At 44.0% G+C, this 144179-nt stretch overlaps 2 protein-coding genes across 7 annotated transcripts; one reads left to right on the forward strand and one right to left on the reverse strand.

Annotated features, from left to right (window-relative positions):
• Window positions 1-572: 572 nt before the first annotated feature.
• On the reverse strand, window positions 573-73513 carry LOC310922226 (ubiquitin-associated protein 1-like). 3 transcript variants are annotated; one of them, XM_083882672.1, is made up of 8 exons: window positions 73458-73513; window positions 49700-49740; window positions 22150-22274; window positions 16910-17839; window positions 7769-7804; window positions 7141-7338; window positions 5602-5703; window positions 573-3068 (listed from the first exon to the last, which is right to left on the reverse strand). In XM_083882672.1, the coding sequence occupies exons 2-8, from the start codon at window positions 49731-49733 to the stop codon at window positions 2928-2930; spliced, it is 1566 nt and encodes a 521-aa protein (XP_083738798.1). In that variant the 5' UTR covers window positions 49734-49740; window positions 73458-73513; the 3' UTR covers window positions 573-2927. The 3 variants fall into 3 exon arrangements, with proteins under 3 accessions (XP_083738798.1, XP_083738797.1, XP_083738799.1); XM_083882671.1 differs by having other exon boundaries at window positions 73335-73482; XM_083882673.1 differs by lacking the exon at window positions 73458-73513 and adding an exon at window positions 51807-52006.
• A 13355-nt stretch (window positions 73514-86868) lies between these two features.
• Window positions 86869-134350, forward strand: LOC310922094 (DDB1- and CUL4-associated factor 12-like). 4 transcript variants are annotated; one of them, XM_083882428.1, is made up of 10 exons: window positions 86869-87159; window positions 87891-88145; window positions 103041-103247; window positions 104510-104570; window positions 106251-106444; window positions 106636-106701; window positions 107147-107266; window positions 117695-117857; window positions 131159-131343; window positions 132974-134350. In XM_083882428.1, the coding sequence occupies exons 1-10, from the start codon at window positions 87088-87090 to the stop codon at window positions 133073-133075; spliced, it is 1425 nt and encodes a 474-aa protein (XP_083738554.1). In that variant the 5' UTR covers window positions 86869-87087; the 3' UTR covers window positions 133076-134350. The 4 variants fall into 4 exon arrangements, with proteins under 4 accessions (XP_083738554.1, XP_083738556.1, XP_083738553.1 ...); XM_083882430.1 differs by lacking the exon at window positions 132974-134350 and adding an exon at window positions 132106-132944 and having other exon boundaries at window positions 86869-87012; XM_083882427.1 differs by lacking the exon at window positions 132974-134350 and adding an exon at window positions 132106-132943.
• Window positions 134351-144179: the final 9829 nt, after the last annotated feature.

Genomic DNA, 144179 nt, shown 5'->3' on the forward strand with positions numbered 1-144179 from the left:
AGTTTTCTCACATATTCTCAACTCTTTTTTGGCTGCTGTTCCAGTTTTTTCCCCTTTCCAAATATGTTATCACAGAAGTTAACACCATTCCCAATTGACTTAGCTTTGGACAGCAATGGACACATCTTGGAAACAGCTGGCAGTGGCTCTGAGACATGAGATAAGATTCTGGCATCTTCTCACAGAAGCCACACCCATAGCCCCTCTTCTACCAAAACCTGGTGTTGTGGTTTGAAAGCAAAACGAATGAGAGGCTCCAAGTCAGAGATATAATTTAATAAGAAGAAAGGTAAAAAGGTAAAAGTAAAATAAAATAAATACAATAACACAAAGGACCACTGACAGGGTCAGAATACAACCTGAGCAGGATGGTGGAAGCAGTCCAGGTGAAGTGCTCTTCCTGAAGCAGTGATCCTGTAGAAAGGTCTGGCAGCCCTGCTCCTCTGGGAATCCAGTGGGTAAGTGCCCTTGCACTGTCTCACATACCAGCTTATATCCAGGTGAGAATGCTTGGCTCCTCCCCCTGGGCAGAGCATCTCACAATAGCATGAGAAGTGTGAAGTGGGTCCTTGATGGCCCATTAACAGAGATAACCCCTGGAGGGAGTTACCTGTGAGTCATGGGCCAAGCGTTAATGGGCCATTAGCAGAAGACACCCCAAACGTCATTAGCAGAAGAGGCAGGGGGCTTGGGAAAACACTAGCCCACCCGGTTTCAACAGTTCATGAAGATGGTGATAGAATAAATACTTTGTGTACATCCTACACTGCAACCCAGGACACCTGGCCATGCAAACCTAATACAGATGTAAATCCAGAAACTTTACTGACAAAGCAAGAACAGTGTCACCAGGGAAGACACAGAGGGGTACATCTTTTTGGAAGAAGACCACCAGCTTTACAGGTATCACTTTCCATCTTCACCTCTCTGCTCTCATCTCTACAACAGTCTCCATTGTTAACCATTGAATGGTTACTGTAGTGGGGAGACCAGAAAAACAACACACATTAACACAATTGAAGAGATGATTTTATTCAGAAGTTTGGTCTAAATAGTTGTTTCTTTGCTGGCAAGACTTCTTGCCCTTTCAGGATTGTCTAGTACCAGACAGATTTGTTTGGATATTAATTGTGAGAAAACTGAAACAAGCAACACAACTGAATGCTCTCAGCAGTGACATTAAAGCAGTTCATGTTTTGTTTTCCAGCTTTTCTGATTAATCAGGAACCCCATTTCTTCATTTTAAACTGTCACATTTCTTATCTGGGAAGGAAAGCTGGACAACTGCTATACCTGCACCCACAGAGGCAGAAGCTGCTGATCCACCAGCTGCTGAATGTCCTTCTTAGAAAAGTTTTAATTCCAGTCCCACTAATAGAAGCTGGTGAAGCTCAGTACTATGGGATACATGCAAGGAAATCTGTCCTGGTCCTATTCATCATTCATCTCCACACCTCCTAGATACTTACCAAGTACATATTTTCTCAGCAACATTTTGTTTTAAGTAAAGGTAATTAACATAGTTGAGAACCTCACAGACAACTCCAGGAGTTAACACTGGACCCAAATTACATGTTTTGGTCATATAAAGTTAACAACATAATAGAGACAAATGTCATCTCCTTCAGGGTCCTGATGAGCTAAAATCTACAGAAAAATTAAATTGAGGAAATGAGCCAAGCTGTTTTTCTCTGCCTAAGTTCTCAATGCTCCCAGCTCCATGCTGTAACACGATTTTGGATCCCTAGGCTTGGTTTTTGCACCACTGCAGCCATCTGCCTGGAGACCTCTGGTTGTTCTGCCCAACAGTGTGCATGTGTGCCTACAGGAGCAGGCAGCACCTGGGAGGCAGGATCCAGCAAGTTAATTTGTTGAAGTCAAAGAGCATGAGAGATGGTAACCATGACACTGGGAGTTATATTGAGGATTTTGTTAGTTTTTCTTCAGCAGAATCAAAATATTTAGTGAATTACTTTAAAGATTCCTCAAGACTTGATATTTTAAGTACTTAGAACTTTCACTATCAAAACCAACCCAAAAGCTGATTTCTAGTACTAGATGTTATTATGCATTTTTATAGCAGTGTGAGAAATGGAACTAATGCAGTGAGTATATCTCTTTTAAAGAAAGTGTTTGAAAGGAACCTCCTGCATCACACTGAGTATTATTTAAAACAAAAAGAGAACTGATTTCCTAGCAGAGCATTGCCTTAAATATCCTACAAACCTGGAGGGTTAAGAATACTAAGCTCCAGCTCTTTGCCTTCAGGTTCAAAACCCAACATAAGTTGCAGTTCCAGATAGAATTCACAGCTTACCCGTTTCAAGGGAATTTACAGACCACTCAGCATTGAACACGCATGTCTGGCAGAAGTGTTGGATGCATGGGTAAAATAACCCAAGAGGAATAGGCTCTCTGCATAGCAACAGTTTCTGAAACAGTGTTTTACTAAGTTGCAGACTAACTTTCCCCCAAAAAAATAAAACTCAATTGCACTAAAGGTCAAATTTAACCAGTTAATCTGGACTATGACACAATCAAGTAATTCAGTACAAGCAGACACCATGAAAGCAGCTTAAAAGAACCAAAGCACACTAGTTTCAGAACCAACAATGTTCTTCTGTTCAACTCCAGTGCAAAGGTGAGTGAGAGAAACCACCCCATCTCTACCTATGTACAATTCCAATAGAGGCTGGACAGCCTAAACTCTCTGTGGCCAAACTGGAAAAAAGGAAACTTAGGAAAGGACACTTAAATTTAATTTAAGAAAGAAAGTTGGCTCCCAGTGGAAAGAGAAATGCTGGAGTGATGCACATGGGCAGGCTTGCTCAGACACTCTCCCTTATATGCAAAAAGCCAAACTCCTTGCTGAGATTAAGTCACTCTGGTCTTGCTCTGTTGCATGATGAGAATCCAGGAACGTGTTTTCAGCTGGCTCCTGCACGGGCCATCAGATCTTCCAAAGCCTTCTGTTGGTCATTGTTATGTAGTAATAAGACCTCCTCAATGTCTTTTAGTTCAAAGCCCATTTCTTTAAATTGACTCATTAGTTGGAGAAGCTCTGTCATCTGAAAGACACAGACAGTCCATTATTTGCAAGAGAGAAGAGGTTCAGTGCTCAGTGGAGGTTTAGCACACAGCCAGTCTTCAGTGACTGGGCACCCCATAGGGTGGATTTCTACACCCCAAGTACAGCCCATTCTAATGGTTGGAGAAAGTCTGCTCACACCACAGTTGGCAGAGCTCTGGGTGCAGTAGCCCATGGAGACTCATCTTCAGTCCCCTGTGTTTGCAGGCCTGCATTTCCAAAATCCTCTTCAGCAAAGGCAGCAAAGCTGTCTGTGGGGGTGTCTCTCCCAGTAGGAAATTTATCAGCCCGGCCTAACTGACTCTGATTAATCTCACCCCGCTCCCCCACATCTACTGTTGCATCTGAATTTTTTTAAAGTTACATTGACTTTGGGAACAGCACAGTAGCTCTTGATATCAAATGGCTCTTCAGATCTAGGACAAACTTGTGGGATTAGCACAAATCCTATTGGACACACTGTGTACAATACTACCAACATAAACCACAAATCCTCCCCAAATTAAAAAAAAAAAATAAAGTAACAAGAAGTGAATGACTGATCAGACTTTTATGAACTCTCTGCGATTTACAGGATCTCTGCTCCACTTTGGGGGGAGGGATAACAAATGATGACAAAATCAAACCAAAATCAAATTGGTTGAGATGGACAATCAGGAGATTAGCCATTTCCAGTTTTGGGGTTAAGACAGTAGTAAATTCATTTACTGAACTACATCACTGCTCCCATTTTCACACTGTTGTTCCTCTGTTTGCAATCTCATCACAAAGTCCAAGAAAGGCAAGAAGGCATATATATGATGTCAGTAGCGGCTGACATCATCTACCTGGACTTGCACAAAGCATTTGACACTGTCCCATACAACATCCTTGTCTCTAAACTGGAGAGACATGGATTTAAAGGGTGCACCACACAGTGCATAAGGAATTGCCTGGACGGTCGCACTCAAAGAGTTGCAGTCAAGGGCTCAATGTCCAAGTGGAGACCAGTGATGAGTGGTGTTCCTCAGGGGTTGGTATTGGGACCGGTGCTGTTTAACATCTTTGTTGGTGGCATGGACAGGGGGATTGAGCGCACCCTCAGCAGATGAGAGCAAGCTATGTAGTGCAGTTGACACACTGGAGGGAAGGGATGTCATCCAGAGGGACCTTGACAGGTGGGCCTGTGCAAACCTCATGAAGTTCAACAAGTCCAAGTGCAAGGTCCTGCACCTGGGTCAAGGCAAACACTGGGATCAATCCAGGCTGGGGGATGAATAAATATATTGAGACCAGCTCTGCTGAGAAGGACTTGGGGGGGCTAGTATATGAGAGGCTGGACATGACCCAGCAATGTGCACTTGCAGCCCAGAAAGCCAAGTGTATCCTGGGTTGCATCAAAAGCAATGTGGGCAGCAGGTCAAGGGAGGTGATTCTCCCCCTCTGCTCTGGTAAGACTCCATCTGGAGTACTGCATCCAAATCTGGGGTCCCAAGCACAAGAAAGATGTGGACCTGTTAGAATGAGTCCAGAGGAGTCCATGAAAATAGTCAGAGGGCTGGAGCATCTCTCCTATGAAGACAGGCTGAGAGAGTTGGGATTGCTCAGCCTATAGAAGACAAGGCTCTGGGAAGACCTTGTAGCAGCTTTCAAGTACCTAAAGGGGCTTCAAGAGAGCTGGAGAATGATTATTTACAAGGGCATGGAGTGATAGGACAAAGGGGAATAGCTTTAAGCTGAAAGAGGGTAGGTTTGTGTTAGATATTAGGAAGAAATATTAAAAAAAAATACTGTGAAGGTGATCAGACACTGGAACAGATTGCCAAGAAAAGTTGGGGCTTTGAGCCCTTCCAGGTGTCCCTGCCTATGGAGGAAGGGGGAGGGGTTTGAACTAGATAATCTTTATGGTCTCTTCCAACCCAAACCATTCTATTATTCTACATCTGGGGGGTTGGGTTTCACTTCTAAAGATTTCACATAATAACTGGGCACACAGCAGACAGTCAAATTTTAAAAGATCCTGCTGTCTTCTGAGCTGGCTACTCACTCCTTTCTCTGTACTTTTGGTGTTTGTAAAACAGCCAAACAATGAACCAGACCCAAAAAAAACCATTTTCCAGCTTCTTTCAGGGAGAGCACTAACCCAATTTGCTGAGCAGCCAGGTAGATGCATTTGTACAAGGGAGAAAATTCACAGCCAGGGGAGGCTGGCAGGTTTTGAAAGATAATTTGCTGCTTCTGAAATTAACTGTTTCTGTACCAAGCACCTCACACACAAGAGAACTCTGGGTTCAAAACATTGCAACCAGAATAAGCAGGGTCTTGAAAAAATCCTGTCTCCATAAAAATGCATGCAAGTGAGAATGATAAAGGAACACAGTATAATTCTAATGCTTTAACACATATTCACTTTATCACCACAAGGATGTCCTTCAGCAGTTTTGGAAACAAGGTGGCATTACCACAAAAGCCAGAATTACATCAGCCAGAGAAACTGCACATTCTCTCTATTCCTGCACACATTGTGCCCTCACCTTCTCCTCTGAACACTGGTGCATTTCCAAAGCTGCTTCAACAAGAAGTGGATCAAAGCCCTTCTCACAAAGCTGTCCATGTACAAACAGGTAATCCAAAACCTGTGGGGAATGAAGAAAAGAAACTAAGCTTGCAGAGCAGCATTTGCAGCACATGGCTGAATACCATCTTTGTACATGCAGAGGGGCTCAGCATGACTTTACCCCAGGCTTCTCCAGGGACTCAGATAAAGTCCTTCCTAGTAGATCTGAGATGGTCTTTATGCAAGAACTTGTTCAGAGAAAGCAGATGAGCCCTTCTGTCCTCCTGTGTTCTCCCACCAGCTCTGAACATCATCTGCTCTAGTTGAGTGTCTCACAAGCCAATCTTTAGACATTTAACTCTGCTTTTTATACTACAAATTTTTAAGATGAAACTGTAGATTCAACAGTCAAGATGTCACAGCTTTTAGCTTCTCAGCCAGTCACAAGAGCTATTGCAATCTGAAAGCATTCAGGCTTTAAAGATCAACTCAGCATACCAGTGAGCAAGCTGCAAATCCCAGCTCACACGAACAGAAACCACTGCCAAATTTCTTACCTGTCCTCAGTTTTGAGGGGTAGGGGAAAATGTCTGATAGGTAATGCTAGGTCCACAAAAGAACACAGCTTGCAAATACAGCAGGATTTAAAACCACCATCCTAAGGGACATTTTTTTCATTTGATACTACAGTTCACTCCACCACACAGCCTAAATCACTCTCAATGTGTAGGTAGTGGGCAAGCAGATCAGCTCCACAAGGAGTCACTGGGATGCTCCTCCTCCCCAGGCAACAGGCAGTCCTGCCAGGCAATGCTCTGCACACAGTCCACCTAGGGTTTCCCACACAGAAAGTTTGGCCACACTCTTCCTGCTTTAAAATGTTTGAAGCGGATCCAAGACACAGAGCCACGCTTCACCCTGCAGCGCTTAATGTTCAATGACCTGGTTTTAGCAAGCGTTTGAGGCAACACATGAGGCAGGAAGCAACATAGCACACAAAAAAAAGTTGGTCAGTGGTACCTTGCAAGAGGCTTTCAGGGATGTAAGCCTGCAGAGACAAAATCCCTCTACAAGTAGAGACATCAGCATTGCAACCCATGCTCAGAACAAGGGAAATTGCCTGGGGTTCTTTTGTCACATGGCACTAAGCATGGCATAGAGCCATGCTAAGCTTCCTTTGGATGGTTTTGTGGCTTCTGGGAAAGCCCAGTACCTCTCCCAGCTTGACATGGAACTAAGGGCCCATCCCAAGCTCAGTGCAGCTCTTACCCAGCACCCACAGGTGTGGTTGACTCAGTCTCTCATCAGAAACAAGTGTGGACACTCTTTTCTTTGGTTTTGGGAGCCTTTATTACCAGCTGACAACTTCTCTAGCAGTTAACATCACAGCAGTTACAGGCTGCAACCTCTTGTTAGAATAAATATATTCCCCCTATACATTTTGCAAACCTAGGTTTGTTTCTCAGCAGAATCAGCATCCAATCAAGGGTTTCTTCCCCACTGCACAAGCTCTTACCTGGTATATGTTCTGTCCCTTCTTCTTCATGGCTTTCAGGACATCCTCAGGTGTGTATCCCATGCCGACGACTGTCTCTATGCACTGCCTCTCACTAGCAGAGAGGGCCTGCTGTAGTGCAGGAGCAGGGTCACCTGACTGTTTTGTGCAGCTGGTATTATTGGGCACTTTAGACACTGGGAAATTTTGGTGTGTTACCTAAAGGGGAAAATCCAGAGACTGAGGTGATGGTCATCTGCATCCCCTCATCCTGTTTCTGGCTAGTGCAGAACCAGGATACCCCATGTAATTAATCCAAGAGGTTTTCTAGACTGCCCTTGGGAAGCTACTGTTAGGATGAAACCAAGCAATGCTCAGTCTGATTCCCACCATACTTTTTTAACCCTCAAAACAGCAACCAACAACCCAGATTCTTTCCAATATGACCTCTCCTACCAGAGGATGAAAATCTTTCAGTGCCCAACCATATGATATAGTCAAACCCTGTACCTCAGCAGAAGCATGCAGATTGCTTTCTTTACCCCAAGTTTACTCATCACCTATGATTTTCTGTACTCAAATAAACACTACTTCTGGAGATTTTCAGAAACATGATCCAATGCAAGCACACAGGTATTTGGGAACTTACCATAAGTATTTTTGTTTCCTTGTAGTCTGGGTGCACCTGTTGGACAACATACAAATAAGATAACTATAAACATTATGCACCAGTGAACAGAATTTGCTACAGCTGGGGAGGAAGGGTTTTATGGGAGAGATCTGGGAATAAGTCTACTATACTAGGGAGACTTGTGGTCTGATCAGGCTTCCACATGTAAGATGCAGACATTACTCAGTTATGTGAAGTTATAGAATAGACATCATAAGTATAATTCTTTCAGCACTCTATAAAAACAAATTATATGTCAAGAAGGATGTGTCCCCTCTCATAATAATTGTAAGCTTGTTTATTTTGTCACTGTGACTTCTACGTGTTCACAAAGCTCAGTGTAACATGCTGGCTAAATGATAGTGATAATTTTAAAATCATTGCCTAGAGACTTCCCTTAATTTTTTTGACCATGAGGAGTAAGAGAAACACATACCTCTTTTCTAGTCTCAAAGCACCTAATTTCATACACCTGTGATGGATGCACTCAACCCCCTAAACTAAACCTGCAGTAGTTTGATACAGGCTCCAAAGGAGGTAAAGGTCTGAGCTGTAGTTCTATGAAACGCAAAGGAGCAGAGAGCATTGATGCATATGAGCTTGGAACATGATTGTGCAATTAACATATGAATAGTGTGTGATTTTTCCAAGATGCATTTATCAAGGACCAAAGAAAGTTGTGGGTTTAAGGAGTCTCATGCATACCTTTCCCATCATATGCAATTTGACTATGAGCCAACCACTTTATCCCATAAATATGACAATCTAAGTGAGCCAACTTTGGGCTCTCCCTGCTAGGCAGTGTGGCTGCAGGGCAGTCATCTCTTGAGCTGGGATGCCTCTCAAGGTTGCTCCTGGAGGCAAAGACACTTTTTATCAACAACAGATCTTTGGATGAGTCCAATTTGAGTTCTCTCTAAATTGCAACTGGACTGCACACCAGTGACTCTCCCCTTGAGCTGGGCTGTCTCTCAGTTTTTGAGATTCCTTACCTGAGGTGGAGATACCCTTTATTTCACAACAGATCCTTGGTAAGTGACTGATAGCATGATGAATTAATACTAATGAAATCCATGTAGCTGATTCCATTAGACATAAACCATTGTCCAAGCCTGATACTAAAATTGGACCTAGTTGCACCTAAGCTCTGTCAGTTTAGAAACCAAGGGGGTCCACTATGAACCTTGTGACTCAACAGGAGGGTCTCTTTTACTCTTTTGCATCTTTGGTCTCTGTGTAAATGATTCTAAATCAATTCTAACTTGATTTTCTTTTGTATGTTTCATCCATGTAGTAAGTAATAGAGTGAACCTTGCCATCAAACTTTGTTAAATCACACTTTTATAAATTCATATTAAAACCACTTTTGCTAATACTTTTGATGGTGATTCTTTAAGTGACCTAAATAACTTATCCACACCACCACCATATACGAGCAAAATGGCACACTGGCTAAAAAGAGCATGTGATTTTTCTACCAGTGCCCAACACTTGGTCCCATTCTCAGTACACTAACAAGGCTGGATAATGTTCCTTGCTGTACACCTGCTCCATTTCTGCAGAACCAGGCTGCTGGAGGGCAGAAGCAACCCTCCACTTTATATTACTTTATCCAAGTGCAAAGTCAGAACTCTAGCCTTTTCAATTCATCCATTTCAAAGTCTTCCTGCGTTTTAAATCAGATTTAAAAAGACTGCAAGAAATTACTTTGGACCAAGGGCCTATGTTTATTGCCTTTCCTTAATATCTTTTCAAGCCAACATAGATTGCTTGAAAGCTTGTCTACATCTTTCAGAAAAGCCTTCTTTGGGCCCAAACTGAAAAAAAATAAACAAACAAAAACAAACCCCAAACAAACAAACAAAAAACCACAACAAAAAAACTATTCATAGAAAAACAATTTTGAGACTATATGTTAGGATTTTGGCAAAATCCATCTATTGGGGGAGGGAAGAAAAGAGAGGGGGGGAAAAAGGCCTTGTTCTGCATTTCTACCCATTTTCATCTCCAGGGTAAGAATTTATCTTCTAGGACACAAAGCCCAAGAAATCATGTTTGGTCTGATGGACTGGTTTATGCAAGAACCTCTCCTCATGGTGGTAGAGGGGTTCAAAGCTCTTCACACACCCCCTTCCTCCAGGCACTTTTGCCAAAGCAAAAAGCACTAGTGTGCTGGTTTAGCATGGAAGGGATTTTTTCAAGAAAGTTATAGCAAAAACCAATTAGTGACTGGCTTTGAAGTTGACAGCTTGATTGACCAATTAGAAAGATGACACGCCTCTGGGAACACACAGGGCTAAAAATCTGATGAATCTCAGAAAACTTCCTTTTCCTCCCAGCCCCAGAACAGGTAACAGGGCCGGCCTCGCTCCGTCGCGTGGCTCCCTGGGGCCTGGTGGACCAGCCGGGCCCTGCCGCTGCAGCTGTCTCGGCCGGGGTGGGCCTGATGACTCCCGGGCAGAGGGAGGGGAGGAGAGTATGCCCTGTCCCGGCCAAGTCCGGGCCCAAGTGGCTGCTAACATCTGCTGCTATGCCGCACTTCCATCACAGTCCAGGTCGAGCCCCCGCCTCCTCCAGCGGGTGCCGGACAGGTTGACGGGGGGAAGGGGGGGGGGGGGGGGAAAGCTCAGCCACGCGAGAGATCCTGGCTCTAGCCTCGGCACAGCCTGAGTCTGCCACCTTCGGCCATCTCCCGGGGAAGAACCAGCACGCCCTCTGCAGACCTGGGAGAATGTTAACTCTTTCCTTACACAGATGAAACTTGCAAAGCACTAACCTTTCTCTGAGTGAGAGGACAGCCAGAGAGTGAGACATGTAAAGAGACACTATGAAGATTTGGGGTCAGTTGAGGAAAAGTGGTATCTTAGATGAGGAGATGGAGAAGATGCTTTGATCTTTCAGCTGAAAGTCTTTTCTGAGCCGTGGTAACAGACTGTAATATGCTAGACTATTCCTTTAAACCACTGAACAAATATGCATTTGAGGAGATGATGAGAGTATTTGAATTGTAGAGATAAGGAAAGGCATTTGTGATGGACTAAGTAAATATTGAAATAGCTGTGATCTAATGGAGAATTTTGAACAGAGGAAGATAAAGATAGAAGCCCTCTGCCCCCAGGGAAAAAGAAGACCTGTTTCTTGAGATGATTTTAGAGATAGTGAAGAAAACCCTTTGCTTTTGGAGCCGCTCATCTTTAAAAATTATACCCCATGAGTATGCATGAGTCCATGGCCCATATGTAGCTGCGGGAAAGGCTACATGATATGGGAGGTTCACAGCTGCAGATTTTCCCCGGGCGGCTGTTTTTGTGAGAGTTAAAAGCCACAAGGGGACTGTTTCTTGTGGAAAGTTAACATAGCAGACCAAAAGAGACTTCTCTCTCTAAATGGACTGATGAAAGACTATTTTATAAGTGGTACTGACCTAGAGTTCTGGGTTTTGTCTTTATATGTTGTCTGTGAGAAAGAAAAGAAGCTGTTGGGGGAGAGGGAAGTGGTTTTGAAGGTTTTATTCTGATTCTTATTAATTTTTTTCCTCTCTTGTAATTTTGTTAATAAATCTGTCTTTATACCTTTTAAGTTTGAACCTGCTTTGCTTTTCTCCTAATCCTATCTCACAGAAGAAAAAGAGTAAATGATTCTGGTAGACACTCAAACCACTACACTAAATTTGGGAAACAGAAATTGGCAAATGTGAAACCACTACAACTAGAATATGGGATACACTGAAGTGGGTCTCTGGAGTAGCCCTGAAATCAGCTGGTTATCAAACTGAAGGATGATGCTTTGTTATCAATGCTGCAACCAGGAAAACCAAAATTGCTTCTTAGAGATTCAAGAGTCCAGGACCAACTCCTCTTCCTCAATGTACTTGAGCTTGACAACCTGTGTTTGAGGTCAGAGAGTTCCAATGGAGGAGGGAAACAGCTAAAGGAATTTTGGGGGACAAAGCTAGGACTGGTCATTCAGCCCTCATGCCCCCTTACATCTCAAACTTGCATTTCAGTGCCCTTCAAGAAGGAAAAATACATTGCTTTCAGTATGTACTTGTACACTGTGCCTACTTTTAGGGACTTTATAGGTTGGGAGACCTGTCTGCAGCTGGTGTGCCTGCATACATCACACTACTGCAGCAATATATATTCTGAATGGTCAACCAGGAGCACTCCATCCTCCAGCATCCAGATTTCTTTAAATGCGTCATACTAATCAGGTCTCTGATCAGCTTTGTTTAATTCCAACCTGTTGACTTCACTAATCATTTCTCCCCTTTGCCAATGCTGCAAAAAGCAAACTAGTGAGCTTCAAAAAAACCCAAACAAAACCAACCAATCAAGAAAAAAACCACAACAAAACCCCACCATAAATACACTGAGGAGAGGAGACCACCCAGAACGGAATCAATGCAGTCTCAGAGAAGTCACAAGTTTATTTCCATCCAAAGAACCCTAGATCAAATTCACTGGTAAAGCATAAACTCCAGTGGAAACTCCAAATCCAAAGTTACAATTTCTAGTCTTGTGAGAAAAAACCAACAAAAAAAAAAAAACAACAAACAAACAAACAAACAAAAAACCCCAACAAACAAACAACAACAAAAAAACCCCACTGTGAATTACACTGGGACATATAATTGTTCTGAGGCTTTCTAAAAAGGACAGGCTTATTCTTGTGTAACCTTGAAGGGAGACATGCCCCTTCTGCTCCCAGTCACAGAGATGACTATGGCTTCCTTCTGTAATTTTCACATTCTGAGGACTTTTGTTACATTTACTTCAATTACAATTTCAAAATTTTGTTACAATTACAAATCATGTCCAAGGAAGAACTGGACATGACACTCAGTGTTCTAGTGGTGATCGGTCAAAGGTTGGACTCAATGATCTTAAAGGTCTTTTCCAACCTAAATGATTCTGTGATTCAATTTCTGGCAACTCAGCTGTCCTTTTCCAGCCACTGGGACCATATTGTGGAAATATGAAACAAGTGCATTCTGAAGTCTAGTTCTGTTGGCATACCTATTTCTTGGTTTGTTACTTCCAAAATAGAAACAGTTTCAAATTAAGATCTTTATTACTTCTCCTAATAAGACTATTTTTTGTTTATCAGTTTGTATCTTTCCTTACGGCACTCTTGAGAATATTCCTTCCCTCTTAGTCTTTAATAAGTTTTAATCTGGCATAGTGATTTGAATAGTCAAGAGTGAAAATGTGGTCATCTAGTTGTATGTGATCTTTCATGTTAATCCCTAGAGATGTGTCATACTTCAGGTTTTCACCTCTGAGCTATATATGATAATAGTCACCTCTCAAACTTGTGATCTGTAACAGTGAGCAGTTGCTCAGCATGCTGCTGCTTCTGCCAAAGTTTACTGTATTAAATTTGTTCTGGTGATCAATAAACAGCTGTTCTCCTGTGCTGACAAATACACTAGTTGTCAGAATACTGTAATTCACAATTAATAATGCATTTACCTAAGTCTGAAAAGAGATGAGAGAACAGGAGAGCAGCAGTGTCACTTGTTTCAGAGCACATGGTGTCACAAAACCCTGTAGTATGTCAGTAAGGCCACAGAACCACTGAAGCATCATTTATATTGGACAGAAACAGCCAGATTATTTTAGAGCCAGCTAGATGATTTGACCATACAGCTTTCACTAGGCTGCATGAGTACTGGTGTCCAGATCTTAGGTTCTTTGGGGAAAAAAAATAACAAGCTTACTGATGTGCTGGTTTTTGCTGGGGTAGTTAGCTTTCTTCACAGTACCTAGTATGAGGTTGTGTGCTGGAAAGACTGTTGATAACAGAGGGGTTTTTTATTATTGTTGAGCAGGGTTTGCATGGTGTCAAGGCCTTTTCTGCTTCTTTTACTTCCCTGCCAGCGAGGAGGATGGGGATGCACAAGAAGTTGTGAGGAGACACAGCTAGGACATCTGACCCAAACTGACAAAAGGGATATTCCATACCCTATGACATCATGCTCAGTATATAAAGACAAGAAGGAGAAAAGGGGGAGACATTTGGAGTGATAGTATTTATATTCCCAAGTAATTGTTATGTGTCATTTCACAGCTGTGAAATAGCTGAACAATAGCCTGCCCATGGGAAGTAGTGAATTAATTCCTTGTGTTGCTTGGCTTGTGCACATGGCTTTTGCTTTCCCTAGTAAACTGTCTTTATCTCAACTCATGAGTTTTCTGTCTTCTACCCTTCCAATTCTCTCCACAATCCTGCTGGCAGGGGAATGAGCAAATAGCTGTGTGGGGCTTGGTTGCTGGTTGGGTTTAAACCATAACAGTCCTTTTTGGCACTCAACATGGGGATCAAAGGATTCAAGATAACAGATTTGACTGGAATGTGCTAGGACAAATTTATAGCTGTTAGTGCTGTTTATTAATTGGCAGGCTCCTGCACTTGCCATTGGCTCGCTTGCCTGACTATATTAGAGTCTAGTGCTCGCTAGTGGCTGTTTTTTGCTTCCGCTGCTTGCTGTAGTGCTGTGCTGCTCATCACCTCACTGTATTGTGCCTGGGAATGTTTAGATAACAGCAGTGGTGATGTGCCTGGGCTGACAGATGGCCAGGCCACTGCTGCTGTAATGGACAGGCTGGAACTCCAGTGTGAACTCGAGTTGAAGGGACTGTGACCTATGGATGAGTCCACACAGGAGCAGAGATCCACCTGCAGCCTGTGGAGGAGCCTCACACAGGAGCATGTGGATACCCAAAGGAGACTGTGATCCCATGAGAAGCCAGCACTGGAGCAGGCTCCTGGCAGGACCTGTGGAGAGAAGAGCCCATACTGGAGCAGGTTTGCTGGCAGGATTTGTGAGCCCATGAAGGATCCACACTGGAGCAGTTTGTGAAGAACTGCAGCCCATGGGAAGGACTCACATTGGAGAAGTTTGTGGAGGACTGTCTCCCATGGGAGGGACCCCACGCTGGAGCAGGGGAAACAAGGATTCCTTGCAGTGCAGACCATGGTGAGGAAGTTGTTTCCCTGCAGCCATGGAGGACTATGATGGGGACTCTACTAATGGTGGACTCTAGCAGGAAACCCCTTGTTGCAGCCAGGCTGGGAACAAGGGGAGTTCATTGCAATGTTGAAAGCTATAACCTGGCCCAAAAGGACCAGGGGTGGAGATTGTAATGGATATACCTTTAAATTGTTGCCAGACATTATTTGAGTTGTATGTTACAGGAATTACTATAACAGTGTCATGGTTTAAGCCCAGTTGGAAATGAAACATCATGCAGCCACTTGCTCAACCCTCCCTTCTCTCCCATTCCACCTCAGTGGAATGGGGAGAAGAATCAAAGTAAAACTTGTAAGTTGAGAAAAGAACAGTTTAATTACTGAAAATAAAGTAAAATACAGCAATAATGGTAAATGATGATAATGATAATAAAAAGGGAAAAAAACAAGTGCTGCAAAATGCAATTACTCACCACCTGCTGACCGATGCCAGACACCCCCCCCCCCCCCTTCCTGAACCCAGATTGGCCACCCTTCTGGGCAACTCCCCACAGTTTATATACTGAGCATGACTGTTCTAAGGTTTGGAATATCCCTTTGGTCAGTTTGAGTCACCTGTCCCAGCTATGCTCCCTCCCGGTTTCTTTTGTGAACCTCCTTACTGGCAGAGCATGAGTCAAAGAAAAAAGAAGTTCTTGACTAAGGATAAACATGACTTAGCAAAAAACTAAAACATTGGTATGTTATCAACACCATTCTCATTCTGAATCCAAAACACAGCACTGTAACAGCTACTGAGAAGAAATTAACTCTACTCCAGCTCAAACCAGGACAAACAGGAACCACATGAACCAATGGAGAAGAGAAGCCTTAAAAGCAGCAGTGTCCTGACCTGCAGACTAAGGGAATGATATCTGTGTATTATATCAAAGAATGGGAAAGAGTGGGGTGGTTAATGAGGTTGTATTGGATAGTGTAGGACCTGCACATGATGTAAATACTGTGGAATAAGGGGTGGAATGTGCTGGTTGTGACTAGAGTAGAGTTAATTTTCTTCACAGGAGCTAGTATGGACTAGTATGTTTTGGATTTGTGCAGAAAACAATGTTGATAACATAGAAATGGTTTTGTTATTGCTGAGTAGCATTTGCACAGCATCAAGGCCTTTTTTGCTTGTCTGCTTCTGATTGTCTCTCCAATCCTGCTGGCAGGGGAGTGATCGAGTGGCTGCCTGGAGCTTGGTTGCTGGCTGGGGTCTAACCTCAACACTTACTCAAATTTCTGCTCTTATTCACAAAGACAATAACTGGCATGACGTTTAGCATCCCCAAATGAATTTTGGAACTTGCTACAAGTTTGAAGAAATGAAACATCAAATTCCTGTCTCAGAGCTGTACAGCAACCAACTGTAACATTAGTGATCCAAGATGATCCTCAGGACTGCTTTTAGTATCCAGAAAGCAATTCTTCCCTCCTCCTTTACAAGGAAGAGGGTAAATACCAGGTTTCAGACTACCATAATTTTCATCCTTTTAAAAGGTTAGATTTTTAAAAGTATCTCACAAAGAATATAAATAAATTAAATGCTAAAAAAAAAAGACAATTCTCACTCCAGGTTAACTGCAAGCACTTTTTCTCCCAAATGACAAAGCACATGTGTTTTTTAATCTGTGATTGCTTCTATTCCTTGAAAAGCTGTCATTTCCATTATTTCCAGCAAATATATAAGCAAACTGAGGAACAAATCTAGAAGAGATTTAATTCAAAACCTAAGACCAGTTCAGAATCTTATGTAGCTCAGTTGGATAAGACAAAACACAGGACTGTACAAAGATCTCATGCTTAGCTCAATGGTGTGCAACTATGAACAAGTACCAAAAAGCTGAAAGTCACCAGAACTGGTCTAAAAATAACAGATTTAGGGGAACGTGTGAAGTAATAATCTGAGGTTCAGAACTGTCAGCATTAAGACCTGTTTAATTGATCAATTTGCAACATAAATGAAGAGGAACTACCACACGATCTACACATCTCTCCCATTAAATGAACTTAAAACCAAAGGACATTTTAGAAGCAACATGTCTCTGCACCTCCACAACTCCACATCTCCCCAGCAACCCCAACTCTAATCCATTGTGTGTTTACCATAATCTCTGTGCTTTGAGGTGATTCTTCTTCTGTACAAACTGCTGACACAGCCAGGGAAGGCAGTCTGGATGAAGAGGATAATGTTGATGTCTCCATGCCACTGTCCTCATTTAGAGCAGAAAGACCCACCATATGGCGTCCATTCAGTTCACTGGTTTTACTCTGCGCACAGGTCTGCAAAGAGCTGAGCAAAGTGCCATTGTGGAGACAGGTAGGGCTGTGGAAAGTGCTCATAAGCTTTGATGATTTTTGATCACTCTCATCGGAGTCAAGTTTAGGAAAGGACAGGGATTTGATGTTGCTCACTGAAGCGATAGGGGACAGGGACACCTTGGAAGACAAGGACATCTTTTCACAGTTTCCCAACTGTGATAAAGTGATAAAGCCATTTGGTTTGTGAAGGGGTTTGAAGTCCAACGTAGCCCTTTCTATGGATGTCAGAACTTTCTCATCTTGCAACACAGACTCAGACTCTACTTTGGGCAAAGTATTATCTAATAGCTGGGCAACAATTGGCCCAGTAGTACCAACATGAATTTCAAGAATATTTTTTAATTCTTCCTTATCATTGATAGTTTTTAATTCCAGTTTGTCAAAAGGGTCTTCTTCACATTCAAAATCAGCTGGGTTGAAGTCTGCTTTTGGACGAGGGGGACTGAGAACCTTTTGCTTCACAGCACTACTGTTGGCTGGTGTGGGAGTAAGAATATTATTGTGCTGCATGCTAGCGAGGATGGGGTTAATAGGAGGAGGCATGACTTCAGGACAAGGTCCCTCCAAGAATCCCATTTTGGTAATGTCCTCTGAAGCTGCTTTTGAGTTTGCTAGTGCTTCTTCTGCCTTGTGTTCAGCTTCTCTCTGGGCAGCTTCAATTTTTTTGATATCTTCAGCCCATTCAATTGTTTTCTTTTCCAGTGAGAAGTCATACTGGCCAGGGGTGGAGGGGAAAAGAAAGGAGAAAAAAAAGATAAATTATATAAGGACCATAGCTACTACTTCTAACAGCAACATAAGTAACAGAATAAGAGCTACATGAATTATCATGGACAGGCATAATTTTTTCCCAGCACCTCGCTTCCCAGCATATCTTGTCTGTAGGTTTACAGACTGACAAAACTAAAAGACCTCAGAAATAGTGCATTTTGTCTCTAGCACGAAAGCCTATCTATAATCTAGACTAAAATATCATATTTTGCCTCCTTCCTACACTTAGTTTTGCTATAGAGCTACTGATCATCTGTTGGAGGTTAGAATTTTTTTGGGTTTTTTCCTTTCTCTCAGGGAATTTTCTCCCACCTGTTGCCAAAGAGATGATAACGACCAAGGTGGGGGGAAGGGGTGCAGCTGGCTGCAGCCTCTTAGCTGAGGGGCTTTCTTTTGGAAGGGCAGAGGTATCAGGAGATTTTGGCTGGGGAGTGAAGGGCTGGGCTCAGCTCCTCTCTCTCTCTCTTGCTCTTGGGATTGAAGGGGAATGGTCAAGTTACTGCTACTGCAGGAAGAATTTACTGCCACCACGGAGTCCAGCCCAGCACTGCTTCTTCTTTACTGTGGGTGAGTCTCTGATCGTAAGACCAGACGGTGATCTGGGACCTTAGTAACACCCAATCTGACTGGAAAGGACCCTCACCATATATTCGGGTGCCTCAGGGGAAAACACGGGACCCCGATCCTCTCCCCTTTCACAGAGGGCGCGTTTTCCGGCTGCATGTGGCAGCTGCTACGAAGAAGCCCAGGTGCAGCTGGAAAGCCCCGCTGCTTTCTGCCACTGCCTCAGACTTTTTCACTACACTCTAACCCAGCACCTCGTGTTCACCTGACCCCCACAGCTCCTGCCTAAGGCTGTGGAGTTTCCTGGTACATTTTGTTTGCCACCCTGGGGTGTGCCTGCCATTCCAGCCGATGCTCCAAGGTTCCTGCTACAGCTCCTTTCACTATCTGGAGGGGCACCGGGCCCATTGTGAGTTTGTAAAGGAAGCTCCTTTTATATCTCTCCCACCTGCACGTCCGCCATTACCCACGTGGAAAGAGGCAGCTGAGCTCATGCCACAGAGACCCCTGCAGCTGCAGGGGAATCATCACACCTGCCCAGCCCTGCCCAGCCAGGAGCCACTAGCGCCCCTGCTGGCTGTGACCGTAACTGCACTGAAGGGGAAGGAAGTGTCTACAGCCGAGAGAAGGCTATGACTGGGGTTCTGTTTTTGTTTGTTGTTGCTGCCACTGTGGTTGTTTGTTTGCCTTATTATACATATACATATATATATATATACACTAGTAAAGAACTGTTATTCCTTTTCCCATATCTTTGTCTGAAAGCCCCATAATTTCAAAGTTATAATAATTTGGAGAGGAGGGGGGTCACATTTTCCATTCCAAGGGAGGTTTCCACCTTCCTTGGCAGACACATGTCCTTAAAACCAGGACATCATCCCAAGATCAGTTTCACAGCTCTCCCATCCTCCTCCCAAGAGAACAGATGTGGCAAGCCTACTAGATAGTCATACTCAGATTTGGCATCACTGAACTACCTCCTGTCCACAAGTTCCACAAGTCATTCAAGAGTACAGCAAAGTATTTTTTTTTCATCCAAAGACCAATACAGTATTACTCAGTTCCCCCTAATATATTTCTAAGGGACTTGATATTATAGCTTTATACCCACTAGTTTAAGAGGTATTGGTATTACTTCAGTGCCAGTAGCTCACCAGCAAAGGGCATATACTGGCTACACTGATGATGGCAACTACCTGCAGTAGCAAATTTTGATGCAGTTACTGGCATGACAAGATCTCACAAGCTTTTCTCATTTAACATCAGCTCCTTCAGGGCCAGGTTAGCACAGGAAGGCATTTGTAAGCTACTCACTATCAATTTACTGGTTATAATAGTGGCCTGGTTGAAAGGACAACATTCTGAACAGACTACATTTACTTAAAGCTTTAATATCTTAGTAAGAATTAACAACCTCAAATGCACTTTAAATAACAAAAAAATATTCAGAAAACACAGCCTACAAGTTAGGTCCAGGGTATAACCTGTGACTCACAAGAAGTTATAAGATACCCTTGACAGGATAATGGCACATAACTGGAGTGCTCTTGCCATGGGACTGCTAGGTCATAAAATTTCCTGTCTCTAAAGAGCAACAAACCAGCAAAACTTGTTAGGCTTCTACTAAGCTTTTCTGGGACTTGCTATGTGTTGCACCACATCTTATCCCATAGCAGACTCCAGTGAGATCCTGGAGACCTCTTGTCTCAACTGCATAACAGTTTTCCATTCCCTTAGCTCTAAGACTCCAAGAGTTGTGATACACAATTTATCAGTAAGGCAACTTTGAAAAACAAATCACTGGCAGAAGTGCTGAGCACTCCTCATCATACATTTTTTTCTGTCTGAGCAGAGCTATCAGGGGTTTGTGTGTGTGGCTATATACATAGACCAAAATTGACCAAAAATTTTTTGATATTAAAAAATTGCTTTGGGCAATTTTGCTTCCTTGCACTTTTTTTTTTTTTTTTTTTTTTTAACAGCTCTCAGTACAGCTGTAAAAAAAGTCATATTGCACTGCAAGATGCATATTCTACATAGTTGCATCCTATTATGCAGGGTACTTCGGTACTTCAATCCAATTGGACATATACTTGAGCCTCAGCATGGCAGGAAAATGGAGACAGCACAATGAAGCCAGCAATAGGACATTAGTTGCCTTTAGCTCTTCCATACCACTGTAACTGGGTGGAAATATGTGTATTAGGACAATCAGGTAATCATTTAATGGTTATAATGAAAAAGCCATGATGTAGGGTAATTGAGATAGTCAGCTCTCCAGTGGATGAGTTGCAGGGCAGAAAAAAAAACAAATTAAAAAAAAGAAAAAAGGGAAGAAAAAAAGCAGAATAATCTGTCACAACTAAAATGAAAACAAGCATCAGTTTGGACTGCCAAGGAAAATCATGGATCCAAATGAGAAAATATAGTTCAATTAGACTTCTTGTATCATAACCTACATTTGGAGATTAGATTTTCAACATTTACGTTAAAGCTGTTGATTTTATGCTACTATGAGTTTATGGTAAGAGAGACCTGCTTCTCAAAGACCTGGAAGTCATCTGTGTACCATGCTGTAACCTGTTTACCTGTTTACCCTACAGCTGGAAAAGAATTCCCACTCAGAACTGCACAGAAAACAAGAACTGAAAATTTATTTCTTCATCCCACAATTGTGAGAACACATGAAATATGGTTGTATAAACACTTGTTACCCTCAAACAAGAATCTGCAAGTATACCATAGCATGGGTGTATCAGTTCTTAGCATTTGCCTCTGAAAAATGCTATTTGAATTTAGTCAAGGTAACAATTAGACCTATAACCACCTGTTAGGGGTCAGGCTTTTTCTTTTTTTCTTTTCTTTCTCTCAGGAAATTTTCTTCCTATTTTTTGCCCCCAGAGATGATGAATGGATGGTATTTAAGAGACAAAAGACCTAGCTGGACATCTTGGAAATGACTGAAATGATTGAAATGTTCCTGAGGGAGAAAAAGGGGTGCAATTGTTGCAGTCTCTTAGCTGGGTAGTGACCTCTCTGGCTGGGAGGTTTCTCTTGCAGTCACGGGGAATCATTGCACCTGGCCTGCCTCACTTGCGCCCTCTGCTGGCTGCATGGGAGTCAGTGAAACTGTAACCTTGCCAGGGTCTGCCAGTGCTCCTGCCAGTTGTGGTCGTAACTACACCAAAGAAATTGCTTGACATGTGAGAGAAGACTGTTATTTGGTTTCTGGTTTTGTTTTTTGCTGCTGTTGTTGTTTGTTTATCTTGTTAAATATATTCTACTAAAGAACTGTTATTCCTTTTCTCATATCCTTGCCTGAAAGTGACTCGATTTTGAAAGTTATAATAATTTGGAGGGAAGGGTGTCATATTTTGCATTCCAGGAAGGTTCCTGCTTTTCTTGTCAAACACCTGTCTTTTAAAGCAGGACTCCACAACAAAAATGCTGTACTTTTTTGAAGTAGATATGCTAAAATAAACATTATTAGACTTTTTAAAACGTAGGTTTTTGCACAGCCTATCATATTTTTATTTTTCTATACATTTTAACAGATCTTCTGCAACTACTGCCTGGCATACAAAATGACACTACAGGACCGTCAAGACTAACATTTGAACATATGTACAAACTGTGACTACTTGCAGTTTAGAGTACCAGGAGGAAGAGAGCAGAAAGGCATCACTTACCTGGGCTTCTCTGACAAGCTGGGGAGAATCAGGCAGGCTGAAACCAATGGGTAATCCAACATTTGCTGGGATTTTGAATTTGTCTCCTATCTTAAATGGGACATCATCAAGATAACTGAAAGGACCTAAGATCAAAAGTAGAAATTGTATAAAAAAACCTTAAAAGCTTAATGCATTCAATTAAGACTCACATTTCTGTATTTGAGAGCTATTTATCTCTGATGCCCAAACTATACCAGGTGATTCAATACAAAGAAAGTTGCTTGATCAGAAATACAATGAATCTGTTTGGACTTCATTGTATCGATTTTGGTTTTTTGGTGGTGTTTTGTTTGTTTTTAATGTTTTAGCTCATAACTACTAAGAAAACCCCCAAATACACAACACAACAATCCAACAACTGAATAAGATTTTGAAGTCAATACACCCAATGTTTTAGCTTTCCTTGTGACAAGACTTGCCCTACACACTTGGAAGTTGAAGCTTTCTCCTGAACACTGTATTCTGTTATGTCTAAAAAGATCTATCTTTTTATCATATTCAAAATAGGTTTTAAAATAACCCAGCTTTAGAGCAGCTAAGCTAAAGTAAAATCCAAGTATTGGCATACAAGTGGAAAGTCACATTTATACAGAAGTGGTCACAAGGGAAAAGTGGCCTAGTCTAGACACTCCACTTGAACCAAAATAGTGAAATAGCTCAAGACTATTTAGCATAGCAATTCTGATTTTTGAAACAAGGCAATATAACTTAATTAGCTGTCTGATTTGTGATCACTCCAATGAGAAGCCTCAGACTTATTTCATGGTCCTCCATCTGTTCTTTATATCTGTCACTCGTGGTATTTAAAAAATATTTTAGGATTAAACTTTCTTCAGGCATCCTGCAAACTCATAAGGCAGAATTATTTAAAGCTCAACCACCTCCAAGCAGCTAGACTATAGGTTTGCTTCCCTTGAGCTGCTGTGAAGAAGTATTAGAAAACATACAATATAAATTGCATTCACTTCCTTGGATCTCTGGTCTAAGCTTTTGGAACTATAAGCAAGGTTTCCAGCTGTGTATAACAATCTGAAGCATTCCTCTAACACTCATTTGTAACTTTGCCTTGAGTGATGCAGATCCAGAGACGTGAGTGACATCACTAAGATGGTGTTCAGTGACTAACCTCTTGTTCAGTGAGCTGTGACTCACCATTTTTATCTGACTGTAGCAAGGAATCTCACTCCCTACATGAACTTATCTATTGTTTGTAAACCAGTCAGATAACTCGAACAGGACAAGCTGTCTTGTAGTGAGTTATTTTGGCACCATGGGGTTAACACTGGTCTGGCATCTCCCAATTGCCAATAAGCATCTTACTTTTGAAGTAAGATTTGACAATATAAGCTGAATTTCTGACTGACAGATACACTTTACAACTGTAAAAGCCATACCAAACTTCAACAAAGCATAAATGTTCTATAAATTTTCCTAGAAATGCGTGGAGTTTCTCCCATGAGTGGGGACATCTATTTCATGGTTACTTTCCAAGGGATTAAGTGAAGGAATCTATGTACATTATTGTCATTTCAGTGGTAAGTTATGTTCGACTACTAATCAATACTATTTATTTTGCTAGCTTTAATATAGGTACTTTGATATACTGCACTGTTTTGTTATACTATAATCTACTGTTAGTTCTTTTAGTTTTATACTGTGTAGTAATTCTGATTAAGATCTTTCATCAGTTATCTTTTGTCTGTTCATTTGTCTTAATAAATAATTAATTTTTATATAAATATATCTGATTTGCCATCATTAGAATTTGCAGGAAAAAGTTGCAAAAGGCAAACTGTTGATAGTCTGAGGCTAAGATGCATTACTCAGGCTCCTCTCTCTGAGGAGTTTTGGAAGCAGGGGGGTCTTCTTGGCACCTCGTGACTCAGTGGCAGAGCTTCTTTAATAAACTGAAGCTCCCACTCCACTCAGGACACTGACCCATTTTCATACTCAGATGACAGTTAAGTTACTGTTTGGATTTGTTCACTATTGACAAAGCAGTCACAGGCTCCAAAAGGATAAGAAGATGTTAAAATGAGGAACATCCTGTTAATTTGGAATTCATAGAATCATAGAATAATTCCCTGAGTTGGAAGGAACCCACAAGGATCATTGAAGTCCAACTCCTGGTCTGGCACAGGACAGCCCCAAGAATCCCACCATGTGCCTGAGAGTATTGTCCAAACACTTCTTGAAGTCTGTCAGGCTTGGTGCTGTGACCACTTCTCTGGAGAGCCTGTTCCAATGCCCAACCACCATCTGGGGGAAGAACCTTTTTATAATATCCAACCTAAACCTTCCCTGACACAACTTCAGGCCACTCCCTCAGGTCCTGTCACTGGGCACCAGAGAGAAGAGATCAGTGTCTGCCCTTCTTCTTCCCCTCACAAGGAAGTTGTAGACTGCAATGAGGTCTCCCCTCAGTCTCCTCTTCTCCAGGCTGAACAGATCAAGTGACCTTGGCCACTCCTCATACAGTTTCCCCTTAAGGCCCTTCGCCATCTTCACAGCTCTCCTTTGGATGCTCTCTGTAGAAGGACTTTTGGTCTGCCACAGAAGAGCTTATCTGTTCTGCCTATCAGCTGGTGCATAACTGGGCATTTTCCCCCTCACAGGAATTGGTGAGATAACCTAGGCTGGACATCTGTCTGGTAGCGAGTTATCTCTGGAGTTATCCAGGGAGGGGAGATCCTGAGCTGACAATAAACATCTCACCTTGAGAGCAAGATTGTCTTAGGTTACAATGTAAGATGTAACCAAAAGTATGTATTTTATCACCATCTTCATAAGCTGTTAAAAACAGGTGGGGCAGTGTTCTTTATCACTTCCATGACTCATCCCTGATAACTCCCTCCAGGGACTATCTTCTGCTAATGGGCCATCAAGTCTCACTGCATGACTCATAAAATTACATCATCCCATTGTGAAATGCTCAACCCAGGTGGAGGAACCAAGCATTCCTACCTGGATATAATCTGAGGTTTGGAACACCACAAGCAGCCTTATCCACTGGATTCCCAGAGGAGGAGAGCTCCATAACCACCACTGGTCCTTCAGAGGAAGACCAGACCCCTCTATAGGATCACTGCTTAAACAGAACCATATCTATCACTTCAACAGGACTGCAGCCACCATTTAATTGGACTGCTACTACCACCCTGACCAGCAGGGTGTCAGGTTGTATCTTGACTGTCAGTTTAAGCTAGTGTTCTTTGCCTTTATTTTAATTTTTCCTATTAAATTGTAGTACTGACTTGGAATCCCCTGCTGGTTTGTTTTCAAACTAGTACAAAGTTATAGGAAGATAAGGTGCTGGAATTTCTGACTGACAGACACTTCACTTTACAAACTATAAAAGCTACACAAAACTTTCACAAAGCAGAAGTCATCTGCACACTAACATGTAGGGCTGCTCCCCAAAGTCTGGATGCAAACTCCATGGTTACTTTTCTGGGAATTGAGTGAAAGGACTTTATGTGTACTCCATCATCAATTTGGTGGTAAGTTACATTGACTCAATCTATACTATTTCTTTGCTAGCTGTAATATAGGTACCTTTTATTATGCACTGTATTTGCATCTACTAGAAGTTCTTTGTTTTATTTTGTGTAGTCTGTTTAAAGTCTTCTGTCTGCTAATCTTGTGTCTATTCAATAAATTGTAGCAATGGGGAACAAAGGCATGGACCCCCTTGTGCATGTGAAGGGAATCACTTTATTGTAAAAGTTACCCCCCTTTTATACCTTTAATCTCAACCAGGCAAAACCAAAACATAACAGAAGAAGAGCACCCGTTGGCTGGCTCAGCTGCAGTGTGCTGTCTACAAGTCATAATTATCTGTCACCTTCCAGCTGGTTTCCAACCATCTATCTTGCAGTTGTGCCTTTCCAACAGGGCTTTCTGGTAAACATAAGCTTTAATAACTTTAACAATTATAAGCCCATATTCTACATCTTCCCCCCCATTCATTTTTTTTTTTAACAACAGTGACAACAATAATAGCCATAACAACTTCTCAAAAACTGTAACAGATGCTTGTAACATAATAACTACATCAGGACGGTGTGACAAAAGGTCGCACACACCGTGATGGAACCCACTCCACATGTTGACCTGTGGAGACACAGGCATAACCCCTTCCCCATGTTAATAAGTCCAGGGGTCTTTTCCATTGTCCAGTTTTTTAAAATTGAGGACATATAAGGATTTAGCTAGTTTGTCATGAGGGCACTCTAACTCCCCCTCTTTTTGTTTTTAATTGCCTTGTGGGAGAGTGGGGGATACTGGTATTGTGAGACACACCCCATTGCTGCAAGAAGTTAAGAACTCACTCTGAGGTGTCTAAGTCTGTTGGCGAACATACTTTAACCTATTAAATTTAGATAACATGCACTTATTATGAACAGTAAGATAATACATTTGATAAAACAATAAATGCTTTACCTTTATCCAGGGTCTGTCATAGCTAGACTTGGATAGCCTTTTCTGGAACAAGGTTCCCAAGTTTACCTCAAAAAGAGGGTTCAGCTTTTATAAGACCAAATTTACAAGCCAAAGTGACTTGGTTTCATTTTTTAAGACAAAACCACCTGGGATTTATGGTACACTTCCCTAGTCAGCCAGAGCTAGGGCTTGATTAGTGCCTGAAGCCTTGACTGAGAAGGTTTTCTCAATATATCTTAAAAATAAACTTTTATTAATATTTCCTTAACATAAACAATGTATGAATAATCAAAGATAGACACACAAGTAACATCAAATAATATTTATGGTTGGATCCCTGTGTGTACCAGGCATTTCAATTTTGTCAGAAAGCAGCTAAAAGCTTCCTCATTTGTAGATAACTTGGCCTGTGCAAAAGTATTTGGTACTACACCTGTAGAACAATACTGTAGGAAATTACAGAATTACATGTCAAGTAATTTATAGAAACATTTAAGGAACCATGTGTTTTAACTTTTTATTGGACACAACACTAGAGGCTTGACAAAATTTGCAGAATGTGAAAATTCCATGAAGCATCATAAACACAAATTAAAGATCTTAACTCTGTAAACAAAACATGGTTATTAATCAGACAAGATAGATGATCGAAAACCCAGTTACAGTTCTTTTAGTTACAAACTAAAATACCACTATAGCTTTAAGAAAAAACAAAATCTTAAAGGTAAGAATAACCATTTTAACACATGTAAAGGATTTTTATCTTCAATAAACTACTGAAATGGATCAGCAAAAGGTTGAAACCTGCTAGCAACCATGGCAAGGCACCAGAATCCTACCTCCAGTGCTGTCTTTGGAGGCAAGGTCTAGCTCTATAGCAATGCTTTGCATACAAGTGGAGGTTATTTCTTTCTGTCCTCTTGCAGAGGGTATTCCCTTTTAAAACAAAATCTTGCTTGCATGTCCATAGCTCAGTGGTCTTGGCAGCTAGAAGCAGCAGCTTCTTCAGCTGTGGCAGTGACATTTCTGCCACCCCGCCTGGGTTACCCAACGTGGGGCTCTAACCCACAACCCTGGGATTAAAAGTCCCATGCTCTACCAACTGAGCTAGCTAGGCTCTCATCACCCTGGTGTTGTAGAAGGCTTGCTTGATCGGCTTTTCCTGGTACCAGCTGTGGGCAGTCAGGATCTCGCTCAGGTGGTTGCAGGCAGCCACTTGCTCTGAGGCGTTCCTGAGACGCTGGGACTTTTTCTGCGCTTCCTTAGTGCTCAGCTTGCCCGCCTTTTCTGCCAATACACTTTGGGCTGCCCAGGGGTAGCTGCGATATGGCTGCTCTTGCACTGGGGGAGCCGCCTGCCCACCGCTCCCGCACTGGTGAGCCCATAGGGGCCACAGTGGGACTTGTGGTGGGAGCCGCGGGCTCTGCGCTGTCAGCTCGCAGTCGCTGCCACCCCTTGCTCACCACCTGCTGCCCCGCACTGCCATCTTCAGCCATGACGGGCACAGGCACGGCCACCACTGGCGGGCACGCTCCATGGCAGAGGTGGTGACAAACTGCAACCTGCTTCTGTCTTACTGGCTGCACACCCATGCATTCTAGACTGGCCAGTGCTTGGGCACTGTTATAAATGCACATTATAAAATTGGCTTTTCGCAAGATGTGTGCTATATGATTAATAATATTGTGGTAAGAATATAGGATATAAGTTTTTTATTTCTGCTATTAGTAAAGAAAATTAGGCATAGTGGTAGTATTGATATAAGTATGCTTAAACTGTCTGTCTGGTCAGGATAACATCCAGTGAACATGTAAAGAAGACTCTGCTACTGATATACCAACTATCAGCAGCTACAATCTGATAAAAGTATGGACCAAGGCCCAAGCTGGAGGTGATAATGAAGACACAGCCAAAAAACACATATGCTCTAAAAAGGTGGACCCAAGAAGGGACCATGCAAAACAGTTCCTAGAATATAGAAACTAGTTTATGGAAGAATATGAATATGCAACAGACTGATGCAATAGAAAGGGTATTTAAAGAATGTCTCTGATATAGCAGTGTGGACTTGGCTAAATGCCAAGTCACCCTGCCAGCTGTACTTTGCTTTTTCTATCTCCTAATTGTCTTGCTTTTTTATTAAATCTATTTCTTAAAATTTACCAAAAAAAAGTGAACCTTGTTTTTCACAGGCATGCCTGCCACTGTGCTGGGCACCTACGTGGCCAGCGCCTTGCTGCATGGCCTCAGTTTCTACCTGGCTGCTGTCCTGCTGTCATTTGGCTTCATCACCTTCGCCAAGCATGCCCTGAGGCAGTGCTTGGCCACCATTTTAGACGTCTGTGTGTAGGCATGGAGCAGGGCTGGGGCTGCCGGGGCTGCGCGGGGGCCCCAGGCTGTGACCATAGTCCAGTTCTCCATTAGCTAGGCACTGACTCGGCGCATATACAACTGGGCAAGCTGTAACAACTGCCAGGTCACCCTCTTTCATGGCAGCTTATCGGCATTTTTGCCATCGCTGGATTACTGCATCCCCATTTGGGGTAGGAAGCGAGCCTGCCGCCTGCTCGTGGCACTGGAACTCTGCGCCAAGGGGACCGACTGCACGGGGATTTCCATCAGGGTAAGGTAACTCCACGGGGTATGGGTTAATCTCGGGATAAGGCAATTCCACGGGGCTTGTATTAATCTCACAGTTGTATATGGATTCTGGTGGCGCTAAGGGTTTAGGGGAACTAGCTTCTGATAGCACATAATGGCTGATATTAGCGCCATTTTCTTTAATGGCTGCCATGATTGTCCCCCACATGGCGAGATGCCCGCAGGCTTCAGCATAGCTGTCCCTAGTGGTATCAAAAAGTCTGCCCCACCACTTGCCAGGCTTCTAACCGAAAAGGCCCATTAAGGGGAAAATCTTTATTGTGATTAGACACCCAATCCAGCAAGGTGCTGAGGTTTGCATCAGCCACATTAATCGATTGCTGATATAGGAGCTGCCATACCTGGCCCAAGCTCCTCCTTTGTTCCAGGGATATTCCATCTCCTATTATTGCTCCCACTAGTCTACTCACTTTAAATGTGAGGTGCATGCACTGGACCTTGAGTTCTTCCCCCAAACTCTTCCGATCCTTCCCTGGATCTTTTTCCAATCCTTCCCGGCCTTTTCCTGGATCCTTTTCCCAGATCCTTCACAGCCAGCTGATTCCTTGATTTCAGTGGGAGTTGCTACCAGAATGGTATCTGTCCTGTAACATCTTAAGTCCTGATATAGGCTGTCATTTGTAGCAATGGAAGTAAAGGCACGGACCCCCTTGTGCATGCAAAGGGAATCACTTTACTGTAGAAGTTACCCCCCCTTTTATACCTTTAATCTCAACCAGACAAAACCAAAACATAACAGAAGAAGAGCACCCGTTGGCTGGCTCAGCTGCAGTGTGCTGTCTACAAGTCATAACTATCTCTCACCCTCCAGCTGGTTTCCAACCATCTATCTTGCAGTTGTGCCTTTCCAACAGGGCTTTCTGGTAAACATAAGCTTTAATAACTTTAACAATTATAAGCCCATATTCTACAATAAATAATTAATTTTATAATAGACCTAATTGGCCATTCTTAAGAACTTGTGAGTGAGATCAATTTGAGGTGCAGGTTGCTTCAAATAGAGCCACTGCCAGAAATCTAAGCCTAAGGCAGGACTCATCTAAAAGCTCTCATCTCCATTCAAACCACTTTCTAATAGTTTATAATCCTTCTTCTATTGTGGTGACCAAAACTGCTAACAATATTCAAGGTGAGGTTGCACCAGTGCAGAGCAGAGTGGGACAATCCCCTTCCTTGATTGGCTGGCGATGCTTTGCCTGGTGCCCCTCAGGACACAGTTGGCTCTCCTGGCTCCCAGGGCAGTGCTGACTCATATTCAACTTTCTGTTGAGCAGGACCCCCAGGTCCTGTCATAATGTGCTAATGTCACTTAAACTCTCATACCATGCACCAGTGTCTGGTCCCATAGTCTTGTTGAACAAAAGTGGTATTTCTTCCAGCTTTGAAACCATCAGGCCAAATAACATACATCCTATCTGCACCATCAGGATGAAAAAGTGTTCCAGGGAGAATATAATAGTATTTTCACTGTTCATTAGTGAGAAGGACATATTTGAGTATTGCACAACACAGCATCCAGATGGCACCTCAACTAGCCACCAACATCGTTATTTGCAAAACGGCATCCAAATTGTATTTGAACTGGCAATTTGAGAACCTGGATATGCCAAAGCATTTGCTTATGTAGAAATAGCAACTGTGACAGCCTTTGCACTGAGCGTAATAAATCATGGCCAGGTCAGAGACCACCAGATCTCTCAACTGCTCAGTCTGGTGCAACTGCTGCTACTATGCCCTGCTTAGTCCCACTGGCACAAGCCATGCTCTAAATAGGGTGATTCAAATGAAGCAGGATTACCTCTATGCACCGATCTCACAGCCCAAATTACTCAAGTGTTGTAAATATTCATCTTATTAGACCTATGGACACATTAAGTGGTGTCGTTCAAAACAACACCTCCCCTTGTAAAACATCTCCCCTCGTAGAGACTTCTCGTTTGTCTGAAATTGATACTAGCCACGGAGAATACAAACACATGTGGTATTTACATAGCAACACTGTTTTGGTACAGGAAAAAAAAAAAAAAAACAAACAAAAAACCCCACTTAGTTTTTTTCCCACTATGCTTTTGTGATAAATTTGGTGTAAAAATTCGTGTATAAAATAATAATCCAATGTATAATAAGAACGATGTTAATAAAATGTAAAGTCTAGTAGGTAGCAATCTGCATCCCCAGCCTGCACGGCTCCAGTTGTGAAACAGGACAAGGACCATCGGACTGAACAAAGACGCTAGCCAGCCCCGATAAGAATCGCACCCTTTCCAATGCAAGGAGAATTCCTTCTTGATGACGATGCAGATTTCATCAACGCCCTGGCACGATGTACACACTGAAATCAACATAAGACTGACTGGTACAATTGGCATAAGAAAAGACCTTCCCGGAATGGATTAACGGGACTTGACAAGATCCGGGAAGGCCATCGAAAAGAAATTTGGACTATTTGGCCCACCCTGGACACCTGGACTGCCTCAGGGCAGAAAAATCCTATAAAACGGTGGACTGAGGACCGTTCGGCGTGGATTTGGGCGTCCTGTACCCTGGCGTGCAGACTCCTATCCACCTGGCGTGGCGCTGCTAATTTCCTATTTTGTGGTTTTCTCTTTTATATGTGATTGATATCGTGTTATTAATAAATTGTTTCTTTGTTAATCCGATATTTGCCATTGCATTTATAACAGATTTGGTGCCGTGACTCGGATTTGGAGGAAGCTGAGGGGACCTGCGATCCAGGGGGGTACCCCCGCTGATTTTGGCGGCCTGGTGAGTGAGGAGACCCCGCGGCTCCACCCGAACCTCCGAACCAAATTTAGGAACGAGAAAACCACAAAAAGGACAGGGGAAAAGACGGATCCAGGGGCAAAAAGAGCTCAGGAAGGCAAAGGGCCTTCAAAAAGCCACGGCTGACATTGCTCGTAAAACGTCTAAGTGCACGAAGACATCCACGCAGGAAAAGGAGCTGTAAGTACTGCTGTTTGAGCGGGTGATCGGGCGAGTGTGTGAGACGTGATCTGATCACGAAGAGAGTGTGGACTTCAAGGTCGCATTTCCGTATTCCCGCGAGGGGAACGGTCGACCACGAAGGAAGCGATTTCGTGTGAAAACTCTCTCATATCACTCGTCAAAACTGGGACTAGGGAAGTCTCGGGGACCGATCACGGAGTGTGCAAAAAGGGGAAGGGTACGTCCTGTAGAGCTCGGGAATTGGTAAACCATTTTTGCCAGCGGACAAAGGTAAGGGTCCAAATAGAATCCAGGAAAGGATTGAGTACCGATCAGGGACCCCTCGGCACAGCTCGCTGGAGGGGTGAGTAATCGGAAAAGCCCCAGTCCCCTGAGAAAAACCAGAAACACAACGCACAGGCAGAAAGCCGACTCGGAGAGAATTTGCAGACTTGGTAAGAAAGACTTGTGAAACATGGGACAGAGAAAGAGCAAACCCCAGAAAAAGACCACAGAAAAACTCCCCTCCGGTAAGGGAAAGGGAACTATGAAAATCCCCCGAAATAGTCCCCTGGGTTAAATGTTAGAACATTGGGGAGATTGCCCTCAGAGGAAAGGGAAATCCAAAGAAAAGATGGTGTACTATTGCATGGATGTGTGGGGTGGTGAAGAGCTGAGGAGCCACCTTACGTGGCCGGTGTTAGGATCATTTGAAAATTGGACATGCAGTGAACTGAATCGCTATGTGGAAAACAAGAGCCCCTCAGACCCTGAGGAGAGGGAATATGCTCGGCTCTGGCTGAACACCCGAGCAGGACTATTCCCGATGAAACAGAAAGGGCGGCCCGGAACTGGGACCGAGCCCTGGGACCCTCTAGACCATCTCCCACCTCCTTACAATGGGCCGAACTCACCACCCTCTCCGGATCAAGTGGTGCCCACGGCTTCCTTGGACCCCCAAAACCAACTTATGGGGGCACAAGCATCCCAAGTAGGGAGCCCTATGTCCATAACAACACAGGCTTCCCATCCCTTATCCCCGCTGGCAGTCCCTCTGCTGCCACCCCCTCTCCTACCTCTTCCATCCGGTCTGGGTCCGTCAGCGGCACCCCTGTCGATAGACGCCATGACCACCGGAATCCCCTCTGAGATCCCGTCTGCGCAAAGATGGGAACGGCCTCACTCACCCTTTCCGCCGCAACCAGGGTTGGCACGGGCGGAGGAAAGAATCCCCTCTGCCTCACAGGCGGCATTTCCACCCCCGCAGCCTGCAAAAGGGAGACAACCCACTGCCACCAGTTCTCCCCCTGCTAGCAGGACCCGCTTGAAAGCAAGGATGATGGGTGATGAATGGGGAGAAAGCGAAAATGAGGGACACAGTTTACTCCCATTAAGGGAGGTACCGACGGCCCCCGGGGTTATCGGGTTTGTGAATGTTCCCCTCAACACAGGAGATGTAAGAGCTTTTAAAAAGGAAATGGGACGATTGTTGGATGATCCTTTTGGTGTGGCAGATAGGTTGGATGAGTTCTTAGGAAGTAGTATCTATACCTATGAGGATCTGATGGCAATCCTGAGGTCTCTGTTTAACAACGAGGAGAGAGAAATGATAAAGCAGGCAAGTATTAGAGACTGGGACAGGCGCAACCCACAGGGGACACCCGGTGATCAAAAATGGCCCAGCTCTAGTCCGAGCTGGAACGCTCAGACAGAGGACGGTAGAAGGAGCATGATAGACCTAAGGAATATCATGATCCAAGGTATTCGGGAAGCCGTCCCAAGGGGTCAGAATATCAGTAAAGCCTTCAATGAATGTCAAGGGAAAGAGGAGTCCCCCACTGAATGGATTGAGCGATTGAGGCGAAGTCTGCAGATATATTCTGGGACGGACCCTAATTCCCCTGTAGGGGAAGTGTTGCTCAAGACACAATTTGTGGCAAAATCTTGGGAGGATATCCGGAGAAAGTTGGAAAAGATAGATGGCTGGCAAGATAAGAGCTTGCAAAAATTGCTGAGGGAAGCACAGAAGGTGTACATGAGGAGGGAGGATGAAAAACAGAAGGTACAGGCTAAGGTTCTGGTAGCAGCTGTAAAGGAGGTCCAAAGACAGGAGCAGGCATCAGGTAAGTATAAAACTTTATCCCGAAAGCCCCAAGGCCCCCGCAAGACGGCCCCAGTCACAAGGAGGGAACTGCCGGAATGTTACTATTGCAAAAAGGCAGGACACCTCCGGAGGGATTGCAAGAAAAGAATGAAAGATGAAAAGATCTTCCAGGAGGATTAGGGGTGTCAGGGACTCTTCACCTTGGGGACCAGAACATCTAACGAGCCCCTGGTAAAATTGAAAGTAGGTCCCCAGCGACAAGAAACAGTTTTTCTGGTAGATACCGGGGCAGAAAGGAACACGTTACAGCATCTACCAAAGGGGTGCATGGCCAGTGAGGAGACAGTTATGGTGATTGGTGCAAATGGGGACCCTTTTAGAGTGCCGGTGTTAGAGAATGTGGAAATTGAGTCGGAAAACAAAGTCTGTTTGGGAAACTTGTTGTTAGTGGAGGAAGCTGATTACAACTTGTTAGGGAGAGATATGATTATCGCCCTGGGAATTAGCATAGTTGTAAAAAGTTCCGATCTGGTGGTGAAAATGTTTAAGCTCACTGAGAAGGACGAAGCAGACATCAATCCAGAAGTATGGCACTCTAAAGGAGAGGTGGGGAAACTAGAAATTGACCCCATTCACATCGCAATTGAGAACCCCGAGGACCCTATACGGGTCAAACAGTATCCCATTCCCCTGGAAGGGAGAAAGGGGCTAAAACAGGTAATCGATGACCTCTTGAAGGGACGAACCCTAGAACCATGCATGTCACCCCATAACACCCCTATACTGGCTGTGAAAAAGGCAGATGGAAGTTATCGGCTAGTTCAGGATTTAAGGGCAGTGAACGCTCAAACCAGGACTAGATTTCCGGTGGTGGCCAATCCGTATACTTTATTGAATCGACTCACACCCGAGGACGTGTGGTATAGTGTGATTGACCTAAAGGATGCTTTTTGGACTTGCCCCTTAGATGAGAAAAGTAGAGATTACTTTGCTTTTCAGTGGGAGGAACCCAATACCAACAGAAAGCAACAGTTAAGATGGACAGTGCTTCCCCAAGGATTTGTGGACTCCCCTAATCTGTTCAGACAGGCTCTGGAGCACCTCTTGACTCAATTCACCCCGAAGGAAGGGACAAAACTTTTGCAGTACGTAGATGATCTGCTAATAGCTGGACCCACTGAGGAAAGCGTGAGGGAATGTACTGTGGCATTGCTGAATTTCATTGGAGATAAGGGTTTGAAAGTTTCTAAATCCAAACTGCAGTTCACGGAGCCCGAAGTGAAATACTTGGGTCATTGGCTATCCCAAGGGAAAAAGAAATTAGACCCTTAGAGGGTCGCGGGAATTATAGCATTACCCGCTCCGAAAACTAAAAGACAAATACGTCAAGTTTTGGGGCTCCTGGGTTATTGTAGGCAATGGATTGAAGGCTTCAGTGAGAAGGTAAAATTTCTTTATGAGAGGTTAAACACTGATAGAGTGAAGTGGACTGATCAGGATGAATTGGACTTTCAGAGATTAAAAGATGAGAACATGACTGCCCCAGTACTGACCCTCCCGGACGTAAATAAAGAATTCCAGTTGTTTGTAGATGTTAGCGAGCAAACAGCACAAGGAGTCCTGACTCAGGAATGGACAGGAAAAAGAAAACCCATAGGTTTTCTATCAAAAATCCTAGATCCTGTGAGCCGGGGATGGCCTACGTGCTTACAGGCCATAGTAGCAGTGGCGCTCCTGGTAGAGGAGGCGAGGAAAGTTACCTTCGGGGCCTCTTTGGTACTTTATACCCCTCACGATGTGAGAAGTATTCTACAACAAAAGGCAGAAAAGTGGTTGACTGACTCTCGGCTTCTGAAATATGAAGCCATTCTGATCAGCTCCCCTGGGTTAGAGTTAAAAACCACCTCTGCACGGAACCCTGATCAATTCATGTTTGGAGACACCTCTGAGAAATTCTTGCCTGATTGTGCTGAGATCGTGGAACTCCAGACAAAAGTAAGACCCGATTTGGAGGACCAGGAATTGGAGGGGGGAGAAAAATGGTTTGTGGATGTGTCTGCAAAGGTAGTAGAAGGGAAGAGGAAGTCAGGTTATGCAGTGGTGGATGGTGGAACGGGAAAGGTGGTGGAATCGGGCCCCCTGAGACCCGAATGGCTGGCCCAGGCTTACGAGCTTTATGCTCTCTTAAGGGCTCTCAGAAGGATGAAAGGGAAAAGGGGGACCGTGTTCACAGATTCCCGTTATGCGTTTGGGGTGGTCCATACGTTTGGGAAAATTTGGGAAGAAAGAGGTTTGATAAATACGAAGGGAAAGGCCTGGTCCACGGGGAAATAATTCAACAAATCGTGGAGGCAATCAAAGAACCCAGAGATTGCGGTAGTCCATGTGAAAGGGCATCAGGCCGGACTACAATTCCAAACCCGCGGTAATAACCTAGCTGATCAGGAGGCAAAAAGGGCAGCATTGCTCACGGTGAGCGTCCCCGAGGTGATCGGGGAGGAGGACCCCGAGATCCAAATATGCCCCTGCGAGAAGGACATTGAGGGATTCAAAGAGATGGGAGGGGTCTTGGAAATGGGAAAATGGAAATTACTCGATGGGAGGGAATTGGTTCCAAAAAGTGCAGCCAGAGGAATCCTGAGACGTTTGCATGAACAGACTCACTGGGGAACTCGGGCATTGGCTGACCAGTTCTTGAGGTTTTTCGGGTGCAAGGGAATTTTTGAATTAGCTAAACAGGAGGTACAAGGGTGTGTGATTTGCCAGAAGGTGAATCGATCGAGATCCAGACAAACGGCCTGGGGAGGTCATCCTCTTTCATATAGGCCGTTTGAAAGGATCCAGGTGGACTTCACCGACTTACCAAAAGTTGGGAGGTATAAATACCTATTAGTAATAGTGGACAAATTAACACATTGGGTAGAGGCATATCCAAGGGCAAAAGCTACGGCCCAAACGATTTCCAAAGTGTTATTGGAGGAAATAGTCCCTAGATATGGAATTGTGGATTGCATAGATTCGGACCAGGGGACTAATTTCCCATCAAAAATCATGAAACAATTATCAGAGGCTTTGGGAATCAGATGGCAATATCACACCCCCTGGCATCCCCAAAGTTCGAGACAAGTGGAGAGAATGAATCAAACCTTGAAATCACAACTGGCAAAGCTCATGTTAGAGACAAAAATGTGTTGGGTAAAATGCCTTCCCCTTGCTCTGCTTAATGTAAGAACCATGCCACACTCCGATACGGGGCTGTCCCCCTTTGAAATGTTGTATGGAATGCCATACAAGCACGGAATGCCGGTGGGACATCCCCGAGTCAAGGATGTGCAATTACAACCTTATCTTATTACTATAAACAAAAATTTACAGGAGCTCCGAAGGCGTGGACTTGTTCCCCAAAGTGCCCCTCTCGGATTTGCAATCCATCAGATTCAGCCGGGAGACAAAGTGTTGATCAGGACTTGAAAGGAACTTCGTCTCGCCCCGCATTGGGAAGGACCGTTCCTAGTACTGCTAACCACTGACACCGCAGTACCAACTGCAGAAAAGGGTTGGACTCACTCGTCAAGGGTGAAAAAGATCGAGGATCCAAAAACCTCGGATTGGAAGGTCACCACTCCTCCAGGAGAACTAAAGATCAAGCTTCGGCGTCAACCTAAATGACCACTCAGATAAGTTGTATCACCCCAGACTGCGAATGTTTCCCTTTTATTCATTTTGAATGCGTGTACTGTAAGCAAGATTGGGTCACCCATTGTTGGGGAGGGAATCGACCTATGGGTCTGTGTTCTAATTGTTTGACTGAGGAGCAGGAGAACACAAGCCGTCTCTTAATACTTGCCACTCGAGCCGGACTTTTGGAGTTAGATTCTCCTGAGTGGTATCAAATTTACACAAAGGGAATAAAGGGAAAATTGGACGCTAAAGCAGAGGCTTTGGCAATTGAGTGCCGGAGGACCATCAAGGTACCTTGCCGAGGGGACACAATTAAATTATCCTGGTGGGCAACCTACAAGAGAAGGTTTGCCATCAGGACTACACGGGCCCCTGAAGCACACCCTTGCTGCCGAGAAGATGGTTTACCCCGCCGTATGTTTACATACGGGCGAAGGGCAAGGCAGAGGGGTATATCGGTGGGGAATCCTGATAGTCCTGAGTCTAGCTGTGTGCTGGACCAAGGGGGCCCTTCCAGTGGTGCATCTGGGGGAGAATCCTCCCGTGAAGTGTGAGTGGTGCTTAACAGCCCCAGAGACCGGACCGATAATGAACTGTCCCCTGGAGAAGCAGCTAGGTGATTGTTGGGCCAATGGCACTCGATTTCATCTCTGTAAATTGGAAGGAGTGGTCCGGTGCAAACACTCAGGGGCAAGTTTTAAGGACGGACAGTTCAGGGTCCCTGCTAACTCACACATTAGACAAAGGCGTGAACTCGAGATTCCGCACCCGGTACAAACATGTGGTCAATGTAATAAAACTGTCTGGGTTGGAGGAAAAAGGCAATGTACCTTCCTCGCCTATATTAAAGTAAATTCTCTGTGCTACGACAGGGCAAAATTAAGAATATGCAACATGGGTGGAAAGCTGTACTGGGAGGGAAGGAACCTCAAACACGAGGAAGTAGGTTCCTTTAATAATGAACCCATTGTTTTCAACCTATTGCCACAGGGTGATAATCGTGTGTGTTTACAGTTTGATCAGACCTTTTGTTTTTCAAGGGACGAAGAGAGGATGGACCCTGAGAGCAAAATGAAGCAGGTAACTTTGGAACTAAGGAGACAGGAAGCGGAGGCCAGAAAGAGGAGGATTGAACAAGAAAGATTGAAATCGCTCAGTGAGCAGTATGAACAATTGGAAAAACAATATGGTGATGGGGGATTTCCAGCTCCTAACCAAAACCTCTTTATAGAATTAATGCAGGAAATAGCCACTGAATTAGGACTGATGAATTGTTGGATCTGTGGGGGATTGAAGTCAGCCGAAAGGTGGCCTTGGAAAGGAGAAGGACTAGCCCCGGAACAACTCCTAAAATGGGCAAGTTCAAAAATATCAAAAATCATAAAAAGGCCGGAGGGATGGATTCTAGAAAACAGAATAGTCGGCACTATATGTATCAGCCGGGAAGGGAAGGAGTTTACCGATCTGGTAGGTTATACTCCATGTATAAACACCCTAACGGTGAATGATAAATCAAGGATCTGGCAACCTGAGCCACCCTCTGGATATTGGAGCAAAATTCGAGAAAAGAATTGTGAGTGGTTCGAGACCATGGGACTTTGCTGGCACAAGAGTCCCGGGGCTAATCCGTTCCAAGCCTTAGTAGGCCTGAAAGAATACTGGGATGAACCAGGTAGAACAAATGTTGGCTGGAAAGCACCAGATGGAATATATTGGATTTGCAGAAAGAAAGCTTACAGTGAACTTCCCAGGAAATGGAAGGGGTCCTGCACCTTAGGCATGATTAGACCCTTTTTCTTTACCTTGCCCAGAGCCAAAAGTAATTTGTTAGGAGCACCTCTCTTTGAGACATTGAACCGAAAGAGAAGGGAGATAAGGCGAGAACTACCTGTAGCTGGAGGCAACCAAAAATGGGGGGAGGAGGAGTGGCCCGCAGAAAGAATCATTAAGTATTATGGGCCAGCCACCTGGGCGAACGATGGTAGTTGGGGATATCGGACGCCCATTTACCTCTTGAATAGGTTGATTCGGCTGCAAGCAGTGGTAGAGGTGGTTTCGAACCACACCTCAGATGCCTTGGAACTTCTGGCAAAACAACATTCACAAATGAGGGCCTTTGTATACCAAAATCGACTTGCCCTAGATTATCTATTGGCTGAGGAAGGAGGGGTTTGTGGCAGATTTAATGAATCAGAATGCTGCATTGAGATTGACGACTACGGGGAAACAATCAAAGGACTAGCCCAAGAAATTAAAAAGGTGGCTCATGTACTGGTCCAGAAGTGGAATTCGATTCTTCAAGCCTTATGGTGGGATCAGCTATTCGGGCAAGGGGAATGGTGGAAGAAATTAGTGTTCTTCATAACCTGTTCCATTGCAGGCATTATTTTCCTCCCGTGTTTGATCCCCTGTTTCATCCGACTGATTCACTCAGTTGTCCAAGGGATGCAGATAGCCTCCCTTCCCCTAGACGCAGAAGCTGCACAAGGGAAAACAGTGTCCAAGTTAATGAAGCTAGAGGAGGAAAAAGGGAAAGGGAGAGCTGCAGCAGCTTTGAGGAGATTTGAAGAGGGACAAAAACTTCAACCAGGTGATGAATCCTCACAAGAGGACTGGGAAGAATGTGACCTCAATTGGAGTTGAGGTCAAAATAAATAAAGGATACGAATTTTTAATTTGATGAATTATTAGGCGGGGGACTGTGATAAATTTGGTGTAAAAATTCGTGTATAAAATAATAATCCAATGTATAATAAGAACGATGTTAATAAAATGTAAAGTCTAGTAGGTAGCAATCTGCATCCCCAGCCTGCATGGCTCCAGTTGCGAAACAGGACAAGGACCATCAGACCAAACAAAGACGCTAGCCAGCCCCGATAAGAATCGCATCCTTTCCAATGCAAGGAGAATTCCGTCTTGACGACGATGCAGATTTCATCAATGCCCTGGCATGATGTACACACTGAAATCAACATAAGACTGACTGGTACAATTGGCATAAGAAAAGACCTTCCCGGAATGGATCAACGGGACTTGACAAGATCCGGGAAGGCCATCGAAAAGAAATTTGGACTATTTGGCCCACCCTGGACACCTGGACTGCCTCAGGGCAGAAAAATCCTATAAAACGGTGGACTGAGGACCATTCGGCGTGGATTTGGGCGTCTTGTACCCTGGCGTGCAGACTCCTATCCACCCGGCGCGGCGCTGCTAATTTCCTATTTTGTGGTTTTCTCTTTTATTGGTGATTGATATTGTGTTATTAATAAATTGTTTCTTTGTTAATCCGATATTTGCCATTGCATTTATAACACTTTTCTTTTTAATAATAACCACTGACATAACCTCATCTTGAATACAAATGTGCTACAAAACCCACAAGCACACATTAAGAAATGCACCAAGGGTTTTAGGACATTTGAAAACTAAAAGTCTTCCTGAAGCAAAACATTGATGGATATAGTATTCACTTTGCTCCAGCCCAATCAGAACAGTACTAGTCTAGTGAAGTGTATTGGGTTTGCATGGCCAAGCCTTGGTAGCTGGGGGGCTGCAGAGGTGGCTTCTGTGAGAAGATGCCAGAAGCTTCCTCCATGTCTGGCAGAGTCAGTCCCTGGCAGCTCCAAAGACAGACATGCTGCTGGCCAAGGCTGGGCCAATTAGAAATGGTGGTAAGGCCTCTGAGATAACATGTTTAAGAAGAAAGAAAAAATAAGTGATTGTGTTTTGGGATGCATCCTTCCCTGGGTTCCCCAAGGAAAGAGAGAAAATGAAGGGGTCAAATTAAAGCCTTTAGAGAAATTAAAATACATTAAGCCATGTAAACATGAAGTCAAAGTTTAGGGTGTAGTTTTAAATAAATATACCCTAAGTGCCTTAAGAAGCTGTCAGCCAGCACAAGGCCTGGAGACCTAAGGCCAGGTAACTTAGCTTTAGACATAATAAAAACATAGTAAAACACCATTCACAGTACTAGACAGAGCAGGTACAAATTTTACGTGAATGAGATAGAATTTTTTACGTTAATAGATATACTATATGATAGAGCTTTTTACATTAATAGATATGCTATATGCGTAGGTTTTGTGTAAGGTTTGATACCATCCTTTGTAGTTTTAGGCACTTTCAGAATCAGGTTTAGATTGGTGTAGAAAGAATGTTTTAGAATTGTGTCCTTAGTGGATTTGGTAACCTATAGATAGGGATATGAATATGCATTTATGATTTATGGATAAAAAGCCCCTGGTTTTGGGGAAATAGCATCTATTTATAGATCCTTTGATTAATCGGTCCACCCTCTTCACCATTTACAACAAGAGAGAATGGGGCTCTGCCGGGGAACTGCTGCCAGAACTTTGTCAGGTATTATATTGCTTGGGCTGCTGCCAGAGCTTTTGCTGTTGTGGTTGCTGCCGCTGAGAACGTTGCTTGGGAACGGGTCTCTCTCTCCCTGCACCGGGAAACTGCCTTTGTTCTGCAGCCGGGACTCTCTCTCTTTCTCCTGAGGGCTGGAAAACTGCCTCTGTTCTCATGGCCGGGACTCTCTGTCAGGCTGCTGCATTGCCCCGCTGGGATCTTAAGCCTCATAGCTTTCAGTAAGACTACATTTAGGACTGCCTGCCTTTGGGACTGATGCATTTATATAATTGTCCTGGGTTGTAGTGTAAGATGTACACAAAGTATTTATTCTATCATCATCTTCATGAACTGTTGAAACCAGGTGGGGCAGTGTTCTTCCCAGGCCCCCTGCCTTTGGGCTGTCTTCTGTTAATGGCCCATCAATGCCTTGCCACATGACTCATAGGTAACTCCCTCCAGGAGCTATCTCTCCTTAATGGGCCATCAAGGACCCACTTCACAATTCATCATCCCATTCTGAGATGCTCTGCCCAGGGGGAGGAGCCAAGCATTCTCACCTGGATATAATCTGGGATTTGGGACAGTACAAGTAGCCCTTACCCACTGGATTCCCAGAGGACCAGAGCTACCAGACCTTTCTAAAGGATCACTGCTTCAGGAAGACCACCTCATCTGGACTGCTTCCACCACCCTGCTCAGGTTGTATTCTGACTCTGTCAGTGGTCTTTTGTATTATTGCATTTGTTTTATTTTATTTTACCTTTTTTTCTTTCTTCTTATTAAATTGTATTTCTAACTTGGAGCCTCTCACTTGTTTTGCTTTCAAACTACGACAATAATAAACAACTTCATATTAACTAGAAACTGCTCTTGGCCCTTTAAGACCTAAACCCATGAATAGCTTGACAATTGCACAGTTGTAATTACGGCCAGAGAAGAGTGGGGTGAAAACATGTGAGAGGAACAACTCTGCAGACACCAAGGTCAGTGGAGGAGGGGCAGAAGCTGCTCCAGGTGCCAGAGCTGGGATTCCTCTGTAGCCCATGGTGAAGCAGCTGTCCCCCTGCAGCCCATGGAGATACATGGGGATGCAGAAATCCACCTGCAGCCCATGGAGGAGACCCACGCCAGAGCAGGGGGATGCCTGAGAGGAGGCTGTGACCTTGTGGGAGGCCTGTGGAGAAAGGGGCCCATGATGGAGCAGCCTGTCCTTGAAGGATTGCACCTCATGGAAGAGTGACCCATACTGCAGCAGTTTGGGGAGGACTGTTGCCTGTGGGATGGACTCATGTTGGAGAAGTTTTAAGAGAACCGTCTCCCATGGGAGGGATCCCATGGTGGAGCAGAGAAAGGACTCCTCTCTCTGAGCAGTGGGAGACACCACAGGTGATAAATGGACCATAACCCCCATTCCCTGTCTCCTTGCCTGGCTGGGAAGGAGGAAAGGTGGGGGGAAGGTGTTTTTAAGGGTTTAGATTAATTCTCATTATCCTGCTCTGATTTTGTTAGCAATAAATCCAATTAATATCTTTAATTTTAGTCTGTTTTGCCAGTGACAGTATTTGAGGAGTGATCTCTCCCAGTCTTTATCTCAACCCACAAACCCTTTGTTAAATTTTCTCTCCCCTATGCATCTGTGTAGGAGAGTGAGAGAGCGGCTGTGGTGGGTGCTTGGCATCTGGCCATCATCAACCCACTACATGAAGTTAAAGTCTCATCTAGAAAGCAAAGAATCCCTTTATTTTTGTAAACAGATGACCCTTCTGCTTGAACACACTGATGGGTAAGAGCGCAAATTGTTTTTAATGACAAATTCTAAAGCAATAAGAAAAATCTATGTAGAGGAAGCATTATACAAGCCATGGTTGAATAGTCACATCTCAAAGTGGAGCAATGAAAGGGTTTTTTTTAAACTGTTATTTAATATGGCTGCTAGCCACTTCATTATTTGTGTTAGTTTAAAACAGTCTGTGTATTTTTTGGTGGGCGGGGGAAGCCACAGAGGCAGCTTCTGAGAGAGAAGCTGCTTGAAGCTCCTACTTGTAGGAAGGCATCCTCCACACCCTAGTAAGCATTCCTGTATATGGAAAGGGTTTCAGTTTACCTCTAGACATTTTAGGAAGTTTAACTAGAACTTTCCATACCCTTCTCATGGCAATTGGCTCAGTGTCAAGAGAGAAGCATCTGCTGGACCTTGTCACTGTTCATCAAAGCCTGTGCCTCTTTCTATTGGCAAATTGCCAATAGAACCATTCTTGTTTGTTAAGTAGATAAGAGAGAGAACAAAGGTGCTCCACACGTTTTCGGGGTGTTGTAGCAGGTGTATGGGACCTGTCCATATACTGTGCTCAGCTTTGCTCTTTGTTTTTGTATTATTTTCTTTCTTTCTTTTTGCTTTTTCAAGACATACTTGATCATGCTGTCTCGCTATTGATTAAACCATTTTCTATAAGGTGCTGGACACCCTTAGAGTTATTGAACCCTCACAAAGCTAATTCTACCTAGCTCTTTGAGAAATTCAATACCTCCTATGTCCAGAAGAGCCAATCCCTGAAGGTTCTAACAATGGACATGTTGCTGGCCTAATTAGAGAAGTTGGTAATGCCTCTGTGATGACATATTTAAGAAGGAAAAAAAATGTGCACAGTCCTCTTTTTTTTTTTTTTCCAAGGGCTGGGGAGGCGCTGCAGCTGGGGCCCTCCTGTTGCTGAGAGTGGCCACGCAGCCAACACTGGAAGCGGCTGGGGCCATGCGGCCGCTACCATCTCAGCATGACTTGCAGTGAACTTTGCCTGCTTAGCCACTTTTAGCCAGCTGTGCTGCGAGCAGAAGGGCAGAGGTGGCAGCAATGGATTCTCCTTTTCGGTGCCCTGCATGAAGTTAGGCACCAAATGGTGCCAGTGCCAGGGCAGTCAGCGCTGCCCCCAAGGTGCCAGTGAGGACTACATGGCCAACAGCAAGGGGCACGGCATGTAATTCCCTGATACGGACCCCAGATGAGATCAACCTTTCAGTGCTGCAAAACTCTATAAGAACTTTTCAAGTGATAGAACTTGAGAATAAATGAACGTACAGACAACAATTTTCTCTTGAGTCAGAGAAAAGGAAAAAGTGAAGACATGTGAGTTGAAAACATATGGCAACACTAAGGTCAGTGAAAGGAAGGAAGAGGAGGAAGTGCTCCAAACTTTGAAGCTGAGATTCTTCTACAAGCCATGGTGAGGACTGTAATACAACCAACTGTTTCCCTGTAATTCATGAAGTGCATGGGGGGATGCAGAGATCCACTTGCAGCCTATGAGAAAAGGTGCTCATGCTGGAGTGACTAGATGCTGAAAAGCTGTAATCTAGTAGGAAATTTAAAAGAAAGAGAAGACCCTTGCTTCCAGAGGTAGAGAAAGAGGGCCCTTGCTTCCATACTAGAGCAGCTTATCCTTAAAAGACTACACCCCATGGACTAAAAATGACCCATGCCATGTAGTTTGGGAAGCCTATTTTTGCCTGTGGGAGGGACTCATGTTACAGCAGGTTCGAGTGGGACGACTAGTCATGAAAATTAGAACCACACTGGAGAAGTTCACAGAGAACTGTCTCCTGTGAGAAGGACCCCATGGCATAGCAGAAGAGACTCTTCTCCCTAAGCAAACTGAAGAAAGATTTTGAGTGAAAAACTGACTAAAACTCTCACACCCTGTCTCCCTGTGCTGTCAGTGGGAAGGAAGGAAGGGCTGGAGGGGGGAAAAAGGTGTTCTAAAGATTTATTTTAGTTCCCATTATCCTCTTTTAATTCTGTTAATTTTAATTCTGTTAATAAATTTTTTCTTTATACTTTTTAAGTTTTGAACCTCTTTTGCCCTAATGTGTTTTCTCCTAATCCTTATCTAAACTCATGAGCCCTTCAGTTTTTCTTTCCCCCTCCTCTGCTCAACTATACTAGAGAAGAATGAGTGAATAGTTTTTTCATGAGTATCTAGCGCTTAGCCAGTGTCAAACCATGACATACTTCTAGCAGTTAAAAGCATATTGAGGAAGTTCTGAGAATAGCCGTGGTAAAATTGTACCTGTCAGTCTCATCTCTGACACCACGTACCATATGATACTCCTGGCCCAAGGTTCTACTACAGGAGTAAGACTTCAGTATAATATGCTGGCCAACTCATAGAAGTGTCCTCCAGTTTGGTAGCTATGAGAGACTGGAGGAGATTGCTGGCTTGAAAAATTTTGGGTACATGTGTGTGAGGGAAGGGGCAGGTTGGGCCTTGCCTTTGGCAAGGCAATGCACTGCCCCATAGACCCCATGCCTCCCTGGGCCTGTATCCCAACCCTGTGGTGGCTGCCAATCACTGTGTTATAGATAAGTAATAAGATGGCTGGCTCTCACAATTAAGAGATAAATATTATGCGTATGTTAGAAGAAGTTTTGTAGATGTATAGTTATATTATTGTGAGATGTCCTCCTGTAGTCCTCTTTCCCCTCCCCCTTGTATTGTTGTCACCAGATGGCCTTGGTAGTCGGGGCATTTGGGGAGGGACAGCTAGTTACTAGGAGGCGCAGCATGGCAACACTTGACCTCCAATCAAGTTGTAAGAAAGTGATCTCCACCAATGGACGGCAGAGAAGGAGTTGACTGACAAGACTTTGGGAGGGGCCAAAGGTATAAAAAGCAGGACATCCATTTTGTAAATGAGCACGTGTCTGCTAGTCACAGAGACTCCCAGCATTGCTCTTTCTCCTTATTCAGTTTTTTGTTGTATTTTGTTAGAGTTTAATAAACCCTTGAAATTTTAAAACTGGGCATCGTTTCTCACAACTATCACACCAGAGGCAATGCTCCACACCCCACCTCTGAAGCCTAAGTCTAGCCCCAGAGAGGCCAGATAACCAGAAGTCCCACATGGGGGAATGGCCCAGGAAAGCCAAAGGGTATTTAACCTGAGAGACAAGGCAAGCACATCTTGCTTGACTCTACCTCCTTTTGGAATTTCTATTAGCTGAACACCACTGGAACTAGGAGTGGTAGCTATGTTTGTTTTTTTCTATTTTTCATTATCTTTTTCTTCTAATTCCCTCTTCTTGGAATTTTGAGTAACTTAAAATTGGATGGACTTGGAGTTTGTTAAGTTGAATGGGCTAAGTTAATACTTTGTGAAGTGTTTCATATTGATTGAATGCTGCTTTAAACCTTTTGCCAAGGTTCTCTGATTTTCTGAAGTTGCCAGTAAAGTTTTTCTTCTTCTTTTTACCTCTTGAGAATATCTTGTTGGTATTTCTCCGATGCATGTAACTCAGAGTACATGAGAAAAACGTAAGCCCTTTTAAGTGTCTCATCAAGCGACAATTTTGTTGTCTTGCAGTAGCAAAATGGAAACATTTCAGATAAAACCAGTTACTAGTTATAAATGGGGAACAGTTTTGAAACCAAGTGGAACTTAGCTTTTGTGGTCACAAAACACACATAATTCTCAGAAACTGGGATTAGAAGCTTTAAAGTTATATAGTGACAGTGATAATTCAACAGCAATATTAACATACTGCACTTGATATAACAAAACCTTTTGTGCAATAGATGAGAGCTGTATTTCTAGATGGTACTAATTACTGGAACTTAAGCTTGAACTTCCAATTATTCAAATGACAAGAGCATTTGAAGTTACACGCTTAGGCATAGTTATAGATGTATACCAAGAATACCCTCCAAAACAGGAAAAGTGTTCCTTCCTCTCCATCCCATCTTCATCTCCATCTGAACACAGTCCTGAGTAGGTGCTTTAGGTGGCTCTACTTGAGCAGGGTTTTGGACATGACCATTTCTAGAGGTCCCTTCCAACCTCAACCATTCTGTGATTCAACGACAGTCCTCTAACCTCCAATAAGCAGCTCAATAATAAGTACAAGAGATACATCAACTATATTGACTGATTTCATCAGCCTGCCAGAGACACTGAACTGATAAAAACCAGGTAGCTGTTGGACTAGATGCTTTACAGGAAGCCAAAATTCACTTGGTCAAATTAATTCTTAACAACCCCAGAGAAAACTGAAAAAAATTGCCTTGCTAATTTCTTAAGACATAATAAGCCAAAGAAGTTGTTCTACTAGTTCTCAGAAACAATACCATGACAGTGTCACTGGTATCATTAGGAACAGAAGGTACACAGAGTAGACAAGTGAAGCAGCCAGCTTACAGAACCATTTGTTTTGATTTTGTTATTTTGAAGCCAGGAGCATGTTCCACCACACTGAACTGTTTTGAGAAATATTTAAGACAGATTGAATTCTAGCTCTGAGCAGTGACTTTGCTAGTCTGGTTTAGGAAGGAAAAGAGAGAAGTAAAAATAGACTCAAAAGACAAGCAGTTCAGAACGTTCATAGGTACAAGAGAACAACTGGTAAAAGCTGGCAGATAGCAAATAAATAAATTCATTATCTTGCAGCAGGATCACTGGGCCACAAAGGAGACCATATAAAAATTAAGTTTTGATTGGTCATTTTTATTAATCCATAACCATGTATTTAAGTGAGGGATTTTTTATTCTGTAGTTCAACTTTTTACTTGCAAGACTGAATAAAAAGCTGAAAGAAAAATGGAATTCTCCAGGACCCTCTTATCAGAAAGATTATCCAGAAAGATCAATGCTGAGTTTCTAAAAGCAGAAGTTTCTATAGCATGAAAATTTATGTTAGAAATTTCACATGAACTGCCCAGTACTTCATTGAATGATTGCTGATTTGAAGAAGATACATGACATACAACAAACTGGACTTTAATGTTCCACAGAAATATTAATCCTTAAGAGATAAGCACATATACAGGCAAATAATTTTTATTATACCAATCATCTACATGACACTATGCATCTCAAATGTAGAAGATATTCGCTTCACTTGCCTGCTGAACCAGATTAGTCCAATTTAGGAAAAAAAATCACTGCTGAGCAAAAAGCAGGCATAGTTCTATGATATATTAAAAGCCTCACTTTCAATCCAGCTGTTCATGTGACTTCCATAGAAAGGAGATACAAATCTAGTGTACACTTCAGCAAACATCAAATCAGTATCACAACTGCAGTTCAGCTTTGATTTTGAAGGAGGAAGTGGGGGGAAGGGGAAGGTATTATTCTGTCATGAACAAGTAGGAAACAGTCACAGACTGAATTTCAGTTTAAGAAGGAAAGCAAGGTACTTAAATTCTTTTAAAAATACTCAGAGGTTAAACAGATTAGTCTCTATGGACTGCCTAGGGTGGGACATGAGTCAGCAGCAATAGTAAGATTCATCCTATTGAAGAGACAGGGATACCAAATTTCACTTACCATGAGACTCAGATCCCAACTTCTTAGAAGCCATTTAGAACCTGAAACACAATTTAAAACAGCTTTAACAACATGTAGCACAGCATAAGCCTATGCAGTTCTACACTGTCTTATCTCTAGATTAAGGGACATGTGGCAGAGGCTGTTTATCCTGTTCCCAAGACAGATAAGAAAAATTATTTTATAGCTCTGAGAATTGATTAAGCAGACAAATAACTTACCCCAGGGTCTGACAATCTAACTGGCAAAATTAAGAAGAAAGGACAAAACAGAGCCAAGAAGCAGTCAGGTTGATCAGAAAGGCAGTTTTCCAGATCACAGTGCTCAGAGGCCGCTCTGTCCCAGCACCATAGAGCACACCCTGCCTCTGCTAGCATTAAGACTAGCCCTTCCTACTGGAAATACCACACTTATCCTCTTCAGTTTAATCCTCGCTGCTCTAAAAAGGGATACTATCATACTGGGTATACAGTCAGCCATCATGGCACTTGTCTAGACACACTGGATAATGCACAATACAGGTATACAATAAATGGTACCATTAGGAAGATATTTTTGTATACACACAAGAAAATAATGCTAACAAGAGGCCTCATTCACTGCCCACAGAATTTTATTAGCAACTTAAAATTTGGATGCGAATCCTACACAGCCAAGATGTTAAACACAGAAGCACCTAGCCAGCTTTTAACAGAGCCAGCCTGTCCTGAGAAAGAACTCCTCCAGGATGCTCATGGTGTATTCAATAACATAATTGGGGTTTTTTTGTTAGATTAAAAATATGTCACAATATCTTTCTTAAGACACCACAACATAATTCTTCAAATAAATTATTTTTAAAGTCCTCCTTGTGGTATTATTCATAACAAAGAATCAGAGTTGCCCTTTGTTTCTGAAGCCCTCCAGTTTTATGAAATGCCCAACAGCCATTTTTCAAAAACATGAAGTCATCTGGTACACATGGAGCAGATCTAACATTCACACCCATCATTCCCCTAATCAAGATCTTACTCTTAGCCTCACTGTTTCCATTGCTGATTCTAACTGCAAATGTTACCTTAAAGGGTGTCATAAGGTGAGGATTATACAGACACCTTAGCTATTCCTCCTGATAGCTGCTGACACATCTGGGGGCAGGAAGAGCCAGTTTCAAGTACTTTAGGAAAGCCCCTTTTGCTGTGCTCAAGTTCCTTTCAACATTTTGTTGAAATCAATAGGTGAACCAACCATATTGGCTAATGGAATTTCAACACACAGCTAAAGCCAAAGCTGTATGAAGATTACCTGGGTGCAACCAGACTGTGAATCACAGTGAGCAGATGCTGGGCCATAGGCAAGTGAGTCATGCTGGGCAACTCCAGGTGTACCTTGTACATAAAAGTGTCATTCTGCTCGACATTTGTCAGGTTCCTCTCAGCACATCTCACCATCTCTGTCAACATTGGCATTATGACCAAAACCAGTCCACTAAAGCCAGAGAACTGGTTTTAGCACTAGCCGGCAACTGTTTCTTAGAAGCAAACAAAACACTGCAGTTTCAAAGACAGAAGAAAAAGATGGTGAAACAGTGTTGAGCCTGCCACCTCAGGAAGGATGTTAAGGGCAAGGCCACAAGATGGCCCAGTACAGTTGCATGTCAACCACTAGAGATGAATGGGCTTTATTAGTCCCAGTGCCACAGAGGGGAAGATCAAACTGCAGACTACAGCACCCTGAATACCTTGAATACTACCTACACATGAAATAGGCTGCATCTTTCAGACACAGATCACACTGTCAGACAAGCTGCTACATTGCTAGTTTCTCTGTATGAGAGTAGCAATTAAGACATCAACTTGATTTGTTATTATCAAAAAAGCCAGGTGTCTTGGTTTGGATAGACAGGTATCTGCCAAGGAAGATTGGAGTCCCTTTTGGAATGTAAGCCCTCCCCCCCCTCGCTTTTTAAATTATAAATTTGCAATAAAAGGCTGTCAGGCAAAGATTTTAGGAATAAGTATAGCAGTTCTTTACTAGGGATATTAAAAATACAAATATAGTACAAAAGAATAAGCAAACAAACAAACAAGGAATCCTAGAAAAACCCTGACAGAGTCAGAAGTACAACCTGACGTCCTGTTGGTCAGGGCGTTGGAAACAGTCCAAAAGTCAGCCCTCCTGGAGTGGCAGATGTGGTCCTGTTGGAAGCAGAGATGGTCCTGTGGAGCCAGGGGTCCCAAAGTGGGTCCGGTCTTCCTTTGGGAGTCCCGTAGGAACACCAAAGTGCCTGGTGACACTTGTGGCTCCTTTTTTTATCTAGGTGGAAATGGTTTGGCTTCTTCTCCCTGGGTAGAGCATCTCACAATAGGATGATGAAATGTGTCATGCCATTGGTGAGCTTTGATGGTGCGTTAACAGAAGATATTCCCATGGGGGTAGTGGAAGAGTGAACAGAGATAAGAAACACTACTCCATCTGGTTTTAACATCTGGCTTGGGAAGCAGTGGAAGACTGAGCAGAAATAAGAAACAATACCCTACCTGGTTTTTAACAGCTGGCTTGTTATCAGAGAAGGCAGTTACCCTCTCCCTTCTGGAGTTACAACAGATAAAGAAAAAACTCCGAAACCGAGCTTTGGCCATCTCTTTGTTTTGGTCAAGTACTCTTAAGTATCCAACACTTAGTCTCCTTGGTAACTTATGGGGAAAAAATTCTTTAAAGTAAAAAAGAAGCAAACCTAACCCCCAACACCAGGCTATATGTGAAATCATATAGACTCCATGCACCTCACCGGTCTTCTGCATGTCATTGGAGACTGTGAGGCACTGTCTGCACACATGTACTATGGCTGCCCATCATTCACTACTATTATAGCAGAGATGAACTTGGCAGAAGGCCACACACTTTCTTTAATTTCTCCAAGTTTGCCTTTCTTCTAGTTATTACCTCAGACTGAAAAGCAAATGCTACTTTTCTAAAGGATTTAATTTTTTTTGTGAAAGTAACCTACCCACTTTGGCAACTCAATTGACAAGGAAGTTTTTTCAATGCAGAACTGAAGCCAGGGATACCGATAATAAGAGAGGGTTGGACTGAGACAGACGTAGATACGACCAGTATGGTTAATTCTACGAAGTCCCTTTACGTGCAGTGCAGCAACTTATATACTATTCTACATTGTTTATACGTGTAACAACTTTTTCATTGGCACACAGCAGAGGAAAGAATGTAACCACACATTGTTTGGTTTACTCTTAAGGTGGCTAACACCTGCATACTAACAATTCTATTCAATGACCTTCAACACCCTATTATCTTTCCCAAACACCTTAATATCTAATTCTAGCTGCGCCACAGCTCACTGAGAATTTTCTCCTGCATCACAGGCCTAAGGCCTCAGGTTAGGCCTCAGTCAAGGTAGTTCAATATCTACATATAAATCATGTTTTCTTTCCCTAAGAAATTTAGCAACACAGAACCAGTTATCTACAGGCAATAGGGTTTATGCTACCTCATTTACCAGAAGCAGCTTACTCCAGACTGTACCTACATAAAGGACATTGAAAAGAAATTTCAGAGATAATTTTTAGAATGGTAATTTATAACTCCTCTCCAGTAGGCCATTGCAAGGACATATTAAGTTTACCATCTCACACACTGATCTTGGGCAACAGAACATTAAGTTACCATGACAAAATCAATTTACTCCAGGGACACTAGTAGCAATGCATAAAAATCCTGCAAAGTTCAAGATGTGCATGTCTAGCATCCAGGGAGGTTTTCAGTAGTATATCAGTCTGGAGCTGAATAAAGCCTTGGATGCATCCTCAGTGTCAAAATATCCCACACAAACAATAAGTATCTTGTTTTTGTTGGCAATCTTGTAGTAAAATCCTAGTGCAGACCAGGCATCTGCATTAAGTTTAAAGCACAGTGGGAAAAATTATTCCTCTGCCATATGCAACACCTTATTTTAACTACAGAACTAGCTAAGGCACATCAATAGCAAACTAATAATGAAATGCACCATTTCCAGAGAGAGAGTCACTGCAGATTCAGGTAGCATTTGAGTTTATGTCACACTAGCTCTTCCTGATACACTGTGTGAGTGTGCACTTAAGATACCATTACTGCAGAAAGCACTGTCAGAATTGTTAAACACTGCACACAGTAATACTAGAACAGGCTGCCAGCCACATTTCATCACTTTTCCAAAAAACTTTTAGTTAAAATAGTGTCTTGCAACTAATCAGATTTGATAGGCTATTCAGGAACCACTATTACAAGCATCTTGCTGTTGCTCTGTCTTGCTGGCTTGGAGGAAAAAAAATTGAAGCCAGTTAGAGTTAGAAAGTTACTGATGTTACTATGCTTCTGGGTCTGAACTATATTTGCTCTAGTCAAAGCTGCTACACTGTGCAGTAAAGGTTTAAAGGACTTTCTCCCAAAGTCTTACTCCAAATGAGTTAATGGAAGACTGCAGCCCTATCACTGTTGCCTTTGGAGAACAAAGTCCAGAACAGAATGCTGAAGGGCATCTGTGGGAATGGCACATAGGGGAACAAATTTTGGTCTGATGCTTTACTGCATGCTTTAAGTTGACAAAGAACATAAAATGCCTTTCCTGGTCTAGGGAAACAAATTAGTTGCATAGTACTACAAGGTTTTCTTACAGCCACATACAAGGTCACTTCTATAAATTTAGACATCCTTAGTCTCATTCTCTCATTCTTGGTTCTGGCTAATTCTCTGAAGAGGAGATCAGGACTACAAGTGCCTAAAGTAATAAGCAACTTTCATGTCAGCAGCCACCAAGGCAACCTCTTCCCTTCCTGTATGTTCATTCTCCACTTAACACTGAGTCAACAGGGCAACATTTTTAAAATCAGGCAGTCAGAGGAACACAGCATAGCAGAGTCCAAGATGAGAGCAGAGGATCTCCGAGTGATGATGATAGAAGGGGAGGAGGGGGACACATACAGGGAAACAACCACAAAAACAACAACAAAAAAAAAATACAGATGCAGAAACAGAGAAATGACAAGACAAAATTGATGACAGAAACAACTGGCACAAAGAGAGAGATGACAAGTTGGAAAGGCTTAAAGGGACAACACAGGTAACCAGGAAAGCCTACCTCACATGTCACCACTTAAACCTGAATGACTACTTGTGCTGCCAGACAACAAGAACATAGGGAAGTGTGACTTGGTGCAGGCAAGCAATACCAAAGGGAGAGTCTCATCAACAGATGAGGAAAAAAATTTACTACCATGAGAAGCTGCTAGCAAGTTGGGGTATTTTTCAATTATCATTTTATTTTGATGTTCCTTCTACTGGTGTTTTCCCTGAAGTTTATATCTACATTCCTTTCCTTCTGAAAGAGCTCTGGCTGGTCAAATTGGAAGCATCCTATTGCTAATGGTACCTGAAACAGCTTTCTCAGTGATAACTCAAGCCAATTTAACTATTTGTTGAGAAGAATTGTCTTTTGTTGCTATATCCTTCATTTTGGGGTGCAAGTGTGGTCTAGATTCCAGACCACATGAATTTTCTGAAGTAACTCCCACCTTCTGAGGAAAGTATTTATTATGGGTCAGAGGAAATCAAAATGCCTCAAGTTATCAACTATAATCAATGTAGCACATCTTTAATTTTCAGAGAAAAAAATCTTGCAATTTCCATTTTGCCTGCTAATACACATTGTGTAGCCTAAGAACACACAACTGAGAATGCACCATTCACTCTGAAAACTACAAAAATACACAAAATCCCCCAACTTAAGAGATTAATTTTTGCTGCCTATATTACATTCATTAACTATTACTGATTGTACACTGAAAAACAGTGAAAAGCAGTTGGATTCAAGTGATTGGTTTCTAATGCAAGATTTAGACAGTGGTTTAAGTTTTTACTATAACTACTTGTTTCAGTGTGTTAAAAAAGACCCTATAATATTGTCTTTCACATTAGTGTATTGGTCTTTACATGTTATTGATTGTAAGTATAGCACAATTTATAACACCTTTTAGCAGCTTACTAATATAACCTACTTTTTCATATTAAGTATACACTGTTGTGATGGCTTGAGTGTCTTTTCTGCTGTGAGATAGGATTAGGAGAAAGAAGGCAAGCAGGCCCAAACTTAAAGGTACAAAGATGGATTTATTAACACACACTAAAAGAAGAAGATGAGAATCAAAATGAAACTTTCAAAACACTCCTCCTCCCTCCACAAGTATTCACTTTCCCACTAACAACATAAAGAGACAAAACCTGTGATTTTCACTCAGTTTCACCATTTAAAAATAAGCTTTCATCAGTTCTTTGGGAGAAGAGTCTCTCTTAGAACTTCCATGGAATTTCCCCACTGACAACATAGAACAGTTCTCTTGTGGGTCTCATTTCTCAGAGAGACACCTGCCCAGGAACCTGCTTTTGTGAAGTCCCTCCCATTAGCAGCTTTCCCAATACTGCCTATGGGACATGTCTGCTTATTAGGGGTACCATTTAAGGATGCCTGTTCTAGTATAAAACCAAGATTCTCTTCTTCCATCTCCAAAATCATCTTCATCTCAAGAACCAGAGATCTCCTTTTTCCCTAGGAGCAAAGGGCTTCATATCGCTTTTTCTTCCTCTGTTCAAAATTCTCCATTGAATCTCAATTATATCAGTCCATAACTCTTAACTAGAGCCATGCATCTCCCCCAAACAGCATTCATATGTTACAGGAAACAGTCCAGTCTCCATGGTTTCACAAGAGAAGTCCAGCCAAACGAGGCCACTCCTCACTCCTTTGTCCCACTCAGGACTTAACTCTCTCTCACTGACTTCCCGTCTCATGCCATGTTTTCTCTATGTTCACTCTGTCCTTTTCCTCTCACTCAGGGAAGGGTTAGAGTCCTGGAAGCTTCATTTGTATAAGGAAAGAGTTAAATCTTGCCCAGGTCTACGGAGGGCATGATGGTTCTTCCTGGCAGTGACTGAAGGTGGTAGGGTCAGGCCTCACTGGGCTGGGCCAGAGTCTTTGGTTTCTGGCTGCTGCAGGGCCACTTGCCCGGCTGCAGAGCCACCTTTGATCTCAGCTGCATGATCTCTCGAGCAGGCTGGGCTTTCCTCCTCCTCCCTTTTCTTCCCCTGTCTGGGAGTCACCAGAGGGGGAAGGGGGGGGGGGGGGGGTCACCCCCCGCAGCTTAGCGGCAGGGTGTTTTACAGCTGCTGGAGATGTTATCCGAGCGAGGAAGCAGGCATATTCTCCTCCCCTCCCCCGGCCCGGAAGTCACTGGTCCTGGCAGCTTTCCGGGAAAAGCCTGGCCTGGGCAGGGGCCAGCCAGGCCCAGCCCCCCCAGGAACCAGGAGCTGGGGCCAGCTTACCTCTTCCAAGGCAGGAAGGAAAAAGGAAGTTTCCCAGACTTCTGATTTTTAAGCCTGTGTGTTCCCAGAGGCGTGTAATCCTTCTAATTGGTCAATCAAGCTGTCAACTTTAAAGTCAGTAACTAATTGGCTCTTGCTATCCGTGCTAAACCAGCACAAATGTATAGCCCATAGAAAAAATAGTGTAATGAATATATTATGTTAATATATACACCTTGTAGCTCATAGAAATAATAGTGTGATTAATATATTATACTGTAAGCCTTAGCAAGATATAAAATGTTAAAATACTTCTTTGTAACCAAGAGAACTGTATAAAGCAATTAAGTTGTTTCCCACATCTGCTGACTGACCTCTCCAAGTGATAACTGTGACACAAACCAGAGCACCGGAGGACAATTGGAAAATACCATGTTAAATTTAAAGAAGACATACTAAATCCTTATTCGTGGATGTAAAACAACAAGATGGAGACACAAGGAGGAATAAAATATATTAACTTGACACACAGGATGTCATGCAGATGTTATAAATGCACATTATAAAATTGGCTTTTCGCAAGATGTGTGCTATATGATTAATAATATTGTGGTAAGAATACAGGATATAAGTTTTTTATTTCTGCTATTAGTAAAAGAAGATTAGGCATAGTGGTAGTAGTTGATATAAGTATGCTTAAACTGTCTGGTCGGGATAACATCCAGTGAACATGTAAAGAAGACTCTGCTACTGATATACCAACTATCAGCAGCTACAATCTGATAAAAGTATGGACCAAGGCCCAAGCTGGAGGCGATAATAAAGACACAGCCACAAAACACGCATGCTCTCAAAAGGTGGACCCAAGGAGGGACCATGCAAAACAGTTCCTGGAATATGGAAACTAGTTTATGGAAGAATATGAATATTTATAAACTGATGCAATAGAAAGGGTATTTAACAAATGTCTCTGAGATAGCAAGGTGTGGACTTGGCTAAGTGCCAAGTCACCCGGCCGGCCGTACTTGGCTTATCTCCTAATTGTCTTAATTTTTTTTATTAAATATATTTCTTAAAATTTACCAAAAAGTGAACCTTGTTTTTCACACAGATAAGCCAGAGCATGAAGAAACCAAACAGAATTCCCCAACATCAAACAGTTCACAAGAATGTTTGAATAATGCATGAAACTTATGAATATGTATGTACCATAGTAAAGTAACAGTATATAGATAACACTATCTTAGTCTTCTTTGGCTGTTTGCCAAGAACACCCCAGCACTGGACACTGTCTTTTTTTATTCCCTTACTAAATGTGATAAATGTGCATTGGGTAAAAATTTGTGATAAAAGAATATAGCAATATATGTTAGATTGGTGTTAATATAAAATGTGAAAAGGTACAGTCTGTAGAAAACTTTCCTCCAAGCCAGGCTTCTGCCACTCCTGGGACAAAGAACAGGACAGGAGCCATCAGGATGAACAAAGACACTAGCCAACCCAGATAAGAATCAGCATCATACCCAGACAGAGAAATTCCTCCCCGAACGAAAAGAGAATTCTCCGACGAGGAATACACATTGAAATAACCATGGACCGGCAGGCTCCATCCGCATGTGAAAAGAACCTTCCCAGAATACTATCTGCAAAGTTCGACAAATCCGGGAAGCCCATCCGAAAATTATTTGGACTATTTGCTGGACTATCCCGGGCACCTGTTTTGCCTCGGGACACGAAAACCCCTATAAAACCCCGAGCTGCGACCTGCTCCGTGTGGATTTGGGAAAACTGTGCTTTAGAGTACAGTCCCCTCATCCACCCAGCGCTGCGCTGTGAATCCTATTTGTGGTTTTCTCTCTTTATCGGTGATTGGGATTGTTTTATTAATAAATTGTTTCTTTATTAATCCGATTTTTGCCGTTGCATTTATAACACTAAACTTTTGAAAAATATTCTAAGAGTGAACTTTTGTTTTTCACAAGTGCAAGGCTAAAACAAATATCAGCATTCTGCATATAGTGTGACAGAGCAACAAGAAGATGCTTGTAACAGTGGTCTCTGAATTCCCTATCAAATCTGATTAGTTGCAAGACACTATTTTAATTAAGTTTTCTGGAAAGAAGGTGATGAAATGTGGCTAGCAGCTGGTTCTAGCATTACTATGTGCAATGCTTAAAAATTCTGTTTGCTGTATATACAAGAAAACCAGAAATAGACAGTGCCTGTTGCTAAGATATAACAAGTCAAGGTTCTATCAAAGCCTTCTACCTATGTAAGCATTCCATTATTGCTATACAATTGAAGTCTCTGAGACTGACAGTAAATAGATTATAAGAGTCTACTACAGTACAAAATGGATTCTGTTTTCATTTATTGCAATCTCCGAATGGATGACATCACCCCAAAATCTGCGGCAACTGCTTCTGCTTTGTACCTCTAACAATTCTGCAAACAAGCACAGTCATCTGCATGGAGATATTCCCCTTTCATAAGGCACAGTGATATTGAGCCACTGATAATAGCTCTTTGGATAAAGTCATTGTACAACTATATTTGACACATTACAACTACACCTCCTGCAGAAAAAAAAAAAGCAAACATAACTATGACCAGTCTTAACAGAAAAAAATAGTTTTAAATTGTTGGGGGTTGGGTTTCTTTCTTTTTTACCTATAGATTTTTTTTCCCATAAGTTGCTAAGAAACTAACTACTGGGTACTTATGGGTACTTAGGAAAAACAAAAGAAGTGGCTAAGGTGAGAGAGGAGTGTAGCATCTGGCTACACTTTTTTTTTTTCCTCTGGGAGTTTCTCTCTAAGGGGGAAGATACTGTGAGTTTTGAGAGCAGGTAAGGTACCGAGTAAGGAGCAGCTGCTCTCTCTTGCTCTCAGCTTTCAGAGGAAGACGGTCGAGCTGCTGCTTGAGGAAAGGAATTTCGCTACCACCTCTATAACCCAGCTGGGAGCTGCCTTTCTTCTGCTGCTGGGCCCCGCACCTCCTTGCTCTGCTGTGATGGCCCGCAGTTCCAGCTATCGCTGTGGAGTTTCTGATACATCTCGTCCACCGCCCCGGGATTTCTGCTCATCCCTGCCGTTCCAGCTTGCTGCTTCCGAGAGTCCTGCTAGGGCACTGGGATCGACAGCCCCAGGGGCTTTGTGAAGCGAAGCCTCTCTTCCATCCCTCCTCCTCTCGGACAAAGCCGTCATTACCGCGTGCTCTCCGAGCCCGCGCCGGAGCACCCCCTGCAGCCACGTGGGGATCCATCGCAGCTGCCCTGTCCACCGGGAGCCTGCCAGCGCTCCCTGCCAGCTGTGACCATCACTACACCAAAGGGGAAATTGCCTGGAGCTGAGAAGGCTGGCACTAGGTTCCTGGTTCTGTTTGTTGTTAATGCTGTGGTTGTTGTTGTTTTATTTGCCTTGTTATACATACTAGTAAAGAACTGTTATTCCTATTCTCATAACTTTTTGCCTGAGAGCTCCTTAATTTCAAAATTATAATAATTTGGAGGGAGGGGGTTTACATTCTCCATTCCAAGGGAGGCTCCTGCCTTCCCTAGCAGACATCTGTCTTTCAAACCTAGACATAAATATATCTACTGCAATCCAGGAGGTAAAGTACATTAAGGTTCTTGGTCTGTTTTAAGATCAACAAGAACAAACTAGACCCTCCTTGAAGCAAATGCTGGTAGGAAGTTTCCATTCAATTTTCAGTATTTGCTGGTTAAAACAAATTTAATGACATCTTCATCTTAAAGGATATAAGTGGTCACCTTACATTTAACCAAATGCAGAGTAGAGGTTACACTGACAACAGTGGAGGGAGGAAGGGATGAGATCTCTGCAGCATAGAAACAGGGATCAAAAACCCAAGCAACTGTAACAAGAGATCTAAATTTGAAGGACAGTCCATAACATCAAACTAATTCAGTTATTTCCAGTGCAATGACTGAGGAGCAGAAGAACAGGAATCAATAAAACAGCACTTTTAAAAACATTTCCAGAACACATGAGTAGGAAAAACATGGAGAAAAGAGCCACTGAAGAGTAGGTCTGCATGCAGATTACTGGATTACAAGACAACACTAGCGATGGCAATAACAACCATATATAGGACTTTACATGCAGATGTTGGATAGCATCTTCCTAGCAGTGACAAACATTAGGAAAAATCGATTCTTCAAATTTTGCCATTGCTTAGCATGACATAATGGGCAACTAGACCTTCTGCTTCAGTACATATCAGTCAATGGGAAGTTAAAGCAGAAGGCAGCCCTTCCATACACTCTTAAGAGAAGCATGGCATCTCTCACTCTCTTGTTCCATATGGATTCATTACATTAACGTTATACATCTGTAGTTATGCAGCAATTTCATGTCATGTCCCACTTTGGTCATACTGTCTCTCACAGGATCTTTCTGGACAAATTGTCCAGCACACAGCTGGATAAACACACAATATGATGGGTGAGCAACTGGCTCACATGTCAGGCACAAAGGGTTTTAGTGAATGGGGTGACATCAGACTGGTGACCTGTCACTAGTGGAGTTCCACAGGGCTCCATTTTAGGGCCAGTTCTCTTTAACATCTTCATAAATGACTTGGACACAGGACTGGAAGGGGTACTAAATGAGTTCGCAGACAATATGAAACTGGGAGGAGCTGTTGACTCCCTCAAAGGAAGGGAGGCCCTGCAGAGAGACCATGACAAATTAGAGGGCTGGGCAATCACAAACTATATGAAGATCAGCAAGGAAAAGTGCCAGATTCTGCACCTGGGATGAGACAACCCTAGATGTATGGACAGACTGGGGAATGAGATGCTGAAAAACAGTGCCATGGAAAGGGAACTGGGGGTCCTGGTCGATGGCAAGTTGAATATGAGTCAGCAGTGCCCTGGCAGCCAGGAGGGCCAACCGTGTCCTTGGGGTGCATCAGGCACAGCATCGCCAGCTGGTTGAGGGAGGTGATTGTCCTGCTCTGCTCTGCACTGGTGTGGCATCACCTTGAATATCATGAGCAGTTTTGGCCACCACAATATAAGAAAGGTATTAAACTATTAGAGAGCATCCAAAAGAGGGCTGTGAAGATGGTAAAGGGCCTTGAGAGGAAAACGTATGAGGAGTGGCTGAGGGGAGACCTCATTGCAGTTTACGACTTCCTTGTGAGGGGACGAGGAGGGGCAGACTGATCTCTCTGGTGCCCAGTGACTGGACCCGAAGGAATGGCCTGAAGTGGTCTGGAGAGGTTTAGGTTGGATATTAGAAAAAGGTTCTTGACTGAGAGAGTGGTTGGGCACTAGAACAGGCTCCCCAGGGAAGTGGTCACAGCACCAAGCCTGACAGATTTCAAGAAGTGGTTGGACAATACTCTCAGGCAGAGGGTGTGACTCTCAGGGATGGTCCTGTGCAGGGCTGGGAGTTAGATTCAATGATTCTTTTGGGTCCCTTCCAACTCAGCATATTCTGTGATTAAAGACACTGCACTTGCTAAAAGCACAGAATCACAGAATGTGTAGGTTGGAAGAGACCTTCAAGATCATCAAGTCCAACCCAGCCCTAACACCTCAACTAGGTCATGGTATCAAGTGCCACATCCAGTTTCCTTTTAAACACATCCAAGGATGGTGACTCCACCACCTCCCCGGGCAGACTATTCCAATATTTAATCACTCTTTCTGTGAAAAACTTCTTCCTAATATCCAACCTATATTTCCCTTGACGCAGCTTAAGATTGTGTCCTCTCGTTCTGTCAGTTGCTGCCTGGAGAAAGAGACCAACTCCCAGCTGTCTACAACTACCCTTTAGTAAGTTGTAGCGAGTGACAAGGTCACCTCTGAGTCTCTTTTTCTCCAGGCTAAACAACCCCAGTTCCCTCAGTCGTTCTTCATATGGCTTGTTTTCCAATCCCTTCACCAGCTTTGTTGCCCTTCTCTGGACACGTTCAAGCATCTCAACGTCCTTCCTAAACTGAGGGGCCCAGAACTGGACACAGTACTCAAGGTGTGGCCTCACCAGTGCCAAGTACAGGGGAAGAATGACCTCCCTGCTTCTTCTGGTCACACCATTCCTGATACAGGCCAGGATGCCATTGGCCCTCTTGGCCACCTGGGCACACTGCTGGCTCATGTTCAGCCGGCTGCTGACCAGAACCCCCAGGTCCCTTTTCTCCTGGGCACTGTCCAGCCACACCATCCCCAGCTTATAACACTGCAGGGGGTTATTGTGGCCAAAGTGCAGGACTCGACACTTGGACTCATTAAACTTCATTTTGTTGGACTCTGCCCATTGACCCAACCGTTCCAGGTCTTTCTGCAGAGCCCTCCTATCTTCCAAGTGGTTGACATGCTCCCAACTTAGTGTCATCCGTAAATTTACTAATGAAAGATTCCTCATCCATGTCATCAATGAAAATATTGAACAGAGCTGGTCCCAGCACAGACCCCTGAGGAACACCACTGGTGACTGGCCGCCAGCTGGATACAGCACCAATCACCACCACTCTCTGGGCCCGGCCATCCAGCCAGTTCCTAACCCAGCAAAGAGCGCTCCTGTCCAAGCCCCGGGCTGCCAGCTTTTCCAGGAGTGTGCTGTGGGAGACAGTGTCAAAAGCCTTGCTAAAGTCCAAATAGACAACATCCATAGCCCTTCCTGCATCCACTAGGCAGGTCACCTGGTCATAAAAGGAGATCAGGTTGGTCAAACATGACCTACCTCTCCTAAACCCGTGCTGGCTGGGCCTGAGACCCTGGCCACCCTGTAGGTGCTGCATGATGACACTCAGTATAAACTGTTCCATTTTCTTGCCAAGTACTGAGGTCAGACTGACTGGTCTATAATTACTGGGATCCTCCTTCCCACCCTTTTTGTGAATGGGTGTCACATTGGCCAGTTTCCAATCTTCCGGAACCTCACCAGTGAGCCAGGAGTGATTGTAAATGATGGAGAGTGGCTTCGCAAGCTCATCTGCCAGCTCCCTCATCACCCTGGGATGAATCCCATCTGGGCCCATAGATTTATGAGTGTCCAAGCATCTCAGCTGTTCTTTGACTGCCTCCTCTTGGACAGTGGGTGTCGTCCCTGCATTTCTTGCTTTCAAGTGTTTGAGTCTTTGCAGTAGCTTCTCACGCTGCTTCATGTAAACAATATTGTATTCTTAGAATTTATCTGTATGTTTTGCATTCTTGTTCTCTGAGAGAGAACTTGACTGATGGTCATAGTGACCAATGGAGTCAGGAGGTTGTAACCTCTTTGGGCCAATCTTGGCCCTCTGTACAAAATGTATATAAGCTTTTGGAGTCAGATAATAAAAGAGCCTTCCATGTTTGACCCTGCTGCTGCTTGCTGTCCCCTGTGAAGGTCCGCTCCCACGTCGCAACGTGTTGCCCCTCTAAGGGCAGGGGTAACAAGTGGGGGGACCATTCTGTTACCTGACACCATCTACCAGCCCAGGAGGACAGTTGTCCTGTAGGCAAGTTGCCTTCCCACTGAAAACTGAGGCAAAGAAGGCATTAAGCACTTCTGCCTTCTCCTCATCAGGAGTTACTAAGTTCCATTCCTTATCCAATAGAGAGCAAAGGTTAGTCTTACCTTTCCTTTTGCCATTAATGTATTTATAGAAACACTTTTTATGTCCTTTACAGAAGTCGCCATTTTGAGTTCAAATTGAGCTTTGGCCTCCCTAATTTTTTCCTACATTATCTAGCAGCCCCCTTAAATACTTCCCGAGGGACCTGGCCCGCCTTCCAAAAACGATACATCCTCTTTTTATTCCTGAGTTCATCCAAAACCTCCTTGCTTATCCAGGCTGGACATTTGCCTCGTCGACTGGTCTTCTGGCACACAGGGACAGTCTGTTCCTGTGCCCTCAAAAACTCTGTTTTGAAGAACACCCAGCTTTCCTGAACTCCTTTGTTTCTAAGGGCTTCTTCCCAAGGAACTCTCTGAATAAGTCTTTTAAAAAGGCCAAAGTCCGCCCTCTGGAATTCCAATGTAAAAGTCTTATTGATGTACCTCCTGATTTCACCAATTATCGAGAACTCTATAATTTCATGATCACTCTGTCCCAGTCGTCCTCCAACCACCACATCTCCCACCAGCCCATCTCTATTTGTGAACAACAGATCCAACATAGTCTCTCCCCTGGTGGGCTCACCTACCAGCTGTGACAAAAAGTTATCATCCATGCACTCTAAAAATTTCCTGGACTGTCTCTTTTCTGCTGTATTAGGTTCCCAGCAGATGTCTGGAAGGTTGAAGTCACCTACAAGAACAAGGGCTGATGATCCTGAAACAGTCTCCAGCTGCTTGTAGAATAAGTTGTCCACCTCTTCCTCCTGGTTGGGTAGATGATAACAGACTCCCAGTAGGATGCCAGCCTTGTTGGCTCCCCCCTTAATTCTCACCCATAGGCATTCAACTCCATCTTCATTAGTTTCAATACCTATGGAGTCAAAAACTTTCTTAATATAAAGGGCCACCCCTCCACCTCTTCTCCCTTTCCTGTCTCTTCTGAAGAGCTTGTAGCCATCGAGTGCAGTGCTCCAGCTATGTGAGTCATCCCACCATGTTTCTGTGATGGCGATTACATCATAGCTTTGCTGTTGCACCATGACCTCCAGCTCTTCCTGTTTGTTACCCATGCTGCGTGCATTGGTATACATGTACTTCAGCTGGGCTACTGATTTCACCCCTAACTCGGGCTTACCACCTTTGGGCCTACTTCCAGGCAGCCTAGCTGCATCCCCTTCCCCCTCCAAACCTAGTTTAAAGCCCTCTCAACAAGGTCTGCCAGCTCCTGAGCCAAGAACCTTCTACCCTTAACAGAGAGATGTATCCCATCTGGTTCCAACAGAGCAGGTGCTGTGAAAGTTGTGCCGTGATCAAACAATCTGAAATTTTGTCGATGACACCAACCTTTAAGCCACTTGTTAATGATGTGAGTTCTCCTATTTCTTCCATCATTTTTCTCTGCCACCAGAGGGACTGAGCAGAATACTACCTGGGTCCCTGTCTTACCAACCACATGACCCAGTGCCCTGAAGTCCTTTTTAATTGCTTTGACACTCCTCTTTTCAATCTCATCACTGCCAGCCTGGAGTATCAGCAGTGGGTTATAATCAGTGGGCTGAATCAACCCAGGAAGTCTCTTAGTAATATCCTTTATCCAGGCCCCAGGGAGGCAGCAGACTTCCCTGTGGGATGGGTCCGGGCGACATATGGGGCCCTCTGTTCCCTTCAGAAGGGAGTCACCTACTACGATTACCCTTCTTTTCTTCTTGATGTTAGAGGTGGAGATTTGTCTTACAGATGAATCCAAATAGGGAGGCTCACTGGGCAGATAATGTCCCTCTAAATCATCTAAATCATCCAGCTGGTTCTCTAGAGCCAGGGCCTTATATCTATTCTGAAGTGGCACCTGGCTGGGAGATGGAGGTTGGGAGAAGTTTTTATTATTATCTCCCCAAGCAGGGACCCTTTTCCATTCCCCTTCATCTACCGGGTGCTCTTCTATTGCCTGGGAGTGGGAGTCATACAAGTCCTCTGAGTCTAGATGGGCATCCCTTAAAGATGGAAGGGCTGAACTCCACCAGTCTATTTACCTTTCACTTTCCCTTATACTCCTTAATCGTTCAACTTCCTCCCTAAGCTCAGCCACCAGTGAAAGGAGGTCATTCACTTGCTCACACCTCGGGCATGCCTCCTTCGTATTATCCCCTGAAACAACTGATAAGCTCAAACACTCCAGGCAGGAATGGGTCTGTACAGATGCATCCTTTTTGGAGGGCTCCACTTGGTCACGTACACTAATACCAACAAGAGTTTTTGACCGTGTTGAAACCATTGCTAACAGAAACCACAAGACCAAACAGCCAGTAGAAACACCTCGAATAACACAACACACAGTACTCCTTGCCAGCAAGAGAACTAGCAGCTCTGCCTGCTTGCCGTGCCTGCGTGAACTGCTGCGCAAACTGCCTTGGCCACGCCCCAGAGACTCACCACACCCCTGTTTGCCCACCCTGGGTCGCAGCACTCCCTACAGACCTCTTATAATGGGCCACTCATCAATGCAGGGAGCTCCACCCCTCGCTCCTGAATGACTCACAACTCAAGCACATACTATTTGGGCTGGTTAAGGATTTAAGGCTCTTAACTGATAACAGACAGGTCTACTCCTCCTTCAAGATCCTGACGGTATATTTGGGACATAAGTTCATTTGCCATACATTTCACCCGAAAATAAGGGAAAATACTACAAGGGTGAGAAAAGACAGTACACTAATGCATCAGTTTTTAAATCACTGAATCACTTACCAGCCATATAAGTTTCCAATGAAGCTGAAGCTTTTATACCACACAAGCCTCTAGAACTACAAGTTTCACAGGCATGACTATAAGAAAATCAAAAATTACTTATAGACAGCCCAGTGGTCAAGGCAGATGAGTGCAAGCTTTTTCTTTGGCCAGACACTGATATGCTGAACAAGAGTCTAGAAGATGCACCTATTCTAAATTCCCATTTAACTGTTGCAGCAAATGGGTGACTTTTTAAAATGGACCCTTTCCAAAAAGAGAGCCCTGTCACACAAGAAAAGCATCTGCAACTAACATCTAAGGCTGACCTGACTTCCAAACACGACATATAAGGAGATAACACCAGTTCTGTCAACTACAAGAACAGATGTGGGTTGTGTAGTTTCTACTATTGACTGCTACCCAAGTTATTTAAAGACCATCTAAATAGATAAGCAGAAAAGAAAAAAGGACTTTACATCTTGTTTTGGCCTTGAGATCACCTTCACTAATGTAGAAGCTACATCACTGTTGGGAAAGATGGGACAGGAAGGGCTTATGGATATGATTGTCTGGTAAGAAATACTGGAGATGTAAAACCTGTGAGTGAAATAGAAATGAAAGCCAACTTCGAGATGTAGGCATGGGAGGCAAGAAAACGGTGATTAGCTGGAGTCAGGTTGAAGGACAGAAAACAAAAGGACAGGGAAAAAGTAGATAAGAAAGTAGTCTTTAGAGTTTAGAATATAGGATGATATGGTAATATAGTAGTTCTCATAGGCTGTATGCAAAGTTTGTAGGTTTTGTATCTTGCGCCGGTTGGTCACTGTAAATTAGAATATTCAACACAAAAAGAGATAAAATGTATTGTAACAAGGTCCTAGCTCTCTTGCCCTTGCTCTCCTCTTTTCTTTTTCCCCTACTCTCTTCTACCTCTTCTACCTCTCTCTTACCCCTCTTAGCTTTTTTACCTCCCTCACCTCATACCCTCTCTCTCTCCCTCTCTCTTTAGGGCTTTGCTTCAGCCGAGGCTGGTGGCTGAAAGCAGGCCCTTTTTACCCACGACCCTTGCAATAAAACCACGTGTTTCTAGAATATCTCAGGTCTGCAGAGTTCCTTGTCCCTGCCGTCCACGGATGCCCCTACACATCACCATCAAGAAAAGGGTGTCATGGTTTAACTCCAACTAGGAACAAGAGTACCACACAGCCGCTTGCTCACTTCCACCCGACCCTAGTGGGAAAGGGAGGGGAATTAGAAAAAAAAAGGAAAACTCATGGGTTGAGATAAGAACAGTTTAATAACTGAAACAAAGTTTAAAATTATAATAATATAAATAAAAAGGGGGAGGAAAGTGAAAGATAGACCCCAAGAAAAATGACATGCACAATTGCTCTCTATGCACTGACTGATACACAGTCCATCCCCAAACATCAATCGGCCCCTTTTTGGGTACATCCCTGTAGTGAGCTGACCCTGGCTGGATGCCAGGCACCCACCAAAGCCACTCTCCCACTTCCCTCCACACTAGGACAGGGGAGAGAAAATATAACAAAGGATTCATGAGTTGAGATAAGGACCAGGAGGTTCCCAAATATCATCATGGGCAAAACAGGCCCTAATTAGGGATAATAACTGAATTTATTGCTAACAAAATCAGAGCAGGATAATGAGGAGTAAAATAAGCTCTTAAAAACACCTTCTCCCCACCTCTCCCTCCTTCTCAGCTCTACCTCCTCCCCAAGCAGCACAGGGAGACAGGGGAGTTATGGTCAGTTCATCACCCATTGTTTCTCCCACTGCTCAGAGAGAGGAGTCCTTCCTCTGCTCCACCATGGGGTCCCTCCCATGGGAGACTGTTCTCTTCAAACTTCTCCAACATGAGTCCATCCCATGAGCAACAGTCCTCCCCAAACTGCTGCAGTATGGGTCACTCTTCCATGGGGTGCAATCCTTCAAGGACAGGCTGCTCCATCATAGGCCCCTTTCTCCACAGGCCTCCCACAAGGTCACAGCCTCCTCTCAGGCATCCCCCTGCTCTGGCGTGGGTCTCCTCCATGGGCTGCAGGTGGATTTCTGCATCCCCATGTATCTCCATGGGCTGCAGGGGGACAGCTGCTTCACCATGGGCTACAGAGGAATCCCAGCTCTGGCACCTGGAGCAGCTTCTGCCCCTCCTTCTCCACTGACCTTGGTGTCTGCAGAGTTGTTCCTCTCACATGTTGTCACCCTGCTCTTCTTTGTCTGCAATTACAACTGTGCAATCACTTTTTTTTTCTTTCTTCTTAAACATGTTATTCCAGAGGCATTACCACCATTTCTAATTGGCCCAGCCTTGGCCAGCAGCATGTCTGTCTTTGGAGCCGCCAGGGATTGGCTCTGCCAGACATGGAGGAAGATTCTGGCAGCTTCTCACAGAAGCCATCCCTGCAGCCCCCCCACTACCAAAGCTTGGCCATGCAAACCCAGTACATTTCCCCAGTTTATATACTGGGCATGTTTTAAAGAATGGAACATCCCTTTTACCAGTTTAGATCAGCTGTCCCAGCTGTGCTCCCTCCCAGCTCTTTGTGCAGCTCCATCCTGGGAGAGCATGAGACACTGAAAAGCCCTTGACTCAGGGTAAGCCCTGCTCAGCAACAGCCAGAACATGTGTGTTATCAGCATTATTCTCATACTGAATCCAAAACACAGTACTGTACCAGCTACTAAAAAAAAAAAGAACTCTATCCCAGCTGAAACCAGGACAGGGTGGTAAACAACCATTTTCCCCTCCTTGAAATACAGTAGCAGCAAGACAGACATTTGCATGATAAACCATGCCAGAAAATATAAATGTGCTAGGCAATTCCTACATTCTAGGGAAAAAAAAGGAAGAAAATATGATCTAGCACTCATTCCACTAGTGAGGGCTATAATAATCTCACAATGCAGTAATGAAACAAGTCCTAAATTTGATGAGCAGAGCAACTGCTTTTAACTATTTTCCTATATCTTAAGTCTTGAATAGCAAATGCCTACCAGTTCTCAGAGCTTAAATAAATCAGATGGAAAGCATTTAGTAATTATGAACAAATTTATCTACTTCAACTTAATTAGCATAAGTCTTCATACTATGAATGAGTCAAATATTTAACACTTTAACAATTTAGAGTGTTTATAAACTAGGAATCTAGTTTTAATTCAGAGCTCAAATTTGATGAAACAAATCAAGTTAAACAAAAAAGCACACACTCTATGTCTAGATTAAGCATGCTGCTAACACTTAGCATAACTGGTCATAGTCATACTCTTAGAAGTCCAACCTCACAAACTCAGGGAACAAACTTCACCAGTCATTTCAGTCATGACTTCATCTGCTGCTAGCCTAGAGATGCCAAATGGTGCAAGCACAAATATATACATTAGGAAAGGGCTTAAATCAAATCTTTCACATAATCTAGTCGATAATTATCATGAATGCTGATCTTCAGCAACATAAACCAGACTAACCAGGAGCTCACAGCTCTTTACTAGCTTCAATGAAAACATCTACCAATAGCTAAGTAGCTTAAGTATATTCAGACCATCTTCCAGCTGAAGAACTGACTGCTGCCCACTTAAAATGTTACTCTGGTGTAAGAATTTCTGACACAAAATGCAGTTGAAAAAACATAAGCTCAGAATTTCGATTTTAACTCAGTTAAAAACTGTTACACTACTAACACAACATTGGCATTTTGAACCAATCTGCTTTCCCTTCCAGAAAAGATTTAAACCAAAGTCAGAGAAATTATATTCTGCTTCCCCTTTTAAATACTTCCGTGTTTCAAGTACATTGCAAGATTAAAAGATTCCAAAAAGATCTTGTAGCCTTACAAAGAAGGGAAAACAAACACAACCCTCCCCCCCCCTCCCCCCCCCAGTATCAAGTCTGGACATAGAAGCTGTTCTTTCAAAATTTCCCAGCCACAGGAGAGACAGTATTTCTTAACATTAAATAAAATGCCTTCCCTATGCAAGCAAGGATTTGGAATAAATCTGATCATTTAAGAGAGGGAAAAATCCCAATGTTCAGTTTCTCTTCGGAGGCCTCATACAAGACTATACTGACTGCAAAAGGTCATTAGAAACACAGAACATGAGGTTATTCAAACCAAGTCATGGGGTCACAGCATGAAGCAATGCACTTGCATACCAGAGAGGATTACCTACCTAAGTAGTTAACACACAACTGCGAGCTCACCCTTCTTTACCTTTTCTTCAAATAATCGTTTCCAAAAACCTCTTTCAGAGGTTTTCAATTACAGCTGCATTAGACCTTCTTTACGCTGACATTGATCTGAATTGCACAGATCAATTTTAAATAGTCATGCCTTTAGGCATCCTTGTAAAATGACAGCTGAAGCTTTGGAATTTATCATTGAAAAGACTGGGAGTTACTATGTTAGAAACAAAATGCCAGAGAAGGCTGGATAGCAGTTTTGTCTAATAAGTAAAACTAAATTTCTCACAGACTAATTTATCAAAATATTAAACCCAGCACCAAGTGTAAAATATGAGAACAGGTTGATGTCCAAAACTTATGATATAGACTGGAAATTGACAACAATGCTGAATGTCCTGAATTATCAATCCCTAAAGTTTGTGGAAACAACACAAAATCATAAGCTTATATAATTAAAAAGGAGAATGACTAAGATAATAACTTTTGTGGCATTATAGCACTTTTGTCACCAGCACTAGCCAAAACAGCTCTGGCTGCCAGTGTGACAGAATTAGATGTAGTCTGCTGGATTGGTCCAGAAACCTGACTCCTATTCTATTAGAGATTTTTGTCTCTAGGATAAGTACCAGGCACTGCAAAACACCATGTAAACAATGGAGATGGAACTCTTCCATGTGGTTTTCATGATTTTTTTATCATTAATTTTTATCCATCAGCATAAAATAAGTCTCCCACCTAATCAGTGTACTCTTATACATTTATTCATTCACATATCTTATACCTAAGATTTCCTTGGTTTTCCCTTTGAAGTTTCAAGTATTATAATAATGATGAGGAAAAAGAGAAAGGGGAATAAAACCCAAGAGAAACAAGTGCTGCACAGTTCAATTACTCACCACCCACTGACCCATGTCCAGCCAGTCCCCGAGCAGCAATTGGTGGCTCCCAGCCAACTCCCCCATTTTATATACTGGGCATGACATTCTATTTAATGGAATATCCCTTTGGCCAGTTCAGATCAGCTGTCTTGGCCATGCTCCCTCCCAGCTCCTTGTGTACCCACCCACTGGCAGAGCCTGAGACACTGAAAAGCCCTTGACTTAGGGCAAGCACCCCTTAGCAACAACCAAAACATCAGTGTGTTATCAGCATTATTCTCATACTGAATCCAAAACACAGCACTGTAACAGCTACTGAGAAGAAAATTAACTCTATCCCAGCTGAAACGAGGACAGTCTAAAAAGTTTTAATCGCCCAATTGCAATGGTGATCTAAAGTATCACTGGCACTTTTGAATCACAGCTCTGCATGTACAAAAACCTGAAGTCAGTACAGCTGTGGTACTGCAACATACCATCCTGGCACGCGGCCTTGAAGAAATCGGTCCAACTTTGATATGTTGTTGCCACACGTATAATCTCAGTCTCATTCCCTTCCCCACAGCTAGTACAGCACCTCCATTAAAGGGTACCTTCAAAAACAATACCGAGAGGCCGTGCAGGCAGAGCAAGGCCATGCAGTAACGCAGCGCTCACAGGCTCGCTCCCCTCCACAGCCAAGGGAGCAGCCCCCAAACATGCGAACCCCGGCCCCGAGAGGCCAGCGGCCCCTGCAGCCGCCCCGCCGGCACGTCACATCAGCTGAATCACGGTGAGGGCGCGGGTACTCCCTCGCCCCGGACAAGGAGAAGCGGCAGCGACGTTTAACCCGGCAGCGGGGCGGAGGGCCCGAGGAGCAGCCAGCTGCGCCCCCCACCCAGACCAGCATCTACATTCCCATTCCCTACCGGCCCGCTCGTTACCTGCGCGGCACCTGGCGATTCCGGCTGTCCCCGTGGTCACTGCCCACCGCTCGCCGGCACGAAACGCGCACCGTATCACCACCCCTAGCCCCTCAACCAGGAGAAGCCATGTTGTCTACCTACCCTCCACCTCGCCTCTCAACGAAACGCTGACGTCACGCTGCGAGGTCACCTACTCCCGCCGAGCCAATCAGGAGGTGCTCACGGTGTCAGCGGAAGAGGGGTGGGGCGAGGATACTTTCATTTCCTCCTGCTCAGAGCGGAGTGGAGGTGTTTGGGTCTGTCTGCCTGCCCCGGCTGCGGGCTTGTTTCTGGCTCTGCCCGGAGGCTCCTCTAGCATTTTCTGCCTCTCTCCTAGCTGGGCACAGGCGACAGACAACTCCGGGATTGATGAAGGTGGTGAGCCGGGTCCAAAGGGAGCATTTCGCCCCATACGTCTCAGCCTCTTCCCTTAGCAGAGATGGCTACCTCGACACCTACCCTTGGTCCCCTCACGAGGGGCTGCATGCCCGCCCGGCACAGCTGGGGAGGCACTCCTGCTGGATGCCCTGGAGCATAGCACATTCCCCCAAGAGCAGCTTTGGCAGCAGGTTTTCAGTCTTTTGAGACGGCCTTGGTACAAAATTAAGGTGTTTTGTCCAAAATGGAGGTGGTAGTTATGCGTGTGAAGGAGGATGTAGAAAGGAGCATTAATCATGGTAAATAACGACTGAAAACAGCTAGAGACTATTATACCTTGGGCGTTTTATCCTCAGGGGAAGCTGGAAAGCCTGATAAGTTCTTTTCTAGGTTTTTTTGGGTTGGTTTTTTTTTTTTTTTCTCAATTTGGCTCTTTGCAGCACCCTTGTCTTTGAGGTTTGTTAGGTGAAAAGACACCAAAAAAAAAAGGCATAAAAGAAATGCCATATTTTTCAGGAAAATAGTATGTTTACTGATTTGGGGTGACTTGAGACACCAGGGAGTTTCAAGTGGTCAGGAGCTAGCTGGCTTTCTTTTCAGTCTGCCTGTATATCATGCTTCCCCCCCCCCCCCCCCCCTCCCCCGTCTTCCTTTTTCTTTTCTCTACAGTATTACTCATTGGTGGTCATTTAATTCGGGTTACTCTTAATTTTTGCCTCTATAAGCATAGGAAAAAGTTTGTGAGTCATGTGTACATAAGGGAAAGCACACATCCATCCACATGAGTTTTAAGGCAGCATAATCATACCAATATTTGCCCTTTATTTCCCCTATAATAAGGGAGTTTCTTGGTGGAGAAGAGTACTTCAAAGTTTCACTAAGCACCTCATTGTGCACTGGTCTCTTGTAGTCACTTAGAGAAGCCAGGTGATAAAGCCAAACTAGTTAAAAAGGTCTCTTTAAGGGAAACCTGGGTTGAAGTTTTACAAAGTGAAGCCAGTCCCAGGTGAAGCATTGATTTAGAAGAATTAAGGACTTTAGTTAAAATAGATATTGCTGAGGTAAGGTAGCTAAGCTTCCCTTTTGTTAACAGAAGCCAGATTGAAGAAACGGATAAATCATGGAACCTGTCAAACTAGGCTTTTACATCCTGAATAATCAATAGACTCCATGAATACAATACAATCATAAATCAAACAGTCCTGGAAAAACAGGATTCAGTTGTCATGTAACACTAAAGGTTAAAAAGTCAGAGCTGAGGAAGACAATCTTTCTTCATCATTTTGGGACCCCACCTCATAAAAAAGACCACCGACCCATTTCAAAGAACAAACTACGCATGCTTAATGGCTCTTTGGCTAATTACTATATGTTATAAATGCAATGGCAAATATCGGATTAATAAAAAGACAATTTATTAATAACACAATATCGAACACCAGCAAAATGAGAAAACCACAAAATAGGAAAATAGCAGCACTGCGCCGGGTGGATAGGGGTCTGCACACCAGGGTACAAGATGCCCAAATCCACGCCGTGCAGTTCTCAGTCCACAGTTTTATAGGATTTTTCTGCCCTTAGGCAGTCCAGGTGTCCAGGGTGGGCTGAATAGTCCGAATTTCTTTTCAATGGCCTTCCCGGATCTTGTCAAGTCCCGTTAATCCAATCCGGGAAGGTTCTTTCTTATGCCAATTATACAGGTCAGTCTTATGTTGATTTCAGTTTGCATATCGTGCCAGGGCGTTGATGAAATCTGCATCGTCGTCAAGAAGGAATTCTCCTTGCATTGGCGAGGAAGTGATTCTTATCGGGGCTGGCTAGCATCTTTGTCCAGTCTGATGATCCTTGTCCTGTTTCGCAACTGAAGCCGTGCAGGCTGGGGGGGAACGATTTGCTTCCTACTGGATTTTACATTTTATTAACATTGTTCTTATTATACATCAGATTATTATTATTTTATACACGAATTTTTACCCCAAATTTATCACAGTCACCCGCCTAATAATTCATCAAATTAAAAATTCGTATCCTTTATTTATTTTGACCTCAACTCCAATTGAGATCACGCTCTTCCCAGTCCTCTTGTGAGGATTCATCACCTGGTTGAAGTTTCTGTCCCTCTTCGAATCTCCTCCGGGCTGCTGCAGCCCTCCCTTTACCCTTTTCTTCCTCAAGCTTCATTATCTTGGACACCGTTTTCCCTTGTGCTGCCTCTGGGTCCATGGGAAGGGAGGCTATCTGCATCCCTTGGACGACTGAATGAATCAGTCGGATGAAACAGGGGATCAAACACGGGAGGAAAATAATGCCTGCAATGGAGCATGTTATGAAAAAAACTACTTTCTTCCACCATTCCCCTTGTCCAAATAGCTGATCCCACCATGAAGCTTGAAGGATCGAATTCCATTTCTGGACCGGCACATGAGCCACCTTTTTAATCTCTTGAGCTAGTCCTTTGATCGTTTCCCCATAGTCATCGATCTCAATGCAGCATTCCGATTCATTGAATCTGCCACAGACCCCTCCTTCCTCTGCCAATAGATAATCTAGGGCAAGCCGATTTTGGTACACAAAAGCCCTCATCTGTGAATGTTGTTTTGCCAGGAGTTCCAAGGCATCTGAGGTGTGGTTTGAAACCACCTCTACCACTGCTTGCAGCCGAATCAGCCTATTCAGGAGGTAAATGGGCGTCCGATATCCCCAACTACCATCGTTTGCCCAGGTGGCTGGCCCATAATACTTAATGATTCTTTCCGCGGGCCACTCCTCCTCCCCCCATTTTTGGTTGCCTCCAGCTACAGGTAGCTCTCGCCTTATCTCCCTTCTTTGTTGGTTCAATGTTTCAAAGAGAGGTGCTCCTAACAAATTGCTTTTGGCTCTGGGCAAGGTAAAGAAAAAGGGTCTTATCATGCCTAGGGTACAGGACTCCTTCCATTTTCTGGGAAGTTCACTGTAAGTTTTCTTTCTGCAAATCCAATATATTCCATCTGGTGCTTTCCAGTCTTCATTGGTTCTGCCTGGTTCGTCCCAGTACTCTTTCAGACCCACTAATGCCTGAAACGGATTAGCCCCGGGACTTTTATGCCAACAAAGTCCCATGGTCTCAAACCATTCACAATCCTTTTCTCGAATTTTACTCCAAGATCCGGAGGGTGGTTCAGGTTGCCAGACCCTTGTCTTATCATTCACCGTTAAGGTGTTTATGCAAGGAGTATAACCTACCAGATCGGTAAACTCCTTCCCTTCCCGGCTAATGCAGATAGTGCCGACTATCCTTTTCTCCAAAATCCATCCCTCCGGTCTTTTTATGATTTTTGATATTTTTGAACTTGCCCATTTCAGGAGTTGTTCCGGGGCTAATCCTTCTCCTTTCCAGGGCCACCTTTCGGCTGACTTTAATCCCCCACAGATCCAACAATTCGTCAGTCCTAATTCAGTGGCTATTTCCTGCATTAGTTCTACAAAGAGGTTTTGGTTAGGAGCCAGAAATCCCCCATTACCATGTTGTTTCTCCAATTGCTCATACTGTTCACTGAGCGATTTCAGTCTTTCTTGCTCGATCCTCCTCTTTCTGGCCTCCGCTTCCTGTCTCCTTAGTTCCAAAGTTACCTGCTTCATTTTGCTCTCAGGGTCCATCCTCTCTTCGTCCCTTGAAAAACAAAAGGTCTGATCAAACTGCAAACACACACGATTATAAACCGGGGGCAATAAGTTGAAAACGATGGGTTCAGTATTAAAGGAACCTATTTCCTCGTGTTTGAGATTCTTCCCCTCCCAATACAATTTTCCACCCATGTTACATATTTTCAGTTTCGTTTTGTCGTAGCACAGGGGATTCACTTTGAAATAGGCAAGGAAGGTAGATTGCCTTTTTCCTCCCACCCATACAGTTTTGTTACATTGGTTACATGTTTGCACCGGGTAAGGAATCTCGAGTTCGCGCCTCTGTCTAATGAGTGAGTGAGCACGGTCCCTGAACGATCCGCCCTTAGGACTTGCCCCTGAGTGTTGGCACCGGACCCTTCCTTCCAATTCACAAAGGTGAAATCGAGTGCCATTGGCCCAACATTCACCCAACTGCCTTTCCAGAGGACAATCCATTATCTGTCCGGTTTCTGGAGCTGTTAAGCACCATTCACACTTCACGGGAGGATTCTCCCCCAGGAGCGCCCCTGGAAGGGCCCCCTTGGTCCAGCACACGGCTAGACTCAGGACCGTCAGGATTCCCCACAGAAATACCCCTCTGCCTTGCCCTTCGCCCGTATGTAAACATACGGCGGGGTAAACCATCTTCTCGGCAGCAAGGGTGTGCTTCAGGGGCCCGTGTAGTCCTGATGGCAAACCTTCTCTTGTAGGTTGCCCACCGGGATAATTTGATTGTATCCCCTCGGCAAGGTACTTTGATGGTCCTCCGGCACTCAATTGCCAAAGCCTCTGCTTTAGCGTCCAATTTTCCCTTTATTCCCTTTTTGTAAATTTGGTACCACTCAGGAGAGTCTAACTCCAAAAGTCCGGTCCGAGTGGCAAGTATTAAGAGACGGCTTGTGTTCTCCTGCTCCTCAGTCAAACAGTTAGTACACAGACCCCTAGGTCGATTCCCTCCCCAACAATAGGTGACCCAAACTTGTTTACAGTATACACATTCAAAATGAATAAAAGGAAAGCATTCACAGTCTGGGGTATTGCAACTTATCTGACTGGTCATTTAGGTTGACACCGGAGCTTGATTTTGAGTTCTCCGGGAGGAGTGATGACCTTCCAGTCCGAGGTTTTTGGGTCCTCGATCTTTTTCACCCTTGACGAATGAGCCAAACCCTTTTCTGCGGTTCGAACTGCGGTGTCAGTGGTAACCAGCACCAGGAACGGTCCTTCCCACTGCGGGGCGAGAGGGATTTCTTTCTAAGTTCTGATCAACACTTTGTCTCCTGGCTGAATCTGATGGATTGCAAATCCGAGAGGGGCACTTTGAGGAATGAGTCCATGCCTTCGAAGCTCCTGTAAATTTTTGTTTATAGTGATGAGATAAGGTTGCAATTGCACATCCTCGACTCGGGGATGTCCCACCAGCATTCCGTGTTTGTATGGCATCCCATACAACATTTCAAAGGGGGACAGCCCCGTATCGGAGTGTGGCATGGTTCTCACATTCAGCAGAGCAAGGGGAAGGCATTTCACCCAACACATTTTCGTTTCCAGCATGAGCTTTGCCAGTTGTGATTTTAGGGTTTGATTCATTCTCTCCACTTGCCCCGAACTTTGAGGGTGCCAGGGGGTGTGATATTGCCATCTGATTCCCAAAGCTTCGGTTAATTGTTTTATGATTTTTGAGGTGAAGTGAGTCCCCTGGTCTGAATCTATGCAATCCACGATTCCATACCTGGGGACTATTTCTTCCAATAATACTTTGGAAATCGTTTGGGCCGTAGCTTTTGCCCTTGGGTATGCCTCTACCCAATGTGTCAATTTGTCTACTATTACTAATAAGTACCTATATCTTCCGACCTTTGGTAAATCAGTGAAATCGACCTGGATCCTTTCAAACGGCCTATATGAAAGAGGACGACCTCCCCAGGCCGTTTGTCTGGATCTGGGCCGGTTCACCTTCTGGCAAATCACACACCCTTGTACCTCCTGTTTTGCCAATTCAAAAATTCCCTTGCACTCGAAAAACTTCAAGAACTGGTAAGCCAATGCCCGTGTTCCCCAGTGAGTCTATTCATGCAAACGTCTCAGGATCCCTCTGGCTGCACTTTTCGGGGCCAATTCCATCCCATCTGGCAATTTCCACTTTCTCATTTCCAATGCCCCTCCTATCTCTTTGAATCCTTCAATGTCCTTTTCTGAGGGACATATTTGGATTTCGGAGTCCTCCTCCCCGATCACCTCGGGGACGCTCACCGTGAGCAATGCTGCCCTTTTCGCCTCCTGATCAGCTAGGTTATTACCGCGGGTTTGAAATTGCAGTCCGGTCTGATGCCCTTTCACATGGACTACTGCAATCTCTTTGGGTTCTCTGATTGCCTCTAAGATTTGCCGAATCATTTCCCCGTGGACCAGACCTTTCCCCTTCGTATTTATCAAACCTCTCTCTTCCCAAATTTTTCCAAAAGTGTGAACCACCCCAAACGCATACCGAGAATCAGTGAATACGGTCCCCCTTTTTCTCTTCAACCTTTTGAGAGCCCTGAGGAGAGCATAAAGCTCACAAGCCTGGGCCGACCATTCGGGTCTCAGGGGGCCCGATTCCACCACTTTTCCCGTTCTGCCATCCACCACTGCGTACCCCGATTTTCTCTTTCCTTCCACTACTCTTGCCGACCCATCCACGAACCATTTTTCTCCCCCCTCCAATTCCTGGTCCTCCAAATCGGGTCTTACTTTTGTCTGGAGTTCCACGATCTCAGCACAGTCATGCAACAGTTCCTCGGAGGGGTCTCCAAACATGAACTGTGCAGGGTTCCGTGCCAAGGTGGTTTTTAACTCCAATCCCGGGGAGCTGATCAGAATGGCTTCATATTTCAGAATCCTAGAGTCGGTCAACCCCTTTTCTGCCTTTTGTTGTAGAATGTTTCTCACATCGTGAGGGGTGTAAACTATCAAAGAGGCCCCGAAGGTGATTTTCCTCGCCTCCTCTACCAGGAGCGCCACCGCGACTATGGCCTGCAAGCACGTAGGCCATCCCCGGCTCACAGGATCTAGGATTTTTGATAAAAATCCTATGGGTTTTCTTTTTCCGGCCCGTTCCTAAATCAGGACTCCCTGTGCAGTTTGCTCACTGACATCTACAAACAATTGGAACTCCTTATTCACGTCTGGGAGGGTCAGTACTGGAGCAGTCATGAGGACCTCTTTCAATTTTTGAAAATCCAATTCATCCTGATCAGTCCACTTCACTCTGTCGGTGTTTAACCTTTAATAAAGAAATTTCACCTTTTCACTGAAACCTTCAATCCATTGCCTGCAGTACCCCAGGAGCCCTAATACTTGGCGTATCTGCCTTTTAGTTTTTGGAGCGGGCAATGCTATAATTCCCGCGACCCTCTAAGGGTCTAATTTCTTTTTCCCTTGGGATAGCCAATGACCCAAGTATTTCACTTCGGGCTCCGTGAACTGCAGTTTGGATTTTGAAACTTTCAGACCCTTAGCTCCAATGAAATTCAGCAATGCCACAGTGCATTCCCTCACACTTTCCTCAGAGGATCCAGCTATTAACAGGTCATCCACATACTGCAACAGTTTTGTCCCTTCCTTCGGGGTAAATTGAGTCAAGAGGTGCTCCAGAGCCTGTCCAAACAGATTAGGGGATTCCACAAATCCTTGGGGAAGCACTGTCCATCTTAACTGTTGCTTTCTGTTGGTATAGGGATCCTCCCACTGAAAAGCAAAGTAATCTCTGCTTTTCTCATCCAAGAGGCAAGTCCAAAATGCATCCTTCAGGTCAATCACACTATACCACACATCCTCGGGTGTGAGCCGATTCAATAAAGTATATGGATTGGCCACTACCGGAAATCTAGTCGTGGTTCGAGCATTCACGGCCCTCAAATCCTGAACTAGCTGATAACTTCCATCTGCCTTTTTCACAGCCAGTATAGGGGTGTTATGGGGGGACATGCATGGCTCTATTGTTCCTCCCTTCAAAAGGTCATCGATTACCCGTTTCCATCCCTTTCTCCCTTCCAGGGGAATGGGATACTGTTTGACCCGTATAGGGTCCTCGGGCTTCTCGATTATGATGTGAATGGGGTCAATTTCTAGTTTCCCCACCTCTCCTTTAGAGTGCCATACCTCCGGATTGATGTCTGCCTCGTCCTTCTCGGTGAGCTTAAACATTTTCACTACTAGATCGGAACTTTTTACAACTATGCTAATTCCAAAGGCGATAATCATATCTCTCCCTAGAAAGTTGTAATCAGCTTCCTCCACCAACAACAAGTTTCCCAAGCAGACTTTGTTTTCTGATTCAATTTCCACATTCTCTATCACTGGCACTCTAAAAGGATCCCCTTTTGCACCCACCACCATAACTCTCTCCTCACTGGCCGTACACCCCTTTGGTAAATGCTGTAAAGTGTTCCTTTCTGCCCCAGTATCCACCAGAAAAACGGTCTCTTGACGCTGGGCACCTACTTTCAATTTTACCAGGGGCTCGTTAGATGTCCTGGTCCCCAAGGTGAAGAGCCCCTGACACCCCTAATCCTCCTGAAAAATCTTTTCGTCTTTCATCCTTTTCTTGCAATCTCTCTGAAGGTGTCCTGCCTTCTTGCAATAGTAACATTCAGGCAGTTCCCTTCTCGTGTCTGGGGTCGCCTTGCGGGGGCCTTGGGGCTTTCGGGGTAAGGTTTTATACTTACCCGAAGCCTGCTCCTGTCTCTGGACCTCCTTCACTGCTGCTACCAAGACCTTAGCCTGAACTTTCTGTTTTTCATCCTCCCTCCTCATGTACACCTTCTGTGCTTCCCTCAGCAATTTTTGCAAGCTCTTATCTTGCCAGCCATCTATCTTTTCCAACTTTCTCCGGATGTCCTCCCAAGATTTTGCTACAAACTGTGTTTTGAGCAACACTTCCCCCACAGGGGAATTAGGGTCTGTCCCAGAATATATCTGCAGACTTCGCCTCAATCGCTCAATCCATTCAGTGGGGGACTCCTCTTTCCCTTGACATTCATTGAAGGCTTTACTGATATTCTGACCCCTTGGGACGGCTTCCTGAATGCCTTGGATTATGATATTTCTCAGGTCTATCATGCTCCTTCTCCCGTCCTCTGTCTGAGCGTTCCAACTCGGACTAGAGCTGGGCCATTTTTGATCACCGGGTGTCCCTTGTGGGTTTCTCCTGTCCCAGTCTCTGATACCCGCCTGTTTTATCATTTCTCTTTCCTCGTTGTTGAACAGAGACCTCAGGATTGCCATCAGATCCTCATAGGTATAGATGCTGCTCCCTAAGAACTCATCCAACCTATCTGCCACACCAAAAGGATCATCCAACAATCGCCCCATTTCCCTTTTAAAAGCTCTTACATCTCCTGTGTTGAGGGGAACATTCACAAACCCGATAACCCCGGGGGCCGTCGGTACCTCCCTTAATGGGAGTAAACTGTGTCCCTCATTTTCGCTTTCTCCCCATTCATCACCCATCATCCTTGCTTTCAAGCGGGTCCTGCTAGCAGGGGGAGAACTGGTAGCTGTGGGTTGTCTCCCTTTCCCGGACTGCGGGGGTGGAACTGCCGCCTGTGCGGCAGAGGGGATTCTCTCCTCCGCTCAGACCAACCCTGGTTGTGGCGGAAAGAGTGAACGAGAGTGCTCCCAAGCTTGCGCAGACGGGATCTCAGAGGGGGTTCCAGCAGTCATGGCGTCTATCGACAGGGGTGCCGCCGACGGACCCAGGCTGGACGGAAGAGGTAGGAGAGGGGCTGGCAGCAGAGGGACTGCCAGCGGGGACAAGGGGTGGGAGGCCTGGCTCCCTACTTGGGATGCCTGTGCCCCCATAAGCTGGTTTTGGGGGTCCAAGGGAGCCGTGGGCACCACTTGCTCTGGAGAGGGTGGTGAGTTCGGCCCATTGTAAGGAGGTGGGAGATGATCTAGGGGTTCCCAGGGCTCAGTCCCAGTTCCAGGCCGCCCTTTCTGTTTCATCGGGAACAAACCTGCTCGGGTGTTCAGCCAGAGCCGAGCATATTCCCTCTCCTCAGGGTTAGAGGGGCTCTTGTTTTCCACATAGCGATTCAGCTCACTACATGTCCAATTTTCAAATGATCCTAACACCGGCCACGTAAGGTGGCTCCTCAATTCTTCACCACCCCACACATCCATGCAATAGTACACCATCTTTTCTTTGGACTTCCCTTTCCTCTGAGGGCAATCTCCCCAATGTTCCAACATCCACCCCAAGGGATTGTTTCGAGGGATTTTCATGGTTCGCTTTCCCTTACTGGAGGGGAGTTTTTCTGAGGTCTTTTTCTGGGGTTTACTCTTTCTCTGTCCCATGTTTCACAAATTTCCTTACCAAGTCTTCAAATTCCCTGCAAGTCGGCTTTCTGCCTGTGCGTTGTGTCTCTGGTTCTTTCTCAGGGGACTGGGGCTTTTCCGATCACTCACCCCTCCAGCGAGCTGTGCTGAGGGGCCCCTGATCGGTACTCAATCCTTTTCGGATTCTCTTTGGACCCTTACCTTGGTCCGCTGGCAAAGGGTTTACCAATTCCCGAGCTCTACAGGACGTATCCTTCCCCTTTTTGCCCACTCCGTGATCGGTCCCTGAGACTTCCCTAGTCCCAGTTTTGACGAGTGATATGAGAGAGTTTTCACACGAAATCGCTTCCTTCGTGGCCGACCGTTCCCCTCGCGGGAAGACGGAAATGCGACCTTGAAGTCCACACTCTCTTCGTGATCAGATCACGTCTCACACACTCGCCCAATCACCCGCTCAACCAGCAGTACTTACAGCTCCTTTTCCTGCGTGGATGTCTTCGTGCACATAGACGTTTTACGAGCAATGTCAGCCGCGGCTTTTTGAAGGCCCTTTGCTTTCCTGAGCTCTTTTTGCCCCCGGATCCGTCCTCTCCCCTGTCGTTTTTTGTGGTTTTCCCGTTCCTAAATTTGGTTCGGAGGTTCGGGTGGAGCCGCGGGGTCTCCCCACTCACCAGGCCGCCAAAATCAGTGGGGGTACCCTTCTGGGTCGCGGGTCCCCGCAGCTTCCTCCGAATCCGAGTCAAGGCACCAAATCTGTTATAAATGCAATGGCAAATATCGGATTAATAAAAAGACAATTTATTAATAACACAGTATCGAACACCAGCAAAATGAGAAAACCACAAAATAGGAAAATAGCAGCGCCGCGCCGGGTGGATAGGGGTCCGCACACCAGGGTACAAGACGCCCAAATCCACGCCGTGCAGTTCTCAGTCCACCGTTTTATAGGATTTTTCTGCCCTTAGGCAGTCCAGGTGTCCAGGGTGGGCTGAATAGTCCGAATTTCTTTTCGATGGCCTTCCCAGATCTTGTCAAGTCCTGTTAATCCATTCCGGGAAGGTCTTTTCTTATGCCAATTATACAGGTCAGTCTTATGTTGATTTCAGTTTGCATATCGTGCCAGGGCGTTGATGAAATCTGCATCGTCGTCAAGAAGGAATTCTTGCATTGGCGAGGAAGTGATTCTTATTGGGGCTGGCTAGCGTCTTTGTCCAGTCTGATGATCCTTGTCCTGTTTCACAACTGAAGCCGTGCAGGCTGGGGGGGAACGATTTGCTTCCTACTGGATTTTACATTTTATTAACATTGTTCTTATTATACATCGGATTATTATTATTTTATACACGAATTTTTACCCCAAATTTATCACACTATACGAAGCGGGGAATGGGATGTACCAGAGTTATGGATATGCATTTGTGTTTTGGGTATTCAATACTCCTGTACATAAAAGACCCTGTGATCATCTGTAACTTGAGCGTGTGTATTTGGGAGCGATCCTGCACACTGCCCGGCGTCGTAATAAACATACACTTTCTAACTTTAAACTGTTAGAGAGTCTTTGTCCGTCATAGTTGGATATTGGTATTAGATCAATATCCATAGCTTTTTAATAATTCACAGGCATTATTTCCTCTGGTATAGCAGTGGAAGTGGAGGAGGAGGTGTTTTATGCTTGTTGTATAGAAAATCGCGCTATGAAAAGCCAGTGTCCATAAAGGAGACAGAGGAGTCCTTCAACTTTATTCGAATAAAGGGAGAGAGACCGCTGGGGCACGTGCCCATGGGGTTTTCTCTCTCGGGGTTTTGGAGGGTGCAGCCTCCTTTTATCCTAACTCCTGGCCACATTTTGCCCTCTTCCTTTCCCTGCTGGCTGAGGCACTAGGAAAATACAGCCTTCCTGGTCTGCTTACCACATATCCCCCCTTCAACCTACTGTTTTACCTCAAAGTTCAGAAGTTCAGCCTTGTGCAGACCCCACTTGTCTGTTTCAGGAGCCAAGCTGTCTGGGCCCTGTTAGGAACCTGCTGCCCAAAGTTAGTAGAGACATTAAGACCTATTTCAAAGACATTAACACCCACACCTTCACCCATAGAATTGTTTATAAAGACATTAGCACACATTGTGGTCAGATTTTCCCACAGGAGAGATGTAGAACTTCAGTATAGATTGTGCATGTTACAATCAACAGGAATATGCTCACAGGCTGTCTCTCAGTAAAAGGTCACTGTGCTGGTTTGAGCTGCTGTAGAATTAATCTGCTACACAGTAGCTGGAAACGGTGTTGATAATACAGGGCCTCTCCTATGCTTAAATTGACTGGGCCCAGGGAGGCCACCAGTGTTATAAATACGTATTATATTGTTGGTTTTTTGCAATTATTAAGATAAATGTTATATGTATCATGTTAAAATGTCTTTGCTGTATGGATATAGTTTTTATTTCTGCTATTAGCAAAATTAGGCATAGTGGTGATAGCTGATATAGTATGCTTGAATTGTCTGCTTGGTTGGGATAACATCCAGTGAACATATGATGATGACCCTGCTGCTGACAGGCCAACTATCAACACTTACTGTCTGTGGAAAGTATGGACCAAGGCCCAAACTGGAGGTGATGAAGCGGGATTAAAACCACAGCCAAGAAACACGCATGCTCTGAAAAGGCGGACCCAGAGAGGGGCCATGCTAAACAGTTCCTGGAATATGTAAACTAGTTTGTCTGAAATTATGAATATGCATATTGATTTATGAATATTCAACAGGCTGATGTAATAGAAAAGGTATTTAAGGAGTCTCTCCAAAGGTAGTAGGGGTGCTCTTAGCTGAATGCCAAGCACCCGGACATTAACTCTTTGCTTTATTATCTCTGTCTCCTATTGTTTTTTATTAAACTTTTTAAATTTTACCAGGAAAGCGGACCTCGTTTTTCACACCAGCGAGCGCCGCCGATCCGTGCAGGGCAGCGGGGAACGGACAAGTGGCGAAGCCGGGAAGCTTCGTTCCGAGCTCCGCTGGGGCCGCCGCCAGGGGGCGCCGCCTCACCCCTGACGGGGCCACGCTACCTGGCAGCCGCAGAGGGTGGGCCAGTTCGCCGCCCTCCCTCCTCCGGTTGCTAGGACACGAGACTCGGGCGGGGTGGGACAGCCGTCGCAAAGGCACGGTGAGACTGTCGTAAAAACATCTCGGAGAAAATGTCGTGAATCGCAGTCGGTAGGGTCTGTGACGAAGAGAGTGACCGGGCCTGGCTCCCCGCACTTATTTGCCCCGTACCCCGGTGGCCCCCTCCCCCTCTTGCTCCATGTGGGGCCCAGGTTGGGCTCTCGGCTTCTTCTCCTCCTCCTCCTCCTCCTTTTTCTCCTCCTCCTCCTTCTTCTCCTCCTTCTCCTATGGCCCGGAAAACAGTTAGCAGGAAGCGGAAAGCGGCGACGGCTGCCGCCGGGGGGCTCCAGGGGGAGCAGGTAGGCTGGGGGGCGGGAACCGGGTGTATGAGGGCAGAAGCCCACATGCCGGTGCCTGGTGTGACCCTGACTGGGGGGTTGCCGTGTCCCAGTGCCCGGTTGAGGTAGGGGAAAAGGGCGAGGTCTTTCGGTGCCTGGGGAAGGTGTCCTGGGGCGGAGATGGTGGGGAGGAGTAGTCCCGGCCCTGGTGGCTGTCGGTGCGATACAGCAGGCAGCTTCCTCCCGTCCCTACTCCCTGCCCCGGTGGCCCCGGGAGCTCTCGGTTCGGCCTGTAACCGCCGAGTCCCCGCCGCCCCAGGAGCTGAACATTACTGCGAGGTGGCCCCAGGCCGGACCGGAGAAGGCCGATGAACGGCGCGGTCAGTATCAGATGGCCCCCGCGGTGTCGCCTCCAAACCTGGCTCATGCCAGGAGGCTGTTGGGGCTGCTTTTCCGTTAAAGTGCTTCTTCGCTTTCTCTTGTTTCTATAAGCTTTTGGTGTCCCAACGGTGCCTAACCGGAGTGGATTGCTTTCAGTATTATGGCAGTGTTACTTCTTTAGCAAATATTTTTGTTTAATTTTATGTTGCTGAAGGCTTTATCACAATTTCTGAGTTAATCTTCGTGTATGGTATTATATGGGTAGTTTGGAAGGCCTCAGTATTTTGCTGAGAATATCTTTGAGTTTAGAAGGCTTATGTCTTAAGTTTGTTCTAGTTGCTTTATCTAAGTTAAATGCTTCTTTTCCACAGTATGGGTGGGATCACTCAGTTCACAAAAGGAAAAGACTCCTCCGGGTGAAAAGGTCTGTGGTGTACTACCTGAAAGGCAGAGAGGTCAGGATGCAGAATGAGTCCAGCTATCACCGCTTGTTGCATGGATATGCAGCCCAGCAGCTTCCCAGCCTCTTGAAGGAGAGAGAATTTCACCTTGGAATCCTTAATAAAGTATTTGCCTCCCAGTGGCTGAACCACCGGCAAGTGGTGTGTGGGACAAAATGCAACACAGTAAGTGCCACCTATCTTTTGCTTCTTGCTGTTAATTATTCTACCCGCAAATGACGCTTGCCATAATTGAAGCATGTAGATAGCCAAGGAATATATAAGGAAATAATTAGGTGTGGATTCCAATTTGTGCACAATTAATTGTGAATTAAGGTAATGCTTAACGATCACCCATTCTCATCTGAAAACATGGCACTATGTGTATGGCCCAAAACCTGAACATGAAGCCTATACCTCATGCAGCATCTGTCTAATCCACATAGAGAGATTTGCATCTATTTGCAGGATGGCCAGCAGCAGTAGGGTTTGATCTTTCTTCCTGTCCTGCAAATGTAAAGTTAATGAATGATGCTAGCTTTGCTAAATGGTAGCTAACATGCCTGGAAAAACTTGCTAGTAACACTATTTTTTTGTGCTCAGTCTTTTACCATTTGGTTTTATGTATGTCTCTGTGCTGCTGACTTGGGTCTGGAGCATCTCTCTTATGACTGTGGGATCTGGGCCTGTTTAGTCTAGAGAAGGCTGAGAGGGGATCTCAATTAATGCAGATAAATATCTCAAAGGCATGTGCCAAGAGGATGATGCTAGAATCTTTTCAGTGGTGCCCAGTGACAGGATGAGGAGCAATGGCCATAAACTACAACACAAGAAGTTTCACCTCAACATGAGGAAGAACCTCTTTACATTGAGGGTAGCAGAGCACTGGAATAGGCTGCCCTGGGAGGGCATGGAGTCTCCCTCTCTGGAGACATTCAAAACTCACCTGGATACATTCTTGTGTCACCTGCTCTGTGTGACTGTGCCTTAGCAGGGGCTTGGACCGGATGATCTCCAGAGATTCCTTCCAACCCTAATGATTCTGTGATTCTGTGACTTCAAAAAGTTGCTACAAAACTAAAAACTATGGTTAAACTCCAGATATTCTTCAGAGTAGCTAGAAATGTTCCAAGCTGAAAAAAATTAATTTCAGATCTTCAGGATTATCCTTTACTTTTCCAGTTTGTAATTTTTTTTTTTCCATTCTGTTTTCAGTGTTTAAATAACTTCCTTTACTTATGTACCTTTACATGCTTTAGCAAAATTTGAAATCTCTTTGGACTCTGTCATGTTTCAGATTTCACATTTCCAAAGCATCCCTTTATAGGAAAAAATTAAAATAATATCCTATGTGATTAATAAATGGAGGAGATCATACTTTTCAGGTAATGCTCTCTCTGCTGGAGTTAGTGGCCCAACTTCATTGGCTGAGATTTCAATGTCATATATGAAATTCTAATTGAATTAGTGCAAAATCCCAAACCTGTTTTTTGCAGGTTGGTTAGTGCCACATAAATGAATTGAGCATTGTAGAGAATGTATAGATCAAGCAGCTCTAAGACCTCAAAGTATATCACTAGGTGTGATTGTTTCTTTGCCTCAAGATTTTTTTTTTTTTTTTTTTTTTTTTTTTTGGCAAAAGTCACACTCCATCTGACCTGCAAAGGACAGTGTTTTTTGGTTTTGTTTGTTTTGTTTCTTCATTTTAGATATTCTGTTATTATTCAGTTACATAGCAGGAGGCTTTCATGCAGTAGCTCTTAAGAAGCAAGGCCTAGCTGTATAAACAAAACAGTCTTTTAACAGGAATTATGTCTGAAATAGAATCTCTCTGCCTTCAGTTTCCATGTGTGTTCATCGCCTCGGTCTCAAGAGTATTTGGTTTTCTGTGAACTGCTTGTGACACCCATGTCTGTCTTCAGAGTCTGGTAGATTCTGTGCCAAGTATAGTGTGGATAGTAGAGATGCCCTTTAGCAGGCAAAGTCTCTCACTTCTCCATCCTTTGTCATCTGTCAACATGTGCTGTCTCCCAACCTCCTGAAATTAAATGTGGAGGGCAAGACACAAAAAGTGACATGTGATTTTGGCACTGAAAAAGTTCAATTATATCAAAGTGTGTGCCCATTAGGTAGTGCTTCAGAGTTTCACATCAAGATGGATTGTCTGATTGTGTGGTCTTGTCTCTGGAAATGTAGTTTAGTCAGTCAACTCGTTATCAAATCTCCAAAAACCGTAATGAGCCTCCTTAACACCAGCTTTCTGTGTTAAAGAGGGCATCATTTATTCATCTGCCTGGAAGAGCATGGGAGATCACTCCTTCCTAACATGCCCACTGATTTCTACAAATGTGTTGCTAATATACAGTCACTATATGCATATTATAATTTGTCCATTACCATAAAAACCCTCCCCATGTTCCCCAAGTTCCCAAACTCAGTCCTTGTTTTGGTTGTAGCTGCATTCCTAAGCCAGATGTTTTCTCTTTATCTTCCAACATCCTTGCTTGGAGAACAATTTCTGCATGCCTTGCTTCTCTGCTAAAGGTCCACACAGTGGCTTCTCTGCTAAAAGTTCACAGTCACAGTGTTGTTGGGGTGCGTATCTTTCTCTGGTCCGCCCGGTGTTCGGCTGGACCACCTGCTAGCTCTGATACGCCTCAACAGAACCGTTGTGTGGGTTCTTGGCTCTGCAGCATCTTTACCTTTGCTGTCACGGCCGTGGTATGAAAGAGGGGAAACTCTCGAGGCTCGGGGAACAAAGGTTTTATTCGGGGGTCACAGGGAAGCCCCTGGCCCCAGGCCCGGTGCCTCAGGAGAGAGACCCAGAACCTGGGCTGCAGGGAGTTTTTGTCCAAAACAATTTGGGGCGTGGAATACAAGTTGTAAACCAATTAAACAAAGCAAAGTGGCAAATGCCAACTGAATTACATAAACACTAACAAATCAAGGTAAATTGGGGAGGGGTCCCCGGGGGATCTACCAACCACTGGCCGAACCTTTGGACCTTGGAGATAATTGATGGACAGAAGAGGGGGAAGATACATTGGAAAGAATGGGTAGGGATTCATCCCAGGGAGAGACGAATGGGAGACAGTCTCTGGGCAGAGACCTGGGTTGTCTTGGAAACTCTTATCGACTTCTGATAAGAACATTCCAGGATATGGGGCCCACTTAAGGTAGCTAAAAAACTACACTAAAGTTACAATTAAAACTATACTAAACTTATAACTAAAACTTATAAAACAATTCCAGCATTCCCACACAGTGTCTTTCTACTAAAAGCTCACAGTTACAGTAGAAATTGAATTAACCTTCTTGGTATCTGTGGGGATTGAGAACATGGATCCTGCTTGCAAGCAAAGCCAGTTTATTACACTAGTTCACCAGTATTTATAGGTCTCTATGTTCCATACAAAATTTTCCACCCGGACCCCTTTGCCCCTGTTCCCTTAGTAACACAATCTTTTCGCTTATTCTTTTTGCCAGCAATGTCCTTGTTACATCTTCCCTCGTCAGAGTGGTCAGCGTCAGAGGGTCAGAGTGACCAGACATAGCATCTTCACTTCTGTTCTTGCCTTGAGTTTCTCTCTTCCATGGCTTCCACTGTACCAGGGCCAAGAGGTCTGCGGTGCTACCCAGCTCAGCTCCTGTAGCTGTCTGGTCTTCCACAGTATCAAACTCACTGGCTTCCTTTACCACTGCTCAATTCTCAGATGTTTCTTTATATCATGGATTGTTTCTCTGCACTCTTTCAAGTAGGACATGGTATCAGACCGAGCCAGCTTGGGTTTAGGAGGGATGTCATGTTTGACCAATCTAGTCTCCTTTTATGACCAGGTGACCTGCCTGGTGGATGCAGGAAGGGCTGTGGATGTTGTCTATTTGGATTTTAGCAAGGCTTTTGACACTGTCTCCCACAGCACACTCCTGGAAAAGCTGGCAGCCCATGGCTTGGACAGGAGCACTCTTTGCTGGGTTAAGAACTGGCTGGATGGCCAGGCCCAGAGAGTGGTGGTGAACAGTGATGCATCCAGTTGACAGTCAGTCACTAGTGATGCTCCTCAGGGGTCTGTGCTGGGGCCAGTTCTGTTCAGTATTTTTATTGACGACATGGATGAGGGTATTGAGTCTATCATTAGTAAATTTGCAGATGACACTAAGCTGGGAGCATGTGTCGATCTGTTGGAAGGTGGGAGGGCTTCGCAGAGAGACCTGGAATGGTTGGATGGATGAGCGAAATCCAATAAGATGAAGTTTAATAAGTCCAAGTGTGGAGTCCTGCATTTTGGCCACAATAACCCCCTGCAACACTATAGGATGGGGACGGTGTGGCTGGACGGCGCCCAGGCGGAAAGGGACCTGGGGGTACTGGTCGACAGCTGACTGAACATGAGCCAGCAGTGTGCCTTGGTGGCCAAGAAGGCCAACAGCATCCTGGCCTGTATCAGGAATAGTGTGGCTGGCAGGAGCAGGGAGGTCATTCTTCCCCTGTACTTGGCACTGGTTTCCCCTGTACTTGGCACTGGTGAGGCTGTACCTTGAGTGCTGTGTCCAGTTCTAGGCCACTCAGTTTAGGAAGGACGTTGAGACACTTGAGTGCATCCAGAGGAGGGCAACAATTCTGGTGAGGGGCTTGGAACACAGGTTCTATGAGGAATGACTAAGGGAGCTGGGGTCATTTAGCCTGAAGAAAAGGAGACTCAGAGGTGACCTTATCACTCTCTACAACTTCCTGATAGGTGGTTGTAGTCAGATGGGGGTTGGTCTTTTTTTCCAGACAGCAACTGACAGAATGAGAGGACACAGTCTTAAGCTACACCAAGGGAAATTTAAGTTGGATGTTAGGAAAAAGTTTTTTACTGTAAGGGTGATAAAGTACTAAAATCATCTGCCCAGGGAGGTGGTGGAGTCACCATCCCTGGATGTGTTTAAAAAAAGGCTGGTTGTGGCACTCGGTGCCATGGTTTAGTTGAGGTGTTAGGGCATGGGTTGGACTCGATGATCTTAAAAGTCTCTTCCAACCTAGTGTGGTGGTTTCATGTTTGCTCAATTTTGTTTGCCAACTGGGAGATAGGATTTTGGGAGAAAAAGGCGAAACAGGCTCACTTATAAGTAAACATAGTTTATTAACACACAATAAGGAAAAGAAAAAAAAATGAAACTTTTAAAACTTTTCTTCTCCCCTTACAAGTGTTTACTTTCTTACAAACAACATAGAGACAAAACTTGTGACATTCAGTCAGTTTTACCGTTTAATTATAGTTTTTCATTAATTTTTCAGGAGAGGAGTTTTTTGTTTACCATGGAATTTTCTTACTGACAACTTAGAAAAAGTTCTCTTGTGGGTTGGAACTTTGACAGAAACAGCTGCCTGGGGAAAACCTGCTTCCATGTGGTTTTTTCCCATTAGCAGTTTCCCAAGCTGCTTATGGGTCATGGAACTCAGGCATCTGGGGTGTCACTTTTTAAAGATAAGCAACTTCAAGGCAAAGGATTCTTCATCTTAAGGAAGAGAGATGTCTTCTTACTATTTTTACTGGTGCAGGAGCTTCTTATCTCTCTTTTTCTCTGTTCAGGCATCTCATGGGACTATACAGTCTATCACAAACACCTTTGTTCAAAAATCCACAAATCATTTCCCCAAATGCATATTTTTCTATGATTTAAAGGACAATCTACTAACAGAGTTCATTTTCATAGCTCAAACAAGAAAGTCCAGCCAGCAGGCAACTTTCATCTTTTTTCTAATTAATCTTTTTGTCACTCTATCTGACTGTAATGCTAAGTCTTCTCTATGCTCAATCACTTTGTCTCTTCTCACTCTGGGAAGAGCCAGTGCTTTGGAAGTTCCATCTGCTGGCAGGAAAGAGTTAAAGCTTGCCCAGGCCTGCGGTGGTCACGTGAACTCTGCAGGGCGGCAGCCAGGACTTTCAAAAGCTCTGGGAATGGAAAAAAAACCCTCAGGCCGGCAGCGGGTGCAGGCTGCAGGCTCCCTTCTCCCTGCAGGGGAAAGGGCCCAGGCCCATGGCCAGGCCTCAGACCAGCTCCCCCCCATAGGGGGAGCGGCAGGGTGTTTTACAGCTGCTAAAAAAAAAGATCTGAGCCGGGATGGGGGCACATCATCCTCTCCCCTGGCCTGGGAGTCACCGGGCCAGGCGGGCTTTTTGTGAAAGCCCGGGCCCGGGCAGGCCGGGCCGTCCCGACCCCCTCCAAAGGGGGGAGCCAGGACTGCCTTACCTCCTTTGAAGGTGGAAGGAAGACAGAGAACGATCCCAGGCTTCCTTCTAACTTTTAAGGCTGTAAGTCCCAGAGGTGTATCCCTGCATGCAATTAGCTATTTTAGTTATCAGTTCAAAAGAAATCACTAATTGCACCTCACCATCTGTGCTAAACCAACACACCTAGTGATTTTGTGTGACATGTGAGGCCATTACCCACTTGCATTGCCTGTGCAGCAGAACCTGTGAGTAGGTTTTGTGCTAAGATTAGTGCATGTTCTGATCTCTACCAGAAAGCAGGCATAGTAGTTTGATATCTTAGTCTTTAAGGAGTTCATGTTTCTTTTGCACTTGGTATGTTATCAGTAAATATGTATTGCTGCAGAACAGAAGCCAAGCATTCTATTAACATAAAAAAAAAAAGGTGTTTATTATCTAAATAAAAGTCAAGACTGGGAAAAATCAAACAGTGCTACTCAGTGTGACCAGTGGAGGTATTGGTATAATGACACTGTAAGCATTGTCTTGCTTCTGTTGTTAGCAAAAAGCAAATCTGAAGGAAAACAATAATATCATTTTCCAGCTTGGCTGAGGGTGAATTTTTTGTCTGAAGTTGTACTTTTGCAGAATAGCATGTTCCCACCTGCTTGTTCTTGCTGGCACTGATGTGTGCGTGGCTGGGGAATCAGCTGGATGAGCTTGCTGCTTTGTGTGCAGATGGGCTTTTTGTAGGGTTTGTTTTACTGAGGCAAAGATATGATGCAGCTGATCTTGCAGCTAGCTGAGGACTAGTTGCTGTCATAGGGGTGGTGAAACTCTTTGGATGGATGAGGAAGAGGCAAGTGGATTCTCAAAGATTGGCTTAAGCCAATTGTGAAACTTTATCACAGTTGATTTTCTCTTAGTGACTCAATTTTTAGCAGGGCAATGCATTTATCTTGGGTTTCTTTCAAATGTTAATATGAATGACCAGAACGGGCCTGTGATTTCTGAGAGTAGTATGTGAAGAGCTGGGGCACAGAGCCTGTGAAGTACTTCTTGTGTGAAGAATAAGCAGTCTTTTTCATGCATGTTCTTTATGTTTTGTAAATCTACATCCATCATGCTTGCATAATAAAAAAGTGCTGTAGCTCAAGGTGGCACCCTTGTTTGGTCGTTTTGGAGGATCAACTAAAAGATAGGCTACCTGTTCATCTGCTGTTCTGTGTGCAGGGGCAGCAACAGAGGATACAAGAGTCTAACATGCTGCCTTGAAATGACATTTAATAGGCCTGGGGTTTAATTTTGCTATATAAAGTCAATGGGTTTCAGTTAAAGATGCATTATATTTAATTAATTGGTAACTTTGTTGTGTTCCTGTTTCTCCCCTCCCCCAAACTGTTGTCTCTGAAAGGCAGGTCATAAAATGGAAGTATACTTGATAAAAGACCCTGGCATACTGTTCTGATCACAGTAATGTATATAATTTAAGGATGGATTTTCTAATTCAGACTCTGGTTGATAGATACTTGATTCCTTGCCACAGTTTTTACTTTTGGCAAATTGATTAATGAAGTTCCTTAGTCAATGAAGCTGGGCAGTTTCTTGATTAACTTGATTGTAAGCAGTTTGAAAAGGGGACAGCTGCAGTGTTGCCTTTTTCCCAACTCGGAAATGAAATTCGAGATAATTTTAGTAAGGATGTAATATAAAAGGGGATCTTTATTTGAGGGCCTTCAAAAGCAGTTAAGGAAAGATGTCCACAAAGCTACAAATATATGTGTGAAGAATACAGAGAACATAGAAAAAAGGCAAAACCCAAATGGCATCAGCAGAGTAATTGTATGGGGGCCTGTCATGGTTTGACACTGACCCAATGCCAGGCACTCATGAAAGTTGCTCATTTACCCTCCCCTGCCACATCTGGGCAGAGGAGAGAAAATTTAATGAAGGGTTCATGAATTGAGATAAGGACTGGGAGAAAACATTCCAAGGGCAAAATAGGCTCAACTTAAAGTTGCAAAGTGAATTTATTACTAACAGAGTCAGAGGAGGATAATGAGAAGTAAAATAAGCTCTTAAAACACCTTTTTCCCCCAGCCCCTCCTTCCCTCCCACCAACAGCACAGGGAGACAGGGCATGGGGGTTTGGTCAGTTCATCACCCGAGATGATCTTCCGCTGCTCAGGGAGATGAGTCTTTCCCCTGTGAGACTGTGGGGTCCCTCCCACGGGAGACAGTTCTCCATGAACTTCTCCAGGGTGGATCCACTCTCACGAGCAGCAGTCCACCCAAAACTGCTGCAATGTGAGTCCCTCCCATGGGCAAACAGTCCTCCCAAAACTGCTGTGGCATGGGTCACTCTTCCACGGGATGCAGTCCTCCAAGGACAGGCTGCTCCAGCCTGGAAGTAGGGCCCCCCTCTCTCCACCGAGTCTTCCACTGGATCACAGCCTCCAGCATGGGCACCTCCCCTACAGGCTGTGGGTAGATCTCTGCATCCCCCATGGATCCCCATGGGCTGCAGGAGGACAGCCTGCTTCACCATGGTTATCACCACGGCCTGCAGAGGAATCTCAGCTCCGGCACCTGGAGCTCCTCCTCCTCCTCTCTGATCTTGGTGTCTCTCCATGTTGTTTTCCCTCACATGTTCTCACCTCCTTCTCTTCTCTGACTAGAAGAAAAAACTATTGTGCCCACTTTGTTTTGATTTTCTTCTTAAATATGTCATCACAGAGTCATTACCAACCTCTCTCATTGGCCCAGTTTTGGCCAGCAGCACATCCATCTTCAGAGTCATCAGGGGTTGGCTCTGCTGGACATGGTGGAAGCTTCCAGCAGCTTCTCACAGAAGCCACCTCTATGGCCCCCCCACTACCAAAAACCAGGCCGAACAAAACCAACACAGTGGTCTTCAGATCCTCTGCATCCCCAACTCCAAAACCCCAGCAGTCAACCTTGAGTCTCCCCTGGTGCTTTCTGCCAGTGGCTCCAGGAAGGATCGTTGTCCCCAGATGTGGTGTAGAGCACATTTTTTACATCTTGCCCTGTCCTGACTGGCCTGAGGGGCTACAGCATGAACTTTCTCCTGTTTGATTTGCTCAAAGGCTTTTCGTTGCTCAGGGCCTCATTGGAAATAATTCTTCTTCCTGGTCACTTAATAGGAAAAATCATATTATAATTTGAAATATACATTCTCCAAAATCTCGCAATGCCTAAGAAAGCTTGTGTTTCTTTCTTGTGAGTTGGTGGAGACATTACTGTTATTTTGTTGAACACATCCACTGGTATCTGGCAACACCCATCTTGCTATTTTATTCCTAAAACCTGGATCTCTTGGGCAGGTCCCTTGACCTTATTTTGTTTTATGGCAGAACAGGCTTTCAGAAGGATTTGGACTATTTTCTTACCTGTCTCAAAAACTTCTAATGTATTGCCCCACACAATGACTTCATCAATGTATTACAGGCGTTCCGGAGCTTCATCCTTTTCTAGTGCAGTCTGGATCAGTCCATGGCAGATGGTAGGGCTGTTTCCACCCCTGGACAGTTGGTTCCAGGTGTACTGGATGCCCTTCTAAGTCAAAGCAAACTGTGGCCTGAATTCTGCTGCCAGAGGTATTGAGAAAAATGCACTGGTGATATCAGTTGTGATGCCACTTGGCTGCCTTTGAGTCCAGCTCATATTGAAGTTCCAGCATGTCTAGCACGGCAGCACTCAGTGATGGTGTGACATCGTTCAGGCTGTGATTATTCACTGTCAGTTTCCATTCTCCATTAGACTTTTACACTGGCTAAATGGGTCTATTAAAGGGTGAGTGGGTCCTGCTGATCACTCCTTGGCTCTCCAGTTGGCAAATCAGTTTATGGATTGGAATCAGGGAGTCAGTTATTGCAATATTGCTGCTGGTTCACTGTTGTAGCGATCCATACCTGCTGTTCTTCAACCTTCAGTAACCCCACAACTAGAGTTCTCCAAGAGACCGGGCAGAGTAGACAGCTGATAACTTTCCTGTCTCCAGGGCAGCTATACCAAAAGCCCACTGGTACCCTTTTGGATCCTTGAAATACTCTCTCCTGAGGTAATCTATGCCAAGGATGCCCAGAGCCTCTGGGCCAGTCACAGTAGGGTGCTTTTGCCATTCATTCCCAGTCAGGATGATTTCAGCCTTCAATACAGTCAGGTGTTATCATCTCTCTGTCACTCCCAAAATGCAAATGGGTTCTGCCCCTCTATAGCTTGATTTCATTAGGATACACTGTGCACTGGTATGTACTAGAGCCTTGTACCCCTGTGGGTCTGATGTGCCAGGCCATCAGATCTACAAATCCAGTAAACCCAGTTGTCCTTCTCTTCCACTTGGCTGGAGGCAGAGCCCCTCTAGTTCTGGTCATATGATTCTCTAATTACTTCTTATAGAAATGGATTAGAATTTTCTTCTGTAGGATCAGGAGTAAGATCAGTCCTTCCATTCTGCCTGAGAAACTGCCCATTGTAGCTTGAAGCAGCAGCTTTCCTGCAAAAACCCTCTTTTGTGATGGTTTTTCCCTGCAATTCCTCTACCTCTGCCTCTAGGATTGAGGTAGGTTTTCCATTCTACATCCTCATGCCCTCTCTGTGGTCCCGCAGGCAAAACCACAGGGTACCCCATGGTGTGTACTTTCTATATCCTCTTTTGAGCAAGAGGATGTTAAATGTTAATATCTGAGATGCTGGTCCCTACAGGTGTAGAGTAGGGCATATCCTCTTTGGGTTGCTGGAACTCCCAGGATAGTTTTTCCAAAGCTGAGATGAGAGAGGAAGAGAGATTGTCTTTGTATTCCCAGAGCTGCTGTTGTGGGTTTGTGTTCTTCAGGGAAATTTTTTCCCATCTGAAAGGAGGACCCTGTGAGGGGAGGGTGTTGCCCAGGAAACAGCAGAACAGGGAGCTGGAAGGACCATCAGTGTTAAAAATGGCAGGAGAGAATGTTTTCTCCTTAAAATGCCTTTATTGATCAGCTCTCAAAGGGGTAGCTTGAGGGATGGTTTGCTCTTCCTAGTTCACCCTTGAGGAGGAGGGCCTGTTCGGCTTTGCAGCCTTAAATCACTGCAGAGCCAGGAGCCCACCCTCGCAGGTGTGCCTCGAGCTCACTCAGACCGGCCCGCTCCGGGGGGGTATCCCCTTCCCCTCGGGCACTTTTTAAGTTACAGCGAGATACAAAAAAACTTGTTTATCAGCACTTTAGGGCATAGCTAGTTTAGTACTGTCTTTTGTGGGTCCGGATTTTACGTCGGTTTGTTTAGGCGGGGGACTTTTGGTGCCAAATATGTTCTGGTTCACAGCGGGGCTTTATGGGTGTTCTACTGATTTTCATGCCAGCAGGAAATGCCAATGCGACGCACGCGGCACTCGAGCGCACATGGCACTGGCAGTCGGTTCGTGGCAGCGGCTGGGGCAGACCTGCGCTGCCGAGGGGCGCGGGGCCGTCTTGGCGGTGGCGGGGGTAGACCTATGCCGGCAGCGGCAGCTGCTTCGTGGCGGCCGTGGGGGCGCGGGGCCGGGCCGGCTCTGCGGCAGTGGCGGGCCGGGGGCTGCGATGGTATCGGAGGTGCGGGGCCGCCAGCAGGGGCTCCGGCGGCGACGGCAGCTGCAGGGGCGCACAGCCCCGACGGCGGCGAGCTGGGGGCTGTGGTGGTATCGGCGGTGGAGGGGGCGCGGGCTCCGGGCCGGATGGTGGCTGCCCGGGGCTGACCCCATGGCAGTGGGGGCGCGGGGCCGCCGGCAGTGGCGGCGGCGGCTCCGGGGGTGCACGGTCCCGACGGCGGGCGGCGGAGCCAGGATAGCAGCGGCAGCAGCGGTGGCAGCTGCGGGGGTTCCACGGTGCCGCTGAGAACGCTGGTTTGTTGTAGGGCGAAGAGCGAAGCGGCTGTGCCCTGGCCCTCTCCGAGGCGGCGGGGGGGGGGGGCTGCTGCTTTGACCCCCGGTGGCTCCGCGGCGGCAGCGGTGGCCCGGGGGCTGCTTTGCGGCAGCGGCGACTGGGGTCTGCCAGTTTCCAAAGAGCAAACTTGTTCCTCGTCTTTGCAGGGAGACTACGAAGGTGGCCCCCACTGCTACACTACAGTGACTTACAATTACAAATTATTTAGAACATTAATACACTTATTACACAACAATTAAGAGGATTTTAACACTTTTAAACTTTTAGCACATAACCAGGAGTTATTTTTAATTTTATTTCCTTCAATCAGGGACTCCAAAAATATCCTATGACTCATAGGACTACATCATTCCATTGTGAAATTCCCCGCTCTGGGGGAGGTACCACCTGAACCTGACTGCATATAATCTTGAGGTTTGGGGGCTTGGGACACCGCCACTACCACTGGACAGATCCAGAGGAGGACCCGAACTTCCACAGGAGGACCAGACCTTCCATAGGACCACTGCTTTCAACAATACTGTCTATGGAAAATCACGCTATGAAAAGCCAGTGTCCATAAAGGAGACAGAGGAGTCCTTCAACTTTATTCGAATAAAGGGAGAGAGACCACTGGGGCACGTGCCCATGGGGTTTTCTCTCTCGGGGTTTTGGAGGGTGCAGCCTCCTTTTATCCTAACTCCTGGCCACATTTTGCCCTCTTCCTTTCCCTGCTGGCTGAGGCACTAGGAAAATACAGCCTTCCTGATCTGCTTACCACATATCCCCCCTTCAACCTACTGTTTTACCTCAAAGTTCAGAAGTTCAGCCTTGTGCAGACCCCACTTGTCTGTTTCAGGAGCCAAGCTGTCTGGGCCCTGTTAAGAACCTGCTGCCCAAAGTTAGTAGAGACATTAAGACCTATTTCAAAGACATTAACACCCACACCTTCACTCATAGAATTGTTTATAAAGACATTAGCACACATCTTCCCTATCATGCACTTTTTCAGGGGTGAGGTTCAAAAACATTGGAGTTACCCACTGTCCTAGGCACTTGCCTATACCATCCTGCACACCCCATCACTTAGAACTATTCAGCCTCAGGTTAATTCTCTGGATGATGTTCCTAAATAGTTGTTTAATCTGAAACAAGACCTGAACTATATGCAGCAACATGCTGGCTCCTAGCAAAAGGGCCAGGTTGGTTGCAAGGGTATTGAAAGGATATTCAAAATCTTACAAGTTCTCAAATACTACTGTAATCATCCTGAAGGAGAAGGAAGGCAGGAAATCTGGCTGGATGGATGTTGGAAGATGTATTCGAGAAGAAAAGGCAGATGTCACTGTTAATAGTTCCCAATAGATGGTTCCTGAGGTACAGGTAGGATAGCAGTGCTGCGGACACATACCAGGTTAGTTCCATGACCAGTGGTTCTATCATATCATAGGCCAGTATTATGAAGTACAACAAAATGATAACCTTGGTCCAGGCTTCAAGGATGATAAACATCACCACAGGGAACACATACTGCAAGTAGTGTCACACAACGCAACTCTGAGAACATGTGCAACAACTGTGAGAGTAAAATCAACTTTGTGACCCATGACTATTAAACTAATATAATGAATGCTTATAAGAAATTTGTTTTAACATGCTCTGGTCAGATCTGTCATTGTCTCAACCCTTTGAGCCCCATTTTGGGTGCCAAAATGGACTGTTGTGGTTTAACCCCAACTGGCAACTAAATACCACACTGCTGTTCACTCACTTCCCCCCCCTCCATTCCCTGGATGGATGGGGAGGAAAATTGGAAAAAATGTAAAACCTGTGGGTTAAGATAAGAACAGTTTAGTAACTGGAATAAAGGAAATATTTTTGTTATAATAGGAAAAAAAGAAATAAAATCCAAGAAACAGAAGTGATGTACAATACAATTGCTTACCACCCACTGACCCATGCCCAGCCCATCCCCTGACAGTGATTGGCAGCTCCCAGTCAATCCCAACCCCCTGCTTTATATACTGAGCATAATGTTCTATGGTATGGAATATCCCTTCGGCCAGTTTGGTTTAACTGTCCTGGCTATGTTCCCTCACAGCCTCTTGTGCACCTGCTCGCTGATACAGAATGGAAAATTGAGAAGTCCTTGATTTAAAGTAAGCACTATCAAGCAACAACTAAACATCAGTGTGTTATCAACATTATTCTTGTACTAAATCCAAAATACAGGACTGTTGAATTTCTATGTGGGGCCAGCATGTTTTTAGCCCCACGAGGGTTTAACACACTCTGAGGGTGTCCAGCAACCTCCCAGAAATGGCTTAAAAATAATTAGTGAGACAGCATGATTGGATGTGTTTTGAAAAAGCAAAAAGGTTTAATTAAAGTGAAAATAACAAACTATACAAAACAAAAGAACAAAAGCCATGCACAGTGCAGGGAGGTCCCTTGCACTTGCTAAGACACACCAAAAATGCCCCGAGAATCTCCATGCTCTCTCTTAAGTACTCAAAGATTTAGGAGGGTTTTTTGTCAAGCTGCCCAATAGAAAATAGCTGCATTTCTTGAGGAACAGCTAAAGAGACCAACAGGTGGTTTTGTCCTGGAACTGAGCCAATTACAGTAAGAAGAGCATAGAAGTTTCTGGTTCATCTTCCTTATAGGTTCTGTGGTGAAACTGAAAGTCTTTTCCTAATATGGAAACATCTGATGGGGTGTGGGGTTGCAGTGCAACACAGGACTGTACCAGCTACCAAGAAGGAAGCTAACATTATCCTAGCCAAAATAAGGATGGATGATGAAAGTAAAACCCACAGTTATTTAATTTAGCTGTTTTAAGAAGGAATGTATGCATTTTTCAACCTTATTTGCAGCATTTGTGGATTCTACATTTAAAAGAATGTTAGTTCAAAATAGGGAGGATATTTGACCACCTTGGTTTTCTTATCTGTGTGATAATGACTTGTATCTGCTTTTCTCCCCAGTTATTTGTAATAGATGTCCAGACTGGTCAAATTACCAAGATTCCTATTCTGAAAGATCGTGAACCTGGCATGGTGAACCAGCAGGGATGTGGTATTCATGCCATTGAGCTCAACCCCTCAAGGACCTTTCTGGCCACAGGTGGAGACAACCCCAACAGTCTTGCAATTTATCATCTGCCTACACTTGATCCTGTGTGTGTGGGAGATGTAAGTGGGTGTATTTGGGGAAAGTTTATTCTGTCCAAAGAATTACTACTTTGAAGTATGTAAGGTCAGAACAAGTTTAAAATTTGGGAGTTTTATAGTGGAGAGTGAATTTCTGAAAGCTTGAAAATATTCCTGATCAAGTTGTCTTTTTTGACAAGATATCTTAAATATGAATGAGTACATTAATATATGAGAGGATTCTCAGAGTTCTAAGTCAGATTTCTTCTTTCTTACCCTCATTCAGGTCTACTTCTGATTACTTTTAAGCATTGAAAATGTAACAAAATCTTAACTGTTAGTCTAATTGGGGTGATGATGATCTCTGAAATTTAGCTTTAGTGAAAAAGCTCATTTGAGAAGTTGTAAAGATGATTCAAGGCTTTCCCTTATCCAGTGCAGCTTATATATGTATTATTTCACAGGTGGAACTTGGCTTTGAGGAGTAGTTCTAACCCAGTGGCTTGTGGCAGTTTGATAGACCTTGGTACTGTTTTTATTTTTGAAACATCATGAAGCCTTTTTAAAACAGGCAATCTTAAAAAGAAAATGGCTGAAATGGGTATAGTGGGGTCCTGTAAGCACTTCACTTTTATTTTTACTTTTTGATTCAGGACTTCACATGGACGTTAACTACAACAGCAGAGCTCGGGTCAGAGTTTCTGCAGTAGCAGATAACCAGCTGCAGAAAGGCTCGACTCTGAAGATTTGCATGACTTGTTATTCATGTGCCACTGTGACTGCAGCTTTTCAAACAAAACTAGGCCCTTATGGTCTTTATTTTATACACAGGCTTCTCACCTGCTGAGTAAAAGATTCTTGAAAAATTAATCTGTAGGTCATATATTTTAAACATAATTTTTTGGTTTCTTTTTAGGGATGTGCATTTGAGGAAATAAAAGTATGCAACTACTTTATAGAAGTAAAGAGCATTGCTTTCAAAATGGAAAAAATCCAAGTCCTTAGAATTGAGATTAATTTGTCCTTGGTCAGAGATCTGTTTTTTTATCACCTAATTGCTCTCTATTAATTATTCATGTCAAAATCAATAAAAGTTAAAATTACTGTTAGGAACTTAAACTGTTTCAGCTTGATAGTGGAGTATTATTTATATGTTTTTAGCATAGGTCTATCTTTCTGAGTTTGCACTTAAGTATTCTTCACTTTGGTATTTTTTTGTCTGCCTTGAGACCACTGCAGAATATAATGGCACAGAAAATCTGTCTCTTTTTTTTTCTTTTTGTTTTTTTTTTTTTTTCTTTTAGGATGGACATAAAGACTGGATATTTTCAATTGCATGGATAAGTGATACTATAGCTGTTTCTGGTAATGTTAATTTTTAATTTTTTTCCCCAGAATTTTATACTGATGTACAGCACTTGATAGGTCTTAGGGAAGCGCCTTTAGAAGGGATTTGAAACCATTTGGAACTACTTTGCCTATTTAAACTATTCTTGGTCTTAGTACAATGCTTTGCTTTTTTTTTTTTTTTTTTTTTTTTTTTTTTTTTTTTTTTTTTCTAGTATTAGAGGGAATACTGCTGTCTTTACAGCAGATGTTGCCATGAGAGGGTGTCTAAACAAAGTAAGTTCAAGGGAAGGATTCTACACCAGAATAATTTCAAGAGGGGTGTTGGTTGTCAGGTGATAACTTTGAACAACAGCTGAACAGTACTGGTTTTCTGAAATCCTATGAAAGACTAATGAAAACTCTGTTTTATCAAGCTATCAGTAACGCTCTGTGTGTGTGTGTGTGTGTGTGTGTATGTATGTATGTATGTATATATATATAGGCACACATACTACGGGAACTAATACAGAAGGCTGTAATAGAAAAGGTCAATTACTGACTTTTTAGTCAGTGTAGTTGGATAATCAGTGTAACTTCATAAAGTATTACTTAACTTGGGTAAAGGCAGCAATATGCTGTTGAATTAATGTATTAGTTTACTGTCTTTCTGTGCTGAGGTTTAGTATTCCATACAAGGAGGTGTCAAACTTCAGGTGACAGAAAATCTTAAATCTCATATAAAAATCAAATGCTTCAATCAATAATTCAGTAATATTAAAAAAACAAAAGCTAATCCTTGAGCTGATCCTTCTGATCCTTGCAATTCTCTAACCCAAATATCTGCATTTTAAAAAACCCCATTAAGTCACATTGTGTAGGGAAGAAATGGAGGTAGATGTCCAATCTATCAGAGCTGACTTTAATGAAAGTGAGTTGCCTAAACACCAGAAAGGATGGGTATAGGGCCTTGGATTAAGCCTGTATTGATCTTTGAACAAAAGACATTTAGCTTTCTTCATCCAGTATTGTTACTCTTACTGATTCATATTTTGTATAATTATCTTCAAATTCAGTAGAAAAATAAAATGAGTTCTTGCTTGTTTGGCCTCAGTTCCTGTGTTATATTCTTTAAACAAGAGGTTCAATGAGTTGAATTAACAATAGATTTGATTTAAATTGGTGCAAGTTGTGGTCTTAAATATGTTTCTGTTCAGTTCACTAATGTGTGTGTACATATACATAAACATACTGTCAGAAATCAAACTGTCTAGAATTGGTATAAACCCAACTGAGTTTTCTTGTAGGTTTTTGTATTGGTTTAACAGACTGTCAATCTTGGCCTTGGTAAGCCAGGCTTGGGCTGAACACATAGGCTATTCAATTGCTTCTGAGTTTATTCTACATGTGAATCTCTAATGGTGATTGTTGTACAGGATGATGCATCCTAATCAGTTTGAAAACAGATGAGATGATCTAGCTGCTTGGAAATAATGTAGACAAACCAGTTGACAATAAGTTCACAAAGTTATGAACTTAACAGCTCAGTAAAATCATTATTTTGTTAATAATAATTAATATATAGGCACCAACAGTGTGTTCAGTTAGATTAAATTAATCTAAAGTATCCTTTTGTTAAGACCTCATTGTTTATTGCAGTTCTTTTTTAAAAAGGGGAATTATGTATATGTGAAATGCTGTTATGGACTACTTATTCAGGTTCCCGGGATGGTTCGATGGGTCTCTGGGAAGTCACAGAGGATGTGTTGTCCAAAAGTGATGCCAGGCATAACCTCTCTCAAGTTCCTATCTATGCCCACATAACACACAGGACTCTGAAGGATATTCCTAAGGAGAACACCAATCCTGACAACTGCAAAGTCCGAGCATTAGCTTTCAACAATAAGAACAAGGTCAGTAAGATAAGCAAATAAGCAAGACGGCTGAATAGTCCTAAAACTGTCCATATGTATTTGAAGAAAAAAAAGTAATCTAAATCAAATATACTGGAGAAGCAACCTGGAGTGTGAGTTTATAAGGACATCTATAATACAGAAACTAACTCTTACTTTTTTTCTTCTTTTTTTTTTTTTTTCCATAATAGGAGCTGGGAGCTGTGTCCTTGGATGGGTATTTTCATCTTTGGAAAGCAGAGCACACACTATCAAAGGTGCTTTTCTGTTAGTGTAAAACTTAAAATTGAAGGCTGTTCACTATTCTTTATTTCCTATAAATGTTTGAAGAAAGAGCAGCAGTGTTTGTAAAACACTGTCCTGGTTCTGGCCAAGACAGGGTTAATTTTTGCAGCAGTCAGGAGGGGCACAGCCTGGACTCTGGGGTTATTAAATACCACCTCACACCTCACGCCAAGTGCAGAGGTGATGGAGAGGGGTGGCATTTTTCCAGTTTTCCTGAGGTGTATGGTTGGGTGGTGCCAGGTTCTGCATAGTGAGCAATCACATGTGAATCATTCACTTGTCTTGTACACACTGCTATCAGTATTGTTCTTGTTTGGTTTTTTAAAATTTCATTGCTGTTTCTAGTAAATCATTGTTATCTCAACCCATGATCTTTACCTTTTTTTGCCTCCAATTCTCTTCCCCATCCCACCGCAGGGGGAAGTGAGTGAGCAGTGCATGGTCTGGGGTGATTCAATGGGAACCCTAAATTGGGAAATACCATTCCTAAACCACAACAGTCAATTTAGCACCCAATGTGAGGCACGAAGCATTGAGGTAACAACAGATCTGACCAGAGCGGGTTGGAAACAAATTCGATCTAATCATTTGTATTAGGTATGGAGCCACTGGTCACAATGTTGCTTGGTCTGTTCACATGGTTATGGTACCTAACCCTGTATGTTCCCCTATGTGCTCCTCATGGTGCTCTTTTTCAGAGCATGGAGAGGGATCAGGATTGCTTTATTGCTGTACTGTGGGGATATCAGTTTATGACATGATAACATCAAGGGCAATGAGGGTCATCAAGGGCAATGAGGGTCATTTGTGATGTGTCTTGAGTGCTGCTCTCCTGTGTTTGCCTTGGGTGCTACCTCTGGGAATTCATTAATAATTGTATCCAGTCTGTAGGGAGAACAGAAGAGGATGATTTCCCCCAGCTTTTGACACCCTTTTCCTCCTTCAGATTTGTTACAACAGCTTGTGAGAATTTTGAATTTTCTTTGGATGTTAAAGAAGGTGCATGTTCTTGTTGCTATGTCTACTCAGTACCATCCACACCATGTTTATCACAGAGACTTCTAGGAAGGTCATTCAGAGATCTTCCCCAAGGGTAGGTAATCATGAGTGGCATGGAATGTGGGAGAAAATGGGACAGTTTTGGAGGACTTTTGTCCTCCAATAGTTTGGAAGTTCACCCCTGAACAGGACCCTGATAAAGTGGCAGAATATCTGAAAGGAAAATCCTGTGGCGATTCCAGAGAGGCAAAAAGTAATGCAGTGTGCTGGGCCCTGGCTACCCTTTACCAGATACTGCTCGTCACTAGACAGCACCCTCAGGGGGAAGAGAAGGAAAGCAGAGCAACTGCCACTGTGGCCACTCAAACTGCAGCTGAACCAGAGGAACAACACATACCAGTAGAAGTCATACCTATACAGAAAAAGAAATACAAGACCAAATCAGTTTGCATAGTGAGGGATAAAGAGGAAGTAGGGCCCTCAGAACAGGAGGAAGAAGCAGGGCCAGAAATAATCACCCAATCCCTATCCCCAGGTGAGCTGCAAGATATATGAAAATATTTCAGCCACCAGTAGGGTGAGCCCTTGGTGACCTGGCTGCTCCAATGCTGGGATAGCACAACCCACAGTTGGAAATTAGAGGGTAGTGAAGCCAAGCAACTGGGATCCCTGTCCAGGGATGCAGGCATTGACAACAGCATTAGGAAAAGGACATAAATCTTCAGCCTCTGGAGGTGACTCCTGTCAAGTGTGAGGGAAAGGTATCTTTTCAAGGAGGATCTAACAGTGCAGCAAGACAAGTGGAACACCATGGAGCGAGGTATCCAGTACCTGAGAGAATTAGCTGTGTTGGAAGTACTCTATAGAGATTCAAATAACAAGCAGTCTCCTGTAAATCCAGATGAAGTCTAGGGCACACAACCCATGTGGCAGAAGTTCCTATGGAGCATGCCATTGTCATATGCCAACTCATTGGCAGTGATGTCATGGACAGAAGGAGAACAAACAGTGAATAATTTGGTTGCCCAACTGGCAATATGAGGAAAGACTCTCTTCCTCCCTGTGGGCCTGCATCTCAGCTGTCCAAGGACTTGCAGCAATTTAAAGAGGAAATGTCATGTGCCCTGCCAGTACAGGCCAGAGTCTCTGCTATTAAGAGCAAGCACGCCTCTGCTCAAGAGAGAGAGGGAATACACCACAAGGTAGGTAACCTGTGGTTTTACCTGCATGACCACAGAGAGGACATAAGGAGGTGGGATGGAAAACCCACCTCTGCCCTAGGAGCCATGGATATGTGAGTTGAGAGGAAGAACAACCACCACAGGAAATTCTTCAAGGAAAATTCTACTCCAGTTTCCAGTAAGCAGATCCTCAGACAGAATGGAAAGTGCTGATGTTATTTCCAAACCTCTTGAAGGGACCTGTGGTTGATCATATTTATAAGAAGCAAGCAACAAGTACCATGACCAGAACTAGAGAGACCCTGCCTCCAGCCTGGTAGAGGAAAGAGATAATCAGATCTAATGCACTATGTGGATCTAATGGCCTGGCACATCAGACCCACAAGAGTACAATGCTTTAATTTACACTGGTGCACAATGTACCCTGATGCCATTGAGATATGTAGGGGCAGAATCCATCCCTATTTCTGAGGTGACAGGGGGATCCCAACACCTGACTGTACTGGAAGCTGAACTGAGCCTGGCTGGGAATGAATGGCTAAAACACCCCATTGTGACTGGCCCAGAGGCCCTGTGTATCCTTGGCATAGATTACCTCAGGAGAGGGTATTTCAAGGACCCAAAAGGACATTGCTGGGGTTTTGGGATAGCTGCTGTGAAGACAGAGGAAATTTGGCAGCTGAATACCTTGCCTGGTCTCTCAGAGGATCCTTCTGCTATGGGATTGCTGAGGGTCGAAGAACAACAGATACTGATTACTATCACAACAGTGCACTGTTGACAATACTGCACCAACCAGGATTCTGTGATCCCCATCCACAAGATGATTCATGAACTGGATACCCAGGGAGTGGTCAGCAAGACAGACCCACTCACCCTTTAATAGCCCCATGTGTCCAGTATGTAAGTCCAAGGCAGAATGGAGACTGACAGCGGATAATGTGGCCTGAACAATGTCACACCATCACACACCATCACTGAGTGCTGCTGTGCTAGGTATGCTGGAACTTTCCTGGAGCCTCTTACAAAAAGTACCCAGGGAGACTTGAGGATGACCCCTGGGGTTCTAGAGTCAGGGATAGAAAGGATCCAAGGCCTGTTACACCCCAACTGAAAAAGAGATACTGGCAGCTTATTGAAGGGGTTTGAGCTGCTTCAGAAGTGATTGGCACTGAAGTAAAGCTCCTCCTGGCACCTCAACTGCCACTGCTGGGCTAGCTGTTCAAAGGAAAAGTCCCTTCCACATATCATGCCACTGATGCCATGTGGAGCAAGTGGATTGCTCTGATCACACAATGAGCTCGAATAGGAAACCATAATCACCCAGGGATCTTGGAAGTCATCACAAACTCGCCTGAAGGCAAAGATTTCAGACTAATTTCAGAGGAGGAGAAGATGACATGCTGAGGAGGCCCAACCATATAATCAGATATGAGAAAATGAAAAGCAATATGCTCTCTTTACTGATGGTTTCTGCCATATCATAGGGATACATCAAATGTGGAAAGCAGCCATATGGAGTCCTACATGGTGAGTCACAGAACCTACCTAGGGACAAGTTGGATCAAGTCAGGTTGCAGAGCTGAAGGTCCTCCAGCTGGCTTTAGGTATCACTGAATGAGAGAAGTGGCCTGCACTCTGCCTCTGCACTAACTTGTGGATGGTAGCAAATGCTCTGTGGGGGTGGCTGAACCAACGGAAAAAGACCAATTGGCAATGTAGAGGGAAACTCATCTGGTCTGCTGAATTGTAGCAAGACATTGCTGCTCAGGTAGAAGTTGGCTTTTCAAACGTTGGTATACACATTTAGTGAAGTCCACCTGCTTAATTAACTCTAGAGGCTCTACCAATCAAGCTGGCTCTGCCCTATCAAAACCTTCACATACCATAGAAGGGGATAAAGTCCCTGTGGTACATATGAGAAATGTGTTGGGGAAGACAGTTTGAATCAGTCCTGCCTCAAGAAAAGGCAAATCCACCTGTGGGATTGTTTTTGCTCAAGGACCTGGGTCCATTTGGTGCGTAATGCAAAGGGATGGGGGAGTGCAATGTGTACCTCAAGGGGATTTGATTTTTGGATGAGAACAGTCTGTAATGTTGAATTGTTTAATATTGGTTGCTGAATGCCACTGCCACTGTGTGCCATAACTACCATGGACAATGAGGATCGATTGCGCCTGATACACTGTCACTAGATGGACATGAAAAACGACACTCACCCATCAGGTTGAGAAACGAGAAAAAGAAGAAACTTTATTTTGAGATTCTGACTTATATAGTCTTTGGAATTTGATCAGGGATTGGGGGACGAGGTTAACACCTCTCTGATCGCACAGGTCAATCCAGAAGTCCATCAATTTGTCTTTCTCCCTGGAAAGGAATGCATATTTATAAAACATCAGTTTGTTTATGTTACAAGCGTGAGAACTCCAGTACAGAATTATAAAAACATCAGAAGGATGAAAAATCAGGGTGCCATCTCACCCTTTTTCCATTAGAAAAAAAAGAAAATGAAAAAAAAATGAACAATGTTCAGTGTCTCCTTGTGGAGGGACCATCGGAGTGAACACTTGCGTCGTCTGCATCTGAGTCGTCACTTGATGGTTCATCTACTTGCTGCCTTTCAATTTGGTCACGGTGTCCAGCTTGCCCGTCGGCCAGATTCTGCCTTTGCGGTCACAGGTCAGGACAAACACACTTCACAGGTACCCAGCATACCCCAGTATCTGTGGATACACAAGCATACCCGCGCCCCAAAGCGATAAGATCATAGGGACCTTCCCACTGCTTGGTGACTAAATTTCACACCTGAACCTTTGCTCGAGGCTGATGCGTCTCGTCTGAAGCCTGTAACGAAAGCTGATGGGTTAACATGACAGGGTTATTAGAATTCTGCGGTACCATAAGGTGATTGATGGTCTACAAAGCTTTTGCCAACTGACTGTGCGAGGTTTCACCCTGCATTCCCCGTTTTTGTTTTTGAAGAACCCGCTTCAGAGTACCATGAGCGTGTTCTACAATGGCTTGACCAGTCAGAGAATGAGGGATACCAAACTTGTGTGACATACCCCACAAGTGCAGGAGCTGCCGCACCTTCTGTGAGGTGTAAGCAGGACCATTGTTGGTCCTCACAGCAAAAGGTATGCCTAGAATGGCAAAGACCTGCCTCCAGTGGGCAATGACATTGTGGGTCTTTTCTCCCGTGTGAGCAGAAGCCCACATTGCAGAGGAGAAAGTGTCAACAGTGACATGCACATACTTGAACCGGCCAAACTTGGCAACTTGAGCGACATCAGTCTGCCAAAGCTCCAAGGCCCTAAGGCCTCTGGGGTTTACCCCTGCCAGTAAAGGCGCAGCCAGAGCGTGACAGTCGTCACATGATTCGACAATGTAACAGGCTTCTGTTGGCATCAGCTGAAACTGCTTCTGCAAGGTATGTGCATTCTTATGGAAAAGCCCATGCGATGCCTTGGCCTGCACGAGCATATCAGGCTGAGGTGCTACCCACATTGGGTTAGCCAACTTGTCAGCCCTTGCATTACCTTCCACTATGAACCCTGGCAAATTGGTATGACTTCTAACGTGCAGAATGTAGAATGGATGAACCCGGGCCTGAATGGCACACCACAGGGTCTTCAGCAAATGAAACAAAGCAGCATTGCTGACTTCCTTCAGAACTGAATGACCCAACCACTGTGCTATGTCGGCCGCATAAGCGGAATCCATGACCAAATTGAAAGGTTCCTGGGAAAATCGCTCAGATGCCATGATGGCAGCCCTCAATTCAACCAATTGGGCTGACCCATCCTCATGATCTTCCAGAACCTGCCACTCAGATCCATCCTTCCAAGTAACAATGGCCTTTCCTGTCCTTCCCAAACCATCAGTAAAGACGGTGGGTCCTTGCACTGGCTCCTGACTATTTTTGGGCCGCAAAGAAATTTCAGTGAATTTTGCCACTTGCAATAGCTCATGGCTGGGCAGATGATAAGTGATCTGCCCTGAAAAATTTTCCAGAGCACTTTGCAGAGAAATACTGTTTGCAAAGCTCCAGTCAAAATCCTCCTGTGGTACTGGGAGTATGATCTTTGCAGGATCTGCACCCATCAATTGCAAGCACCGTTGCCTGCGTTTAATTAGCAATTGAGCAATGAGCTCAAACTATGTGGTTGCCATCTTCTGCGGCTGATAGGGCAGGAAGACCCATTCCAAGATGTGCAAGGGATCGGACCATTCGTCATTCCATTGGCCGATGATACCTGTGGGATGCAAATCTGTAGTGGTGATGAACATGGTGACATCAATCGAGGGATCAATGCGATAAACTTGGCGAACAGAAACAGCTTGCTGAACCTCCTCCAGCACCTGACATGCCTCAGGGGTCAATGCACGAGGTGACTTCAAATCTGAGTCTCCCTTTAACAAATCAAACAAAGGAGACAATTGTGCCGTGGTTAGTCCCAAATATGGACACAACCAGGTGATGACACCCACCAATTTTTGGGCATCATTCAGTGTCTTCACCAAATGCAAAAATTGTACCTCTTGGTGTTGGACTGTACGTTCCAAAATTGTGGCCCCCAAATATTTCCAAGGAGGTCGCTGCTGAACCTTTTCTGGAGCCACCTGCAATCCATGAGAGTGCAAAGCAGCGAGCAACTGAGGCTGTATCCTCAGCAACTCATCCTGGGTGAACGCAACCACCAATATGTCATCCATGTAATGATAAAAATGTGCATCAGGAAACTGCTTGTGAACTCCAGACAAGGCTCTGGCCACATACCATTGGCATATGGCTGGGGAATTTCAACACCCCTGGGGAAGCAACCCTCCATTCACATCTCTGTGCGGGCTCAGCATTGTTGATTGCTGACACCGAGAAGGCAAATTTCGGTCTGTCATTGAGATGCAAAGGAATTGTAAAAAAACAATCCTTCAGATCCACATGAGGACTGGCCAATCTGCAGGAAGCATGGTGGGCAATGGCATACCAGCCTGTAACGTCCCCATGCTTTCCATCATGGCATTAACTTTTCGGAGGTCTTGTAACAACCTCCATTTCCCAGACTTCTTTTTGATGCAGAAAACAGGAGTGTTCCAGGGACTGATAGAAGGCTCCAGATGACCATGGCCCAACTGCTCCTAAACCAAGTCACGAAGGGCAACTAATTTGTCTTGAGGGAGGGGCCACTGGTTTTCCCAGACAGGTTTGTCCACCAGCCACCATATAAGAGACGTAGGACACTGCGCCCTTCATCACAGTGGCCCCCATCAAAAATCCGTCCCGATGCGCACCCCCCATGCGACCAGAAAGAATCGTGATGTCCACTCCAGTGTCAAAGAGCCTGCGAAGACGGATCTCAGACAGTGTCGCACCAGGGATGCACAGGGTACAGATCTTCTCAGGACAGTTTTTGGTCAGGACAGCAGTCCAGTGAACCTGAGGTGGCCTGGTAGATCCGAAGCAGCCATCCCCTCACCACCGGTTCTCTGTCCTGCGAACAGAAGATTTAAAAAACTCAAGTTGAGCAATTCTGGTTCCTTCGGGGATAGTGATGGGGGGGGTGGGGTGAGTGTGGAAACCATGGCATAAATTTGTCCTGTGAAATTCGCATCAATGAATCCCCCAAAACTTCGTGTTGTCTCTTGGACATACAGTCACCTGACACGGGGGTAAAGTCCACAAGCCAGCTAAAAAGATCCACCCTTGGACCCTTTTCCCCAGGGAGACATCAGCCTCATGGCAGCCCCAGTGTTCGTGGGAGGCAACAGCGGCAGGGCTGGACCTGCCAGCTCCGGGGGCGCTCCAGCCCCAGCAGAGCCTGTGTTTGTCAGCAGTGCAGGAGCGCTGGCCACCACAGCCCAGACAAAGGACCCTGCTACAGCCGCGGGCCCAGACGGGGCATGTGAACTCGGTGGGAGACAGAGTGGGGCCGGCCCGGGGCTCCCCTCCCCCAATGCAGGGGGGGGGGGAACGGGGCGCAGGGAGGGGCACAGCTTGCAGAGCTGCAACACCACCCTGCGCCTCTGCCCGAGGCTCCACCAGCAGTAGAGGACAGCACCTGCGGCACAGGTGACGCCGGAGGGGGAGAAATCACAGGCGGGGCTGGAAGCAGCACAGGGCTGCTCGGGCCCGGCCCAGCCCCCCCACCACAAGCAGCGTCACTTGCCGTGCCCGGTGAAGCCGGCGCAGGGGGGAAACGGGCCAGCACCGCCCCTAGCAGCGCCCTGTCTGTGGCTTGGAAACGCACAGTGGGTGTTGCCCGCTCCGTGCAGGGCAGGACAGACACCCTGCCCCTCGAGGCATCCGCCGCCCGTACAGGTGTGGCGGCTGGCACAGACCCAGCCGCCAGCACCCCCGGCAGTGACTCCGCCACGGCCCCATCATCGGATGGATTCAGCTCCGCGCCCGCCATTCTGAGGAGGTATTTGGTGGCAATGCCACATTGAGTTGTCACAGCATTGGGCTCCAACAAAGTAGCGGGCTGAGCCAGCGCCTCCCCACCCTTCCCCAGTGCCGGGAAGGCGCAGAGAGGGGGAAGCTCCCCCTGCTCTTCTGCCTCTTGGGTGCAGGGATGGGTGGGGTCGGCACAGCCAGCTCTGCAGGACCCCCAAGGTGCCTGCAGGCCCCCGCCCACCTGCCAATTGGCCGGGACCAGCTGGCTGGGAGCTCCACACCCCCCCGGGGAACCGAACTCGCTGCCAGGGACGGAAACGTCCCCCAGCACAGCGTCCTGGGGGGAAGGAAGGGCTCCGCCCCCCAGTCGGACTCGGAACCCACCTCAGCTTCTGACAGGGGTCCTTCCTCCCCCTCAGTCTCAGCGTCCGAGCTGGAAAGCTCTCCAGGAGAGCCACAGGCACTCACAGGAACTACCAAGCTCTCATAACTTCTTAAAACATTATCACACTGTTTCCAGAGCATCACCAATTCCATTATGCCCGCATTGTAACTTGCAGACAAAATCTGGAGCAAATTGTCACCAAACTGGCTCCAGGTCTCTCGGGAAATCGCTTTTTTGGCAATAGGAAAAAAGCCTTGAATTTTTCCATAAAAATACAAATGCCAAAAATCCTCCCCAGAAACTGAAGCATGCTTCCACTCCAGCAAGCTTTGCCAAAGGTCCAAGACCAAAGCATCAACCCCAGATATAGGGAATATAATTTTTGCAAAGGCTCCAAATGAATACCCGTTGCCTTAAAAAAGCTCACAGAACCTCACCACAATCCACAGACTGCAATTCCATTTGCGGTCACCAGATGTCACTAGACGGACACGAAAAACTACACCCATCAGGTTGAGAAGCAAGAAAAAGAAGAAACTTTATTTTGAGATTCTGAGTTATATAGTTTTTGGAATTTGATCAGGGATTGGGGGGCGAGGTTAACACCTCTCTGATCGCACAGGTCAACCCAGAAGTCCATCAATTTGTTCTTCCCCTTGGAAAGGAATGCATATTTACAAAACATCAGTCTTTGTTTATGTTACAAGCGTGAGAACTCCAGTACAGAATTATAAAAACATTAGAAGGCTGAAAAATCAGGGTGACAATACACCAGTCATGAGCTCCTGATGCAGCAACCAGCTGACAGCACGCCAGACCTCCTGTCTTGGAAGACATTTTGAATGGACAGCCATTGACTAAGGGAATGGTACCCATGCTTGTGTATGTGTGTGTATATATATATATATATATTTTATTTTTTTTTTAAGATGTAGGATCTGGGCGTGATTTAGATGGTATGGAATAAGTGTTGGATAATGTCCTGGTTCCATCCAGGACAGGGTTAATTTTTGCAGCAGCTGTGAGGGGCACAGCCCAGACCCTGGGATTATTAAATACCACCTCATGCCATGGGCAGAGGGGATGAGGGGAGGTGGCATTTTTTTTGGTTTTTCTGAGGTGTACGGTTGGGTAGTGCTGGATTCCGTGTAGTGAGCAATCGTGTGTGAATCGTTCACCTGTCTAATACACTCTGCTTTTAGTATTGTTCTTGTTACTGTTCATTTTCTTATTTCATTGCTGTTTCTAATAAATTGTTCTTATCACAACCCATGACCTTTACCTTTTTTTGCCTCCAATTCTCCTCTCCAGCCCGCTGTAGGGGGAGGTGGGGGGGGGGAATGAGCAAGCAGTGCGTGGTCTGGGGTGATTCAGTGGGAAGACTAAATTGGGGAATACCTTTCCTAAACCACAACAAATGCATAAATCTTTAAGTAAAATGCAATGTTCTAAAAATTATTACTTGGGGAAAGAAACTTTCCACTCACCCTATTTTTAAGGGTGAGAGGTTCTTTTAACTTTCTGCCAGTTCTGGGTGAGCTGAACTGTTCCATAGAGAGTATAATTGATGCTTAATTAGTAGCCTTCATAAAGGAAGTTGCACTTATTTAAGTGTAATTGTAGATCAAACCCACAAATATCTATACTATTGTATGAAGTAAGCTTTTTCAGCTGAGATGATGTCTGTGTACACCTGCTGAAGAAATGGCAGCTTAGAAAGATGTAAAACAATATACCAAAATGTCCATTGTTCTTTGCATAATACATGGTTCAGCCTTTATCATCTCAATTTTGTTCAGATAAGGCATCTAATCTTCAGGGTCTGTTTTTTCTCTGGGTCAGGTTGCTTTTCTCTTAAACTTCTATTGTTGTGATGAACTTATTTTTTAGCTGCATTTGGGGTTTTTCTACTGCAGCTTCCTCAAACATAGTTTGCAGAATTGTTCTATTAGTGTTTTGCTCTCTTTTCATAATGTGTTGATTTGTCTTTCCTTTGTTTCTAGTTACTTTCCACAAAGTTGCCATACTGCAGGGAGAATGTGTGTTTGGCTTATGGTCAGGAGTGGTCAGTGTATGCAGTAGGATCACAGGCACATGTCTCCTTTCTGGATCCAAGGCAGCCTTCTCACAATGTTAAATCCGTCTGTTCCAAAGAACGAGGGAGTGGTAAGAAACTTGTCAAAGGGTGCTTTAAATGGTTTGCTTGCAGAAGTAGCTTTTAAGACTCCAGTAAGATAAGCTTCCAATAAATACAAAGGTTTTTTCATGTGATAGACTAAATTATTAATAGCATATATAGGTTTTGCTTTTATGACATTATTCCTTGAGCAACCAACAAACCAAATGTAAAAGCAACAAACCAAATGTAAAAGCAACTCTGAAATCTAATGAAGGACAACATCAATGTTCTTATGATCCACAAAATTTCATGCCATCCAAATATTACTGAACTTTTAAAAGTATGCATTTTACTTATTACTGAACTTCACTGTGCATTTTACTTCTGCTTATTTTTTACTGTGTCTTATTCTGTTTTACTTCATTTCAAAGCAAATCCAATCTTTTTACCACTATTTATACTGTCTATTCTCGCATTTTTCTCTGGGGACAGAAAAAACCCATGCTCTCTGCTCTGTCCTATCATATTGGGAGTCAGTGCTGTGAGTGAATGCTTGATTTGTAATTTTAAAGTAATGAGTGAGACACTTAATTGTCAGTGTGTATTTATTTGCTTTAAATATACAAAAGGTTACTCTTAAAAAAAAAGTTTGCAGATTTTAGTGCTGTTTTCCTATCGGCGATTGAAGGAGAGACGAGGAGACTGACCATGATCAGAATCCGATTTTACTCAGGTTTTCCAAGAACTTATATACCATTTCAGTAAGGTTAATAATTTCTACTACAATAATTAGGTTAAAAGATCATACAAACAACTCATACATTTTTCAACATATCCATGTAGGGGGTTGATTGAATCTTCTTCTCATAAGCAGATTTCTAATCCCATCTTCTCATAAGCTCAAAGTTCTGTTTGTTCTTTCCAGGGCATCCTAGTCACCAGACTAGATATGCTAATTAAGTCTGTCTTACTCTCGTGAATCCCCACAATTCCCCCTTCTGTATTAACCAAAAACACTCTTTTAACAGCCTTATCAATCAATTTTTGCACACATTGAAGCAAGCAAGGTATCATGACTAACATAATTATTATTAAAATCATAACATACATTCTTATTTTAAGAAAATCTTTTAGTCAAGGTGTCAAACCCTAGCCACTAAACAAGTTATCTAGCCATGATTCAGATTCTACTTTTAATTTAAACACACTATCTTTCAGCAACTGAATGCTTTTATGGATAGATTCTGAATGGTCAGAAAGGTTCATACAACACATGCCATCGAAATCCTCACATTCATGGCCTTGCGCAAGGAGGAGGAAGTCAATAGCGGCCCGGTTTTGCAAGCTGGTGTGCTTTACGCTATCAACATCTGTTAATAAATTTGACAGGGCAGAGCTGGTGGCATTCGTCTGTTTTGCCAGCCAGCAGGCTGCCTTATTTAATTGGCTCAAGGCCTTCTTTGCAGCCAGTCCTGGCAAAAGTAAAGAGGCCCAGTTCATCTGGGTCACAGACCACAAAGACAATTCATCATCACAATATTCATCAAATGCATGCAAACTGTGCCTTATTCTGCGGGGATACTTGTGCTGTAAAATCACGGATGCATTAGGTGTCAGCACAGTCAGCCGTCCCAAACTACAGGGACCTCCCTTGATGTGTGAAGGGATTGCTGCCTAGGCTCGATCTCCACATACCAGGAACATTCCCGGCGGCAGCCACAGGGGGGCGTTACTGGACTTAGAAGAGCTGCTAGAAGTGTAGTTACACCAATAGGTCTGGTTCCTATACACGGGATGATAGGCAGAAACATCCCAAGCTTTAGACTGATTTTTTCCTGTGTAATCAAAATTGATACAAAAATCCATTTTTACAGAACCCAGGAGTTCTAATTCTTGTGGCTCCAAGGGAGTTATTGGAAGGTAGGGAGTCCACTGATCCTATGTGTTAACAGGATTTGAGCTCTGTACAATGCTTTTAGTAGCTTTTGGTATTGGCCAGCCATCTAATGGCAAGCTGACTAAACAAGTTGAAAATGGATTTTCTGGGGATGCAGTAGCCAGGCATAAGGTTTCTTAATTGGTTGCATTAGCCAGGGTTACCCAAACATTTGTTTTGGGTTGGTTAACAGGCCATGCTGTACTACCATGGGCAAGCAATGCTAAAAGGCATAACATTTGATTCAATCCCATTTTTGCTTGTTTGTTTTGATCTATGTTGTGGAGAGAAAAAAGATTTCTTTCAGCGTATCCCCCTTTTAAAAATCAGTTAAATATAAGGCACTTACCTAATTTTTTGTCTGCATTCCAGTTTGCAAATGTGGCTGTGCTCTGCTATAATTAAAAATTTCAATGGCTGTATACCTGAATTACACCAAAAGAACTCTGTAATAACTCTAGTTTTCACACCCTTTGTACTGACATAAAGCTCGAAGTTCACAGTTTCCTAGATAGGACAAAAGATCATCAGATGCAGTCTGGGTGGGGTTCCTCTTCTGTCTCTTCTCCTGTGGAGTCAGTGGTGTCAGCTGAGGTGTCAGCTGCTGGCAGAGGTTCCCGGAATGGCTTCACATTCTTGGCTGGGATCCAGCGGGGGTCCGCTTTCTGAGGAGATACAAGCAAAGCCCCTCCCCCAAGTGATCCATGGGTACGGGCCCAGAATTTTACCAGATTCTGGGTTACGAATTAGTACTGGTGGTTTTTCCTTGTAGGAAAGCAATTTGGATGAAGCAAAATGTCTAGTCATGGGAGGATTTAAATTTGTTATTGAACAGTTTAAAAAATTGAAAACATATAAGGCTTTACACAGTCGTTCAGCAGGGGTGTCTCCAGCTCCCCCTTTTTGTTGTAATAAAAGGCGTTTGAGGGTGCCATGGGCACGCTCTATAATGGACTGCCCTGTGGGTGAGTGTGGTATGCCTCTTTTGTGGGTGATTCCCCATAAGGAGAAAAAAATCTGCAACTTTACGGGAAATGTATGCAGGTCCATTGTCTGTTTTAATCTGTTGTGGGATCCCTAATGTAGCAAAGGCAGCTGCGAAGTGGCGGCAGACGTCTTTTGCTGACTCTTCTGTGTGGGCTGAGGCAAACAAGGCACTTGAATATGTGCCAATGGACACATGCACGAACTTTAGGCGGCTGAATTCAGAAAAGTGTGTTACATCTTTTTGCCAAATCTGTAGGCTTTGCAAACTTCTTGGGTTAACTCCGGTGTTCACATTAGGAAGACTGCAACGCTGACAGTCGGGACATGTAGCTATAATACTCGAGGCCTGAGCTGGAGTCAATTCAAAAAGTCTTACCAGAGCTCCAGTGTTTTCATGAAAGAAGGAGTGGCTCAGTCTTGCTTGCTCTATTTTGTTAGGTAAAACATGCTGTACTGGTAAAGCTAGTGAGTTTGCTTGGGCGTTCTCTTCTGTGAGATAGCCCGGGAGATTGGAATGTGACTTAATATCCATTACAAAGTAAGGAGCAGTCCTTTTGTCTAACAGACTAACCAACAGTTTCAACCAGGAAAACAAAGTGTCATTTTTAACATTTTTGAAAACAGAATTCTCTGCCCTTTGAACAATGCCCGAAACTTACGCAGAGTCAGTAATCAGATTAAAAGGTGCACTGAACTTCTGAAACACTCTCACTGCTGCCCGTTCCCGAGAGAAAACACAAACCAACAGAGTGTCAGTTTATGCGGTGCTTTATTCAGGGCCCGGGGACCTGAGGACTAATGTCTCAAAGTCAGGGTCCCAAGTTGGTTACAAAAGATGCTTATCTTTTATACCTTTGTTACAAGTCTTACTTCATCAGCCTACGTGCAGTCTCCTACGTATTTTACTTTATTCATCTTACAGGTAACCTTTCTAAAGGCTATAAATTTTGCATGCTTGCTCTAGCTAAAATAAAGGTTAATTCTCTAAGCTTAACTCCCACCATAGAAAACATTTTATTGGTAACCATGTAATCATATTTCACAAGTAATTTGTATACCTATATGTACTACATGCTCTACTAAGTCCTTTAAACGTTGTTCCTTACATCAGCAGATTCTCAGGCCTCATTTCTCAGGTTTGGTTCCCATGGGCCTGCACAGGGACCAACTCCTTAGCCTAACTACTGCTAACGGAGGCCTTATGGCAACATCACTACAGCGGCTAATTCCACTATTTGTGGAGACTTTTCAACAACAGCAATATCAGACTGCTAAATTCCAGTTTCAGAATCTTTCCACACAATTACTGATTTTTTACTTTTCCCAGAACCATCTGTGAATATTGTCATAGCTCGAAAAGGGGTCTCACTTCTCTTTGGCTTAGGAAGTAAGTTAAATGAAGAACTTAACAATTTGTGTTTAGGCGGATGAATGGATATCTGTCCTGGGTAACCTGCTAAAGCAATTTGCAGTTTTTCAGGCATTTGCAGCAGCCAATTCAAATAAAACATGGTGAGAGGCAGAAAAATGCAATCAAAATCCTTCTCAGACAAGGAGGTCAGCCTTTGACGAGCCTTGATAATCAACATGGCCATAAGTTCATCCTGCATGGAAATAGTTTTGGGCATGTTATTAGGCAAAAATACCCATTCAATGATTAGTAAAGAATCTGCCTTTTCTGTGTCCCACTGAAACATTAAAGCATAAGGTTGTTTGCTAGGATTCAGAATAATTAGCCACATTGGTAACTCAGGTGCCCAGCGGTCAGATTGCCTTTGAGAGATAGCATCAGCCACCTTCTGAAGTGCAATTTGCACTTCTTTGTTTAAATGTCTAGGTGATAAGAGATCGGGCTCTCCTCCCAGCAAGGTAAACAATGGTTCCAAATCTGCATTTGAAATTTCAAGCAGGGGACGAACCAAATTGATAGTCCCCAGCAATCTGTGTGCATCATGTAAGGTTTGGATTTCAGTAGAGATTTGCAGGGGTTGTGCCGAGATAGAATGCATATTTATCCTCCAGCTCAAATATTTCCAGGGAGATGTCTTTTGAACTTTTTCAGAAGCAATGGTCAAGCCTGCTGCTGTAACAGCTTGACAGACTGCTCGCATTCCTTTTTCTACACGAATTACAGTCTCTGCAGAGATTAAAATGTCATCCATATAATGAAGCAATAGAATATCAGGCATTTTTTTCTGTATTGGACTCAGAATTTTTGCCACATACCACTGGCATATGCTGGGACTATCTCGTAGCCCTTGGGGTAAAACTAGCCAATGATATCGGTCTAACAGACATTGCATATTTATACTCGGTATGGAGAAGCTAAATCTGGGTGCATCATCTGGATGCAGCCGAATATCAAAAAAGCAATCCTTTAAATCAATCACTATTAGATGCTAGTTTCTAGGGATCATGGAAGGGGAAGGAAGCCCTGGCTGTAGAGATCCCATTCCTTCAATTACCTCATTTATTTTTCTCAAATCATGTAAAAGCCTCCACCCCCCAGACTGCTTTCTAATTACAAAAACAGGTGAATTCCAAGGACTATAAGATGGGATTGTATGTCCTTTTTTCAGCTGCTCTTGTACTAATTTTTGTAAAATGCGCAGTTTTTCTAATGACATGGGCCATTGGTCTACCCAAATTGGATCAGACGTTTTCTACTTTAGTTTGAGTGTATTGCGCGTTCTAATGACTCTCAAACAAAATTTGACTGTATAAAAATTCTCTACTGAGATAAAACATCTTTTCCCCACAAGATCAGAGGTGCTGAGACTACAAATGGTTTAACAAAAGCAACTTTTCTTTCAGGCTTTGTAATTTGCACTAGATGCTGGCTTTGATAACTTTGGCTGTTCCTACCTACTCTTGAAAGGACTTGGGGAACTGGCATCAAAGGCCAATTACTGAGCCATTGTTTCCGGGAGATAAGACTAATGTCTGCCCCGGTGTCAATAAGTTTGGTTAAAATTAACTTCTTGCTTTTTAGAGACACTTTACATTGGCATGTGGGACACTGAGAAGTGATATGTTGTGTTCAAAAAATTTGTGGTAGCCCACTGGAACTAAATTTGCCCCTCCTTCGTGCAGCTATCAGGGGTGCTAACAAAGGGCTTGCTGGGAAAAGTATAAGCTGAGCAATTTTGCTGCCTGCGGGGACTATGCAAGGGGGGTGTGGGGTCCAAGCCATGATTTTTATTTCTCCAATTGTATCAGAGTCAATGACTTCTGGCAAAACAAACAGTTTTATAACAGAGGTAGAAGATCTACTTAAAAGCAAGGAATGATACCTCTGTGGTAAAGGGCTACAGGTTCCTGTGGGGAGACAAAACACTGAGGAATTTGTTAATGTTACTGTGTTACTGGTTGATATGTTCAACTCAGCGCTTCTTGGAGTGGCTGTACATAATTTTGCGATGGTGGAGGCAGAGCCGGCTGGAAACTGTAAGTTGGTTCTGGTAGCTGTGGCTGTGAAGGCTGTGGAGTTTGTGTTTTCACGCGTTGCCATCCCGTGCTGCGAGACGAGTTTCTCTGCAAAGGCTGGCTATTTTTGTGAAATTTAGAACGGCAGGAATTAGCAAAGTGAGGACCTTTTTGGCAACAAGGGCATAAACTCGGTGTTTTTGCTTTTTGCACTTTTCGGCAGTTTTTTTTTTTTTATGTGCCCAGGCTCCCCACAGCCAAAACAAACAGACTGCTTCTTGGGCGGTATTTTCAAAGCAGCAAAAGCTTCAGCTATACCTTGTCTCACAGCTTGGGAGGTCACAGCTGTAGTATAATGCAATGTCCCCAGGCAGTTACAAGCTTTAACTATTTGAAGTAATGTGGGCTCTGGTTCTGGGGGAAGAGTTTTCAAAAGGCGTTTGCAATCTTCATTTGCATTTTCAATAGCAAGTTTTAGCAGGACCACTTCTCTTGCATGGTCATTATCAATTTGTCTTTCTAGAGTTTGTTTCAGTCTGTCTACAAACTGCATATAGGGTTCTTGTGGAGCTTGCTTAATATTTATGAAGGATTGTTGCGGGGTTTTTGCATCAGGCACTTTGAGAAATGCATATCTAGCTGCCTCAGTAACCCCCTTCAGGGCTTCCCTTGGCAAAGCAGCCTGTGCATTTGGATCGGTATGCGCCCCTTCGCCAGCCAATTGGTCAGTAGTTAAGGCAGCCAAGGCTTGGTTTGCATGCCCTGCATATGTTAAAATTAAGTTTTCTAGTCTTTTTTTCTACTGTGCCATGAATATTGCATATTGTGTTGGGGTAAGCAAAAGGTTTGCCAGGAATTTAACGTCATGAGGGGTCATCAGGTGAGTAGTGAAGATTGCTTTTAGTAAATTGCTGAAGTAAGGGGACCCTAGACTATATTCTGTCTTCCTTAATCTTTGAATGGCTTAGGGGCTCTCATCTCGGATTCCCCCCCCTCGGGCCGAGTTGCACAGGAGCTACAAAGATTTTTGCCGCAGTTTCAAAGTCTCTGTCCTTAAGGGCGTTCTTTTTTATTTGTAGCCAATTGTTATGCATTTTTGGAGGGAATGGGTCCAGATCTTTTTCGGAGCCGGGGGTTGAAAGACTCTCTGTCGCTACTAGAGTCACTGTCTGCATATTCAATTAACGTTTGGCGGGTCTGGGGTCGCTGGTGGGATAGCGGCAAGGCTACAGGTGGCGTCTGTTCTCTGTCCCTGGTTTTTGTCGGGGAGGGGGTGCGGACGGGAGAGGGAGAGTGGGACCCGGGCTGATCGGGTTTTAACACGGCTGCAGGGACCGTCTCCGCAGTTACTTCACAGGTCACCTTGCCTCCCCCCTCTTTTTTAATCGTGTCCAATGACCTCCCTTCAAGCAGGGAGCAGGCAAAGCTCTGGCTCGTTGCCAGGCAGCGTAGCTAGGTTGTAGATTTTTACACCAACCTTGTCTCAGTAGCAGAAAGTAAAAATGGAAGAAGGGGTGGTGTCAGGAAATATACGTGACACCCATCGTAGAAGTGACTTAAGGTCCCTCTTAGGGATGGGGGATCCATGCTTGCTCAGAAGGCGTAGCATGGTTTCATAGACGTCTCTCTCGGTGGACATTCCCTGTCTTATATTTTAGTTCTCCTGGCTCACCTGTCACGTCGCAGCATACAGGGATTGTGAGCCCAGATGCGGTTCTTTCACCGTCACGATCAGTTCCAGGGGCGTCGCCGATTGCCGTCAGATAGCCGGTTCTTCTTCCTCACACGGGGCACCAATTATCGGCGATTGAAGGAGAGACGAGGAGACTGACCATGATCAGAATCCGATTTTACTCAGGTTTTCCAAGAACTTATATACCATTTCAGTAAGGTTAATAATTTCTACTACAATAATTAGGTTAAAAGATCATACAAACAACTCATACATTTTTCAACATATCCATGTAGGGGGTTGATTGAATCTTCTTCTCATAAGCAGATTTCTAATCCCATTTTCTCATGAGCTCAAAGTTCTGTTTGTTCTTTCCAGGGCATCCTAGTCACCAGACTAGATATGCTAATTAAGTCTGTCTTACTCTTGTGAATCCCCACATTTTCCTTTTTTGATGTGAATGTAGTATGTCCAATTGAACCTTATACCTGGGTCAAGCCTGAGGGTTTGCAGGGTACATGGTCCCATAAGCTTCTTCCCATACCCTTTATTTTCAAGCATGAGAAGGCACTGTGCTGTGATACCCATTCGAAACCATATTAATCCCAGAGTAATAAGTTGCAGTCCTTATTTAACTTGACTCTAGGCATTCATCTCTTCATTGGGCAAGTTTATAAAAAAAATGCATGTAGGCAAGGATTAGGAAATTTTTCTTTATATGGTTACTGGACATTGATCAGTGCTGTCTAGATAAATGTCAGGGTCTGCTTCTTTCAGATACAGAAGTTTCTATAATATGAGAAAAGGTTATTTACCCGCTTGTGTTCGTCACTTGAACATATTGCCAGCAACACCTCTTGTCTTGACCCACTGTCAGTGAGGGCTCTGTGAAGGTCCTGACACTGTCACCCTTCAGTATTATAGGGAAGAAATACCAGGACACTGGAGTGTGGAGCCCAGTGGTGACTGCTGGCTAAAAACTTCTATCTTGAATTATGTGATCATCCCTGCCGAGGAGGTGACCTATGTGTAGGGAGCATCTCTGGGATGCTAGTTCATGTCTAGAGAAAACCTTTGTTCAATACTGTTTTCTGTTCTGCATAGTAGATTTTTGTGTGTGTGGTGGAGGCACTTAAGTAATATTAATTCCCAAGATACTGAGTGTTAAAACTTTCTGTTGATCTCACTGGGACTTGGAGTGGTGCACCACCTCTAGAAAGTAGGCTGTTTATTGATTTGCAGGCTAAAATCTGGATTGACGTTTAAGTGCTTTGAAGTGTTATTTGAATGTGCTTTCAGCTTCTAAATGCAACTGCTAGACATGGTAAGTCCATATTAACTTCAGTTTATTAGTGTTGTATACAAAAGCAGATCAGAGAAATGTCACTTAGTAAGGCTGAAACTGCGTTTTTTACCTAGTATGACTCTATCTGCTCTATGTGAGAAGGTAGTGTAAGAGTTGTTTTTCTTAGCAGCTGTACAGGAAAGTACAGGCCCTGGACTGCAGTTCTTGATCTGTGAGAGTGACTGCTTTCTGCTTGATTGGCCTGCAGAGCAATGTTGTGTGCCCTTGACTTTATAATCCTGAAGGCAGCAATGTTAATGCAGTGGACAGAGCTTGCATAGCACAGACTGTGTCTACTCTTTGTGTAGGACATGCTACTGAATCTTCATTTTCTTCTGGGATTTGTAGAGTTCCCTGCCTCTCAGGAGTAAGATACAATTTGTTGACCCAAATAGTCCAGGCCTGCAGGTAGTAGAGTGCTGGGAATGTAGAAGAGCTTACTGTGATCGGTTCTAGGCACAGGTGGTGCTTTTAGCTTGATGGGAATGATTAATCTGAGGTACTTCAGCCCCTTAGGAACCAATTTGAAGCACTGTTCTTGAAACCCTGTTCTAAACATCCACTTAGTAGTGGGTACATAATGGATTCCTTCAGTTTTCCTTCAATTTTTTTGATTAGAGAAAGATTCACAGTTGTTCTGTATTTTATAGCTTTTTATTAATTAGTTGCATTGAAAAGTATATGCCATCTCTTTCATATTCCATCCAAAGCAGTTAAGCAATAGAAGCAATAACCATGGGAATATAGAAGACAGAAAATTGATGGACTAAGTCCTCGAAGAGGGGGGAAAACAAAGAAGATAATACCTTTCTTATACAGGATATTTAATGATGAGCCAACAAACCCCTGGTTTTGACTGGTTCTGTGATGAGAACTTGCCCTAATGATGAACTTTTCTCATTATAATAATAAAAAACACACCCCTACTTCAGGCACCCTCTACTCACAAAAAGACCACTACTCATTGAGCATGTGCCATGCTTTCTTGGGACACTATGCCTTTAAATCAAAGCAGAGAAAGGATAAGCCAATAGAAACTTAGGCAAGTAGTGACTTAAGTAAGATGTGCTAATAGCCTAACATTGTAACCTTATAAGTATGCCTTTGTGTGCCTCAGTGTGCTGGTTTTGTGGATCTACAACCCAGCACCCTTTTCTGCTCAGAGTTGTAAATAAACCAAATACCTTGACTCTGTGGGGATTGGCTTCCTGCACACCAGGTGAAAGAATCTGGTTCGGGAAAACAATGAAAGGGAAGATGTCTCCCAGCTTGCTCAGATGCATTTGTAGTTCTCTGAATTAAAGATTCAGCAGGTGTGAGACTTGCACAGTGGTTTCTTACCTATTAAGCCTGCACCCAAGACTTCACCTCATATCTAGAACACAACAATGTGACGTTGCCTGATCTAAGTGTGTTTAGCAGATGTTGGTGGCTGTGGATGTAACATCAGGTTGTGGAGGTGCAAGAATGAGTTTCTAGTTAGGACTCTGTACAGAGAGGAAGGGTAAACTGCATCTGCATCTCTTGGATGTCTGCTGTCATGTACTGCTGGGTGTATTACAGGATGTCACAAGTTTTGTGACATTCAGCCCCACTTGGTACAGTGACAGCAGTTGACACATGGATGTAGCTGGCATAACTCACTTTTTCCCTTCCTGTTTGAATGCTTATTTAGGCTGTAATTCAGTGGTCCTTTAAAGAGGGCTTAGAAAGCTGTAGGGTTTATAACCTGCCTTCATGTTGTACAGCAAAGAGAAGTATAGATGTGATGGAGTTTAATCTGCATAGAAGAGTTGTTTGTGTTAAAGTACTTATACAGAACAAACCTTTTGCATAATAAATAGAAATGAGAGGTGTCATGGTTTGAAAGCAAAACAAGTGAGAGGCTCCAAGTCAGAAATACAATTTAATAAGAAGAAAGGTAAAAAAGTAAAATAAAATAAATGCAATAATACAAAAGACCACTGACAGAGTCAGAATACAACCTGAGCAGGGTGGTGGAAGCAGTCCAGATGAGGTGGTCTTCCTGAAGCAGTGATCCTGTAGAAAGGTCTGGTAGCTCTGGTCCTCTGGGAATCCAGTGGGTAAGGGCTGCTTGTACTGTTCCAAATCCCAGTTTATATCCAGGTGAGAATGCTTGGCTCCTCCCCCTGGGCGGAGCATCTCACAATGGGATGATGAGTCGTGAACTGGGTCCTTGATGGCCCATTAAACAGAGGGAGTTACCTATGAGTCATGCAGCAAGGCGTTGATGGGCCGTTAACAGAAGATAGCCCAAAGGCAGGGGGCCTGGGCAGAACACGGTCCCACTTGGTTTCAACAGCTCATGAAGATGGTGATAAAATAAATACTTTGGGCACATCCTACACTACAACCCAGGACAGAGGACATTTTGCAAATTGCAAATTCCTACATACAGAATCTCTTCAAGACTATTTCCAAGGGAAAGAAGCTTAACCTGAATCTTAATCTGAAGATGAGGCTTCAGATTAAGATTTTGTGAAAACAAAATGTATTCTGCTCAATTTAATGGCATAACTGAATTGTGTTAGAATGTTTTGTTTAGATTGAAAACTTGTAGCTTCCCATGTGCTGGTGTAACATGGTGATGCTTTGCTTGTAGTATTCTTAGTCTGTTTTTATTGCTGGGTCAAGTGCTAAAAGTACTAACTATGAAGTATGGTGTGCTGGTATGAGAATATTTGAGTAGGTACAGCCTCAAAATCATTTAAAATCCTGGTCTGTCTTAGCAGCAAAGTAACTAGTGCTTATACTTGCTTACTGCTAGCTTCTTGACCAGTAAAATGCACTTGATAGCAGCTGGGACAGTAATTTTTCTCACATAGTCACTTATCACATCTTGGCAGATAGCTAGATAGGGTGTGAGCTTGAGGAGGGAACCAATGTGATGTTCTTTCCTCTGTCTGCTGCCCACATACTCATGCTGTGATCACTTAGAGGCTTGTGAACAAAACAAAACTACTCTTGATCCTAAATGGTTTTTGATCTTTGTTCATCTGTCAGAGCTGGGGCCTGTTGATAATTAAGCTTTTTACTACACATCATCAGTGTATCCGATGGCATCAGAGGAGTGTCCTGGTTTAGGGCAAATTCTGGAGGAAACCTCTGAATGGGGTTCTTCTAGAAAAGCAAATTCAAGCAACCCCTCCCGCAATTGGTTCGGGAAAAAAAATTCCTTGGACAAAGGTGGAAAAAAACTGTTTATTTAACAAGCAAAGTATTCACAAGAAAAAAAAAAAAAAAAAAAAAAAAAAAAAAACACCAAAAAAACAAAAAACCAATAAAGCCTCTAGCTGTTCTAAGAGAGTCCTTTTTGTGGGGTGTAGCTCAGCTCGCTCAGTCTCTTATCAGTCCCTCCTATGCTGGAAAATGCCACGTTCCAGGCCCCAGTGGGCCACAGGCATGAGCTCCCAGTGTTTTTCTGGGTTTTCAATCCAGACCAGGGCCAATCAGTTCCAAGAAAAAGAAAAGCCAGTCTGGGGAACTTTTCTGCCTCAGCTAGCTAAAAACTAACTAAAAGCAAAGGATAGTTCTCTCTCTCTCGCTGTCCATGCTGCAGACAACACAGTCCGGGAGCAGGAATGCAGAGGAGTGAGTGCAGTTTCTGAAAATAAACTGCATGCTTTTATCCCCCCCTTCTCTCACAGAACCAGTCTTAAAGGTGCAGAACTTAATATCCAGCATAAACAGAACAGACAATTGGGGATACAAGCATCATAAAGTCACCCTAAGACAAGGAGAAAGGAAGTAGTATATGTAATTGAAACTGCTGTTTCAATATCATCAATGAGATTTGTCTGTACTGCTCCGTAGCAGTGTGTGGTCCAAACTTGTGTGTTATGGAGAATACTGCTAGTAGGTAGTTCCTTTTAAAGGAAATTTTAGACATCAAGCAGCAGCACTGCAGAGCCAAAACATCCATTTTCCTTACTGCATTGTATGTCCCTTCTCTTTTTGACAGGTATTCGATCGGTGAGCTTCTACGAGCACATTATCACAGTGGGAACAGGGCAAGGTTCCCTATTGTTTTATGATATCCGAGCTCAGAGGTTCCTGGATGAAAAGTCCCCACATGCCTGCTATGGACAGAAGCAGAAATTAGGAGGAAGTGAAATTTTAAAGTTGACTACTGGGAAAGGTTGGCTGGTGAGTAGCTTGTAGTTGTAGGAAACCCTTTACACAGGAGTTTATGCTGGTTCTTTTTGTAGTAATGGAAGCTATTATATTAAATGTGTCCCAGTCAAACAGTGATCATGTAACTAATAACTGTAATCTTGAAAAGCAAGAAGTGCCGCAGTATTGATCTCTATAAAAGCTTTTTGAAAGGATACTGAATGATTGGTTGCTCAAGTGTAAGGCATACTGACTACTTTTCTTATGCACTGATTCATAAATGAACTAGATTTTATATCATTATATTTCCTAATGTAATCTAACTTCTAGTTTTCAGAACCTCAGACTCAAAATTCATTGTCTTCCTTTAAAAATGTGCTACTCTAATGTGATACTCAAAGCAAGAGAGATTTAATTTAATTGTGTGCAGTATTAGAAACTGTCCTCCTGAGGTAATGTCATGGCAGGCACTTGAGTTCAATTTCCTGTATGTTATCATAAAGCAGTTAATGTCTTTGTCTAACTTTTCTCCATTATCCTTTGTATCATTGTGATGTAACTTTAAAGACTAATGAAATTTGATATCTTCTCTATCCTTCATCTCCCCCCTCCAATATTTGGCCCCAGTGTCCCCAGAAAAAGCTTCAGGACAACTTTGTTATTGATCTGTCTGAAGCTTCAGGAGTATTAACAGAGAAGGTCCCTTTTTAGGCTCTGGAAACGACCTTCTGCTTTTGTGAAACAAGGTTTTGGGTTTGTTTGGCAGCAGTAATAATCTAAACTTTCCTTTAACAGAATCACGATGAAACCTGGAGAAATTATTTTTCTGGCATACATTTCTTCCCAAATGCTGTTTATACCCACTGCTATGACTCATCTGGAACAAAACTCTTTGTGGCAGGAGGCCCCCTTCCATCAGGACTTCATGGGAATTATGCTGGTCTCTGGAGCTAATGATAACTCTTCATAAATGCTGATCATGACACAGATTTCCACTTTTCTTTACCATTTTAAAAACAAAATTGTGTGATGCCATTGACTTCTGGTTTAAATGCAAGTTATTTTTCGGTAGAATTTTCTGTTGGTCTTCAACAGTCTTGTACATCTTTTTGAACCATTATTTTTGCTTTAACCTCCTTGATCTTTTATATGAAGGGTTTTTTAAAACCTTTTTTTTATTGTATTTACTCCAAATGACTTTTCCCCCACATTTAGGCTGTCTTGGCCATGTGCCTCCTCCTCTTTGCTGTGACGTAGGATTCCTTTCTTGTAGTGTGGTTGCTTCTGTACTTTCTGTGAAAATCTAGGGGCTATGTCTTCAGATATTTTGAGTCAGTTCCATTACCTGGAGTGAGGATTACTTGTAATTAAAAAAAATATTAAAAATATTTGTAAGAGATAAAGTAGTAGCTTATCTGTAGAGCCTGGCTCTGGTCTGGGTTAATCTTATTTTTAAAAGTACAAGTCTAATGACACTGTTTATACATAAAGGAGTATGGTAATTTTAATATGTACTTATTGGAGGCCAGAGACAGATTCCCCTGGGGTATTGCCCATCAAGCCCAAAGTCCAGGAGTTTTAAAAAATGAATTTGTATTTGAATTGTAGTTTTCAGCAGTTCCAAAAGAAAATTTATCCACTGTTCCTTTTCTGCTTCTCCCAGGTATCAGCTTGCACAACTGGAGTTTGTACAGAGTGTTCTGCAGTGTGGCTATTGCAGGATGACATTACATTGAGGGCCTGCAGAGGTGCTGAGAAGAAATAGGGGCAAGGGACATGAGTGTTCTTGTCCTTCAAAATTAACTAAATCTATCAGCTTTCCAGATGAGTCAAGATTCCTTAGTATGCTGCTGTGGTAGCTCATGGGTTCTTCATAAACTGCCTAAAACCCAGGACCTCTTTTTGTCCCAGATTATGGAAACTTTTTCCATTTTAGCTGTTCTGGTTGGTCATCTCTAATATGCCAATGGAATAAATAAACTGGGTTTTTTTTTTTCTCTGAGGTTAAAGAGTGCATCTTGGACTTCTCTAATGCAAGCTGGAAGCTTTCCATGTAGCAAGATAACTTGCTGTTAGTTCACATTGAGCTAACAGCATCTGTTGTCATCTTGCTTGCTGTAGGAGAGGCTCAGGTTTTCCTCGAATCCCCTGCTGCCTTCTACAATCAAACTCCCACAAACTTCACATGGGACTGGGTGGGGAGAATAAGTCCAATGCCCTTCAGGTCCAGCCATGAAGTGCGTGCATTCCAGGGTGATGATCTTACCTAATGTAGTGGTTTGAAAGCAAAACCAGTGAGAGACTCCAAGTCAGAAATACAATTTAATAGGAATAAAAAAAAAAAAGAGAAGTAAAATAAAATAAATGCAATAATACAAAAGACTACTGACAGAGTCAGAATGCAACCTGACACCCTGTTGGTCAGGGTGTTGGAAACAGTACAAAAGTAAGCCCTCCTGGAGTGGCAGATGTGGTCCTGTTGGAAGTAGAGATGGTCCTGTAGAGAAAGGGTCCACAGATGGGTCCGGTCTTCCTTTGTGAGTCCCGTGGGAGCACTGGATGTCTGGTGACACTTGTGGCTCCTTTTTAACTAGGTGGAAATGGTTTGGGTCCTCTTCCCTGGGTAGAGAATCTCACAATGGGATGATGTAATGTGTCATGTCATTGGTGAGCTTTAATGGCCCATTAACAGAAGATATCCCCCGGGAGGGTGGAAAGAGATAAGAAACAATCCCCCACACGGTTTTAACAGCTGGCTTGTTATCAGAAAGGCAGCCGCTCCCTCCCTCCTGGAGTTACAACAGATAAAGAAAAAACACCTCCCCAACTGGGTTTCAACAGATGGAATAGAATAAACTTTTTTGTGTTACATAACCCTAGACACCTAATACTAAAATGCAGGACTCAAGGGTGCTCCTCCTAGCCTTTTGGCAAGGCACCAAGCTTGGCTTGTTACCGACACCTCTGTCCTCTGCTGGGATGAATGCCTTTCCCATGCCCTTGCCACCAGTGGAGCAGTGTTCCTGTATCTCACTGCTTTGGTGCCAAATAGGTAGTTGGATAAAGCTGAGAATGACAAAGCTTGGACATGCTCTGTTCTTCTGTCTGCTGGAGATCACAGCCACCACTGTAGAGTAGCTCTAGTCCCATATGCAGTTCCTGCCAGATTGCCTAGAGCTAGTCCGCATGTGTCTTTGTGGTCCCTCTCATCTTTGTACTCTATATCTTCATCAGTAATGCCAAGCAGTGAGACTTGGGGTTAATTTCTGGTTGTTAGTGGACACTTGGATGAAAATCCTGCAAGGAATGCAGTTCCCTCCCATCCTGGTGAAAATCCTGTTAAGATAAGAGGTCTCCCAGACATGCACCTGTCTCAGAAGTATAATTTACTCACACTGAGCACTGACATGGGTACTTCACAAAGATCTTTTTGTGGTGTTTCATAATTCTACTTTCCTTGTGGGTTGGTTGCTTAAACTGAATCAGTTCATGGTGAAATTATAAACTATAGAGTAGCAAAGGAGCTCTCATTTTATTTACAGTTGTTAATTTTTTTTAAAGATGTAATGGTGCCTGTGTTGTTCTGTGATGGCAACTTAATGCTTTGGTTATTTTAGGGGTTTTGAAAAGTGGAAGTATACAGAGAAAAACAAATCTTTGTGAAGTATGGCAGGATGTGTATTTCTAGGATTATTCCTCCAGCTACCATGTAAGATCACACTGTCACAGGGAACAATTTCTGGTTAGTTGGTTTGTTTGGCTTGGTTTGAGGTGCCTTTTTTTTCCCCTCTCCTCTAAAGAAACTAGACAATTGACTCTGAGTGTCCTCTAATTCTGCTGAAACAACTGATTAGATGCTTAGTGTCACCAGTGCCAAAGGAAAACTACTGATCTGGAAACCCTAGGCCTGATGTTGATCTATAAATTTGACACATATTCCAGGTCTGGGTGAGGGGGCAAAAAGGGTATTTTTATGGACTAAGCTTTAGCCTCTAAACATGGAGGCTGATATTTCTGCAGAGTCAGCAGAGTCTCTAGGTTATTGAAGAGGTCACCTTGCCACACCTGGAAAGTGTCCCTTTCTGCCAACTGATCTCCACAAATACCTCAGTGTGTGGTCCTAAAGCCTGGTAGTGTGAGTGCCCTTTTCCTCACTTTTTTTTCTGAATAGGAAGCTTTGTACATTTCTCAGAAGAATTGGACAATGATGTAAAATTTCTCAAGTTTCATATGCTTCTGTGTATTCTGCTTTCATGATGCTTTCTTCCAAAGATAACTTCTCATGGGGAGGGAGCCATCCTTGTTGCTGTATGAAAAGTCTCCCAAAAACACTGGGAACAAACTAGATATAGTGCTGCAAGAACACAAATTGGGCCAGAGAGAACTTAATTTCTAGCCTGTTTCAGTGGTTTTAAATGCTTGTAGCAATATAGCATTATAGATGTTAAGTTTCAGAATATTTTGTGGTTGTTCATATGTCACTTCTGGTCCAGTCAAGGTTAGAAAAAGAGGCAGAGAAAGGTGATGATATGCCAACTGTCCAAATATAAGTCATAGGAGAAATGGGATAAAAAGACAGGTTTTCTTACTTGAATTGATTTTATTGCCCTACTGGTTTAGAAATCAGTTGAAATCCAGGATTATGGTGAGAGAAGCAGTGGTTTTCCATTGAAGTGCAGGAATGGCTGTACAGCAGGGTCTCTCTCATCTCTTCATGGAGGAAAGTTGAGTGCACCCCGGTGTTCAAATAGCAGATACATGAAATTCAGTCTGGTGACTGAGTTGTGCTCACTGTGTCTCGCTGTGCTCTGCTGTGACCCAGTGGCATTTGCATTTTCAGGCTGTCTTTTCAAATGTTTCTTAACAAGTTCCCTCCCTTTCTCTTTCCTGCCCATCTGAATGGTCTGTTCGGGGTTGTCTTCTTCACCCCAAATCATCCCAGTTTTTTACTGTAGAAATATTGTACTTGCAGAGGTGAGCAGAAATGAGCTTGCTGGCATTTTGTCAAGCCATGCTTGAGACCTTTAATTTGCTTTTTTTTAAACTGGGTAGACCTTTGAGGCTGGCTCAGACCAGAGAACTGGGGAGTTGCCCTAGTACATGTTTCACTAATGGGAGGATTACACAGTAACAGTCTATTTCTGGGGGGGAACAGACTGGTTTATCTCACATTAGGCACTTCAAGCCGAGAAAAGAACTCTAATTATAACAGACCTTTAGACTTTTCTTCCTGCTGTTAATTTTTCAGTCATGTGGGATCTTCTGTGCTGCCAGTGAGTGTAGGAACTAGTTAATTTTATCACTCAGCTCTTTTCAGTAGACTACCATGTTAATTTGGGTCTTTGGGTATTGCATTTTCAGTAATCATAATCACAGGTAATCAAACCTAGTGACTTAACTATGGGTTCAGTAATACAATTCTCCCTGGCTGACTTGACTGTACAAGGGAGAAAGTTGGAGGAATTACCAGGAATGAGGTGAAAAGAAGAATCATAGATTCTTGTGGGTAGCAATGTCTCAGTAACAATTGAGTGTTGTGTGATAGACCTTCCTAAAGAAGCAGAAGCTACTTTGCAATGTTGGCTTGAGCAGAGAAATTAGGGTGGTGCTCACCCTCTTCACTTTATTTCTGATAATTCCTCCAGTTTTCTCCCTTGTACAGTCAAGTCAGCCAGGGAGAACTGATAGCGCTCTCCCTTGGGCGCTTTCTGGGATTGCAATAAGGAAGTGAGTCCATGTTTGGTTCCCCTCATCTGTGCTGCTGGTGTTAGTCCAAGGTGAATAAATTAACAAAGAACAGTTAATAGGTGTTTGTTTCTAGTCTAAGTTGTTCATTTTCCACATAGATCCATTTTTAAGATCATAGCAAGAGTACTTAGTGATCTTACTGAGCTTAGTCTATCCACAAAGGTTACATTCACATTGTGGGTGACTTGTGACTTCCTTAATGAGGGGAACTCCTGAACTGCATTATGGGGATATATTTGCTGTCTCTATTTTAAGTCTTTGGCTGCTTTTTGTATTTTAATCCTTAAGATACTTATGTTCAGTTATTCTTCTCCAGAATTTCATCCTCTTCCTTCACCTGAGCACTTGCTTTGTATATATCTATGTAATGGTTTCATGTTCGTCTGTCTTTGCTAAATTTAGTGCAGTGGTTTGAATGTTTATTCTCTTTTTCTCTCTGTCAGATAGGATTACGAGAAAAAAGCAAAGCAGGCCCAAACTTAAAGGGTACAAAGATGGATTTATTAACACACACTAAAAGAAGAAGATGAGAATCAAAATGAAACTTTCAAAACACTCCTCCCCCCACAAGTATTCACTTTCCCACTAACAACATAAAGAGACAAAACCTGTGATTTTCACTCAGTTTCACCATTTAAAAATAAGCTTTCATCAGTTCTTTGGGAGAGGAGTCTTTCTTAGAACTTCCATGGAATTTCCCCACTGACAACATAGAACAGTTCTCTTGTGGGTCTCATCTCTCAGAGAGACACCTGCCCAGGAACCTGCTTTTGTGAAGTCCCTCCCATTAGCAGCTTTCCCAATACTGCATACGGGTCATGTCTGCTTATTTTAGGGTACTGTTTAAGAATGCTTCTTCTAGTATAAAACAAAGGTTCTCTTCTTCTATTTCCAAAAATCATCTTCATCTCAAGGGACAGAGGCCTCCCTTTTCCCTGGGAGCAAAGGGCTTCACATCATTTGCTCTCTATCTTCCTCTGTTCAAAATTCTCTATTAAATCTCAGTTATATCAATCCACAACTTTGACTAGAGCTCTGCATCCCCCTAAACAGCATTCATATGTTACAGGGAAAGTTCATCCATTCTCCATGATTTCACAAGAGAAGTCCAGCCAAACAAGGCAACTCCTCACTCTTTTGTCCCACTTTAGACTTTCACTCTCTTCACTGACTTCCGTCTCATGCTGTGTCTTCTTTACTTTCACTCTGTCCCTTTCCTTACACTCAGAGAAGGGTTAGGGCTTTGGAAGTTTCATCTGTGCTAGGAAAGTTAAATCTTGCCCAGGGCCTGTGGTGGTCATGATCTCTGCCAGGCAGCCACTCTGGCTGCACGGCTGTGGAAGCTCAAAGCCGTGCCAATGGAGGAGGCTCAGGAACTGCAGCCAAGATCTCAGTAGCTAGACTGGTGGATGTCTTGCCCCCTGCCTCCACCCCTTGGTCTCATGAGGTGGGCCCAGCCCAGCCGGCAGCAGAAGCAGAGCCTGGCTTGGCCGTGCGCAGGCCTCAGGAGGGGCCCACAGCAGAGCAGGACCAGCCCAGCCCGAGCCTAGAGCTGCTATCAGGGGCTCAGCAGACATCTCCCTTGGCCTGGCCAGGGGTTGGGGGATGGTAGGCTTTCAAGTTAGCTAGATGTTAAGCTGTAGCCTCCTCTTCCCCTGCCGGCAGCCGCGGCCCCGGGGGCATCGGCCAGGCCAGGGCTGGCTCTTCCCCAGCAGGGGGGAGTGGTGGGCCTGGCCGGCCTGGGCCATTCCACAGAGTGGCCACAGGGGGCCGGTGTTACCTGCTGGCAATCTGGAAGGGAAAAAGACCGGCTTGGACACAATCAGGGCTTTATATGTGTATTCCCAAAGCCACATTCAGCTTCCTCAGTGGTTAAACAATATGTCAGTATCTAAAAATTTGCCTCTGATCGGTGCCTGTCCCTTCCACAGGAAATTAACAGGTCCTTACAGGGCTACAGAGAACTGTTTCTTCTTTAACTAAAAACCAAACTGTGTTAACCCATGACCACCTTGTAGCTGCAGAGTTAACAGATTAAAGTTATGATCCAGCTATGTCAAGTGGTGGTTTGGTGTCTTAATTTCTGCCCCTCAGATGAGAGGCACTTACCGACCTTGTGAATTAATATCCCTCACCTGGTGCAGATGTGAAATAAAGCAGGCTTTGATGGAGATCACATGTTTTCTTTGCTTGCAAGAAACCAAGAACAGATGGACTGTCACTGCATTTTGGCAAAGCAGCAGCATCTTTCAGCAGCCAGGTGGGAGCTCTATCTATTTGTGGTAGTCTGATAACCTTATTTTCCATAAACCCACTTTTCCAAGGTCTCTGAGAGGTTCTTAGCTTCTATTGCAATTGCTGCTATGACTAAATTACTGAACTGAGGTACAACTCGTTCCTAGGAACACTGTTGCAGAGCTATGTGTGATGCAGGTTGTTATAAATGCAACGGCAAAAATCGGATTAACAAAGAAACAATTTATTAATAAAACAATCCCAATCACCGATAAAGAGAGAAAACCACAAATAGGATTTGCAGCGCAGCGCTGGGTGGATGAGGGGACTGTACTCTAAAGCACAGTTTTCCCAAATCCACACGGAGCAGATCGCAGCTCGGGGTTTTATGGGGGTTTTCGTGTCCCGAGGCAAAACAGGTGCTCGGGATAGTCCAGCAAATAGTTCAAATAATTTTCGGATGGGCTTCCCGGATTTGTTGAACTTTGCAGATAGTATTCCGGGAAGGTTCTTTTCACATGCGGATGGAGCCTGCCGGTCCATGGTTATTTCAATGTGTATTCCTCGGCGGAGAATTCTCTTTTCGTTCAGGGAGGAATTTCTCTGTCTGGGTATGATGCTGATTCTTATCTGGGTTGGCTAGTGTCTTTGTTCATCCTGATGGCTCCTGTCCTGTTCTTTTGTCCCAGGACTGGGGGACGGTGGAAACCTGGCTTGGGGAAAGTTTCTACGGACTATACCTTTTCACATTTTATATTAACACCAATCTAACATATATTGCTATATTCTTTTATCACAAATTTTTACCCAATGCCACATTTATCACACAGGTGGAGCTGATCCTCTGGCCAGTCCATGCTGAGCCCTGGACTTCTGTGCTAGCCAAGCATACGCTCTCTAGCTTAAAGCCAAGTGAAAATCCCTGTGTGCCTTACTGGCCACCCCTCTGCCAGAACCTCAACTTAAAATGCATTTCTGAGTGTTGCAGTACCTTCAGTAACTCAGTCTCTGAAGCACAGACACCAGGAATTTGTCTGTGTTGCAGACAAGGGAGAATAGAAAGGAGAATATAGCCACATCTTGTCTGAAGGAATCTCCTGTTTATGCTCTCCCTTGCTTCTGCAAGTGGGCACTTCAGTGCCTGTTGAGGATGGGCCAAGGGCACAAGAAAAATGGTGAAAGTCCAACAGTGTTTGGTATTGCTCTCAGAACTCCTGAGGAATTAAAAAATATAGAAGGGATACTTATTCATTGCTCAGAAGGTACTTGTGAAAGGGCTTAATCAGAAACATTTTCAGAGAAATCAAGTAGATATCCCCATCATTCTTGTTTCTTCAGGGTAATTTTCAAGGATTTAAATTGGGAAGTATCTTTTTGCTTGTGATGCTGAGTTTCTTAATGTGGTACTTGTGGTACTTGGCTAATTAGAAGAATGCTTTTGACAGAAAGGAATCTTCCAAATTAAAATTAAGTGCCATTTTCTAATGGCCTTTCCCTCTAATATCCTTCTGGGAATATTGTGGTCTAAGAAAGTGCAGACATATCTAAAATGGAGTGCCAGGGTTGGCAGAGTTAAGAAAATCTGGTCTGCCTGACCATTTCTGTACCTAAAAAACCACTGATTTATTAAAAAACTATGGACATTGATCTAATGCCAATATCCAACTATGACGGACAAAGACTCTCTAACAGTTTAAAGTTAGAAAGTGTATGTTTATTACAACGCCGGGCAGCGTGCGGGATAGCTCCTAAAAACACACGTGCAATTTACAGATCATCACAGGGTCTTTTATCTACAGGAGTATTGAATACCCAAACTACAAATGCATATTTATAGCTCTGATACTTCCTATTCCTCGCTTTGTATGGTAATTAGCCCAAAAAGCCATCAAGCATGCGTAGTTTGTTCTTTGAAATGGGTCAGTGGTCTTTTTTTATAGGGTGGGGTCTCAAAATGATGAAGTAAGATTGTCTTCCTCAGCTTTGACTTTTTAACCTTTAGTGTTTGTGACAGCTAAATCTTGTTTTTCCCAGGACTGTTTGATTTATGATTGTATTGTGTTCATGGGGTCTATTGATTATTCAGGATGCAGAAGCTTAGTTTGACAGCTTCTTTGATTTATCAGTTTTTTTCAAGAATTATCAGTTCCTTCAGTCTGGCTTCTGTTAGCAAAAGGGAAGTCTTAGCTACATTATCTCAGCACTATCTATTTTGACTACAGTCTTTAATTCTTCTAAATCAATGCCTCACCACCAAGTAAAATACTTGATTGTATACAAATTCTGGTCATTGAAGTGAAACTAAGAGGGTGTATAAAACCCTTGCAACATAGTGTGAGGTCTCTATAGTCCTAAAAATTGATTATTTGACCTCAGAACAAAAATGTAGGAGTCAATATGTTGTTTTCTCAGGAACTGCTTTTCTAGATTCCCTTATTAAAAGGGAAAATTCAGGTGCTGAATCTTAAAATCTCTTTAAATTTGTACTTTTTATTTGCCCATTCATCTGGTCTCCTTTCCTTTTCAAGGCCTCCCATAGTCTCAGGGTATATAAATCACTATGACTCATCCAAACAATGCCATAACAGTCTAACCAGAGGTTAATGTGCCTTCCTCTTCTGGTACCTTGATCTTTGCAAAATTATCACAAACTCATCACTATCTTAGGATTGGATACGTGTCATTGTAAGGGCAGCCATGACATATAGAGTGGCACGGGTGTTTGGGGTTGGATTTGTTTCTTTTTTACTTATAGAATTTTTTCCCATAAGTTGCTAGGAAACTAACTACTGGGTGCTTATAGGTACTCAGGCAGAACAAAGGGGCCAAAGGAGAGGAGTTGTAGCACCTGGCTACACTTCTTTTGTCTCTGGGAGTTTCTCTCAGAGGGGGAGATAAAGCGAGTTTCGGGGCAGGTAAAGGACAGCTGGAGGCAGCTTCACTCTCTTGCTCTCAGAATCTGATAGAGGATGGCCAGGTTGTTGCTTCCTGCAGGAGGAGTTCACTGTCACCAGAAAGTCTGGTCCTGGGAAATTTACCATCATCAGCTCGTGTGCCCAGGAATTCTGAGCTCCTCTGCCTGCCCTGTTGGAGCTGGGCCAGCCCTGTCTCGCCATCGCAGCTTCTTCGGCACTGCTCTTTTTGCTATGCTGTGGCCCTGCACCCCCCTGCCTGCCGGGACATCCCTGCCATTCCAGCTACCATCACGGAGCTTCTGATATATCTCATCCACCAGCCTGGGATTTTGCACCGTTCCAGCTTGGTGCTCTCAGAGTCCTGCAGGGGCACCAAGATGAGACTGCCCCGGGCTTTGTGAAGCAAAGCCCCTCGAGGTTCCTGGTTCTGTTTTTTTGTTAATGCTGTAGTTGTTGTTTGTTTTGCTTTGTTATACATACTAGTAAAGAACTGTTATTCCTATCCCCATATCTTTGCCTGAGAACCCCCTTAATTTTCAAAATTATAAAAATTCGGAGGAAAGGGGTTTGAATTCTCCATTCCAAGGGAGGCCCTGCCCTCCCTAGCAGACACCTGTCTTTTCCAAACCAAGACACACAGTAAAATCTTCAGAAGGCTCTCTTTATTATGGCAGCATGCTGTCTTTTATAGTTTTTACAAACCTCATGGGCAACTTTATTGGTTAATAGCTTTCTTGTTAATTATTCTATTGGTTAGTAGAAGGTATTCTATTTGTCTGTCAAATCTATCCATTCTTGGATTGTTTACATATTTTCTTTACTGACTCTCATGAGACAAATCTCTTGTTATTACAGGTGCATTTGTTTTTCACCCTCAAAATAGATTGTTGTGTTAAAGAAACTTCTCATTCTCAAAATAGCTACATATGGGAACTTGTAAATTGCTTTTTAGCTGCACTAGAAAGAAATGACAGGCCAGCTTTGGCTCTATCCACAGGTACATACACTTTTTCTAAGACGTATGTGTTGAAGTTGCAACAGGTTTGTACTGTTACTTGTGGCTTGCTCCATTTGTGTTAGGATGTGGTGTAGACACAAATCAATACACTGGTTTTTCTTGGTATCAGTCTTACTTGTGACATCTATCAGTGCTTGCTTGTATGTTAATGTGTACACAAATACTGAATCTTCCCCACTGCCTATGATGTATATGATGCACAAACTACACAAGGTGTTTTAAAAAGTGGAGTGGTCACAACTTCTTGCCTGAGGGTATGATGTCTTACAGTGAACTGTTTTTAATGTTTTTTTCCCAAGTATATTTAATAAGATCCAAAGCCTTGGAAAAAAAAATCAGGGCTTGCTGATACTTGTTGGCTTTTGTTCTGAATCCAGGGTCTGATGTTTGTTAACAACTGCAAATCCACCCATCTAACAGAGCTTTTCTCAGCTTGCTGTTTCTTTCATGAGCTGTGTCAGAAACAGCACTGGATCCTGAACTATCACAGAAGCTGTCAAGTGAAATAGTAACAACTCTCTTCAAATATTACAGTGCACATTCTTAACTGTCAGGTAAAACTGTTCAAAATTATTGATACAACTTGCAAATGGAACAGTGGGAAATTGCAGATATGTGAAACCAGTCTCTGCACATGGGGCTCAGTTTTCAGTTACCTCGTAAATTGTTTATTCTCTCTGAAAAGTGAGGCTTGGGGGTTTTTTTGTTTGTTTGGTTTTTTTTAGTTTTTGTTTTTCATACAAAGGCATTACACATTTGGCTTTGTTTTCTAAATTGGCAAAGGATATCTTTGTTCTTAAACTGACATCTGGAGTTTGGGCTAAATTTCTGTCTTATGCAGATAGAGGATGGTGTGATTGATACAGAATGTCCCTTCCCAGCTGTAAGGGTAATTCCTTCATAAGAGCATAGAAACAGGAACATTTATTCACTTACTGTGGCCTTCAATGGAC

This window comes from Zosterops lateralis, assembly GCF_965231275.1.
Source record: "Zosterops lateralis genome assembly, chromosome: W".
In the NCBI taxonomy this organism is placed as follows: domain Eukaryota; kingdom Metazoa; phylum Chordata; class Aves; order Passeriformes; family Zosteropidae; genus Zosterops; species Zosterops lateralis.

What these genes read in the sequence shown, in the direction of transcription:
- LOC310922226 (XM_083882672.1), bottom strand. Translation starts at nt 49,733, where the DNA reads ATGGCTTCTAAGAAGTTGGGATCTGAGTCTCATG. An exon ending in GTTGGGATCTGAGTCTCATG is followed by an intron (nt 22,275 to 49,699) that starts GTAAGTGAAATT and finishes TTTTGATCTTAG; the next exon opens with GTCCTTTCAGTTATCTTGAT. An exon ending in AGGAAACAAAAATACTTATG is followed by an intron (nt 7,339 to 7,768) that starts GTAAGTTCCCAA and finishes TTTCCCCTTTAG; the next exon opens with GTAACACACCAAAATTTCCC.
- LOC310922094 (XM_083882427.1), top strand. Translation starts at nt 87,088, where the DNA reads ATGGCCCGGAAAACAGTTAGCAGGAAGCGGAAAGCGGCGACGGCTGCC. An exon ending in GGGGGCTCCAGGGGGAGCAG is followed by an intron (nt 87,160 to 87,890) that starts GTAGGCTGGGGG and finishes TCTTTTCCACAG; the next exon opens with TATGGGTGGGATCACTCAGT. An exon ending in CAGAGCACACACTATCAAAG is followed by an intron (nt 106,702 to 107,146) that starts GTGCTTTTCTGT and finishes ATCCCACCGCAG; the next exon opens with GGGGAAGTGAGTGAGCAGTG.